Consider the following 143,214-nt stretch of genomic DNA (forward strand, 5'->3'; position numbering starts at 1 on the left):
AATAACCTATATGGGAAAAGAATTTGAAAAAGAATATATATATGCATAACTGAATCACTCTGTTGTACACCTGAAACTAACACAACACTGTAAATTAACTATACTTCAATAAAAATATATATATATAATAGAAAAACCCAAAAAAACCTAAAACAAAAAATAAAGCAGAAATTAAAAATTTAACACACACCTACAAAATTCCAAGTCCATTTGTGTAAGCAATTTCCCCCAAACCTTCAAGAAAAACAATAATCTACAGAATACATGCCAGAAACAGAAAAATAAACTTCCCCAATGCAATCTGTATGGCTCCTGTACTCTTGAGGCCAATGTCAGTTTAGGATAAGTGGAGAAAAACTTAGCCACTTGTTTCCCCGTATAAACTTAGATGCAAAAATCCTAACAAGGATTAACAAACTAAATAAAGCAATTCAATTAAAAAAGTTTTTTAAAGAGCAAGCTGTAGGTACTATTATCCCATTTTATAGATGAGGAAATTGAGAAGTTAAAGTAACGCTGTAGAGCTGGGCTTTGAACCCTGGCGGTGTGGCTCCAGAAACCCTGTATTTAACCCCACGCTAATTACTTCCTTAGGCCCCCAATTGAGGCAGGATTACATAACTCCTGAAAACTCTTCCTGTACACGGATAAAGTCAGGGATGGGGGGGGCATATCTCTAAATTCATGTGATGATGGGCGTGGCTTGAGGGCTGTGCAAAAATCCCGGAAGAGGGGCAGGAGAATTAAGGGCATCTGGGAGGAGTTTCTGGGAGTAGTGGAGAGAGTGCCTCCCTAGCCCTCCTCCCAGACATGTCCTCATCAATCGTCCTCAGAATTTCCTCTTCCTGAGAAGCCTGCCTCCTGCCCACCACCCTCAGCCCAATTCCCCCTCCCTTTGAAAAGTTGGCCCACACCTCACGGACCAATGGTTCTCCACAACCTCTGGTGTGGTGGTGTTACTCAGGGCAGAAGGATCAGGAATTGCTTCCAAGCAAGCAAACAGAGAACCTGCTTGTTTCTGGGATCTCTGCCCTGCAGCTGTGGTGAGCGTGTCCGGGTAGCGTGAGGATCTCCCTGGTAAGAGTCCTACTCCTGGTAACCCCTCCTTCTTTCCTCACAAGAGCTGTGTGATCCAGGGAAAACTTGTACCTGGCTGGGGCAGGGGGAGGGTAAATTCAAACAACTGGAATCTTCAGCCCCAGTCCCAACTCTCTCTTGCAATGAATTCCCCATCCTCTACAACAGAAGTTCTCAGAGTGGTCCCCAACCAGCAGCATCAGTGTCACCTGGGAACTTGATAGAAATGCAAATTCTTGAGCCCCTCCCCAAACCTCCTGAACCAGAAACTCTGGGGGTGAGGCCCAACAGAGCTATTGGGTTTTAACAAGCCCTTCAGCTGTTTCTGATACATACTTTTTTGAGAACCACTCCCAGAAAATCTCCAGAGCTTCTGGAGAAGACTCAGTCCCTGTACACTCCAGGTCCTTCCCTGTGGCTCTTAGGGACATGCTACTCTGCTTAGTCCTGTGAAGGATGAGCTGCTAGACAAAACCCAGCATGGGATTTGGAAATAAAACTGTTTGAGGTTTGTAATCCCAGCTCCTTCAATTACTGGCCTGGAGACTTCCCCTCCAGAGTCTTGGTTTTCTTGTCAGTTAAAATGGGATGGGTAATACTGACTTTCCAGGGGGTCTTTGAGAACCAATAACGATCTTAATGAAAACAACAGTGATAAAGGCAATTAACATTTCCCGGGTGCTTAGTGAATGCCAGGACCGCTGCTGAGTGTTTACAGGTTATCTTAATTCAATCCTCAAAACGACTTTGAGACAGGTTTTTGGAATAACTTCCTTTGGCAGATGGGGAAACTGAGACTTAGAGGCTCATCATTTTGTCCATGGAGACTCAGGGGCCAGGCTAGAATTTGAACTTGTCCTAAATCAGCCTGCACATAATAAATGTTATCAGAATTTATTCTCACCCCCGCCGGTGTCCTGGATTTGACTCGATAATGAATGGTTGGCCAGGGCACATGCAAATTCGAGGAGCTTCTGGAAACAGCTCGTTACCATTAGGATGCTTTTTCTCAGCGCACTTCATTCTGACCTAGTAACCCGCGCTTCTCCCTTAGCCCCTTCGTGGAACCTGTAGGTCCGTAGCCAAGCTGCTCTGGCACTTGGCTTTCTTTAGCGGCAATTGCAGACCAGACTCAGGAACAAGTGCTATATAGGGTCTCAGCCTGCGTGGGATTCGCGCAAGTTTTTGCTTCCACCAGGTGTGGGCATAAAACCTACCCCAAGCTCAGCAAAACCCCCCTCCAAACTAGGTTCTCACCTGTAGCGCACATCCTTCGTGCAGGACCCCTCACTGAGCAATGCGTAGACCCGAAGGCTCCGGAATTATCTGCCGCGCGAAGCTGGAGACCAGGGAGCGGGCGAACAATGAGGAGAACTGTACATGCGCAGAAGGAGCCGTGAGGGGCCAGTCCCCTGCGCTCTCCTCCCGGTAATCCTTCAAATTCGGGACTCCGTTTCCCATAAGTCTCAGCGTCCCCTTCCTTAGAGAATGTCAGAAGAGTTCCTGCTTTACTTGGTGAGTTGGATAATTTGTCCACCTCCACTCAAAACTGGATTTCAAAAGTAATACACCGAAACTGTGGCTAAAACGGCAGATACACATAAATCTAACGAAGATTTGATCAAAGGAGAGTACTCATAATCTCCTCTCCCAGAAATGACCATGTTAGGTGATACCTTTATTAAAATAGGACCCTAAAAGTGGTGTGTTATTTTGACCTTGTCATTAAACAAGTGGTTCATAATTTTCTTACTCTTTTTGCATTTTTATTTTGAAAATTTTCAAACTTAACAGAAAAGTTGCAGGAATGATTCATTACGAATGAACACCTGTGAAATGTTTACTTTGCACCAATTGTTATTATTTTGCCACATTTGCATTCTCTCAATTCCTCGCTCTCATCTTCCTCACCATTTGAGAGTAAGTTCAAACACGAACTGTCACCCCTAAAATTAGCATATATTTTCTAAGAGTAGAACATCCTTTTACATAACCACCACAAATCAAATTCAAGAAAGTGAACACTGATATACTATTATTATCAAATATGTAGACCATATTCAAATTTCACCCGTTGTACCAATAATGTCCTTTATAACTTTTGTTTTTCTGATCTAGCAACTGATTCAGAGTCCTTACGTCCAGTTGTCATGTCATTTAGACCTCTTTCGTCTAGTTCCTCAGCCTTTTTTGTCTTTTATGATATTGGTAACTTTGAAGAGGACAGACTTGTTTTGAAGTGTTCCTTCATTTGGATTTGTCTGTTTCCCCACAATTGAATTCAGGTTATACATTTCTTGGCATAACATAATGGATGTTATGTTCTTCTCAGTAAATTACACCAGATGAGTTTCACACACATGATGTCAGTTTGTCCCACTTTTGGTAATATTAACTTTGATTCCGTGATTAAGATGATGTGCAGGTCAACGTACTTTTATATCAATTGCTTCTCTTATGCCAATAGTAGTAATAGGAAATAAGTTCCAGTCACAGTAGCAGTCAGTATCTAGGACTAGGTTAAAAAGAATTGGGCAGAACTTACACAAAAGAAACTATTACACTCTACTGTGTGACATTAAAATGTGAACGGAGACATGTACTGTCTTCCTAGATAGGAAGACAACATTCTTTAACAAAATTCCAATCAAAATCTCAATAAGTTGAGTGATGTGGTTTCTTCCTTTAATTTTATTTTACTTTACAGAACACATCTAAATTTCATCTGGAAGAACAGAAAACCAAAAAAACCTAGGAAAAAAGCCAGGACTTAAAAAAAATCAGAATACCTGTATTTCCTATTAGGTATGAATATGAATAATATTAACGTAATATTCAAAAAGCTGCCTCTGGGCTTCCCTGGTGGCGCAGTGGTTGAGAGTCCGCCTGCCGATGCAGGGGACACGGGTTCGTGCCCCGGTCCAGGAAGATCCCACGTGCCGCGGAGCGGCTGGGCCCGTGAGCCATGGCCGCTGAGCCTGCGCGTCCGGAGCCTGTGCTCCACAACAGGAGAGGCCACAGCAGAAAAAAAAAAAAAAAAAGGATTTTAAGGTGGAAGCTGATTGATGGTTGTGTTCAACTATATTTGATATTGTGCTTACCTCTTAAATCAATTATTGAGAGTGGGGTATTGAAATTTCCAACTACAATTGTGAATTTATTTCTCTTTGACGTTCTTTTTGCATCATGTATTTTGAAGCTCTGCAGGTGCATAAACAATGCTCCTGATTAATTGATCTTTATCATTATTAAACAAACTTACATATTTAGCATGTAGTTATGAATGGCTTTTTTTATTCCTTTGGTTAAATCCAAATTTTGTATGTCTGATTTTTTTCACTTTCATTTGAAAAAATTATTTCTTTAAATTTATTATTTATTAATTTATTTTATTTATTTATTTTTGGCTGCATTGGGTCTTTGTTGCTGTGCACGGGCTTCTCATGGTGGTGGCTTCTCTTGTTACGGAGCACGGGCTCTAGGCTCGCGGGTTTCAGTAGCTGTGGCGCATGGGCTCAGTAGTTGTGGCTTGTGGGCTCTAGAGCACAGGCTCAGTAGTTGTGGCACATGGGCTTAGTTGCTCCATGGCATGCGGGATCTTCCTGGACCAGGGATCAAACCCATGTCCCCTGCATTGGCAGGCAGATTCTTTTTTTTTTTTTGCGGTACATGGGCCTCTCACTGTTGTGGCCTCTCCCGCTGCAGAGCATAGGCTCTAGATGCGCAGGCTCAGTGGCCATGGCTCACGGGCCCAGCCGCTCCGCGGCATGTGGCATCTTCCCAGACCGGAGCACGAACCCGTGTCCCCTGCATCGGCAGGCGGACTCTCAACCACTGCACCACCAGGGAAGCCTGGCAGGCAGATTCCTAACCACTGTGCCACCAGGGAAGCTCCTTTGCTTTCATTTTTGAAAGGGTTTAGCTGGGCATAGAATTCTGGTTGATAGCTTTTTGTTTTCTTTTTCTTTTAAACATTAAAGGTTTTTTTTTTTTTTTTTTTTTTTTTGCGGTAAGCGGGCCTCTCACTGTTGTGGCCTCTCCCGCTGCGGAGCACAGCCTCTGGACGCGCAGGCTCAGCGGCCATGGCTCACGAGCCCAGCCGCTCTGCGGCATGTGGGATCCTCCCGGGCCAGGGCACGAACCCGTGTCCCCTGCATCGGCAGGCAGACTCTCAACCACTGCGCCACCAGGGAAGCCCTTCCGTAACATTTTAAGATCTAGAATGATGAGGGTAAAAGAAACATGTGCTAGTTTTCCATTGTTAATTAACCTTTTTAATTAACAATTAGCAATTAACCCATTTTCATTTAGATTTCTTTATTACCCAAAAAAATAAATGCTAGAAATTATCTTTTTGTTAAACTGTGGGGTCATAAGTTTGATAGAGTCTAGGGTTATCAAGATACTAGAAAGATGTGCTCATGCAATATAAGAATTTACTTGAGTGTGGTGTGTTTATACACAAAAAAATAGGACTCCTTTGCATTTCTAAGAATCTATGCCTAGAATACATTTCAACAAATTAACAAAGATGTGTATATATGATTGTTCTTAGTGTTCTCGGCAACAACAAAAATAAACAGAACTCAAATATCCAAGTAGAGCACTGGCCCAATCAATAATAACCCTGTCATAAAGTAAAATATTAAATATTAGTAAAACTGATAAACCAGGTTAATATTTACTCATAGAGAAATCCCCAGTTTTGTTCAAAGTATTTAAAGTATAATCAATTTCACAAATTGCTGTATCTATAGAGAGAGATTTTAAAGGACCTTAGTGAAAATAAAACTTTAATCCTTGCTTAGAATTTCATGTGGCTCTTTTTAGAGTCTTTAAATTTTTCTGTTTTGGTGATTACAATTTCAACGAGTCATTTTTCAGTTACAAATATTAATTATTTCAAGTTGAAATAAATTTTTCACTGGATACACGTTGATCACTTAAATTATCCTTGTACTTGGAGAACAGTTCTCTCTCATTCTTCCCCTGACAAACTCCAACTTCTCCTCCTACCCCTCCAAAGTCCTCAGTCACTGAACCCTTCTCTCCCTGCTACCCCACTAACTAGTGATCTCATTTGTTGTGATGCCTGGATTTAATTTTATTTTTCTCACACTGTCTTCCCATTAGCATGTCAACCATCACTGGTGAATTATCATTCCCTTTATGAATCTACGAATACCTTCAGGCAAAGCTCTCACCATGCCAAATATCAAAAACCTTCTACTTTTGTCCAGCGTTATGAATGTGGTGAACACAGCATGGCTTTTAGCTATAGATCACAACTTACTGAACACCAGCGAATTCACAAGGTAGAGAAAGCCCACAGATACGATGAAAATGCAAAGGACTTTAGGCATCCCGCATCATTTACAGTGGTCCAAAGAATTTACATTCTGGATAAACACCCTGAATGTAACCAATGTGGCAAAACCTTTAACAGAGCTTCAAAGTTTATTCAACATCAGTGCACACACGGCGGACTGAAACCCCACAAGTGTGATGTGTGTCCGAGGGCCTTCAGGTTTCTTTCATCCCTTATTACACATCAGAGATTTCATGCTGGCAAGAGATCAAATCTGACTCAGCATCAAAGAATTCCTCCACAAAAGAAACTCTTTGTCTGTACATTTTGTGGAAGGACCTTTCACAGTTTCTCAGAAAAAATTCAACACCAAAAAACTCATACTAGAAAGAAATATTACACATGTAATCACTGCAGAAAGGACTTCAATCCATATTCAGTTTCTCTTACATCAAAGAGTTCATATTGGAGAGAGACCCTACAAATGTAATGATTGTGAAAAATCCTTTAAAAGCCAATCGAATCTTAAGAAACATCAGAAAATTCATACTGGAGAGAAGCCCTTTTCATGGAATGAATGTGAGAAGACCTTTACCCAGCTCATAGATCTTAATCGTCATCAACAAATCCACACTGGGGAGAAACTTTACATCTGTGATAACTGTAAGAAGACCTTTGTCCGTTTCTCAGATCTAACACGACACCGAAGAACTCATACTGGAGAGAGACCCTACAAATGTAATGTTTGTGAAAAAACCTTTAAACATCAGTCAAATGTTATTAAACACCAGAAAATTCATTCTGAAGAGAGGCCCTTTACATGCGACAGATGTGAAAATACCTTTCGCTATTACTCTGACCTTAACCGACATAAAAAAATTCATACTAAAGAGAAACCCTATAAATGTAGTGAGTGTCAAAAGTTTTTTAACCATAGTTCAAACCTTAGTAAGCATATGAAAATCCATACTGGAGAGAAACCCTTCATATGTAATCAATGTGGAAAAGCTTTCAGTCTAAACTCTATAAACTTTCTTGACATCTGAAAACTCATAATAAAAAGAAACCCTAAGACTATAGAAGATGCAGGAAGGCACTTAGAAATCACTTACCTTTTACTAGAAATCTACAATCTAAACCAAAGAGATCAATGTGGAAAGGGTTTTAACCAAAGCCCATTCTTCTGCATGAATTCATCCTGTATGGAATATTTTAGAAATTTAAATACATGTTGAAGAAACGGGAAGATGTGATCAGAGATGTACTTTCTATATTATAATTGACTCAAATCTTTGAGCAAAAATAGGTAAACATGCTCAAGCAAAACGTGAAACTGAATAAGGCAGTTCCTATGATGGGAAGTAGGCTAAGAGGCAGCTCCAAGGGTGTAGTAAAAAGAACAGATTCATTTTGCTCTTTGTTCCTAATCTATTTTCACTGGGTGAATAAAGTCATATTTTTAATAGAGGTAGCTCTCTAAAAGTATAAACTTTTGTATGGAGAGGATGCAACCCTAACCTAAGTGTAAGTAAGGAAAACAAAAGCCATCTCTTTGGAATTAAAACTTCAGAGAAGAAGAAACTGCCAGTGAACAATGAAAAACAAAAAGTTGGTCACTATTTAAAAAACTAAAGGATAAAGAGTTAAGAGGGTAGACATGAGAAATCCAAAGGTTGTGGGTCAGTGGTGAGAAGATAGTTTCTGCTCCTGTTCTAAATGAAAACAACTCGGAGACACCCAGCCTCCCCAAATTCTTGGATGTATCTGGAGAACGAAGAGGAGATGGAGAGATTGCAACAATACTAGGACTTAGATTCAGGACTTGGAGAATTTATTACTCCTAGTGTTATCTGTAATAAGTTGATTTCCTGTATTCCCTGATGACTAAATCATAAGTTTTCTAGTGCATGCTAATACTGGTGTGTAATGCTGGATACAATCAGGTCTTGTGTCAGAAATCTAGACTTTCCTGAATTGGTTCCCATAATCATTGGTGGCAGCTTAACCCTGTTCAGCCAAGTGGGATGGGCGTAGTCTAACAAGTCTCTTTAGGACTGGCCTCAATCCATAGAAAGTGATGGAAAGACAACACTGTTTCTTCGAGGGTCATCTTCTCAACTTTCTGACCTCTGCTTTCCCATATATTAGAGTATAATAGTGGCTGCCACAGAGCTAAATTGTTGTAATCCCCAGATGTGGCCCCTCGTCTCATGATCGTTCCTTATGTGCTTTTTATCTCTAAGAAAAGGTGTGTACATAAGTTCACTTTTTGCAAATAACCTATAAAACTATAATGTGTCTGTTAAGTTACATATGAGCTGAAAATGCAACTGAAATAAGTTTTAAAATGAGTGCAAAATAAATGTTATAAATACAGTTATAAAAATGTAAAATGGTTATTGGAATAAGGAGGGGGAAATTTGGCAATTACTCCTAATTCTGGTCCTTAAAATTCTGGTTTAGAGTCAAATTTAACAGGAATTATTTTATGTGCTTAAAAACATTAAGAATTTCCAACATGGCCCCTAACTGTAAAGTCTATATTATAAGGAGAAAAGAAAGAAGCTTAATAGAACAGAATAGCTTGTACTGAAAAGTCTAGTATTGCAAATTTGCTAACACCAGACTCAATAGAAGCCTAGATTCCAATAAGCAATGTCTAACATATTCTTTTTATATCTGTTGCTATGTTTCCTGGGAACTATCACTAATTATAAGCCAAAAGTCTCTAATTATATGAAAATAAAAAGGATAAAAGGATAGTCATTATGCAAAAGTTAGGCCATTCAAGACATTCTCATTGGCAAGCTTCAGCTGAAAAATCTTAATTTCCTATCGGATTTTAATATTAAAACACTGTTTAAGCAAATAATAGAGTTGTCGGTATGGTAAGTGGAGAGAGAAGATAGAAATGCTTATATAGAGGCTTAAAAGGTCACCTAAACACTAACATAGTGTGCACAACTTCCTTTTTTTGCTTTTAATAATTAATTCCTTATTTAAATCCACTGTCACATGTTTGAGGACAGAATCCAACAGGGTGTTGTAGGTTGACATGAGTTGCTCCAAAAGATACACTGAAGTCTTAACCCCTGTGTGCAGGAAAAACTCAGTTCTCCTGTGTTTCTCCTTTATCCCACACAACCACCACATTCACACTTGTGACACCAGATGTGTGGGTTTTCTTCCCACACCAAGCAATTCTGTGATACTGTTGAGTGTCTTATAATTTAACTAATTTCTGACTATACCCACCTGGGGGTAGCGTCAGATCCCACAGGGTAAGGGTACAAGTCCCACAAGACTGCCCCTCAACCCCAACTTCAAATCCCAAGTCCAGGTTGTCACCTGTGCTTCTGACAGATTGGTTATAAATCAGAGGTTCCCGTGACCCTCTCCTAGAGTTTGATTAACTTGCTAGAGCAACTCACAGAACTCAGGTGAACAGTTTACTTGCTGTTTACCAGTTTATTATAAAAGGATATGATAAAGGATACAGGTGAACATTTAGATGGAAGACATGCATAGGGCAAGGTATGTGGGAATGGGCATGGAGTTCCTGGGGAAGCCACTCTCCCAGCACCTCCACCTGGAAGCTCCAAACCCCATACTGTTGGGGTTTTTATGGAGGTTCCATCATGCAGGCAGGATGTGGAACCAGGAGGATGGAATACAATGGTTAGTCCCCTTATTACCACCTCTGCAGATGAAGGGATTTGGGTCCATTACTAGAAGGCTATGGAGACAGAGTTAGAAGACAAAACCCAACCTGTTCAATCTGAGAATTTAAAGCACCATAAATTAGGAAATTATAAGCTACTAAATTATCATAGGAACAGTTGGTTTTGATGTGGAATGAAGTAAGGTTAGATCCTCAAACATACTGTCACACAACAATGTGGAAAGGAACAGATTAACTTAAACATCATCTTTTTCATTATTTTAAAAGGGAGGCACACGTGGCATAATGTCTCAATTGTTGAACGTTTTCATGGTGCCTAGTGAATGTTACAACACACTTATTAAACACACTCTATTTTATTCTCCTGTGTGAGTTTTCTGATGTGATAATGAGGTTTGATTTATGGCTGAAAGTTTTCTCACATTAATTGTGTTTATACAATTTCACTCCTCTATGCCTATCCACAGAGTTTTAGCATTGTGTACATTACATGATTTGTTCCTTTGTTGATCACCACTTTCTTGGAGCTCATTCCTTATGAGTTTTCTGATGTAGCAGGAAGTTTGATTTGTGGCAAAATGTTTTCTCGCATCCGTGACACTCACAGGGTTTCTCCCTGTGTGTATTTTCTGATGTTCAGTGAGAGTCCACAGCCGATGGTAGGCTTCCCCACACGCGTTACATTCCTAGGGTTTCTCTCCCATATGAATTCTCCGATGTACTCTGAAGGCTGACTTATAGCACAATTTCCCACGTTCAGCACATTCTTATGGCTTCTACCCAGTGTGAGTTCGCTGGTGTTGAACAAGGGAGAACTTCTGCTGGAAAGTTTTCCCACATTCATTACACTCGTAGGGTCTCTCTCCTGTGTGTGTCCTCTGATGGCGAGTGAGGGCCGACTTCTGGCAGTAGCTTCTCCCATACTCGCTACATTCATATGGTCTCTCCCATATAGTTCTCTGATGCTTGATGTGTGAGTTTTTGTTGATGGCATGTCCACGTCCGTTGCACTCATAAAGATTCCCCTTTGTGTGCACTCTCTTATATTCACTGTGGTTTGACGTCACAGCGAATGTTCTACCACATTTATTAAAGACACTGCGTTTCTCTCTAGTGTGAGTTCTGTGATGTATAGTGAGTGTTGACTTATGGCAGAAAAATTTCCCACATTTGTTACATGGGTAAGATTTCTCTCCTCTATGAGTTATCTAATGTGCCGTGAGGGCTGCTTTAGTACATAAAATTTTTTCCACACTGACTGCATTCGTAGGGTTTCTCTCCTGTGTGAGATCTCTGATGCACATTGAGGGCTGAATGACAGAAGGTTTTCCCACATTCTTCACATTCATTTGGTTTCTCTCCTCTGTGAGTTTGCTGATGAACAGCGAGGTAAGATTCTTGTTGAAGGTGTTCCCACATTCTTTGCATTCGTAAGGTTTCTCCCGCGTGTGACCTGAAATGTTCAGTGAGGGCTGACTTCCCAAAAAAGGTCTTCCCACATTCATGACACTCATAGGATTTCTCCCCTCTGAATTTTCTGATGCACGACGAGGGCCAATTTGTCAGTGAAGGTTTTTCCACATTCGCTTCATTCATAGGGTCAATCTCCAGTATGAATTCTTCGGTGTCGAGTAAGGTTCGTCTTTACACGGAAAGTTTTCCTACAGTCATTACGAACATAGGGTTTCTCCCCTGTATGAAATCTCTGTGTACAATGAGGGTGGACTTCTTAGAAAAGGTTTTCCTACATTCATTACATTAACTTGGTTTCCTTTCAGAATGTACCCTCTTCTATGTGAAGAGGACTGCCCTCTTGAAGCGGTTTTCCCACATTTTCCATAGCCAAAAGGTCGCTTCAAAGCCTGAATGTTCTGCTGTAGAATCAAATCTTCATTTTGACTTCTGGCTTTCCTAACTGGATTATATTTGTATTGTTTCATTCCAGAACGACTTTTGTCTTGCTTAGAAACGAGTTGTGTTTTCCCACATTCACCAGGAACCTTTTAAAAGTAGCTTTTCTTTGCAAGGATTACTTCTGAATTAGTTTTTAAATTGTTTCCACATGGATATCTGTAGGGTGTTTTTCTTGAGGGAATAATATTCATGCCCAGATTAAATGTTTTCTCAAATACAGTAGCTCTCTCTGTAATCAGTGTTTTATTGCAGAAGAATACAATTTGCCTCAAATGTTTGCCTTGGATTTCCTTGTCCTCCTTTAAGGCATCATCAGCTTCTAGGAGGGAGTACCATTAATAATAACTTGTGATCCGTGACACACTTGCTATGAAATGAGAGTTCCTTACAAATGCCTTGTTGGACTGGCCCAGCTCTTCAGGATTAAGGAAATGTCAAATACAAACATCTCCGACTGATTTGGGGGAAAGAAAAAAACAAACAATAGAAAAAAAGCCAGCCCACCCACACCAGCCTGTTTAACAGGATGAAAGGAAGAGGAAAGTAGCAAAGAATACGAGTACCTCTGCCATGGAAAAAGGAAAACAGTCACAAGGAACAGTAAGCACAAAGTATACTGCAAGTGTGTCTGACACAGTATTGAATAAGACAGATGAGACTCAAAGAAGCACTCAGAGACAGTGAGACCGGCAGAACAGACTTCAGAGAGATGGTCAGAGTTACAAAGAGACACAGAGGAAGGGGTGAGTCTCAAATTTTGCCAGCGACATGGGAACTTCAGAATTTGCACAAATACAAAGAATAGAAAGAAAGATGGTGGGCTGAGCAGGGCTGGAAGTAGGGTGAGGTAGGCGTGACCTCTAGGGCATCTGCACCACCCCAAGAGTGAGTGTCTTCTTAAGTTTTGTATCTGAGGCACCTTGGTTGTCTCACCCTAGTCCCCCCGCAGTGGGGCTGAGCGTGGAGAGTGAAACTGGTCTCTCAGTTAAAGGATGGAGAGAAACGTGGAATGCAACTAGATTTGCAAATAGATTGTGTAAATCAAGCAAGATTTATTTTTTTAAGACTGACCTATGAATGTCTGAATATACAGCAAGTCTATGTTAAAGGAAGGTGGGGTCAGGTAGGCAAAAGAGAATGCCACAGAACTAAAGTTCAGAGTACGCTAAAAGAGGGTCTGTATACCAGGGATGGATAACTTAGCAGCAAAAATCTTTATAAATTTCGATTAAAGAAGTACATTTAGGACTTCCCTGGTGGTGCAGTGGTTAAGAATCCATCTGCCAATGCAGGAGACATGGGTTTGAGCCCTGCTCCGGGAAGATCCCACATGCCACGGAGCAACTAAGCCCGTGTGCCACAGCTACTGAGCCTGTGCTCTAGAGCCTGCGAGCCACAACTGAGCCCGTGTGCCACAACTACTGAAGCCCACGCGCCTAGAGCCTGGGCTCCGCAACAAGAGAAGCCACCGCAATGAGAAGCCCGCGCGCGGTAACCAAGAGTAGCCCCCGCTCGCCGCAACTAGAGAAAGCCTGCACGCGGCAACGAAGACCCAACACAGCCAACAATAAATAAACAAGCAAACAAATAAATAAAAATTAAAAAAAAGAAGTACATTTATTCAGGGACAATGTTTTTAAGTATCTATAGCAGGACAGTCATTTGCCCTCAATTACTTCCCAAGGTCTGGGGCCTATAAAAAGCGATTCCTGAGGAACATTGCAAAGATGCCAACTACGCTCACTAACCACCATAGAACTCTCATTTCCACTGGTTTCCACCTGCTTAGTTATCACTCACCTGAGTAGTTCTGACTTGAGAATTCCTCTACTGTCCATGGTTCTTCTCCTTGCTCCAGTCTGAAGATCACATCTGGTTTGCTAACGTTGATACCCTGTTAAAATGATACAGAACTTGGACCAAGCCCTTTGGACTTTGGGGACTTGAAGGATGAAGAAAGACAGCTTCAAAAGCTGTGTGATGAAGATGTCCAGCAACAGGTCATTAGAGCTAGAACATTCAGGAGAAGGGTGGAGGGAGGGCAGTGAGCACAACGCTAACATTGCCTCCAAGGGTTTAATCACCTCCCCCCTGACGCTCAAGGCTAAATAATGAAATTCAACATGTTTTTGCAACACAGAGCAAACACATCCCTGGGTAGTTACACAGGGAAGCTGTACTTACCCACTGAGATGCGGTTGTTCTCCAGCATCACATCCCTCTACAGGAGCCTCTGAGCACGGTCCAGGTGCCGCCACTCCTCCTGGGTGAAGTCTGCAGTCAGGTCCTTGAATGAAACCAATCTCTGAAAGAATACGTTTAATCTGAGGTGAACAGAAGCCCAGTGGATCCCTGGGGTGCCCCCATCCTCCACTTTGGAGACCACTGTTGTGATCATGGAAATCCATAAAGAGATATTTGTCAGCAAGGACTATTAAGATTTGTGATCAAATTTGCATTTTGGAAGCAAGGCTCCAGAGCATAGGGGTCTGCACACTACAGCCTGTGAGCCTAATCCAACCCACTAAGACCCAAATCCGGCCATGCCCATTTGTTTGCACGTTATCTATACTGCTGTCACACTACAGCAGCTATGCTGAGTTGATTTGACAGCGACCATAGGGCCGGCAAAGCCAAAAGTAGTTATTATCTGGTCCTTTACAGAAAATGTCTGCTGTCCCCAACTCTAGAAAAATGGGAAATGGATTAAAGATCAGATTAGAGAGGAAGAAAACTAGGATGCCATGGTGAGACATGACCACAGGCAGCTCTGGTAGGGGTGGGAAGGAGGGAATCAATCCTCCATGATGAGGAGCCAGAGGGGTTGGCCACTAATCGGTTGTGCATGGGAGATATAATGTGCAGATTATTTTGTTCCAGATCATTTTGGTAGCATCATATGCTGAGATTAGGAATACAAGACAAAACCAAAAAAAGAACTGAGCATGGGAAACTGACGCACTGCTGTTTCAGATGCCATGCTCCAGTCTGTGAAGGATGCAAGTAGAGATGTCCAGTGGGCAGTTGGATATTTGGTTCTGAAGCTCAGAAGAGAGAGTGGTGACCAAAAGCAATATTAGAAGGCATAAATAACGGGGAAGATCTCTATGGACCAATATGGAGACTCCCAGGCTATATTGGTAAGTGAGAAGGAGTATCTATCGTATGCTAACCTTTTATGTAAGAAAGGGGATGTAAGAAAATACACATGTATCTGCTTATGTGTACAAAAGGAAATACAGAAAGGGTAGACCAGAAACCAAAGAAACTGGTTACCTTCAGGGGACAGGTGGGAATAGTTGGAAAGAATGGGGGCGACAGAAATGGGGTAGAATGGGATGGGGGGAAAGCGACAACTCTCTAAGTGTATCTTTGTCTGTGGCTTCACAGACATTCTCATTGATGCATTTCAAGGAAGGTGTGGTCAGACTGTCAAATGCAACAAAGAGTGTAGTAAAGCATGAACTGGAAAATACCCACTGGATTTGAAAATATTTACTAGAACAGATTCATGAGTGTGGTGGCGGCAGACACAAGACTGCATCAAGTGAGTTGAAATGACCTGAGCAGGTGAGAACCGTGGTTCAAGCAACTCAGAACAATCAGAGAGTGGAGGGCACTTCCCTGGTGGGCCAGCGGGTAAGACTCCACGCTCGCAATGCAGGCGGGCCCAGGTCCAATCCCTAGCCGGGAACTAGATCCTGCATGCATACCATAACTAAGACCCAGTGCAGCCAAAACTAAATAAATAAATGAAAATAAAATCTTAAAAAAAAAAAGACAGAGTGGAGATTGCAGGGAATGACATGTATGTGTTTAGGAAGTAATCTCCTTAGCTACGCCTGGTACCCCTTGCCTCCAACTCACAGCCTCACCAATCCTCCAATGAAGTGTCTTTTCCTGACAAATCTGCACCCTGCCCTTCCCCTTCCATTGCAACTCACATCTTTCTTCTGAAAGTTGAACTGAGGCTTCGCTGAGTTACAATAATCAATGGTCTTTGAATATGGTATGATCACCCAGATTCTGCTCACCCTGGAGACGAAAATTCTGGTCCAGTAACTCTTTTTTTTTTGCGGTACGTGGGTCTCTCACCGTTGTGGCTTCTCCCCTTGCGGAGCACAGGCTCCGGACGTGCAGGCTCAGCGGCCATGGCTCACGGGCCCAGCCGCTCCGCGGCATGTGGGATCTTCCCAGACCGGGGCACGAACCCATGTCCCCTGCATCGGCAGGCGGACTCCCAACCACTGTGCCACCAGGGAAGCCCCTGGTCCAGTAACTCTTGAATATGCTCGTTTCAGGAATTCTGTCTTGGCCTTAAAATCCTAGGGAGAGATTTCAGTTCAGAAACATGTTCTTCCAGGTGTGATTTCTGTCCTTGGCGCCTTCTGCTTTTTCCTTCACTGGGATGGTTTTGTTTCCACCTGGGCGTAGCGGCCACTTTTCCATTAGCTGGAATCTGCACTTGGGGTCCCAAGGTTCAAGTGTCTGGTGAGCTGGACCTTTCCTAAAATCCAATCAAGGCTGCCGACAAGTGAGACAATACCGCCAGAGGCAGAAAGAGCCTAGAAGCCTCGATTATGCCTTGTGACCTAAGGAAAATAGGTCCAATGGTTTGATTATCAAAATACATAGTATAACTGCTTTCTAGGGCACACAGAAGGCAAGTCATCATGCCAGAAAAAAACCCAATGTGTAGGCAGAGGGGAATGCATATTACAAAGATCATGAGACTGGGAGTAAAATAGACTTCATTTTAAAATCAACTCAGTCACCAGAGAATAAATCACTTTAGCTTTCTGTAAATGAGGTTTTAAAATGTGCTCCAACAGGGGGCAGTAATGCCGACTTCACAGCCTGGTTGGGAGGATTGAGGGAGATATCTAAAAATCTTCGTAACACTGATTGCAAGGGATACGTGTCGAGGGTGTATTACATTCTGGGCTTGCTTTTTACTTCAGAACAACCCTATGGGGCAAATATTATTCCTAGGCTCATTTTACAGATGAGAAAACAGGATGAAATTAACATGCCCTGGGATGCAGTGCTGCTCTGTGGCAGCACCTGGTCTGAACACAAACATCATGCTCTTAAAATCTCATGCAGCGCTGCAGACAACACCCCCCAGCGCCAGCCCCCTGAAATCTTTTCCAGTCATATCTACACCCTGGCCATTCTCTTCAACTGAAGCTCACATCTTTCTTTTAATAAATGCTTAGTATAAAATAACTAATATAATGATTACCATATTTGTTTCTATAAATATTCCTTCCCTTCCCTAACGTCCTCCAGTATTCTGCAACCCAGCCCAGCAGGCTGCAGATCCAAGCGCCTCAGCGGAACTTTGGGGATCAGATTTTAGCCATTTGGATGTACAAACCTTGCACCTTCACAGAGCACCTTCTTCAGGCAATGAAGGGCTGCAGGGAGCGCCCGCCATGAGGCCTGCAGGTCAGGAGCCCGGCCCTCGCTCCCCTTCTCCGGGACCATGGGAAACCCGGCTCCGGGCCTCCCTGGAGAGGGATGCGGGGAGAGCGCGCATCCACTCTCCAAGGACCGAGGCCAGCTCCGCCCAGCCACTTCCCCTCCAGCCCCCGAGGGCTCGGAGCTCCCCGCCGGTCATTTAACTTGTGGGTGTACCCGCTTCGCTCCCAGTTCACCAGGCCCAGGTGACCACGGAACGCCGCGCCCCGGAGGCTGCAGGACCCTCCGCGGGAAAAGCCTAGTGGAGAACAAATTGACGCGCCCACGTAGAAAGACGAGGCCCCACATGCGCAGAAGAGGCCGCCGGGCCGTCCTTCCCAGGTTTTCCAAAGGGCGGTCGACGCCTTTCCGGACTACATTCCCCATAAGGCACTGCGGCCACCGCCCACAACGGAGGGCTCCGTTGTCCTTACTCAGCTTGGTTGATTGCTAGGAACCATTAATACAAAAAGAAAAGGTGCATATGAATTTCACCGAAGACTGTAGATGAGAAGCGAAGATTACAGACTATGAGGTGTCCACCAAAATGCTAATGATTCCCAAATCCTTATCTTTCTCCTAAACTTCTCTTAGGAACACCGGAGGTGTATAGTCCCTTATTCTTCCTACTGTTTTTCCCACTCAGCATCAGAACACACACTGGGGAGTATACCCAATGAGCATTTTAAATGTGAGAAAGCCTTCTATAGTATATATCCAGGATCTCATAGGGGAGCAAGCAGAAGAATGTAGCCAACACAGCAAAGCTTTCACCTATTTTGGTGAATCCATATACATATTTTGAATGTATGAAAACGTAGAATTCAAACATTCTCTAATCCAAGAATTCATGCTGAAAGGAAATCTATCAGTGGGGAGCATTGCATGGTTAGTCCAGCTTATGGCTTGGAAAGAGCAGGGCTGGAGGATTGGGAGACAGCAAGAATATCCACGGAAAAGACGTGTAACAGGGAGCTCAGCTCGGTGCTCTGTGATGACCTAGATGGGTGAGAGGAGAGAGGTCCAAGAGGGAGGAGATATAAGTATACATATAGCTGATTCACTTCACTGTACAGCAGAAACTAACACAACATTATAAAGCAATTATACGCCAATAAAAAAAGACGATGTGAAGACACAGAGGGAATGAAACCTACAAGCCAAGGAACGCCCGAGGCTACAAGAAGCTAGGAGGAGGGCTTGGCGAATCTCCCTCACTTCCCTCAGGAGGAATCAACCCTGCCGACAAGTTGATTTCAGACTTCTAGCCTCCGGAACCGTGAGACAATAAATTTCTGTTGTTTAAGCCACCCAGTTTGCGGTACCTTGCTACTGCAGACCTAGCAAACTAACACAGAAGGCAAGATGGCAGAAGGAATGATTTGAGGACAGGCAGAAGTTACTGCAGCGCTATGGAAAATTTTTAAAAGGAAAATACTTAACATCAAAGGTAAATTTTACCTATGAGCCTGTACCTAAAAGTGATGATTTATGTAATATTTTTATTCTCTTTTCTTCAGTGCTTATCTCAGTGAGGATCTATGTGTATTTCTGCCTTTACACACACACACACACACACACACACACACACATTTGAAATTCAACTAGTAAGCTAATAATACTCTCATAGTCCTCTTCCTAAAAAAAAAAAAAGCATTTATGGCAGTGGGCAAAAATTGTGAAGATCTTTGTGTTTGTATTAGTTTTCTATGACTGTGTAAGTGTTAAGGACCTGGGTCCTTGGAGTCTAATCAGTAGAAATTGATAAGAGGCCACAGTGGAAATTGCATTGTCAATATCTGCTTGCTGGTCTGCCTCTTTCCCATCCTCCCTCCGGCCATTTCCCCTCCTCTCCCACCCCTTTCCCATTGCTCCCCTCCCCTCCTGATAGACTGTCCAGACTGATGCGTCACCTCTGAGGACCAGTCCCTGAGCTCTGTGCTAATAAGATTGAGCCATGGAGTTGGGGACCTGGGAAGCTCTAGAACTCAGACCCCATCCCCCTATCACTTTCCCTGTTTCCCCCCTTATTCTCGCAATAATTTCTCCTCTGTTTTTTAAACCATTCATTCAACAGATGTTTATTGGAGCACCACCTATATGCTGGAATCAGCCTGAGATTCACTATCTCGCTGTAGATTCAATGCTGGGATTTCTACCCTTGCAAGACCCACTTATGTCGTATTGTCCAAATAACTCAGAAGAGAGAATATCCATACACATCACAAAGAAAATATAAAGTCATAATTAATTTTATTCTAATAGAGCTATCAGGAGGATTGTAGGATGGCGTCATGTTCCCCAAGAGATGTTGAAGTTTTAACCCCCAGTACCTGTCGATGTGGCCTTATTTGGAAATAGGGTCTTTTCATGATCAAGTTAAGATGTGGTCATTAGTGTGGACCTTAATCTAATATGACTGTGTCTTTACTAAAAAAAAAAAGGGGGGGGAGGAAGCAACATGCAGAATTTGGACACAGAGACAGACACGTACAGTATTATCATGGGCCAGCGGCTGTTGGCTGTAGGTGAACTTTGCTGCCCTGGCAGAAGGGTCCTGCTGCTGTGAACCTGGGTGGACTCTTCTGTGGTGGATATCTATTGTTGTTAGTTTTTTTGCTTCTGTTTTTGTTTGGTCCTGTGACATCCATACTGACTTTTTCTGATAACAAGCACTTCAACTTTCCTTTGAGGACCCACCCTGTTCCCATTAAGGTCTGCCATATACACTCACATAGGCTATGCAGTGCACAGCTTCAGAGGATCCATCCATTCAAACTGCTGAGTGGTGCCCACTGGAATGGAGCAGTACCCAAACTATACAACAGTCAGTAGCAGCTATTGAATGACAGTCCAATAAATTGCCCCATCCTTCTCCTGGCCTAGGTGGGGTTGATTCATTCTGATATAGATGCCATGAAGCCATTGCCCATTAATTCCTGCTATGTGGATCCCTGGGGGTTATCCTGGTTATGGTTCTTTCCGACTCCAATCAATTCCTTTTTGATTTAATTAGCCAGAGATACTTTCTGTTGCCAAGAAAGAACTCCCGACAAGTCACAATCTACACCTCACACTGGTAGCCAGATCTCAGCAAAGGGTGTTGAGTATTAAGATTAAAGTTAGTTTTTATTCATTATCTATTCATTTGTTCATATAATAAATAATTGTGGCTACCTCTTAGATTTGTATATTTATTAAACTGGGAAACTGTTTTACTAAATATACAAATCTAGGCTGTCTGCAATGTTAATGGTGATCCCTAGGGTTGTGCAGTGCACAACCTGTGCACCTCTACCGAACAGCCCTGGACACCACTCTTTCTTCCAAGAGCCATGTTTCCCCAAATGCATGGAGACCCCTTCACCTCAGCAGGGGCAAGAGGGCCTTGCCCTGATGTGCCAGGATCCCCTCCCTGCCCGGACATCACACTTCCTGGTTCCTTCCAAGAGCCCAGTCTGTGCTGGGAACAGTCTTTGATGACACTGTAGTAAACAGGGGTGGCCTCCTGGGGCGGAAGCTGGGGCACGGCCAGCCGGCACTGAAATAGTCCATGGAAGGCCTCCCGGCAGCGCTGGGACATGAGGGCATAGATGATGGAGTTGACTGCGCTGTTCACATAGATGCAAAGGAGGCAGAAGAGAAGGAAGCTGAGGTTGAGGTAAGGCGGGCTCAGGAAGGAATTCACCACCACCAGGGTGGGGTAGGGCAGCCATAGCAGAGCATAAAGGACCACCACCACAGCCAGCATCTGGGTGACTTGCAGGGTAAGACAGGAAAAAAGAAAGGCATGGGTGCCAAGGGAGAACCCTGGGTTCTGGGTCTTTCTGTGAGCTTGCGGGAGGAGTAACCCAAAAGAGTATCCGGGCCTTGCCAAGCTGTGCCCTCATGCATGCTCTCCCTTCAGCTCCATCCCCACCTAGAAAACCACTATACAGTCTTCCCTGCCCTGCTCAAGTTTTTGGAAACCTCCCAGCTCCAATCTACCTCCAAAGCCCCTGGATGGGCTCCCACGTACTGTACGCAAATTCAGTCATCCACGGAGCCTCAGTTCCTTCTTCTATAAGATGGAGACGCAGTACTGCCTCCATCATAGGTGGACATGAGGAGTGAAGGAGTTAGTGCCAGTAAAGAATGTAGAACGGTGCCGGGCGTGTAGTAGATGCTTATGTGGCTTTACTGCTGCAGCTACTACTACTAATATAACCTCTACTACTATTACTACTGCAATTGCATGAGGTTCAGAGCTGGGCAGAACTGGGTTAGAATCCTGGCTCCACCACGAACCAGCTGTTTGGCCTTAGACATGTCCCTCTCTCCCCGTCATTCCCGGCCACACGCTTCCCCTCCGGCTCTTTCACTCACCCTGCTCCCTCCCTCCTGAATCTTCTTCCTGCCTTTGCCCTTGACCACCCCATAATGCCTCTCCCTGGCCCCTCCTCTTCACTTCCTAACTCTTCAGATCTCAGCCAGCATTTCCCTGACAGCATAGACTAAATAAAGCCTCCTAGATGTGTTACACACTGGAAGGTGTTTCAAAAGATGCATAGTTTCTAAATTCCGGAATGAAGTCACCACGAGGGGACATCTGTCAATGGAGCCAGACATCCTTAATACCTGGAAGGACAGCAGCTCACACGTGCTCCTACCCCTGGAGTCCTCAGTGACCCCTTCAGAGATCAAAACGGGGGTGGCAAGAGTTCACTTACTAGAGCTTAAATTGCCCAAATAGTTCTGGCACTGGTTCTGTCCAGAAAACCCTGGATACATTCAATCAGCTCTGGGGAATACGGGAGAGACAACTCTCTCATCAAGGAAGAAGCTGGCCTGGAATGTTCCAGCTTGTGATCACATCTCAGAGCCCACGAGTTTAGTTCCTTTCCTAAGAGGCTTGGTTCTGGCTAAGGCAATAAACTCCTGTGCTATAATATCCTCCAGGAACCGTGAAATCGCAGGAATTCCCTAGTAGGTCTTGACTCCTGATTTTACCGAATTCAGATCCTGTCCATTCCATTTTAGGTTCGTTTGGGTGATAAATGCTGGATGGCAGTGTGTGGGCTCTGGAGCCAGGTTGCCTGGGTTCAAATCTTGGTTCTGTCACTTACCAGCTCTGTAACCTTAGGCAGCCTCTCTGTGACTCAGTTTCCTCATGTGTCAAACTGAGATAATAATAGTTCATACATCATAGAGTTGTTATAAAAATTCAAAATGTAAATTTGTATAAGCACTAAGGCCAGTGCCCGGCACATGGCAAATACCCAACAACACCTTGCACTGGGCTTTCTGGTTTCCTTTAATGCCTCTTCCCTGTTGGAATTGTACATTGCATTCTGCAAGGACTCTCGTAGGCATGAAAGGAACACTCGGTCCATAGACACAGCCCACCCAGTATGAGAAAAGACATTAATGTCCCAACAAAACAGCCATAGTAGGTAGCGTGTGTTGAATACTTACTATATGCCAGATTTATAATATTTACTACCATCCACTGAGGTAGATGAGCACTAACTGTTCTCATCTCACAGAGGAGGAAATCAAGTCTCAGCCAGGTGAAGTGACTTACCCAAAGCCACACGGCAAGACCTTAGCAAAGCTAGGAGCCAGAACCCAGGTCTGGAATACTCTTTTCACCACCAGAAGTTTCACCTAAAGCATGCAGGCAGGAGTTTGACCCCAGTCCTTCCAGGTTGAGCCTGAGAGCGGTAAACAGTAGTAGATAAGCCAGTGGGAGGGCAGGAGGTACATTTGTCTGGCACCTAAACTTAATATTTCAAACCTGCTCAGCCTGTGCCCTGCCCCCTTCCCTCTAATAGTTGCTTTGACCTAAAGTGGCTGCAAGCAGGATGGACCAAAGGGGCTTTTGAGGGCAGCTGGAAGAGCCCCCAACAGTGTGCCCACTGGAGAGGCAGGGACATGGCACATGTGGTCCTTGCCTGGCTCCGGAGTGACTCAGCCAGGACAAGGTGTCCTCCCGCCTCTCCTGTGAGCTGTGGGTGGGGGTGGAAGGCTGAAGATAAAGGCCAGTTGGGCCCGGAGAGCGCTCCTCCCACCTGCATTCTTAGAAAACCCTTGGGAGGCTGCACTGCTGGAATGGGGGTGGGGGAAACGAGGAGCCTGGACACAGGCGTTCCTGCACACAGTTCCCTTACAGTGTCGCCTCTGTTGCTCCCTTGTCCCCTCTAAGCCTGTATCCTTGTCCATAAAAATAGGTATGAAACCTCCCAAATAGGGATACTATCGGGAACCATCAGAGAATCAGGCACACAGTAAGTGCTCAATAAATGCTGAATTTCTCTCGATCTCCCCAGAACCCATCCTCTTGGGCTTTCAGACTGTCCCGGTCCGTTGGGGCAGTTTTAGCGCCAGATGGCGTAGTATAGTCTTGGGAAAGTCACTTCACCTTTCTGAGCCTCACTTTCCCCATCAGTAGAAGAAAGAGAATACCAGCTACGGTGTAGGGACTCGCTGAGGAAGTTTAATAACAAACCAAGATGAATTTAGCGTTTAGTTTGTGACGTTGATTCTAAATGAATCATGCCATTTCTGTGCCATTACCTCATACAACAGGAGAGGCAACGGAGGCTGAGAAACACTCAGAAGTGATGTCGCCAAAAACAAGCCGAGTAAGTGGCACCACCTGGACTTGAACTTGAGCTTGACTCTAGGAGGGCCCAAGCTTCCATCCACCAATCTGCTGCTGGCTCAGTACAGGGGTCCGAGTGAGGAGGGACGTCCCTACCTGCTTTTGGGAGTTGAGGTCACCCCTCTTGCCACGGAAGGAGAAGTGCCCTTGGCCAGCGGGGCCGCCCTGGTGCACAGAGCCCGATCGTTCCCAGTCACCAGGAGGCAGCGGCCCCGCGAAGAGGACGCGTGCTATGAGTGCATAGGACACGGTGGCCAGGCCCAGGGGCAGCGCATAGAAGAGCGCCAAGCCCAGGAAGTAGACGGGCAGGTAGAGAGCGTGACACGCGGTAGCAGCACTGCTCCTGTACGCCGTCGGTTTACGCGGTCTCACGCGTGTCCACCAGGAAGAGCCAAAGCGCGTAGGCGCCGGTGCCCAGCCACACCAGTGCTGCACTGCGCTTGGTCCATGCCGCGGTGGACAGAACCTGGGCGCTCAGAGGACGGCAGATGGCGAGGTAGCGCTCCACCTTGGACGCGTTGATGCCCACGTACTGCACGTAGGTGATGCCCAGGCAGCCTGCGTGGCCGAAGACCCAAACCTGCGCGGATGCCGCCTCGGCCACGGTGGGCACTTCAGCAGCCAGGAGCACCAGCAGGTCCGCGGTGGCCAGACTCACCAGGTAACAGTTGGTGGGTGTGACCGTGTGGCGGCTCCGGACCACCACCAGGACCACCGTGGCGTTGCCCGCCACACGCACGGCGCACACGAGGGGCACCAGGGTCAAGGTCACCGCCCGTACAGCCAATGGAGGGTGGGGCATGGGGCCCAGGCCTTGCGCGCTCAGGGTGCTCGGTGGGTTTCTCCATGCGCCAGCTGGACTGGTTTCTTCAGCTCCCTGCAGGGTCTCAATTTCACTACACGGACGCTGGGGACCCCGAGGAATCAGGAATCAGGCTCGTGCTGCTCAGTTTCCAAGACGACTTGTAGCCGGCGTTGGCGCGATCATTCCCGGGGTGGGGTTTACTGCAGGGGCTCGTTCTGGATTGTAGGGTCGCGCTCTAGCGGTGGACCGGGCACCCGACTGCCGCCCCCTACAGGACCGACTGCTGGAGCTCTCTCAGCTCTTACCTCCCCTTCCCAGGTTCTCGAAGCTCAGAACTCTAAATCCAGGTATCGAGTCCATGAAGCGTGGTGCGTACTGACCGATCTTCGCCTCCCTAGCGTTTTTCTTCTCTCTGCTTTTCACGACCACCCCAGGCAGGCTCCTCTGCTGGAGTTGGCTTGTCCTCTCCATTGATGCCACTTGTCTGATTCTGCTTGCACACGGGGTCAGGTAGAGGATGCAGGGTGCGCTGGGGAACGGATGCCTAAAAGGGGCAGTGGGATCTGGCGCCCTGCCTGCACGCCTTTGCCCTGGGCTTTCGTTCCCTCCCTTCCTTCTCTACAGGAGCGGCTCCACTGGGCAAGGGCGGAGGAGTCCGCGACTTGCTGGCTTCCCAACACAATCCTGGGCTCCTGTCGTATTTTCCCTGGCAGAGACTTCAGCCCTACTGTTGACAAATGGGGAACCAAGGCCCAGAGCTGCGGGGAAGGAAAAGTATTTGCCCATCTGGACTTGGGTTGGTCCTGTGTCCTTCTTGTCACCTTTTCACTTTCTCCTACTTACTTTTCCCAGTTGTTTTTTTTTTTTTTTCTTCCTCCTGAAGAAAACCTGTAAATTCTTGGAGGGTGTGCCCCACCTTCCCACAAGGGTTTCTCCCATCTCTAAGACTGTGCCACTCACAGGCCACAAACCTGTTAGGAATCTTTAGCTCTGTTCCTGCTACAGAAAAGGTGCTTAATGGTAGTCAAAAGAAGGAAAAGACTTGTTTCTTCACTAGAGGAAGCTTCCTGAAGGTGGGACCACACTAAGCCTCATAAAAGGCATAAAGGCTGCTTTCCAGGGAGCCTAGCTTCCTGCCTGCACATAGCAGATGCTGAGGAATTATTCACTGCTGACGAGCCATCAATTATGCTCTCTAAAAATTATTTCTTCATCTGTGAAATGGAATAATAATGATAGAACCCACCTCAGAGTGTCCTTGGGAGGCTCACATGATTGATGTGGGGAAAACCCATGTAATGCTTAGCTGTGCTTGGCTGTAGTAAGGGGTGAATATATTGGTAATCACAGTTATACACACTTCTCTGTGTGTCTGAGCAGTTTGCTCTGCCTACAGATCTGATAAATGGACAAAAAAATTAACGAGAGGGAACTTGGCAGGGGAGTATTTGGGGGGCACCAGCCAAGGTCCTATTGCCCCCCATTGTCAGTCTTTGTAACAAATCATGACTAATGTATATGAAACACCTAGTATTGCCTGGTGATACTCGGTGTGCTTTACAAGTATTATTTAATTCTATACTCACAACCTCCTATAGAGAAAGTATTATTAGATGCCCATTTTACAGACAAAGAAACTGAGTCCCAGAGCAGTTAAATAACATGCTCAAGGTTACATAGGTTAGTAAGGGGGCGGAGTACTAGAATTTGAGCCCAGTAGCTTGACTGTGGAGTCCATGCTCTTACCCACCATGCATGCTATACTACCTCTCAGCAATGTTGTCTGTGATCTTCATCAGTAACAATAGCAAAGCATTCCTACTTGGAGCCAAACACCATGGCAGGTGCCTTACATTCATTACGTCTCTATCTCACAGCCCTATCTAGGCAGGTATTATTATTCCCATTTTATAGATGAGGAAATTAGGTCCAGAGAGGAATAATTTCCAACGTCATGCAGACAGTAGGGACCAAACAGAAGCAGAACCCCAACACTCCCAACTTTATGCTCCCTGCCCCCACTCCAATCCCAGCTGTCCCTTGCTCAGCTCTTTCTAAGGTAACAAAGGCCAGTTAAGTCCAGGATGCCTCTTCCCTGCTCCAGGTGTGGCAGTCCTCCCTGAGTGTGGTCCAGAGCAATCCTTTTAGCCATATTAATTGCAAGTGGCTCCTGGACTTCTATAAGCCTGCCAGCTCTCTCTCTCCTGCCTAATTGAGCTGTTCAGTTGCCAGCAGCAAGGCGTAGTACTTGGCAATGAACTAAAGATGTCTAAAGTGGAATTCTTTGATTTCCCATATCCTACCTCATCCATTTCTAGTCTTCCTCATCTTAGCAAAGCCACCAGTTGCTAAAACATCCACCCAGTTGCTAAAACCAAATATTTGGGAGTTATTATCTCTCTCTGTCCCTCACCACTGACATCCAATACTTTGGCAAGTTCTTCAATTCTACCTCCAAAATGTACCTCAAATTAATCCAAATTTCACCACCATGTTCTCTACCAACACTCTCATTTATGCATAATCTTTTGTTTGGGCAACTGTAATTGTTTCCTAGCGGGCCTCTCAGCTACATTCTTGCTCCTCTCTCTACAGACAGCATCAAGGGGTCCCTTAAAAAATAGAAACCATTCCCCTGCTTATACCCTTCAACAGCATCCTTTTTCACTTAAAACAAATCCAAACACTTTATATACAAGCCCTAGAATTCCCTCTGTGATGTGGCCCTTTTCTACCTCTCCCTCTCACTCGTGATGCTTCAACCATAGCTTCCATCTTTCTGTTTGGCTTACGTGGTATACTAGGTTGAACAGTATCCTCCCCAAATTCATGTCCACCAGAACCTCAGAATGTCACCTTATTTGGAAATAGAGTCTTTGCAGATGTAATTAAGATGAGGTCATACTGGATTAAGGTGGCCCTAAATCCAATGGATGATATTTTTATAAGAAAAAAGGAGAGGGAGATTCAGACACGGAGACACAGAGGAGATATTCACAGGGAAGAAGGGCATTAAAAGACAGAGACAGAGATTGAAGTGATGCAACTACAAGCCAAGGAAGAAGCTAAGAAGAGGCAAGGAAAGATTCTTCCCATGAGCCTTCAGAGGGAGTGGGCTCTGCTGACACCTTGATTTCAGACGTATAGCCTCCCAAAATGAAGACAATAAACTTTTGTTTTAGGCCACTCAGTGTGTGGGAATTTGTTACAGCAGTCCTGGAAAGCTAATAGATGTGGCAACCTCCTTCCTGCCTTGGAACCTTTGTACCTGCTGTTCCCTTGACGTGGAAACCTCTTCTACTGGGTCATCACATGGCTGGTTTCATATCACCCTTTCTAGTCTCCACTGGGATCTGTCTCCTCAGAGATGCCTTCCTCAACCAGCCTAAAGTCACTTCCCTTGAATTACTGTGAACCACAACTCCTTTACTTTTCTTCATAGCACTTACCACTCTGAAATTATTTTATAGATTTCTTTGAATATTTCTTTGTTATCTTTCTTATCCCAACAGAAGCAGGCTACATAAGAATCACAGCTACATACCCAATACCCAGACAAGTACCTTGTATATGAGAGGAACTCAATAAATATTTGTTAAATGAACTTATTAAATAAAGGCTCAGAACAGTCAAAGAAGAAACATTTCCCAGTGTCACACCACCAGGAAGTGGCAAAGCTGTGATTTAAACACAGGTGCTCTGATGCTAGAGCCCAAGCTTATAACCATTATGCAATAACGTAGTTAACTTTGATGCAGAGGAGGAATAAATAAAATTTGGGATGGGGTCCAATAAGAAAATAAGACACAAAAGAGATTAATTTTACTCTAGTTATTGGGGTTAGAGTATGGCAGCATTAGCTGGAAAAATAAGACTGGGTTTGCAGTGCAAGTCTGACCTAGAAGGTTAATTTAAGGCCAGGAAGAAACCTTCTCTTAACATAAGGTTGGGGAGCTGTCCAAGGCCCCTGGTGCTGAATTCCAGGTTTGAGTTGGATGGTGTCATAGAGGCATCTTTCTCATCCATGGACACAGCTAAGACAGTGCATCCTGAGAGCCAGCTATCTGAATGGTGCTTCCGGTTTCTCACCTTCCTGATTATCCCAGAGCTGAGCTCCCCGGTTAAGGCAGTTCTGGGCTCTCATTCCTGGAGGTCCCCTCCTCCAGCCCTTCCAACCGTTTGTAGGGACTCATTCCCTGTATTAAATATCTCCTGGCTTAAAATATCTAAAGAAATTTCTTTTATCTGTAATGAAACCCTGACTGATAGGATACCCAATTCAGCCCACATTAGTTCTTTCTAAATTACACCAACTTAGAGTTTCATATTTCTTTTTGCTTCCTTATCTACCCCTTACTCAGATTGCACACGAAGAAAGCCCTAGAAGCTGACCCAGTGAGCTAGAAAGCTTACTTTTTGAGAAGTATAGTGGCGATGATGAAAAGATTGTAAACTCCTATTTTGTTTTTTAAATCCCTATTGTTAAAAGCAACAACAAAAAAACCAACTCAGGGTTTTACAATAATTAATCAGGATTCATGGTCCCCCAGATCCACTCTAGCCAGAATTTGGAGGGGAGCAGAGGAGGGAGGCGAGTTTGGCCCCGGGGAATCCACAGACCCTCTTTCTGCTACATTGCCAGCTCAGGACAGGCTGCCCACATTCCTTGGTTCAGGGCCCCTTCCTCACAATGACGTCACTCCAACCTCTGTTCTGGTCATCACATTCCCTCCTTTTGACTCTGACCTTCCTTCCTCCCTCTTATAAAGACCACTGTGATTATATTGCCTCCCCACATGCCCCAGAAAATCCAGGATAATCTCCCCATCTCAAGACCCTTGACTTAATCACATCCACAAAACCCCTTTGGTCATGTCAGGTGGCATATTCACAGGTTCTGGGGATCAGGGTATGGACAGCTTTGGGGGGCATTATTCTGTCTACCACATGCGTGGTACAAGGGAGCTGGCCTTAGGAGGCAAAGCTGATGCACTTCCTGGGGCCTGATGTGGTTCTCTCAAACGTACTGGCTGTTTAAGTTGAAAGTCTTGTCTGGGGATGTATTTCTTTTCTTTCCTTTTTTTTTCAACATCTTTACTGGGTATGATTGCTCTACAATGGTGCGTTAGCTTCTGCTGTATAACAAAGTGAATCAGCCATACATATACATATATCTCCATATCCCCTCCCTCTTGCATCTCCCTCCCACCCTCCCTAGGGGATGTATTTCTTTTTTTTTTTTTTATTTTTTTTTTTTATTTTGCGGTACGTGGGCCTCTCACTGCCGTGGCCCCTCCCGTTGCGGAGCACAGGCTCCAGACGCGCAGGCTCAGCGGCCATGGCTCCCGGGCCCAGCCGCTCCGCGACACGTGGGATCCCCCCGGACCGGGGCACGAACCCGCGTCCCCCGCATCGGCAGGCGGACTCCCAACCACTGCGCCACCAGGGAAGCCCGGGGATGTATTTCTTAGTGCTTTGTATCTTTCCCTTTGGCCACAAACTTGGCCTGATGCAGGCTGCTTCCAGTGCCTGACTATTCCCTTCTGCAAGCCCAGAATCTTCAGGAAGGAGCCGAGACCAGAGAGAGCGCAATTCTACCTCCAGATATCTGGCCATTCAACTAATTGTTCCTGAGCCCTTGCTCAGGTTCTGCTTTAGATGCTAGGAAAACTGTGGAGGACCAGACAGATAGCATGGGATTTACATGTTTGTGGGGATGACATGAAACACACCAGCAAGTAAACAACAAAAAAAGAGGCAGCTAAACATACAAATGCATAGGGAATGAAGGATATTGATAAGGGTACGTATAAAGATGGTAAAACAACTTAATATGATAGATCAGCGGTCAGCAAACATTTTATTTAAAGAGCCAGATAGTAAATATTTCAGATTTTCTAGGCCACGTCTCAACTACTCAAATTTCCCATCAGAGCAAAAGAAGTCAGAGACAATACTTAAACTAATGGGTGTGGCAATGGTCCAATAAAACTCTATTCATGGAAACAGGCCCGATTTGGCCCACAGATTGGAGTTTGCTGACTCCTGTGATAGAGTAGAACTAGGTGGGATGGGACAGTTTTAGGTAGAATAGTCAGGGAAGGCTTCTCTGAGGAGGTGACATTTGAGCTAATACCCAAATGATGCAAAGAAGCCGGCCATGCCGTGACTTGAAGGAAGAGTATTCCAGGATATGGGAATAGCAAGGGCATTGCCCCGAGGTGCAAACCAGCCTCTGAGGAGCTTAAGTCCATGCGGCCAGGGCATAGGGAGGGAGGAAGAGGCTGGCTCAGTCAAGGTTTTGTGACCCAGGAAAGAGCTCTCAAAGGGATAACTACAGAGAGGTTTTTTTCTTTTTCTTTTGGCCTCACAGCATGCAGGATCTTAGTTCCCTGACCAGGGATTGCACCTGTGACCCCTGCAGTGGAAGCACGGAGTCTTAAGCACTGGACCGCCAGGGAATTCCCTAAAGAGAATTTAATGAAGGCATAGAGGTGGGGACTTGGTTAAGGGAATGATAGCGACACCCCCAGAGACCTGTACCTGGTAGATGGAAGCTGTGCCTCTCTGGAACGCAGGGGGTACCGTAGCAGTGGGAGCGAGGTCACCCAGAGCGTGGAACGTGGCGTTTGCCAAAAAAAAATGCCCAGAAGGCCGCAGGGATCAACAGCCTGACCTCGTTCTCTCTTCCCACTTTAAATCACCTGCCGGTGCCTCCCATTGGCTGAGCCCAACCAGGGATCAGAGGTCAAGGGAACCAGAGTGATAGAACCACAAATGTCAGACTCCTGGGAAAGAGAGCAGGTGAGAGAAAGGCAGAGAACGACCTGGAGGGAAAAACAGGGAATACGAAGCCCACAGGGTATGGAGTTGCGATTTTATTGTAACTTCGATAGGGATGGAGTTGCCGTAAAATACGGATTACCCATCAATTTGAATTTCAGATGAACAACAAATGCGGGTTTCGTATAAGTAGCCTCGGGACATACTTATACCAAACCCGTATTCATTGTTTATCCGAAATTCAAGTTGAACCAGGTGTCCTGTATTTTTATTTGCTAAACCTGGCAACCCTAGATGGGAAAACCCTGAAGGAATTTGAAGCAAAGGAATAACAATCTAATTTAGAATTTAATAAATACATTTATTTATAAAATCAAGAAAATTTTAATGACTATAAATAAGTTCAGAAGATTCAGAGACATATAAATAAGTTCCAGGGGCGTTTAGACACCGTCAGGGTGCAAACTCTCCATCTACCAGGTACAGCAGCCTATGCAGATGGAAGCCTGGACAGACACCTGGCACTGGCTGGAGGAACCCTGTCTTCACTTTGCATCATCCTTTTCTGTTTATCCAGGCCTTTCCTGCCCAGTATCTCATTGCGCCCGTAACACATTCCCATGTGCAAAGTAGGTCACACTGATTGTTGCTACGCAGTCCTTATGCAGATATAGAAACCAAGGCTCAGAGAGGTGAAGCGACCTACCCAAGGTCACACAGGGGAGGCAGCAGAAGGGCCAAGGTTACCACTCAGGTCTGGGCAACTCCAGAGTGCTTTCCTCTCGGCGCCATTGCTCTCTGTACTTCCAGGTATCCAGCAGGTCTGTCTAGCCGTTCTAGGTGCTTGCTGCCCGGCCCGGGTTTCAGGAGCAGTATGGAGTGCCCGGGGCCAGCTGCTGGCCTCGGTGCCTGTCATATCTTCGCTGGAGCCGGGCATGAAGGTGGCGGACCCTCCTTGCCTCCTGGGTCTTGAAGAAGGAGGCAGCGATGCTGTGCCTCAGGCGACGGGCGTAGGTCTCCAGGAGGACCGTGGAGCAAGCGACGAGCTGCAGGGCGCCTGCAGCCAGGTGGGCGGCTGTGTGCGGGTGCCGGGGGGGCAGCAGCGGGCAGCCAGGGGCGATGAAGCGCAGCTCCCACTGGAAGGAGTTGTGTGCAGAGAGGAAGGGGCTCTCCAGAGGCGGCTGGTTGAAGAGGAAAGGGATGAAGCCCAGGATGGTGTATGCAGCCTTCAAAAAGGAGAAAAAGGCCAAGTCAGCAGACAGACACCCCAGCCGTTCCCTGCCCTCCACCACATCTGGATGCTTGTGGGTCTGGACGGGTCCAGCTGTCCCTGTCCTCATCTGCAAAATGGGCGCAAAATCTGCCCGTTTTGACGAGGGTCAACTGAGATCAGGAACCTGAAACAGGCTTTTTGCGGAATAAAAAGCACCATACAAATGCTATTTATATTGTTATTACTCTTTGCAGGGAACACTTTAGAGAAAACCAATTCATGCTTAAGGGCATTTACTCTTTTCTGAGCCCTTAGTGAAACTTCAGATGTTCTAGTCCATCAAGTAAGCACAATTTTATGAGGATGAGTCCGTGAGGAGCTTCAATTAAAAGACGGGAACCTGGGCTTCCCTGATGGCGCAGCGGTTGAGAGTCCGCCTGCCGACGCAGGGGATGCGGGTTCGTGCCCAGGTCCGGGAAGATCCCACATGCCGCGGAGCGGCTGGGCCCGTGAGCCATGGCCGCTGAGCCTGCGCGTCCGGAGCCTGTGCTCCGCAGCGGGAGAGGCCACAGCAGTGAGAGGCCTGCATACTGCAAAAAGAAAAAACAGGAAGCTGGCAGGATTGGCCCGTGGGCTGTTCCTAAGGCTTCCTCCAGTCTGTTATCTACAGATGTGAGCTATTAATAATAGTCACTATTTATTAAACATCTCCCATGTGGTATGGAGCCGCCCGGGTACTTCTCGAGACTACCACATGTTAAGACTCACAGTAACCTTGTAGGGTGAGGAGGATTGATCCAGTTTGTACAAGAGAGAAAAATGAGGCTGGGATATGCTGCGACGTGTGAAGAGTGGCCTTGGGGGGCAAATTATTTTAATATATCTGGGTATCAGTATCCTCACCTGCGATAAGGGGTGAAAACAGAACCCACTGCCTCAGGCTGTCGTGAGAATTACATGGTTCGTCTGCCCAAGCCCCTGGATCCCACAGCGTATCCAAGCACCACGACTCGAAGGCCAGTAAAATTCAATTTTGAGTCAAGGGTTTAACAAACCCTAACCTCTCCCTCAAGGAAATGACTCTATGCCCACCTTCCTGTCACGGCACTTACATCATATTTGATGGTGAGCGTGACGGGCACAGCGGGAAGCTGCCGAGCCCAGCCCACGGCTGCCTGCGCCAGGAGAAAGGCCACGTGGTCCATGGCCACTGTCACAGCCGTGGCCATCAGGAGCAGGGTAAGCAGCCCCAGCCTTAGGAGACAACTCAGCAGCTCCCCCTGGGACAGCCTTGGCCGGGCCGCCCACAGCAGCCAGGCTGGCGGGGAGGCCACCAGGTGCGTGGCCCCGACCTCTGCCAGCTGCTGAGCCAGCTGCCAGGTAGCATAGATGTTATCAAACTGCAGGTCAGTCAGGTATCGATGGAGGTACCAGGCTGAATCCACCAGGAGGCCCAGCATAAAGAGCCCTGTGACTGCCCGCTGGGTCCCCAGTGCCACCACCTGGGCCCAGGACTCCAGGCCGGAGAAGTCCTCCAGGACCTGCTGAGTGACCCTGAACACGTGGAGCCGGAAGGCGGAGCCATCGCCCTGGGCCTGGAGCGTCAGGCCCTGGCTGCCTGCTTGGCCGTCAGGACCCAGAGCCTGGGAGGCTCTGTGCAGCTGGTGACTGGTATTAAGCAGGCCCTCCAGGGAGCCCTCCGTGACGCACCTCAGCACCTGCCCAGCTGCGTGCATGTTGGCCAAGATGTTGGGCACCACGACGATGGCCAGGGTGGCGGTACTCCAGGATAGGAGCAGACGGCGGCCCTGCTCCGTGCCCAGGGTGGGCACGCTGAGTGCAAACAGACAGCGGGCGGGGGGCACCAGTCCCAGGCCCAGGAAGGCCAGGAGGCCACAGACAGTGGCCGCCATGGCCGAGGGCCCTAGAGGATAAAGCAGCAGGGACACCAGCCCATAGTAGGTCAGACCCGCGGCAGCAATGGTCAGGGAACCGCACAGGAGGAGCTGGGTCAGCAGCTGGCCACAGCTGGCTGGGACAGGCTGGGAGAAGGCAACCCAGGCAGCCTGCAGCAGGGCGAGGGCCTTGTGGAGCCCCAGGTACCAGAATCTCCACCTGCACACAAGGAGATAGGGGGAGCCTCTATCAGGAGGGTTGGGGCATCGTGTGTCTGCCCAATGCCCCTGCCTTACAAACTCGTCAACTGCCAACAGGCTCCACCCCTTTAGCCACAGTGGTGGGCACTCCTCCCAGGTGGGCCAATCAGAGTAACCCACCCCAAACCCACATGACCTAAGCTGAGCCAATCAGAGCCTTCCCCAGGATTATTCTCACTGAGCTGTCAGGGAAGAACTAGTTTGCACGCAGTTCCTGAGGATGAGAGGAAGAATACCTGGGCTTCTTGTGTCTTGTGAGGACAACTGGTGCAAGGGAATGAAAGAGTCATGGAGAGAGAAGCACAAATGAAAGAGAGAGGATGAGAGAGAGAGAAATGGGGAGAGATGCTGTTTCACTTGAATTCATAGTCTTGGTCAGCTCAGTGTGACCCTGGACACTCCTTCTTTATGGATCTCAGTATCTCCTCTATAATTTAGAGGATGGGAAGAGTGGACCAGTTGCTCTCTGAGGAACTTTTCTCCTTTATTGTACTCTTATTTATTCATTCAACAAATAGTTATTAAGCTACTACTCTGTGCTAGCCATTGGAGAAACAGGAATGGATAAAACAGAGGAGAATTCCTGGCCTCATAGAGCTTCCGTGGAAGAGTGATAGCAGAGGAATAGTAAGAAGAGGTTGGGCTCTGGATACATTTTGCTGGAAGAGCCAACACGATTGGCGGACCGATTGGTTGTGAGTGTGAGAGAAAGAGGGGGGTTCAGGATGACAATGGGGTTTTGTGTCTGAGCAGCTGAAAGCACTGAGGTGCTGTTTCCTGAGATGGGAGATCTGTGGTTGAAACAGGTTTGGGTGGAGGGGGGAGGGGAAGAATTCAGTCAGAAAGTTGAGCTGCGAGCTGCCGAACGTGTGACTGGAAACAATCTGGAACTCAGAGGAGAGAGCAGGCTGGAGATATAAAGCTGGGAGTTGTGGATTGATAGACGGTATTTGATTGATAGACGGTATTTAAAGTCATGGAGTAGATGGGATTCCTTAAGACAGTGTGCTGACGGGAAGGAGAGAGCTCCGAGGACAGAGCTTAGTGACACTCCAGGGTTCATGGGTTGGGAGATGAGGAGGAACCAGCCCAGGAGACCAAGAAGCCAGGCACTGTGGAGCTTGGGAAGCCAAGTCAATGAAATGTTTCAAGAAGGGAGTGAGCAAACGTGTCAAGTGCTGCTAATGGGTCAAGAAAGATGAGAGCTGAGCAATGACCATTGGATTTAGCCACGTGGAAGTCACTGGTGACCTGGACCAGGGCAGCTGGGTGGCTTGTTCACTAGAGTGGACCCAAGGGAGGATGGATGGAGAAGAAATTGAGGCACGAGTGCAGACAACGGTTTCAGGTCATTTTTGCAGTAAAGGTGCAGAGAGATGGTGTAGTAGTTGACATGGGAAATGGAACCAAGTTCCTTTAGGATGGAGGAACTTGAGCATGTTTGCAGATGGGGGATCCAATCAAGAGGGGAGACATTGATGAAGGGGAGGCTTGCTGGTGTGACATTCTTCAGCGAGTGGCATGGGTGAGATTGAGAGCATGGAAGCTGGGGCTGGTCTTAGAAAGGAGCAGGGGCTGTTCATCCTTAGTAGCAGGTGGGAAGGCACAGGAAATGGTTACAGGTGATGATGAATGGACAGGTAAGGTGTGCATACTAATGTATCGGTATCAACCAGTATACACAGAAAGAGCAATAGTTAAGGGCGTGACCTCCAGACTGCTTGGGTTCAAATCCCTGCTTCATCACTCACCATCTGCGTGACCTCGGTCAATTTCTTAACCTCTTCGTGCCTCAATTTTCTCATCTGTAAAATGGTGCATAAAAGTAATACCTCATAGGGTCATGGCACATAGGAAGTACCATGTCAGCTATTACCTGTCACTAGAGCCTCAATTCCACCAGGGCAGGGACTCGGTCTCTTTTGATCACTGATAAATACCGAGGACCTAGAATAGTGTCTGATGTACAGTGGGTGCTCCATAAATATTTGTGGACTATAGCACGTTTGCTTCTGTTTGTTCAGGGTAGCAGGAAGGCAGATCAGCACCGATGGTGAGGATGCTAGAGGAGATGATAGAAATTTGAAGGCGAAGAAGAAGGTATAACATAGGTGGCCAGGAAAGTGGGAGAGTAAATGAACTCGGGAAGTTATATACATGCTGGGCGGCATTGAGGACCCACTTCAGGTTAGAGGTGATGAATTATGGTCTTCCCAGTCCCACTGACATTTTAATTTGGGACTAAACTCCCTTCTACTGTATAATTCACATTTGAAACATGGTAGCTGTTAAAATGATAGCTAATAATTTGAATGATATTGGAATGGAAAACCAATTCTAAGTCATATTGGGTGCCCAGGTCTGTGCTGAATGTTGTAAATGCTAAGGAAGCTGCTGCCACTCGTTGGGTGCTTACTCTGAGCCGAGCACGATGGCAAGCCCTAAACATGCGTTTTCTCATTCGATTCTCACAACAGTCTCATAGACATTATTATTACTCCCGTTTCACAGATAGGGAAACTGAGGTTCAAGGAGGTGAGGATTTACCCAAGATCACACAGCCAGGGAATGGCAGAGACTGAGACCTAGCTCATACCCATCAGGCCTGACCACTGACTGTTTTCTTGCCTGCGGCCCCCAGTATCCAAGTCCCCAGACCTACCCGGTCCTGACGAGATGCTCAGCTATCTCCCGGGGGGCCCTCATGCTCCCTGAACAGCAGTGGATCTGGGCAGGCGGGCTCAGGCAGTGAAGGTAAGTGGAGAGGAAGTGGGGGGAATTCCGTCCTCCAGAAGTGACCAGAACTGTCACTTCTGCTTTTCTGCCCTGATTTAAGTGCCTCTGGTGGCCTTGTCCCGCCCTGCCTGGGCCCACCTCCCAGGGGGGTAGGCAAGCTGACTCATCCTCTTCCTGCAGGCAGGAGCCAGTGGAAGGTGTGGGAGGAGAGAAAAGGCCTTTTCCAAGCAAAGTCTCTAATCCTGATAGCAGGAAGGTAGAATTAGTCCCATTTTACAGAGGAGGAAACTGAGGCTCAGAGAAGCCATACAGCTCATTAGCGGTAGTGCTGGGGCTAGAACTCAGCTCGGCTTCACGTTCCTTCCCCCTGCATAGTTATGTGCCCCCAGAAGAGCCTGATCTCTAACTCTTAGGGGGTGGAAACCCACAGGAGACAATTGGACCTCTGCTATGACTCTTTCCAATCGTCAGGGACTCTGGTCTCCCTCTCAGCTCCCTTCCTGCCTTTATCCCGACATGGACCTGGCTTCCAATCACAGTTCCGTCCCTCCCTAGCTGTGTGACCTTGGGCAGGTGATCTTGCCTCTCTGTCTCAGTTTTCTCCTCTTAAAAGAGCGTAAGGATAAGAACAGTTAACATTTATCGAGCACTTGTTAAGTATCAGGCACGCTGCTACATAGCTTCTCTTGGCGTTCACTGAATCTTTTTTTCCCAACAACCCTTTGTGGCAGGGACTGGTATTTCCATTCTTTAGTTCAGAAAACTGAGATCCAGAGACTTAAGTCCCTTAACCCAGCCGCTCAGTTAGTAACAGGTAGAGCCACGATTTATCGTCAGCATCCTTGCTCCAGAGTTTACTGGTCAGCCACTGGGCCCTACTGGTGGGGAGGGAAGAATTCACAAGATTCATGTTGACCTTGGGATGCATCTGGCACTGCCAAGAGCAGGCACTCAGTGAATGTGAATTCTCTGTTTGTGGGCTCTGCCGCAGTCACTGCCCTGCAGGTACACTTCTGGGCTGTTCTGAAAGCCAATCCCTTCCTGGAAGGCAGGCCCTGCTCCCCGCTACACTCCAGTGTCTTTGTGCCCCATCACTGCCAGCAGGACCACCTCCGCCAGGAGGCCTCTCCTGAGCCCCCCAGTCCCCCATCCTACAGGATGGACTGGGGCGGGGGGCACAGTTAGGCAGTATCCCAGACTCCCTGTCATTTCCTTTCTAAGGACATTGCCTGGGTCACTTGCTCAGGCCTGAAGGAGTGTGTTCCATGGCCCAGATAAGGGAAGTGGCATTCTCATAGTCACACAATTGGATGAGACACCTGTAGTCCTCAGAGGGCTTAACACCCTTCCTGGATCACAAGCCCCTCTAGGAAGCCAGCCCACTGTCAAGTCTGCAAAGAACTGGGCACGCAGAGTAGACCAAGGGCAGGAAATGCAGGCCCCTGCAGGGGCCACCTAAGGTAAGGAGCAGAGGGCCAGGTGGAAACAGCAGTGAACTGCCATGTGGAGGCCCTTCGAAAAGGGTAGCTTCTACTCCGCTCCAGCCAAGGGTTGAAGCCCCTCAAAAATGAGGCCCAACATTACCAGGGTGGCCAGTTTTTCCAAAGATGCCAGTCATTCCCAATTTTATGTAGAAGCCTCCAAGTTTCAAAAGCCAGTATTTTTAAAAAGTGAAAGACCCTTGTGCAGGCCAATCTTGGTAGGACTGTGGGCCAGAGCCAGCATGAAGGCCACCAGTGTACAAGTTCTGACAGAGGCCTCAGTAGGACTGATGCAGGGAGCAGTCTAGCTGTTCCTCTGATCTGCAGGGTCCCTGGGGTGGAGGTGGCAGACTTCACTCAAAGGCCAGCTATGCCACTTACTGTGCTGTGTGACCTTGGGAAAGACACTGTCCCTCTCTGAACTTGGATGTACTCTGCTATAATGAGGAGAATACTAGTACGTGCTTCTTAGGGTTGAGAATTCAACGTGATAATGTATGTTCAGTGCCCAGTAAACAATATATAAATGCTCCAGGCCAGCTCTTTCCAACCTGGACTGATAGTTTGGCCTGAGTGAGCCCCAGGCTTCTCAGACCAGATCGTACAGGCCTCTATGATGCCCACTGGACCAGATCCCATGGCCTGGGTCCCATCAAACAGGAAACTTCAGGGCATTGTGCTGGTCGGAGGGAAAAGTCCTGGAAAACACCGGCATTTGCTTAGTTACTGCACTGGCACGAGGGAGCTGATTGGTCAAGGAACATGTTGGTCATTTCCCCAGGGCCTCTAGTGGATGCATAAGATCTGGGAGGATGTGAGCATAGGGAGGGAAAGGGCAGAAGATATTTTTGGCTTTTCTCAGCACATACAGGCAGTCACTTCTGCCTATATAAGGCTGGCCTGAGCCTAAGCCCACAACATCCGGAAGGAGTGTCTGAATCGTCAAAAATAGAATGAGCTTTGCTGAGGGGAATTCTGGGTGGAGGATTCAGAGCCATAAGACAGAACATGAAGAGGAAGTGGTAAGTCTTCACTTCTAGAATCACAATCAGAGGTCCATAGAATATTAGAGTCATTGAAGTTTACAGCTTGTGGGGGTAGAATGTTGCCACCGTCCAGTTGGCTTCAGAATGTGGAGAGGTGGCTAGAGTCTTATTGGATAGGTAGTGCTCTCTTAGAGAAATGATGTGAGTCACATAGAAAATTTTTAAATTTCTAGTGGTCACATTAAAAAAGTGAAAATAATTTTAATAAAATATTTTATTCAACCTAGTGCATCCAAAATATTATCCTTTTAACATGTAATTAATACAAAAAAATTATAAAGGAGGACCTGGATTGGCTGCATCAAAGGACTCCCTTACATTCTGGCTTCTGTTGGTATGACGGTTAATTTTATGTGTCAACTTGGTTGGGCCACGGTATCTAGATATTTGATCAAACATTATTCTGGATCTTTCTGTGAGGGTGTTTCCACATGAGATTTACATTTAAATCAATGGAGTTTTAATAAGGCAGATTGCTCTCCATAACATGGTGGGCCTCGTTTAATCAGTTGAAGGCCTGAAAAGAACAAAAGGCCAACTTCGCCTGAGCAAGAGGGAATTCTGCTAGCAGGCTGCCTTTGGGCTCGAACTGCAACTCTTTCCATACGTACACATCTTGTTGGTTCTGTTTCTCTGGAGAACCCTCATCAATACAGCTGTGTTTGCCCATTGGGGAGCCCCAGCAGGAGAGCTGAGAGAGAGAGAGGGGAGGAAGACCCAGGGCAGCTACTTCCCTGTGAAGTCATCAAGGGCTGGATGTGTCCCTGGACTAAAGTTGCCAGCTCCAGGTCAGCAGCTGTCCCGCAGACCCCGGGCTGAGAGGTGCTTCTCCATGACTAGCCCTTCCTCTCACCACCAGGGTCTATGCTTTCTCTGGTGGTTTCCATAAGTGACCACCTGCCCACACCTTGTAACTAGACCCTCATCTCTCAGATGGGGAAACCAAAGTCCAAACAGTAAAGGGCCTGCTTAAGGTCATACAGATGTTATGGGTGGAGCCAGCTGTCCAATGCGGCTTACTGAACTCCTCGCTCAACGAGTTTTACTCACCTTTTTCCCCCATTTACCCTCACAGCTTCCATTCCTCTGCCCACATGATCCTGCACTTCTCTTTGACGTTTGTGCTGGAGTCTGTCCGTGTCCATGCTATCACTCCACATTTCATCGCGTCTGCTTGTGGCCATGTTTCCACGGTGTGCTTCCTCCATGTTTTATTTAAATGTCCCTCTTCCCCAGTGATGGTCACCTTGGTGGCCTCCAGCTCCTTGGTACCTCAGACAACTGTGGCGTGAATATCCTCCTACATTGTCTCCTTAGGGACCCATGGGATAATTTTGCTGGGATATAAGCCCAAGAACAGGATGGGCCATAGGGAATGCAGACAATGAATCCCCGATTACTACCAAGTTGCTTGCCAGGCTGACGGTAATAGTTGTCTCGCCAACAGAAAACAAGGGTTTCTGTGTCCTCGCACTTCACCATCACTCACTGTCCACTTTTCTAGTTTTTGTCAGTCTGATTGGCATTTTGTTGAACCTTGGTTTAACTTGCCCCTACCTGATTACAAGTGGTCTGAGCATTTCTTTATAAACCTGCTGGCCACTCACATATCCTTTTTCAGAACGGCATATTCGTAACTTTCACCCAATTTTCTCTTGGGTGTTATGGTGGAAGGCTTCCAAAGTTGGTGGCTAGCCATCTTCTGCCCTGATGTGGATGGCACTCCACCCATTAAGGAGCGGAGTTATTTCCCTCCCCTTGACCCAGGCTAACCCTGTGACCTGATGTGACCAATACAATGTGGCAGAATTGACGTTCGTTCTTGGACTCCCAAGCCCACGCCTTAAGGGGACTTGTAGCTTCTGCTTTTGTCTTCTGAGAAGCCCACTGCCATGTACAGAGGTCCAGGCTGGACTCCTGGAGAAGCCACGTGACCCTGGAGGGTCCACAGCCATCATGGACTTCCCAGCGCCAGCTAAACCCCCAGCTGAGTGGCCCCAGCCACACCATGTACAGCAGAGACAAAACCAGGCCTGCAGAACTCTGACCAAGTGCAGAAATGTGTTGTGTTTTAAGGCCCTGAACTTTGGGGTGATTTGTTATGCAGCCTCAGGTAAGTGTTTTGTTTTTGTCTCTTCTGGCTTCTGGGTATTCCTTGTGTATTCCAGATGAGTCCTTGATAAATTTCTAATGACCCTGTACCACCCCTGCCATCTCCTTTCCTCCCACACCACCTTGAGCACATGGCTGACTCCTACTGGTCTCAGCCCAGGGCCGCCTCCTCAGAGAAGTCCTCCCTGACCACCCTGGCTAACATAGCCTTTATAGCTAACATAGCCATAGGTTTCTCACATTGGCCAGTTTCATTTTCTTCTTAGCCCACATTATGACCCAGAGTCACTTTACCTATTTGTTTACCTGCCTACTGCCTGTCTCCAGGGCTAATCTCCATGTGGCTGGGGACAGTGGACTAGCACGTAACAGATTCTAAATAAATACTGTTGAATGAATAAATGGAAGATGAGTGAATAAAGAAATGAGCCAAACAGACCCCAGATTGAAGAGTGAGTGTTTGCTTTCTCATAAATTCTGGTATAGATTTACTTATCAAATGTTTACTAAGCATCTACTATGTGCCTGAAACTGTTCTGGGAACTGGAGTTACAACACTGAACAAAATAAAGTTTGTATTCTCATAGGTTTATTTTCTAGAGGGAGAGAAAGTTAATAAACAGGAAAGTAAATAATACAGTGTCCTGACTAAATATTAAGGAGAAAAATAAAGCAGGATAAGGGGATAAAAAGTAATGAGGGTGATATTTTAGACCTGATGGTCAGGGAAGCTTCTCTGGGGAGGTGACATTTGAGCAGAGACCTGAATAAAGTGAGAAACAAGCATATATTTGGGAGCAAAGTGTTCTAGGTAACGGAAACAGCATGTGCAAAGGCCCAGAGGCAGGAGAGTTTGAGTATGTGGCTGGAGTAGAGTGGAGAGGGGAGAGCAGTCAGGAAGTGAGGTCAGGGAGGTCAATTCTGTGAAATCCCCAGTTCCAGAACTTAGGGCTTTGAAGCTGTTTTATGCCCACAAAGGCAAATAATCTCCAGGCCCAGGGTTGATTAACATTCTTTATTTTATAGAATTTTCAATCAGAAGTATTTGAAATCACGATTCATCCGGTTATAAGCCCCTTGGGTTTCTCTGTGAATGAATTTCTCCACTGCCCCATCCAATAGAAGTGCACGCCCCACCCCAAAGGGCTGTAATTGTGACTAAATGTTGAAGTAACCCCACGGGAAGGACAGGGAGCCCATTCTCCCTCCTCCCCACTGCTCCCAGGGGAACATCCATGACTCACTTGTGCTGTTTCAAGAACAAGTTCAGTCCCTGGGTGCTGCTTCCCAGCCCGAGCTGCTTGGGGAACCTCATCCCTCAGAGGCGTAGGAAGTCGGGGATGTGAGCTTTCTGGGCCCCTCAGCCGGTGCCTTTTCGAGATGTTCCTACTTGAAGCAAGGAGGGATCAGATCCTCTAGGACAGGCCCCACCAGCCACTGGCTCAGGGGAAGTCTTAAGTTGTCCTCGTCTGTAGAAGAGGATTATGGTGTTTCCCTGCCTGAGACATCTGACCTCTTACAAGGCCCCAATTTATCTTTTGACTTTTCTCTCACCCCTGAAAAATGTGGCCTTTGCTAATCAAACATGCTTACCGCTTTGGGTCGGGGCAGGGAGGTAAAGACCAGCTCCTGGAAGAAGAAGAAGGCTGCAGCCGTGAAGGCCCCTGTGGGCCACGTGCGGAAGGGGCCTGGCTGGAGGGGCCACGGATCACCTGTGAGAGAGCATGGCCCAGACTTGGCCTGACCCTGGAACTGTGGCCACACTGAATCAGACCGAACAGGAAAATCCTAATAAGCTTGGGTGGAAAGGTCTAGAACTCCTCTTGTGCGCTCGGGAGCCCGGAGAGCCCGGGAGCAACAAGGAGGCTTTGCACGATCTCCATGTCCTCAGGATGTCATCTGTCCCCCCCCCCCCCCCCCGCCGTCTCCAGGGATTGAAAATACCCCTGGCTGCTGGGTATCAGCAGGGGTGATATGTGAATAACTGGTGGAGAACTGGGCCCCACCAAGCAGAGCGCACACCAGCTGTGAACAGCTGGAACAGCTGGACTGGGACACAGCAGCCCCAGAGTCTCTTGAAGGAAGGTGATCTCTAAAGGCAAGATGGTCTCTCCAGATGGTAACTCGTGTAGTCAGTGAGGGATGCTAGCTGTGCTTCCCACGCTACCTATTCGGGACAAACGCCATTCCAGATGTGCTTATTGTTGCTGAAGTTGGGCTTCCTTGCGTCCCAACCACAGAACAGCTCAGAGATAAAGGAGCTCGTTGCTCAGCCAGCAGATCTGCGAGGCAGCTGCACCCTGAACCGCATGACAGAGGAGAAGGTATCCTAGAAAACGAGCCTGTGGACCCAAGTGGACCACTGGAAGTCACCCTTGCTTGCTGCGCACCGGATCACAGAGAAGAACTGCTTGATCGTCCTGTAGGGTCCTGACAGCAGATGATGGCGAGACCTTCTGGGAGGGCCCAGCCCGAAGAGAGTACCTGAGGGGGACTCAGAGGGTCTGAAATGTGTCATTGGCCAAGGTGGCTGGCAGTGCTGTGACATTGGTTAGGTGGATGTTGGCCCAGTCCGGGAAGGTGCCCAGCTGGAAGATGGTCTGTGCCCAAGTATTCATGGCCAGGCTGAGCAGTAGGACGCCCATCACGTTCATCAGGAGTCCCGTCCGCGCCTGCAACGGAGCCCAGAGTGAGGGGGGATCTGCTCGAGGCCCATTATACAGATGGAAAAGCCCAGGCTCAGAGTCAGAAAGCCCTTCGCCCAGGACTGCACAGCTGGGAAGTGATGGGGCCAGACACAAACCCAGGTTGGTCGATACCCAAGACCCTTCCGTCTTTACATGCCTTAGGCTGACCCTCAAGGAGCTGAAAATGTCCCCACTCACTGAGTGGTTTCTAGGTGCCAGGCACTGTGCCATGCAGTTGTCACAGAGCTATGTAATTTACCCTGAAAGCAACCCTGTGAGGGCTGTTATCATCATCATCATTATTCCCATTTTACAGAAGAGGAGAATGAGGCTCAGAGAATTGGGCTCACCCAGGATCACACAACCTAAAAATAATCTGCTTTGATCAGTAAACATACCCTCTGCCTTTCATTTGCTGTCTCCCTCATAGAAGGCAACCTCCTTAGAGGCAGGCCTGTGTCTCCCCCACACTGCTCAACCCCCTGCCCAGAGCATGGAATGTGCTCAGCGAATATCTGTGCAGTGAATGAACCCACAGTGGATGAACGTCTGTCTGCCCGGGTCCCTGCAGTCTCTTTGCTCTGTGATCTCTTTCTGCCTCTCACTGTCTCCATCTGTCCTGGGGGAACTCTGTGCCTGCAGAGCCTGCGTGGGTTGAGGACTGGATAAGCAGATTCCCCCATCTCAGTTGCACCAGCTTAGGACCCCGAAGCTTAGGTCCCTGAGCACCCACGGTGCAGACGCCCGAGGCAGCCAGTGGAGGGGGAAGGGCAGCAGGAAGCAGGCAGAGGAGGGGCCAGGAGCCGGTTCAGCAGTGGAGCCTGAGGGGGGCTCTGCCGAAAGCTGGAGGTCCCCCACCACTGCCACGACCCTCGGCCTCTGTTTCCTCTCCAGCAGGCTGGGCACCGAGGCCCGGCCCTAAGTCCCAGGTGTGGTCCGCTGCTCCTCTCCTAGAGACGCCGCCACCGGGCACAGAGCGCTTGGCCAAACAAGTCAGAAGACAGGGCGGTGCCCAGAGAGAGGGGAAGCCCCTCGTCTCTGAAGCAAACTTTGGAAAGTAGTCGCCGAGGCAGCGCTTCCTGAAGTTGCCTAAGCATGAGAATCGTCTCAGAGTGTTTGCTAAAAGGTGTATTTCTGGTCCCACTCGGAAGGACCTATTCAGAAATTGCGGGATGCTGGGGGAAGCACAAGTCCTGCCTTGCCCACCCCTGGCGTCCACCCACCTCCCCGGACCTCTGCTAGAAAGTGCCCAGACTCACCATGTCTTTGACCAGCAAGTGTCCAGAGGCGAAGGCGATTGAGTTGGGGGGTGTCGAGACCGGAAGCATGAAGGCATAGGAGCAGCCGACTGTGCCGGGGATCATCAGGTACAGGGGGTGCACCCTCAGACGGATGGCCTGGGCCAGCAGGGGCGGGACAGACCGAGACCGAGAAACACAGAGAAACCACACGGGAGATGGAGACAGGTGGAGAGACAGAGATGCATGGAGAGAGATTGGCGAGTGAGAGAGGACGAGAGAAACAAACGGGAAGATGGATTTAAAGACACACAGAGGGAAATGCGGCCAGAACGAACACACAGGCAGAAAGAGAGACAGACAGACAAGAAGAGAACCAGACCGAGGGAGATATGGAGAGAACATTCCTAGGTTAGCGGCATTCCAAGCACATGCAGGTTCATCAGGGAGGATGGGCTGGGGAGATTATTCTAGAACACTCCCTCTTCCAACTTGAGTGCGTATCAGAATCACCTGGAGGGCTTGTTAAACCCCAGAGCGCTCACGCCACCTCTTGCAGAGTTGCTGAGTCAGCAGGTCTAGGGCGGGGGGTGGGGGGCCCAGGAATTTGCATTTCTAACAAGCCCCCAGGTGATGCTGATGCTTCTGGTCCAGAGACCACATCTTGAGAATCACGGCTCCAAAAAGCCTCAAGTCCCCTGCCTGGTCCTTCTCTCAGCCTAACGATCCAAACAGCTGGCCTCTGGGTACCTTTTGTTGGGGCCTCACTGGATTTCAGAGATAAAGAGAGCTCAAGGTAGCACCCGTCGGCACTCATTTCCAAATTTCTAAGACCGTGTGGATCAAAGGTGTCTGTGGGTTGGCCTCAGTTAGCAGACCACCGGTTCATCACCTCCCCCGAATGACATGTCCACCTGTAACTCATGTTGATCACTTCGCCAGCATTTTATTTTAAGGTAAGGATTTTTGGCCCCTCTAGGGAATTTTTGTAAACCAAAGCATATACATTCTCTCAAAAAGCACTAAGATCACCCCCTTGCATGTAAAATGTTTTGATTTTGATGATAAGCAACGTCTAGAAGAATAAATCATTTGCTAGTATCTTCTTCAGCGAAAGCTGCCCCTGCAGACCTGACTGGGTCTGCTCTCCCTCCTCTCCCCCAGAGCACCCCCATCTCTCTCAACTTCCCGATCCATCAGATCCTGGGGAAGGGTGTGATTAAATCCAATCACACTTAGCAGGGCTACGGGGACCCCTACCCCACACTGCTGGTGGGAGTGGAAATGGCACGCCCACGCTTGGGAGGGCAATCTGCCCATCTCTTACCAAATTGTAACTGCACGTGCTCTCTCACCCAGGGATCTCAGTTCTGGAGATCTAGGTGTATCTACATATAAAAAGGTGCTCAGACAAGGAGAGGCCAAGGCAGCATTGCTGGGAAATAGCAGAGGCTGGAAACAACCTCTGTGTTCATCAGTAGAAAATTGCTTAAATAAAATCAGCAACTATGGATTCATAATGGAATATTGTCTAGTCATTGAGGAAGAATAAAGTGTGTCTGTGTGTGCTAATACAGTGTGATATCCATTATAAATTGATGCATAAATAAACAAAGAGAAAGCAATCCAGATAGTGTGCCTGGCATATCACCGTTTGCATACAAAGCATATACTTGCAACATTGATTTAATCTGATCACTTTGGTCTGTGTTGAGATAATCATAATGGTTTGGTCTTCTTTAGTCTATTTAAATATAAAACTATACTGATAGTGTCTATTAATCAGTTTTGAAATTTCTAGTAGGATCCACATGACCTTGGATCCATTTTGTTATTCGCATCCTTGTTTACATGCGACGTTGAGTTATAACTTTCTTTTCCTTTGCTCTCCTTCTGTTTTTGGCGTCAGGGTTTTGCTAACCTTGTACATTGATTGCACAGCTTTCTCGATCTTTCTGTGCTGGGGAACACGTGGGGTAAGTGGGGACTGTCTGTTCCTTGAAGGTTTGCTAGCTCTCACCTCAGACATCCCTCTGGGGCTAGTGATTTGTAGAGCAGTGATTCTCAACCAGGGATAATTTTGTCTCCCCAGGAGACATTTGGCAATGTCTAGAGACATTTTGGATTGTCACAATTTAGGGGGGATGCCTTTGGTATCCAGTAGGTAGAGAACAGGGATGCTGCTAAACGTCCTACAATTCACAGGACAGCTTCACATAACAGAATTCTCTGGCCCAAAATGTCAATAGTGCTGAGAAACCCTGCTTTAGAGGGAGGCTAGAGCTTTGCCTACCATTAGAATTTCTCCTAAGGTTATCTGTCCATTCAGATTTTCTACTTCTTCTTAATCCATATTTGGCAATTCCTATTTTCCTAGAAAACTCTCCATGTCACCATGGGTTACTTTTCCCAAAGGAGGGAATTTGGTGCATTTGGAAAATATTTACTCTGTTTATGCATTTCTTAAAGAAAAAAACAGTATTCTTTTTTTTAAAAAAAATCATGGTTCTGACACTATCATGCATTTTGGACGAGAGCAATGACCAGCTGTGGCTCCTGGTGGAGCTCCCAGGAGCGAGAAAGAGATTTCTGAACGTGTGTTGGGGAGAGGTGTTTCCCTCCCGCCCCAGGACCCTATATGGACCCTCACCAGCTCCGCCAGGACAGGCAGAAAGATGATGATAGTGGCCGTGTTGCTGGCAAACTCCGTGAAGAAGGCGACAACCACAGTGATGAGCAGCACGGCCAGCGCTGGTGGCACCTTCTCCAGGGGGTGCAGCTGCCCGCCAATCCACGCGGACAGCCCCGACTCCTGCAGAGGGGAGGAAGCAAGGACACCTCTTCACCCCCCCCGCCCTCCAACAGCTGCCCCCACCCCCCCAAGCCTGGGCCAAGGGGGGAGGGTTAGGGTTGGCCACAGCAATGGCAACTACACCCTTTCACATACGGGTTGACTGAGGTTCAGAGAGGGTAAGTCACCTGCTCAAGGTCACATATTCCAGCCTGGACTTCAGTCAGCTTCTCTGCTTCCTGAGCTGCTCTGTACTCCATACTCTACAGGCCCAGGGCCCAAACCCCTGGATCCTCAAATAATCCATCTGGTTCTCCAAATAATCCATTTGGTTGTGGGACCCCCTAAACTTGAGTGGGAGAGGGGAACTGGACCCTGCACGCTAAATCTTCTCGTTCCTCCAGTGATGGTTGCTAATTACAAAAATATTAACACATTTATACAAAATATTCAATATTAATTTTATAATTATTATGTATTAATACATACCAAATATATAATATATACAAGATATTATATATATCATATATAATAGGAAACGTGTCAGATATATATCAAATACAACACAATGAATAGGATTATCAATAATAAAAATATTTATAATGAGTATTACAATGGTGGTACCACAAACACTAACATTATTAACATATGATTCCTTATCATAAGAATCACCATCATTGAGGCTTTACAGGGTACCAGGCACCTGCCTGCATTACCTCCCTGACTCTTCCCAACCATCCAGCAAGGTAAGCATTCCTCCCTGTGTTACAGAGAAGGAACCCTAACTTGGCAAAGTTTTTGTGATTTGCTCTAGGTCCCCAAAATAGTGACTAAGATGTATTTTGCACTCAGGGCCACGTACGTCAGTCAACTAACATTCTCCTGCAAAGTTCCTTGTCACTGGGCACCCTCCACTGTATACACCAGACTGTCACTGCACCTCTTAATGAAGGGCAGTGCCCAGAGCGGACCACTGCCCTCCAGGACAGAGAAAAGACAAGGTAGATTGTCTCCTCCCTGGCTCCAGACTACACCTGCCACCAACGCAGCAGAATTACCTCCGAGCTCTCTCTCTGCTGAGTTCTCCAGGAATTACTGTACTTACGAGTATTTAATAATGATACTCTCCCCCACCTCTGTCCTCACCACTTCAAATGTATCCTTAACAACCCGGAATCCAATGCACCTTCATTAAAACCCCAAAGAGGAAAAACTGATGTAAAATTGTGCTCGATGCTGCCCCCTGGTGGTGCCATGCAGCAATATCTCATTAAAGCTGCAAGGGCGCTGCCTGTAGGTCGTTTTCTTAACAAAGATAACAAAGCTGTAGGCTTAGGAGCTGATCAAGGGCAGAGTTGTATTAGACCCCTAACATTTAGAATCAAGTGTACGTCTACCATAGCCCTTTTATGGTAGACATACACTTGTATGTCTACGCAGTATCTTTTGGTACCAACAAACTCCGGTTTATCAGAGACAATTTATGCTCTTTTGTATTTAATAGAAAATTTGCTGCTTATTCCAGAAATTAAGCTTTCATAGTGGATTCTAGAACGCAGTATTCTGTTTTTACATAAATAAAATAATACATCTGTCGCTACGCTATGAATTAAAAGTTACCTTCAAGGAATGAATAATACATGCTAGTTTTCCCTAGAAGAGACCTTATAAAATTAAGGTGCTTCTTTCATATCTGCACTGTTTGATAGCTTAGAAATTATAGTATATGGCAGAGTCGAGCCCCAGCCCCTCCTCTGGCCCAGGGAACACTGCAGGGAAAAATGGGTCCACTCGTTTTTCCCAGAGGCCACAGCTCTGGCAAAGAGACCGACAGCGTGTATGCAATTAAATGGAGAGCGGCTGGAGAGAGGGAATATTAATGAATTGGATGAATGAGGAGCCAAGAGCTTCCCTGTAGCCGGGCCTCTGGGTGCCAGGCTTCCAGCCAGCGTCCCAGCAGCCACTCAGGGCCCTGGCTCAGCTTCCGTAGCCGGAGGGAGGCCTGGCAGCTTCCAGAGAGAGGAGACCCCCCAGCTGCTCTCAAGGGGACTCGAACGGGCTTCACCTGCCCTTTCCCATTCCCTTCGAATCAGAAGCTCTGTTTCCTTGGAAACACACAGCACATGGTTTTCCCAGGGACTCCAGGACCAACAACAGGCAAGGTCAGAGGCAGCATGCCCAGGGGGTGAGGACAAGGGCTCTGGAATCAGATTAAGTTTGTCCCCCCACCTTAATCCATTCTAGCTGTGTCATCCTGGGCAAGTGACTTAACCTCTCTGTGCCTCACTTCCTTTTCTGTAAACTGAGATGTACCAGTCCCTGTCCCAGAGGGTTATTGTTGGGATGAAAGGAGCTAATCTGTAAAGCACTTAGAAAAGTGCTTGGGCACCGGGCAAGTGCCCAAAACATGCCAGCTGCCATTAGTGGCATCAAGTCATGAGATGTCAGAGGTGGCGGAACACTCAGAAATTGCCCCAGGCTGTGGTTGTCAAACTGTGCTCCTTACAGCCCCCACAGTTGCCAAGAGGTACCTGAGGCCACATCGCAGGATGGGAGGGAGAGGCTGAGCTGCCCCCTCTTCCTCCTCCTTTCCCAGTTCCAGGAGGTCCCCTCTCCCTGATCTCTCTGACATATAGTAGGGTCAGATCTTAAAGGAGGGTGTTATGGTACAAGTGGAATGTTTAAAGTTAAAAATCTCTGGGATTTCCCTGGTGGCACAGTGGATAAGAATCCGCCTGCCAATGCAGGGGACACGGGTTCAATCACTGGTCCGGGAAGATCCCACATGCCGCGGAGCAACTTAAGTCCGTGTGCCACAGCTACTGAGTATGCGCTCTAGAGCCGCCAGCCACAATTACCGAGCCTGCGCTCTACAGCCGCCAGCCACAACTACTGAGCCTGCGATCTAGAGCCTGTGAGCCACGACTACTGAGCCCGTGCGCCTAGAGCCCGGCTCCGCAACAAGGGAAGCCACTGCAATGAGAAGCCCGCGCACCGCAACGAAGAGTAGTAGCCCCCACTCACCGCAACTAGAGAAAGCCCACGCGCAGCAATGAAGACCCAACGCAGCCATGAAGACCCAACGCAGCCATAAATAAATAATAAATTCTTTTTAAAAAAGTTGAAATCTCAATAGAAAACCCTTGAAAATCTCTTTAAAATCCTCATAAAACACAATAGGCTCAGCTGTGTGTGTACAACTCTGTATAAGAATTCTTAGGTGGAGAGAGCCAGTCAATTTGATTAAAGGAAAGGAGGAAGACTTTACGCACATGTGTGAACATTCAAACCACTGTAATACTTACAAGCTCTGTGGCATTGGGCAAATTAATGAATGTCTCTGTTCCTTGATTTCTTCAAGGGGTTGTGGTGAGGCTTAAATGAGTACAGGTAGAAACGACTCCTCTATATAGTAAGTACTGAACAGGGCTTATTATTATTTATTTAACTTAACGAACACTTAATATAGTGCTCACTCTGTGCTGGGCACTCTTCTAAGTATTTTGTTAATGTTAACTTATTAATCTTCGAAACAACTCCATGAAGTAAGTAGTATAATTATCTGTATTTTATGGTTGAAGAAACTGAGGCACAAAGAGGTTGTGATTTGCCCAGATAAGTCAATTAAGTTTGGAATTTTGAGCCCAGGATCTGGCTCTTACTTCATCAGTCTACCTTGTCAATAAAATAACAACAACAGCAACAATAATAATAATAAGATAACTCTCCAGCAGGAAATGAGGGATTCAGGAGAATACACACGTTTCTACTTGCCTATAGGGTCTGTTCCACCCCGATTTAATACCAAGCTTGTATCACTGAATATATCTGTAGGTAAGTTTATTGTGGGTAGAGATTAAAAGAGATATAAATGAAGGTGTCAGAATAAGACCTTTTTTTATGAGACAGTAAAATTATAATAACAAGGAAAGTGGTGAGGTTGACATAGGCTGCTGGTTTTAACACCTGGTCTGTATCAGCCCTCTGCTAGGTACTTGCCATCCATCATGTCATCAGTCCTCAAAACAGCCCATATTGTAGGTCTTGTCCAACAAATATTTATTACACGATCATGTTGTGTACTAGGACTTTTCTAGATGCTTAGAACAGCAATGGATAAGACAGGTATGGTCCCTGCCCTTGTGGAGCTTACATTCTAGTAACAGAGATACCAATAAACAAACAAATGAATAGGATAACTTGGGGGTAGGTATGGTGTAAAGGAAATAAGTGGGGTGATAAGAGGGAGAGTGACTGTGAAGGGCAGATGTTACTTTAGACAGGATGGTCAGGGATGGTCTCTCTGAGGACGTGGCCTTGGAGCCGAGACCTGAGGGTAAGGACACAGAGATCTCAGGCAAGAGCAGTTGGCAGAGAGAAAGCAGATGCAAAGGTCCTGGGGTGCAAATGAGTCGTGTGGTTGAGGAACTTTAAGGGGCCAATGGGACTGGAGGGGAGCCCACGAGGGGATAGAGGTATGAGCTGACATCAGGAAGGTAGGCAGGGGCTGTCGTGTGTAGGCCAAGTCAAGCCATCAGACTAGAGTCTAATTATATGGGCAGTTTTGCAGCAGGAGAAACCTGCAGTGAGGACATCAAGTGGTCAAGCTCAGAGCAAGCACTGGGATCTGCTTCCAGCCCTTCAGAACCAGCAGGTGGAAGTCCAGTCCCAGTGCAAAGGCCTCTAAGCCCCAGGAGGCCTGGCTGTGACCTGGCGAGGGCACTGGGCAGGGCTAGGAAGCAGGACATGCCCTGAGCACTCTGGTCTCTCCTGCAGCAGGCCGCCTGTGGGGGGGGATGGTACGAGCAGGGGTTGGGGGAGGGAGCAGCTGTCACACAAAGTCCTTTTTGAACAGAAACCGCGGCCAGCTGCCCAAGGCTGGGCCAGGAGCCAGACTGGCCTCCCGGCATGCTCAGCGGTCCTGCAGCCAGGCCCACTGAGAGCCAGTCTTTGTCCACCACTCCCTGAGCTTGGAGAAGCCTTTGGGGTGCAGGTCAGGCTCAGGGTGAGGCGAGGTTCATATCATCTCGATAAATGGCATCATTTCCACTGAGTTGCTCAGGGCAAGAACCTCCCCTTTTCCATAATATCTAATCATAATAAACAACTATGTCTGGCTATGTTCTAAGTTCTCCACATGTATTAATTCACTTAATAAATGTAACAACTCTATGAGATGGGCACCATTATTATGCCCATTTTACAGATTAGGAAATGGAGGCACACAGCTCAGAGGTGAAAGATTGACTCCAACCCAGATGGTCTGGGTCCACCACCCATGCTTTCTACCATTGCACTGCATGGCCTCCTCAAGGCCATGGCTAACATGCCACTTCCTCCCAGAAGCCTTCCCTGATACATCCCCAGTAGGAGGCAATAGTGAGAATAGTGAGAAGAGTCAGACAGATGCAAGTTCAAAGCCCAGCTCTGTTACCTATGAGCTGTGTTCCCTAGCATGAGTCACTTAACCTCTCTGGTCCTCAGGATTCCTAAGATGGAGACAAAAACAGTACTTTTGTTCATCCATCTTTTTGTTCCTTTTGAAGTCTGTACCTTTGTATGTGTCATTTATTGAAAAAAATGAACAAAATAAAAACACATTTCACATAAAAAGAGTAGCTATGTAGAGAAGCTGGATGTGCCCCCCGGTCCCCCTTCAGTGTGGCCTTGGTGTGGGGTCCATAGCGTGATGGTTCCGCTCTCGGGACTCTGAAGGCCTTTTGTCCCAGCGCAGGGAGTGCGGGCAGCAGACGGCCTTCACTGTCAGCCCCTGAGGGACCGGCTCAGACCGGAAGTTGTCCTGCCCGAGGTTATACCACTCCTCGGGCGGAGTCTCCCCACCTCTCCTGCTTCCTTCCCTCCCTTTCACAGGGCACAGCCTAATGCCCGCTCACTGATCCCCGCCTCAGAGTCAGCCTCCTGGAAGCTGAACCCGCAATCACCATGGAGTGAATGTTTCAAGAGAACACACAGGGAGCTCTTGGCTCCTATTAGCGGTGTATCCCTTCATTTACTCTCTTCTTTAATTACTCCCAACAACCCCATAGAGTAAGAACTTCAAGCCCATTCATAGCTGAGAAAACTGGTGCCCAGAGGAGTTAAGGAACTTGCCTAAAGGGCCCAGCAAGGAGTAGGATAGCTCGGATTTGAATCCAGGTACTCAGATCCCAAGCCTGGGTTCCCGTAACACTATTTGAAACTGATAATTAAAACTGAATTTTATAACGCCATTTGCAGCAACATGGATGGACCTAGAGATTATCATGCTAAGTGAAGGAAGTCAGAAAGAGAAGGACGAATATCGTATGATATCACTTATATTTGGAATCTAAAATATGACACACAAGGAACTTATTTACAAAACAGAAACAGACTCACAGACATAGAGAACAGACTTGTTGCCAAGGGGGAGAGGGGTGGTGGAGGGATGGATTTGGGAGGTTAGGATTAGAAGATGCAAATTATTATATAGAGAATGGATAAACAACAAGGTCCTACTGTATAGCATAGGGAACTATATTCAATATCCAGTAATAAACCATAATGGAAAGAATTTGAAAATGAATGTGCATATATATAAAACAATCAATTTGCTGTACAGCAGAAACTAACACAGCATTGTAAATCAACTTTACTTCAATAAAATAAATTTTTTTAAAAACTGAATTTTCCTTTCTTTTTTTTGAATTTTATTTATTTTTATACAGCAGGTTCTTATTTGTTACCTATTTTATACATATTAGTGTATATATGTCAATCCCAATCTCCCAGTTCATCCCACCACTCCCACCCTCCCACCCCACTCTACCCCCTTGGTGTCCAAACATTTGTTCTCTACGTCTGTGTCTCTATTTCTGCCATGCAAACACAAAACCGAATTTTAAAAAGTAAGCAATTTAAGAAGTAATTTCAGGTTTCCTTTACCTTAATTTCCCATTTGACCCTTAATTGGCTGTGGCCTCTCATACCTCGACTTACATGGAGAAATTTAGGGGGGTGGGGTGGGGCCCAGCTTCATGAGCTGTGGGTTCAAATCCCAGCTCTGCCTTCTGGCTGCACAAAAGTAGGCAACTTGTTTAGCCTCGAGTTGCCTCCATTTCCTCATCTTGGAAATGAGGACAGCAACAATATCTACTTCAACTGTGTCTTTGAAGATTAACAGAGTCAGTATTTGCAAAGTGCTTCCTGAGGTGCCTGGCACTTGGGAAGTTCTCAAGACTGAGCCGTTAGGAGGCTGGACTCTGAAATCAGATGGACTGGAGTTCGAACCCCACCCCTTAAGCAGAGGGCAACTGTATGACCTTAAGAGAATTGCTTCATTTTTCCAGGCCTCGGTTTTTCTACCTGGAAAATGGGTATAAAAATACTCCCGGGACTTCCCTGGTGGCGCAGTGGTTAAGAATCCGCCTGCCAGTGCAGGGGACACGGGTTCGAGCCCTGGTCCGGGAAGATCCCACATGCTGCAGAGCAACTAAGCCTGTGTGCCACAACTACTGAGCCTGTGCTCTAGAGCCCATGAGCCACAACTACTGAGCCCACGCACCTAGATCCCGTGCTCCGCAACAAGAGAAGCCACCGCGATGAGAAGCCCGTGCACCGCAACAAAGAGTAGCCCCTGCTGGCCACAACTAGAGAAAGCCCGCGTGCAGCAACGAAGACCCAACATGGCCAAAAATAAAAAATAAATAAAAAAATAAATATTCCCCAACCCTGGGAGCCAGTGTGAGGATTCAATGAGATAATATGTTATGACACATGTTGGACACTGAAGCTGCACTTCCTCTGAGCAGGGCTGGCTGTGCTGAGACTGCGTGCCTCCGGAAATTCTGCTCTGTCAGTGCCTCACTCGCCTCAGTCTAGTCCCGGCTCTGCCCCTGTGCTCACAGAGCCCTCTAGAATAACATTAATAGTAACACCAAGTAATTAATATTCACAGCACCTAACATAGCGGTCAAGAGCATAGGCTCTAGAGCCAAACTACCTGGATTCTTATCCTGAGTACATAGCTGTGTGGCTTCAGGCAAGTTACTTTACCTCCCTGTGCCTCAGTTTCCTAATCTATAGAATGGGGATAACGATGGCATCTATCTCATAGGCTTGCTGGGAAGTTTAAATGAGATATGTGCAAAACACGTTGAACAGTGCCTGGTGCAGGGTGAGCCTGCTAGGGTGTTACTCCTCTGTGCTCACAGGACCCTCTAGTCATATTAGTAGTAGGTACTAGCGTAATGCTCACTGCAAGCTCCTTGAGATTCTACATCGTACCTTTTTTCTCTCTTTCTGGGCAGCGCCAGGCACAGCAGGGAGCTGTGAGGTGTCAACTACGATGACCCTCATGTGGCAGATGGGGAATCTGTGGTACCCGTGGGGCCCGTGTAGTCTGCTGCCTCTGCTCTTGCACCTGCGGCTGCCCCGGGACCGGCACTCACCTCCCCAGGCTGCAGCCTGCCTGCTGCTCTTACCTCACAGCCTTTGGCCATGGCGAAGCCCCCTCCCAGGAGAAGGATGATGTTCCAGGGCACCGTGTCCTGAGCCTTCTTCCATGTCAACAAGGGCTCTGTCTCTGTGTTGGGAGCTGGGCAGAGAGAAGACACTTAGCCTGGGAGGGGACACCCTTCCCCTCCGGGCAGGGAGGGGACCCAACACACATTCAGGACAGTCAGCGGGAGGAGGAGATACCGGCCCCAGCAGCCCCATCTTGGTGGGGACACTCAGGGGTCTCCAGGAAGCCACAATCTGGCTCCAGCGTCTGATTTGGGGCGTCTGCTCTACTCAGAATGCAGCTTGAGAATCTTCTGGAACTGGGCAGTCCACACGCAGAACATCCTTTACATCTCGTGACAAGCCCCTCTGGGTAAGTACTACTTTCACTCTGATTTGCAAGAGAAAAGGCCCTCTTTGTAACTGAAGGTGTACGGGGGTGGGTGGGGGGGAAGAGGAAGGAAACGCAGGAGGATAGAAACCAAGGGAATGTTTGGTCCGCGGAAGTACAGGATGATTTGTATTTCTTCAAAAGCAGCCACATCTGCAGTAGTTAGAACAAGGGGTCGGCAAACGTCTTCTGCAGCGAGTTGGAGAGTGACTAACTCGGGCTTTGCAGGCCTCTGTTGCAGCAAGGCTGCCACGGTAGCATGAAGGCGCCACAGACAAAACGGACACACGTGGGTGTGCCAGCGTTTCCATGCAATTCTATTTACAGAGTGGGTGGCAGCCCGATTTGGCCCTCGGGCTATAGTTTGCCATCCCTGCATTGAGAGCATCTTCCTGGACCCTGTGTGCCCTTGAAACGTGACCTTGCCTCTAAGCCCCCATATCCTCAGCCAATACCCGACACAATAATAGTGCCTGGGGGTTCTCGTGGGCACTGATGAAGCAGCGAGGGAGCTGTGAGTGGAGGGACGTTTCTGTTGAGTTTGCAGCCGTATCCCAGTGTCCCTGACTGACACCCGGAAGTCACTCCATAAGTACTTGTCGAATAATACATTCAACTCACACAGCCCAGTGCCTGGTGCCGAATAAGCACTCCTGAACTGGCACTCTTCACCGCGGGCTGCCAGCGGCCTCTCTGGAGGAGGATGGGTCTGGCCCATTCACAGCAGTTCGCCCTCTGTCAGGACAGTTCCTGGTTTAGTACCCATTGATATTTTGTTTCCCCTTTTCAGTGTTTTTCAAAATTGTACACTGCGGTTTTCTAAAACAAAAGTTAATAATTGGATAATAAAGACAATCAAAGCTACTTAATAAAGGCCCTCCCCTAAATAATTTGCAGCCCTTGGGCGTACCCAGGCGGTTCTGACGTCACACACCGCCAGGGGATTCTTGGGCCAAGCACAATGTATGATTTAAGCCCAGAACTAGAAGAGGCAGCTGGAGATGTCAGGAGGCCCAGCCCTCTGCCTTCAGGCAATAAAATAGCATTTCATTAAAGAGACAGCCAAGGTCTGAAAAAGTAAAGTGACTCACTTTTCAGGGTCGGACAGGGGAGGCAGAAGGCCCTGAGATGAGTTTAACATAATGCAGGTGAAGTGAGTTAAGTGGTGAGTGCCTATAAGACTGCTCACCATATGGTAATGGCAATTAACATTAGCTGTTATTGCCTTTATTATTTTCCCATCCAACCATGCCCTTGTCACTATTTCTCATAAGTACAGCCTCTAACTGTCTAAATTTCTCACTTCCACGTTATGCCAGCTGCCTTCTAGAGCAGGAGCTGAAAGCACAGGCTTTGAGGTTGAACTAGAAAGAATTCAATCCTGGCTCTGCCGTTCGGCTATGTGACTTGGGCCAGTGGCTCTGCCTCTCTGAGGCTCAGTGTCCTTATCTGCAAAAGGGAGCAGCAGCACCTTCTCAGAGACCAACTGGGAAGACGACACGGGCCCATGTATGCAAAGGGCTCAGCCCAGGATGTGGCCCAGAGCAAGTCCTCGGTCATTTATTTAACAGGTGTATATTGGGGACCTACCATGTGTCAAGCACTCTTCTAGACACTGTGGATATGGGAGTGGTCAAAACAGAGAAAACCCCGCCCACTGGAAAACTTATATTCCAATGAGTGAGGCAGGTGATAAATCAATAAATGTATAATGTTGGGACACTGTATGTGCTATGAAGAAAAAGAAAATACAGGAAAGGGACAGAGTGACAAAGGAGGGGTGCTTTTATAGATGGTGTAGTCAGAGAAGGCTTCTCTGGAGATATCTGGAGGAAGAGCTTTTTGGGCAAAGAGGAAATGGAAGCTGTCATCATCCACATGGTGGTCATCTTCCTCCTCCTCCTCAACGACACCCTCCACCTCCTCTTCCTCCTCCTCACCGTCCACATCACCATCCACATCATCGTCATCATCATCATCAGCATCGTCGTCAACCACAAGCACAGTGCCTGGCACATAGTAGGCCCAGCATCAATACTTGCTGAGCGACCATAAAGGGAGCTGCAAGTGCAACTCAGATCCATAGAAGAATGGAAGACAGTGGGTAAGATAAGAAAATCAAGATTGGCTTGGATGTCTGGGTTCCACCCCCTGTCTCTTTTTAACTAGCTGTGTGACCTTGATCAAGTCACTTTCTCTCCATGGAAACTGACTGACCACTCTCTAAGGCCGCCTGTAAGACATGGGTGTTGAGTACTAGAAAGCATCATTTCGGCCAAGTCTGCACGGGCCCACTAGTTGCCGAAGGATGGGCAGTGCGGGTGGAATTCCCTCTCCCCACCCACTGGGCAACACTGAAAACTCCAGTTTAAAGAACCCTCAGCGGAGGCAGGATGCTACACTCTATGGGCCGGATCCAACCTAGAGATGTGTTTTAACACTACTGGATGGGCCCACGTAGTATTCGTTTTCCAGTGTTAGCTGCCAAAGTTTAAAATCAGGGAGATTTCATAAAATTCCAGGTTCTTTGCTTCTCTTAAAAAATCAGCAAATCTGGCAAAACTAGTCGTGCTTTCCTACACGGGGACAGTCAGGGGAGACTGAGTAACAGCTGCCCCCTTTATTTGGACGTTGGCTTGGCTGTTTTCCACAGATCCCACCAGGCTCTGACACTGAAGGTCTTGCCAATTACCATCACCCTCTGCTGCTGTTTTCCCTGTAATACAGAAACTGTCCTGTTCCAAAAATGTGAAAGGAGAGATGGACAGGGAGGGCCAAGTTTCACCAAACACATTCTCCTGCATCCAATCAGCGGCACACAAAAATGTTATGCGGCGTTTGAGTTTGGACATGTCCTAGAGAACTGCTAAAGCCAGGGGTGAAAAGTGACTAAGGGCCACACTCACTTCCTAACTGGGAAAGCAAGGCCCAGAGGGTACAGGAACTTTCTCAACGTCACCCAGCAAATTCGTAACAGAGCTGGGATTCCGCACGTGTATGCCATAGTGCCCTCCCCACAGTCCCAGCAGAGAGGAAGCTCTGGGCCTTATGAGCCCACCCACAGGTGACAGAACCATGGCTGGGCACCTGATCTAGAGCAGCCAGGCCACAGGCTGGCCAGGAAACTATGAGGCCATGAGGTGACACAGTAGGAAGTGATCTGCTTTTACAAGAACAAGCTGGACCAAGCAGTTTCTGACTCAGAAGCATCAGTAGGAAGTAGAGAGACAACTCGGTGAAGAGAAGTGATAACTGAAGATGCGAGAGCGGACAGAGAGAGAGGGCTGGGTGATATGGAGGCCGTTAGCGGGCTGAGTTCTGAGGCAGCAGAACGTGTGAGGAAATAGGTACTGTGAGGGGGCAGTGGCTGGAGGGAGCAGACACACCCGGAGACGGAGCAAAGCCTTTAAGAGAGTAGCTGCTACGAGGAAGCAGAAGGTGTGTGTGACTCGATGCTTCGAGAGACAGAAACAGGAGGCAGGAAGTAGCCGGAGCAGTGGGATTAGGTACTGTGAGGGAAAGGGCGCTACCCCACAAGGGAACAGAAGTTACAATGAAGCGGGAACTCGGATGAAGCAGAAGCCACCGAGATGCCACAACTTAGAAGCAGTAGAAACTCCGAACAGACCAAGAAATGATACCGACAGTGGATGGTGAGGAAAGCTGGCTGGCCACAAGACAGAGAAGCAGAGAGGAAGAGAATAACTGAATCCCGTTCAGTGACAGAGCCTCAGGGGCCACAGCCTAAGCCTCCTCGAGGTCCAGCTCTGCTACAGTCTGTGCGCCCCTGGGAAATCGGCTCCCTACTGGTCCGTACGCCGCACTGCACACACACAAAACCCCACTCCTCCTGGAAACCGGAGCTGTCCCGTGTAACACGCTATTCTTTTCCAACAATAGAAGATAGTGGGATCACGACCTCCTAGTTCCTGACTCCTGGTCCAGAGCTCATCCCACTGCCCCAGATGGAGATGGGCCAGTCACAGCCTCTGTCACAGGTGGCAGGCGTTGGCACCTTCTTCGGCAGACACCGGCTAGAATGCCGGTGGGGTCACAGATTGGTGATCTGAAGGCCAGCCTACAGGCGGGTTGGTGTGGAGGGCTCAGTGATTCCCTGAGGCTGAATTTGAATGCCTATAGCCAGTTTTGCCTCAGTTCCCCCACCACTTGCTATCCATTTAAACCCAGCTTGAGGTTTTCATCTCCGGGCCCTTAGGCAACTGACTTGCAACTCCTGCTTTGGGCCCAGAGTTTTTCTGGGCAAAGTCGAGGCTACTGTATAGGTACTTATATGACTAAAGAAAATATTAATAGATGTCCGCAAACCTCTTATTGAAGAAATGAAAAACATTTTATTTGTGGACACAAATTTGAATTTCATGCCACGTTCACGAGTCATGAAATATTTTTCTTTTGATTATTTTCAACCATTTTAAGAATGTGAAAGCCATTATTCTTAGCTCACAGGCTGTATAAGCACAGCCAGCCAGCTGGATTTGGCCCATGGACTATAATTGCTAATCCCTGACCTGGACTGTCACCTCTGGCAGACATGGTAAATGCTCAGACAGGGAAAGCACCACGTGACTAGTACAATAGGGCTGTCAGTCCCAGGAGGGCCCCACCTTCAGGCCACTGATGACCACGCTCCAGGCCACCGACACCCCAGCCTTGCCCACCTTACCTTTAAAGTCAAACCACCACTTGAGAGATGGCTTTTGGGACGGGAAGAAGAACAAGACGGTGACAATGGACACGCCAGTGACAGCATCAGAAATAAACCTACAATGACAAGGCCCCAAAGCATGTGACCCTGGGCATCTCAGCAGGCCAAGGTTTGGCAGATTTGCAAATGAGGATTTGTCGAAGGGAATTAGGCCCACCGTGAAGGGAACATTGTGGGAGGCCACCGGATTCTGTTCTGCACTGCAGTCAGCAGGGATGCAACCACCCATGGATGCAGAAGCTCTTTATCCACTGCTCCCTGGGGCATTTAGACTCTGCTTGAGCCAAACAAATGTTTATCCTCCCATTTCAAGGACCCTAGGAAGAGGGACTTGATCAAAGAGGGGAGAATCTGAGAGCCACAGAAGGTTGGGGTCTATGGTACCCCCATGCATCACCATAACCGGGGCTCCTGTAACAGTCCTGTATGTATTTGTTCAGCTCCTGCTTGCATTCCTCCTGGGATGGGCAGCTTAGTACATGGAGATGCAGCCCATTCACACCAGCAGAGCTCAGATGGAGCCCACCTCATAGCCCCTCAAAACCTCACTACCACCTTCCAAGGATCCACAACATGTCCTACGGAGACATTAAGCCCACAGAAGTCTCAGAAACAGCCCTTGAGGGCAGGCATCTTCCATTTCAGATGAGGAATCTGAGGCTCAAAGAGCAACAGCAACTTGCTCAGGGCCAGACCATAGTCTGTAGAGGAGATGGCCTTGAACTCAGATATATCTGGCTCCAAGTTCAATGAGGCACAGAGCCAAGTGCCAACAAAAGGGCTTTCAGCCCACATATTTGGGAATAAGAGTATTCAAACAGCCAAGAAACTGGAAAAGATGGCCAATATCACTGTAATAGAGAAATACAGATCAAAACACATGCTAACAGACAGGCAAAACGTGAAGAGGGTGATAATATCTAATGAGGATGTTGAGAAACACATGCTGGCAATACATTTCAAAACTTTACATGTGAATACCCCTTAATCCAGTTGTTGTACCTCTAGGAATTTATCCTCAGGAAATAATTGGGCTCTTGTACACAGATTATGTACTGGGACGTTCATTATTGATAAGATTAGAAAAAAATGGAGGATTTTTAGTAGGGACATGTTTAAATACATTGTGTATTACAATATATATAATGAAATACCCCTCAGCTGTTCAAAAAAAGGATAAAAGATATTATCAATTGTTACATTTGACATGGAAATACAACCAAGTTACCTTGTAAATTAAAAAAAAAAGCAAGTTTTTATCTGCAGTATTGGACACGATCCAAAAAGGATTTAATTGGTTAAATAAATTAAGATGGGCCCATTCTATAGACTACAATGCACTGTTTAAAAAGAATGAAGTGGGTCAGAAATAGCAGGTTGTCTATGATCTCATTATTGTATTTTCCAATTTTTTGTTATATGTATGTGTGTATATATTAATATGGGTTGTGTGTGTGTATCTGAAATGTTATACACCAAACTGTTAATTGTGATAATCTCTGGGGAATGAGGGAAAACTAACTTTTACTTTTTCAATTTAGCATTGTTTGAGGTTTTTATAATGCGCATAATTTTGTAACTAAACAACAAAGAAAAAAGCAGATCACAAATACTATGTTTCATGTATATGTATAACTAAATCACTTTGCTGTACACCTGAAACTATCACAACATCGTTAATCAACTCTACTCCAATATACAATAAAAAGTTAAAAACAACAACAAATACTATGTTTACTGTAATCACATTTCTGTTGAAAAAATTCTTGTGTTTGCTAGGCTTCTTTTTAGTGACTTTGCATGTGTTTTAAAATTAGCTGTATTGAGGTATAATTAACATGCCATAAAATGCACCCATTTTAAGGATACAGTTCAATGAGTTCTGACTAATGTATACGGTCCTGTAACCACCAATGTGATCAAGATGTAGAACAGTTCCCAGACAGGCATTTTTTAAGTCAGAAAAAAGACATACATCAGAACTGCAAACTGAGGTTCTAAGTGATTTTCACTATTGTTGGAATGGTTTATAACACCAGATTTCATTTGAAAAAAACCCCAAAGTACCTACATTTTGGAAAAATAAAAGAATGGTAATAAGAGCCACTTCTTTTGGCTCCATGATATTATTGTTTCTTCCTCATAAGAACCCTCATGAAATTGGAACGTGTATCCCCCATTTTACCAGGGGTGGGGGGAGTCTGAGGCTCAGAGGGTGAAGTGTGTAGGGCTGCTCTATCCAGTATGGTCACCATGAGCCACATGTGTCTAGTGGACACTTGAAATGTGACAAGACTAAATGTGGCAAGTGTAAAACACACATCAGATTTCGAAGATTTAGTGTAGAAAAAAGAATGTAAAATAGCTCAACAATAATTTATTGTATGGATTACATATTGAAATGATATAGTGTTAAATAAAATACATTATTCAAATTAATTTCATCTGTTTGTTTTTTTTTTACTTTTTTATGTGACTACTAAAAAATTTAAAATCACATTTGTGGTTCACATAACATCTCTATTGGATGGTGCCGATCAAAATCATCAGAGCTCGCCAAATCCAGAGGACGTATCTTCCATCTAATCGTGTTCTAACTAGATCACACCAGAATTTGACACATTTCCCACTCACTCCTTCCTTAAACACTCCTCTCTCTTGGCCTGTGCTAGTCCGTTGCTCCAGTGTTTCCCCCTACCTCGCTGACTGCTTCTTCTCCATTTTCTCTAATGGATTCATTCTCTACCCAGCTCCTAAACGTTGGGGTTCCTCAGTCTTCTCTACGCTCCTATATGCTTTCCCTGGCTGAGCCCATCAATTCCTAGGGATTTAAATTGGAAATTTATATGGTGACCCCCAGATTTATATCTGCAACCTGACTCCTCTGAGCTTCAGGCTTGCGCATCCAACTACCCTTTGCAGTATTTGAAAAGCATTTTAGACTTGACACGTCTAAAACAACTCCAAAATGGAACTGTTGATAAGCCACCCCCAACCCCCTAAAGAAATGTTATTCTCCAACTACCCACCTATGCAGGTAACTCCTTTCCCTCATGCCCCCAAATCCCACCCAGTAGCAAGTCCTATCATTTCCAACTTTGAAATATATCTTGTCTGCTCCATCTCCATTGCCCCCACTCTCATTCAAGCCATCGAAGCTTTCGTCCCCAACCAGGGTTCAGTAAACATCTCCTATAAAGGGCACACAATACGAAAACAGCCACAGACAATACGTAAATGAATAGGTGTGGCTGTGTTCCAATAAAATTTTATTTGTAGATACTGAAATTTGAATTTCATATAATATTCATGTGCCACAAAATGTTTCCCCTAGCCACTTAAAAACATTAAAAAAAATTCAAAAACAAGCGGCAGACCAGATTTGGTCCATGAGCCTTGGTTTGACGACCGCTGGGGTCATCGAGGTGGTGCTATAGCTCCTAACTGTTCTCTCCACCTATATTTTGCCCCCACTATCCATTCCCTAATAAATACAGCTAACATGTGATTGAGCTCTTTCTAGGTGCCAGTCTAATCACTTGACATGTATTAACTCACTGCTCCTTAGAACAATTCAACGAGAACTGGACTGTTTACAATACCATTTTACAGATGAGAACGCCGAGGCACAGAGAGATTAAGTACCTTAAAACCCTCCAATAGCTTGCTACTGATCTCCCATTAAAAAAACAAAACAAAACAAGACCAAAACTCTTAGCATGTCCAACAAGACCCTTCATGGTCTGGTCCTCACCTGCCCTTCCAGTCACATGTCTGCCAATTTTCCTCCCTCCCACCAGGCCTTGGTTACAATGGGCTTCTTTCAGTTCTTCAAATGTTGATTTCCACCTCAGGCTTTTAGTAGATATTCCCAGTGTGTCTCTAATTTTTACTCTTCCTAAACTTTGGTTCTTTCCAGAGCTAACCAAAGTCAATGCCCCCTACTCCATTCTTTGAGAGTATAACCCTCTCACTCCTTCTTTCATAGCACTCATTACAATTTGCAGTTATTTTGTTGTCTATTTGTTTTTATCTCTGTCCCCAGCTGCTGGCATAATGTTTAACATAAAATAGGTGCTCAATAAAAGTTCTTTGAGTGAATGAATGAATGAATGACGTGCTCAGGGTTGCACAGTTTGTAAGTGGCGGAGCTGGCATTCGAACCCAGTTCTGTCTGATTCCAAAGGCAAAGGTCTTAACACAGGAGACGCTAAATGTTTTATCATCCAAACCTAAACTCTTGAGGGCAAAAGAAGGAACTGTTAATAATTACATGGGATGAGAGGTGGAAACATAGCCCAGTTCTCCCCAGCCACACTGCCTCCTCAGCTCCAGCGGCCCAGCCCCGAGTCTTCCCTGTTGGACTCCATCCCATGGGTCCCCAGAGTCTCACCCAGGGGTGAAGAGGCTGGCCCAGCCAGGGATGAACTTCGGGTCCCGGGAGAAGAGGAGGATGGCGAATATGCAGAAAAGGATGAACACGGCCTGTTCGGCAAACCTGTGGCACAGAGATGCAGACACCATTGTGACCGTGGGCTGTGGCTGGACCACAGCACAGGAAGCCCTCAGGCAGGGGCCCACTGGGTGTGACTGGGCCAGGCCCTACCTCTGAAAGCTGGAAGTAGTTCACTCCCCAGGTGGTCCCGAGAGTAAGGGGAGTGGTGTCCCAGGTGTAAGTGATTCCTTTCCTGGGGCTCCCATGCTGCCCTAGGATCCTTCCTGAGCATAAGGCACCCTTCCCCACAAACCATTCATATCACTCCCGCTGGGAATTTCCCATAGTCCTAGGGACAATCCAGAGAGAGAAAGAAGTGAAACAGAGACAGAGTCAGAAAAGCAGAGAGAAAGGAAACTGACAGAAACAGAGAGGTAGGCAAAGAGAGAGGAACAGTCATACATACAGAGGGGGACAGACACAGAGAGGGACAGACATGGAGAGGGCAGTAGACAGAGGCAGAAAGAGAGAATCCCTAAATGTTGCAGCAAATATCTACCCAATGTGCCCATTTCACAGATCAGGAAGCAGGGCCCAGAGAGGGTTAGTGCCTTGCCCAAGGCTACACAAAAAATTAGTGGCAGAGTCAGACCTTGTGTGAAGGCCTGCTAACTCTTAGTTATTTTCACTACGTGAGAAATATGTGCGAAACAAGCTTCTGGAAGCCACCCAAGGCAGCATCCGGTATTCCATGAACCAGGAAGGAAAGTGCGCATTAGGCGGGAAGGTGACAGGTTCCCCCTCCAAGTTCAACCCGAGAGGCTTACTGGTCCTCAGGGTATCTACTACCCCAGCGACAGGGCAAGAGCTGACTGTGTAAGTCATCTCCCTACCCTCCATCTCTAGGCTCCCAGGCCGTTGGTCCTGAAATCCCCTCGGGACTCAGTCTCCAAGGGGGTCAGGGATTAAGTCAAGAGGTAGCTGTCTTGAAAGTCTAGTACCTGGCTCTCTCCCCACCCTGAAAACCCCTGTGCCACGTACTTGATGGGCCCCAGGTTCTGGAATTCCTCCTGAATCATGGCTCGAGCCCTATTTTCTGCGTCACTTCTGATCTCAGATTTCTTCTTCCTCCAGCCCCTGAAACAGAAAGTGGGGAGGTTAGGAGTGGCCACTGCAGTCTAACTAGCGTCTCATCTACCCCACCACCATCTGGCCAGGTCTCACTATCTCTGTTTTGGAGACTCTGCAACAGCCTGCTGAGTGGTCGGCCTGCCTCTATGTTCCCTTTCTAAAATCTGTTCTGCCCACCTATAGCCTGGATAGTCTTCTAAAAATGCAAATCTGATCATATGGCTCCCAGGCTTAAAATCCTTTAGGGGGTCAAACTGACTCATGAATAAACAGATAAACCAAGGAAATAAAATAGAAAGTCCAGAAATAGACAAAACTATAAATGGGGATTCAATCTATGATAAAGTTGGTATCCCAGCTTGGTGTAGAAAAGATGACCTATTCAGTCATTGATGTTAGACATATAGATCAATGGAATCAAATTGAGAGGCCAGAAATAAACCCACATTTCTATGGTCAATTGATTTTTGATAAGGGTACCAACACCATTCAATGGGGAAAGAACAGTCTTTCATCAAATGGTGTTAAGACAACTGGATAGCCACATGCAAAAAAGATGAGCGTGGACCCCCTACCTCATACCACATACAAAATTTAACTCAAAATGGACCAAAGACCTAAATAGAAGAAGAGCTAGACCTGTAACATTTTTTCGAAGAAAACATAAGGGTAAATTTTCATGGCTTCAGATTAGGCAAATACTTCTTAGACATGATACGAAAAGCACAAGCAACCAAAAATAGATAAACTGACTTCATTAAAATTAAAAACGTTTGTGTGTCAGTAAATGGTATCAGGACAGCTGGATGGCCGTCTAGAACAACAAAAAAAGTTGGATCCAAACCTGTACCCCAAGGTTGGATCCTTACACTGCACCCTAAGGATAAGCTCCAAATAGATAAAAAATCTAAACATAAAAAATATTAAAATACTAGAAGAAAACATGGGATTATTCTTTTATAATTCCTATCATGGAAAGACCTTTCTAACTGTAATTGAAAATTCAGAAGACACATAAGACAAGATTGATAAGTTCATCTACATAAAATGTTTCTAAACAATTCTGCATGGAAGAAAGCACTATAGGCAAAGTAAAAAATCAGGAAAAAATATTTGCAACTCATACTCAAAACGAGCACTAATCTTTCAATATAGAAAGAGTACCCGAAATCAATAAAACCAAGACCAACGATCAATTTTTTAAATGTACAAAAGATATAAACACACAGTTTAACAATTCACAGGAAAGGAAATACCAGGGTCTCCCATGAATATATGAAAAGTTTTCACATTGCTCCTCAATATGAAAGGTTTCTCAAAATTACTTCTAAAATAAACGCAAATTATTTTTCTCTTATCAGATTGGCAAAAATCCACTTTGCTGCATGGAAACAGACACTCTCATACATTGTAAATGGGGGAACAAATTAGTGCAATTCCTATGGAGAACGACTGGACAATATCTATTAAAATAAAGTGTTTATTCTCTGACCCAGAAATCCCTCCTATGGGGCTTCCCTGGTGGCGCAGTGGTTGAGAATCCGCCTGCCAATGCAGGGGACACGGGTTTGAGCCCTGGCCCGGGAAGATCCCACAAGCCGCGGAGCAGCTAAGCCCGTGCGCCACAACTACTGAGCCTGCGCTCTAGAGCCCGTGAGCCACAACTACTGAACCCGTGTGCCACAACTACTGAAGCTCACACACCTAGAGCCCGTGCTCCGCAACAAGAGAAGCCACCCCAATGAGAAGCCCACGCACCGCAACGAAGAGTAACCCCTGGTCGACGCAACAAGAGGAAAGCCCGCACTCAGCAACAAAGACCCAATGCAGCCAAAAATAAATAAATAAATAAATTAAAAAAAAAAAAAGAAATCCCTCCTATGGAAATCTACCTTACAAAAATACCTGTTACTACACAAAATGGTATCTGTCAGGGAGATCAGTCACCAGAAAATATATAGTATCTGCTTGTATTTGCTTATGGAAACTCTGGAAGATTACCCGAGAAACCAATAAAAGTGGATACCTGTTTGGGAGGGATGTATTGGGTGACTGGGTAATCGAAGGCATGGTTGGGAAGAATTCTCACTGCATACCTCTTTGTATTGTTTTTGATTTTTGAACCGTGTGTATGTGTTGCTTATCCAAATTTAAAAAATAAATGCTTTTTAAAAAACTCACAACGGTTCTTTTTTGTGAAGATCCATGTCCCACAAGGCCCTCAGTGATCTAACCCAGGGTTTCTCAGTCTTGGAGCTCTTGACAATATTGGGGCAGGATCATTCTTTGTTGTGAGGTGGGATAATTCTTTGGTGTAGGGGGTTGACTTGTATGTTGTAGAATGTTTCGCAGCACCTCTGGCCTCTACCCCATGGACCCCAGGAGTACTTCCTTGGCTGTGACAAGCAAAATGTCTCCAGACGTTGCCAAAAGTCCCTGGGTCGAGGTGAGGTGGGGGGAGGTAAAATCATGCCCAGTTGATCATTTTGCCTCATCGCCCACAAATCTCCCTCACACCCTGAACTCAGTCCCTTTAACCTTTTTTCATTTGCAGAAGACCCCTTGCTACCTCCGGCCTGGGGGCCTTTGCACTCATTGCTCTATCTGCCCGGAATGCTCTTCATCACCCCTATCTCCTTCTCCCCTTTACTGAGTTAATCTATTCACTCTTCCTATTCCTGCTCCGAACGCACTTTCCCAAGGAAGCTCTCCTGCCCTCCCAGTAAGGTGAGAGCCCTCTAGCGTGCAACCTCAGATCTCACCATCCATTCCCCTCCCAGCACTAATCATGACTGGTATTTCTGCTTTGATTAGTTGTTCACCGTCTGTCTCCCCCGACCTAGACTGCAAGCTCCCCAAGGGCAGGAGCGCCTCAGCCTTGCCCAGGGGCTGCATCCTCAGCACCTGTGTGACAGCATCAGGCACGTAGCAGATGCTTGGTGGATACTTGCTGAAGGAAGGTGGTGTCATGGGATTGGCCGGAACCTTTCCTGCTACCCACCCAGAAACACCTCTCTCACTGGGCTTCCCTCCACTTGCATTTCCTTCATCACAGCCTCCTCCGAGACCAAGTATTGCAGATGTCCAAGGAACAGGCAGACAGGAGAAAGGGGCTCTGTTTCAGGCTCAGCACTGGGCAGTTTTCGCACTCTCCCTCATTTAGACTTTATTTTAGCTGTAGCTCATTATTATCCCCCAACTAAAAGTGAAGAAATTAAAGAAGTAAAGGCTCAGGGAGGTGACAGAGTTGCTCAAGGTCATGCAGAACCATGATGTGAACTCTGGTTTACATGAGTCCAATGTCTGGGCTTGCTTCTCTCGGCTAAGCTGGGCTTTGAACCCTGAGTTTCTGCTCTGAGGGATCAAGGAACACCACGATCAGAGCCTTTCTATTCTCAAGGTGTTTTCACATCTCTTTGATCCAGAGTAGCTCTTACTGGTCCCATTTTACAGATAAGAAAAACTAAGGCCCAGAGAGGTGAGGGGACTGAGTCAGAGAATGACTTTATGACATGTCTGCTACCCCAGCCCTGAGATGCAGCTCCTATTTTAGTATTCCCCAAACTCCAGGCATTCATAACCTACTTTCACAAACGTTCGTATAGCCACATACCACAGGGCTCGTGTTTCCTTAACATTTTCCTCCAACTAGACTCAGCATTTTAATTAAAGAAATGTAGTTAAATGGAAAACTTTCTATCGCTCCCATACGTAGAAAACAAGAATCACTTGTCATACATAGAAAGTACCCACAGGGCTTCCCTGGTGGCGCAGTGGTTGAGAGTCCACCTGCCGATGCAGGGGACACGGGTTCGTGCCCCGGTCCAGGAAGATCCCTCATGCCGCGGAGCGGCTGGGCCCATGAGCCATGGCCGCTGAGCCTGCGCATCCGGAGCCTGTGCTCCGCAACAGGAGAGGCCACAACAGTGAGAGGCCCGTGTACCGCAAAAAAAAAAAAAAAAAAAAAAAAAAAAAGAGTACCCACAAAAATAAAGACATGAAAGCAAGGCAAAATGGCTAGATACCACTGCTGGCTTTAGTCTCTGGGCCTGAGGCTTGCTCTTTCTTTTTTAAAAGGCTAATTTGGAAAGGTTAGAGAGTTAAAGTTTTTCCTCACCCTACTGAAACTTTCTCCCCAGCATAAGCAGATCGATTCTACATGAGTCGATAAAGGAATATTTTTCTCACTGTCTGAGTCAATGTTATTTGATACCTTGTCCTCATGACCCCCCAGACTCTCTCCTGTACTGAGGCCCTGTGAAATGGGAAACGCTACACATCTGCTCCTCTGATATGAGTGCGTACCTTACTTAAGTAACAACACTGTTAGTAATTATTGATGGTGAGCGACATTCACTGAGGGCCTGGGCTTAGCAGGCGAGTTCCCACAGCACCTGTAATCCCCACATCCCTGGGAGGCGAGGAGGACTACAGGCGCCACATCTGACATGAAACTGTAACGACTTAGGACAGCCACTCGCTACTGAGCACGGTTCACCCGCCGCAAAGCTCAGGTGAAACACCAGGGTACCTCAGGGTTATCCCTCCATACAGGAAGGAGATCCAGAGCCAGCCCACCAACAGGAACATCAGCATAAGAGGGAAGGCGAAGACGAACCAGGAGCCGAAATTCACCACGTCGCACTGTGGGAAGAAACTGGAGAAAAGAGGGAGGTGAGAGCCCGCCGAGGTCAGCCACGCCGATGGATGCACATATACTTACAGACGAAAACTAAAGGAAGTATGCTAAATATTAACAGTGGGATTGAACGTCGTTCAAATGTTTTTTTCTGTATTTTCTGAGTGTTCTATAATGTGTCTATATCATGCATGATCAGAATAAACTCATAAAATGTATTTGGGGAGCAAAGGCCAAGGAGAACATTCAGGACAGCCATTTCCCTGTCTCCCCAGGTTCCCCGATGGGGATTCAGAACCCCATGTTAACCCCATATTCCTTTCAAATACCCTCTTTCCTGAGCAGAAGGTCCTAGCTTGTGCCATTAAATGTTGTATATGATTTGCATGTAGTTTGCGTGCACTCTACTCAAAAGCCTTCACGTTTGATACTTTTACTTACAGCTCCAGCATTTTCCCCCTAATTTCTTTTCAAGTTGGAACAAAGGCTTGCTCACATCAGAGCAGACAGGCAGCCTAAAAACCCTCTGATAGCAAATGCCCTCCCATTCTCCCCAACCCCCAACTCAGGACCAGCCCCTGAGGGCCCCAGAGTCCACGTCTTTCCTGTCCAGCCCTGGGGATATGCTCCAGCAAGAACTAATACCCAATACTCTGCTTTGTCCTCCCAGTCAACTGCCCCTTTGCTGGCACTTCCCGCTAAGGGAGGAGACTAAAGGGTCAGCCCAGATCATCCCTACATCTGAAGCAGGGCCATCTCGGCTTCTGGTTTTCCAGTCTCACAGCCAAGTCTTGCTCAAAGAATGGAGACAAAAAGACACCGAAGGTTTGCAGTGGGCTGAAATCAATTGGGGGAATACCGCTACCTCCTGAATCAGAATCTCTGCAACCGAGATCCAAGCATATTTTTTTCACCTTCCCTGGAGACTCTAAAATGCACCCATGGCTGAGAATCACTGTTTTTCATCATACTCTTAAAATCAAAGGATTTGCGAACCTGAGAATATGGTGCAGGGTTAAGGTTTTAAAATTGGTTCATGAGGTAAGACATGGGTGTACTTAAGTTTTCTCATGAAAATAACTTTGACTACCCTCAAGTATAGTACTGATTTATGTACACCAAGCCCACTCTCAGGAAGACCAACTGAACCAGCTTTCCCTCCATTATCCCAGTAAGTCCTTGATTCTTTGGTTGAATACCAGATAAAGAAGCTGGCCAGCACATGTGGCCATGTTGAATATCAAAGAGTTTTGTTGCTGTTTGTTTGTCAAATACTTACAATCATAGATTAAATACATCTCCACTGCAATGAAATCTTAGAAACCCCACCTCTCAGAATCCTGGAATCTGAAAATACTTAGAATCTTGAAGGATTCTAAGGATTTTTTAAATCTTCAGACTAAGAGGTTTGCAATAATGGAATCAACGGCAAGCCACCTTGTCGAATCCTTCTCTGATTCTCATGCCCTGACAGATGGCCACCCAGCCTCTGCTTGAACAGTTTCAGCGATGGGGAGATTTCACTTCTTGGCAGAATCCACTCCACTGCTGGCCCATGTGGCTGGTTGCAAAGCTTCTCACGGCACATCACAGCCACACACCAACACCTCCCACCGGGGTTGGTTTTAGAAGCGGATGTCATATCGTGTCACCCCTCGGCTCTCAGCTCTCCTCTGACTCCCCATCTCACTTTTAGGAAGAGCCGCGTCCTTACAACTGTTGCCTTAGTCTGGCCTCTTCTTACCTTATCCCCTTCTGAACCCCAGCCTGGCTGGGCTTTGTGCTGTTCCCCAGGACAGTCCCACCTTTGTACAAGCTATTCCCTCTGTCTGGGTTGCTCTTCCCTCCTGTGTCCACAGAGTTCACCCCCTCACTTCTAGGTCTCTGCTCAAATGTCACTGTATCAGAGAGATCACACATCCATGACCAACCTACATAAACCAGCACCACTCTGTCACCTCTACTCCATTATCCTGCTTCATTTCATAACTCGTCACACTAACATATTATATATTCTTTTGCTTTTTCCTGTATTGCTTATTTCTCCCACCAGAATGGAAGTGCCCCAGAGTAAGGACTTTGCTGGGGTTTGTGCACTGCTGGGTCCCCGGAGCCTGGCCAATAGAAGACATTCAACAGACACCCCTGAATGTTGGATGAAGGAGGAGGAGAAGAATAGAAGGAACAGAAACCCCAGTGCTGGGGAGTGGGTGGGGCGCTGGCTTTTACCTCTTGAGCTGGCCAAGCAGGATGAGGTTGGGGGCCGTGCCTGTGAGGGTGGCGGTGCCCCCGATGCTGGCCGAGTAGGGGATGGAGATGAGGAAGCCCTTCCAGATGTTCCTGCGATATTCCTCCTCCTTCTTAGAGTTAGCCTGGAGATCCATTGGAGCCTCTGCCTCCTCAGGACAGTCTTTGCTTTAAATAAATCCAAAGAGAAGCCATTCAGAAGACACAGAATTCCTGGCCTTATGGGGAAACACACTGCCCAGGACGGGAGAGCTAAGTGAACTTTCCAGAAGGCAATTGGCACAGGCTCCAAAAACCTCTAAAAATGTGCAACCCTTCAGCTTAAGTGTTCTACTCTAAGAAGTTGTCCTAAAGTAATAATTGGAATTAAATATAATTTAAACGGAAAACAAACTAAATATCCATCAAAAAGCGATTTGGCTAAAAAAGATGATCCTCTTTCTGGATGGAATACCAACGCAGCTATTAAAAATGGTGATGTAGATGGGTGTTTATTAAAATGGAAGATGTCCATTATATAAAGTGAAAAGGTAGGAAACAGCACTACTTAGTTTTTTATTTTAAAAATATGCACATATTTCATGAATATATGAATATTAATAAAAGTCTAGAATGGTATACACAAAGTTGTTTTGGTGCCTGTCTTGGGGACGGAATTATGGATTTTTTCCCTCTTTTAGTTTTTATTCGTACTATCTGGGTTATTTTCCTGGTATAGTTGAGGAGTTTGGGGAAAAAATAAAATTAAGAATTGTTAATTATATGGTTAAAAGATAATGATGTTGACACAAATTTATTGAGGTGAAAAGATGTCCACTACACTCCATTAAGTGAGATGATGCATTATAAAGGGGCATATGTAGCATGATGAATTTTGTTAAATAAAGAAATGCACTTATGTATATAGAGAGATATCAAGAAACAGTCTAGAATCGTATTTACTTAACTGTTCTAATCTATCTTTGGGAGTGAGATACTGAGAACATTTTTCTTTTCGTTTAAGAGGTTTTTCTCTTTTTACTTGTGCAATTATAAAATGTTTATAAGCGAATAAAACTAAGAATTGTCCCTGCGTAACAAATCAATTTCTTTTAAAGAATAAAAGTTCAAATATCTTCAGGCCTTAATTACTAACATGAGGGGCCCCTTCTCCAGAGGGCAGTGGGGATGTGATCTGGGTCTGAAAGGAAGACAACGGCTGGAAGCAGCTGGAGACAGATGCCTTGGCCTGACTTTTCAGGGTGAGAGGCCTGGTCAGGAATCTGTGGCCTCCCTCAGACCTGGGGCCCCAACCAGACTGAGCCTCACAGGAGAATGAGAGAGGGGAAGGGCCCTCACGCTCATCTCATTCACTCCCTCCCTCGTTTGGATGGGAAACGGAGGCCCGGAGTGGGGCTGGGGACTGCATCCAGTGGACATGGAGTTCCAGAGAGTGGGGATCAGCTCTTTTCCAAAAGACTCGGCACAAGCTCTGCATGGGCAGATGGTTCCCAGGTTGCATGGTAGTGAGTAGCTGGGCCAACTATAGAACCCATATCTCAAAGCTGGACTCAAAGCCCCCAAACAAGGTGCCAGGAAGGAGCGCAGGCCATGGGATAAGATAAACTCAGGTAAAATCAGGTCCCTCCTCTGCTAGAACCCTCCACCAGCTCCCATCTCATTCAAAGTCAAAGCTACCTCAATGGCCGATGAGGTCCCACATGCTCTGTCCCTCTACCATTATCTTCCTGCCACACAAGCAATCTCTCTGACCCCCAGGTCCAGCCACACTGGCTTCCTGGCTGCTTTGAACTCTCAGGACTTTTGCACCTGCTGGTCCTTCTGCCGAGAACCCTGTTCCCACAGATCCTTCACCTCCCACAGCCGTTTGCTCAAGCATGACTTCCTTAGTGAGGCCTTCCCTGACCACACATTTAAAAACTGCCCTTTACCCCAACCCCATCCCTAGCCTGCTTTCCTGCTTTGTTCTCCTGCATAGCACTCACCAACCTTCTGACACACTATGGATTTTACTGTGTATTTGTTTCTCCGCAAGGGCAGGTTTTTTTTTCTGTTTGTTGCTGTATCCCTGACAGTACCTGGCTCATCGTAAGCTCTCTATAAATACCCGTTGAATGAATGAAACAGACCTGACCGATGCCCAGCAATGCCTTGAGCAAGTCACTTTACTTCCTGCTGTTTGTTTCATCACCATTAACTCGAGACAACAATGCCATTAATAACAAGCATTACCATCCGTGCATGGAAGGCCCAGAAACCTGCTTTAGCTACACGTTCTCATTTAATATCAAAACAGCCCTATAAGATGGGTTCTGATATCATGTCCAGTTGGTAAGTGAAACTAACTGAGGTTCAGAGAGGTTAAGTGACTTGTCCAAATCACAGAGCCGGTAAGCGGCAAAGCCAGGCTTCAAAGCCAGGTCTGCATGGTCCTAAGCACCCAGATCTTATCCACACTGCCATATACAAAAGACACCAAAGACTAAATGTGCTGTCAGTGTCAAGATACTTCCTAAGTCACACAAGTGCGAAGGGTGTCTCAGGATATTTTTGTCTTTGGGGTCGCTTGGCCTGGTACACCCTCTCCTCCACGACCGTCGTGTGGCTTGTGCCTCCTGTTCTTCTGGTCCCTCCTTCTAGACCCTGCACCTCAGCAGACATTTAGGGATTTAATGTGCACATTTGCTTTTTTCAAGGAGCCTGGAGCCAAAGCTATAAATGGTCGAAACTTGGGCATTAGGTCATCTGGAGAAAAACTGGGGGTAGGCGGAGGATTGCTTGGAGCATTGAATTCCTGTTCATCATCTCCTTGGATCAAGCACTGGCTCCTCTGTGAATTCCACCAGGAACTCACTCTTCTGTGCCGGCAATAAACTGCATCTCCGTGGGCACAGTATGCAGGCCGTTTTTCCGCACAGCAGCTAGGAGGAAAGAACACGACGTCTTTAGTGTGATGTAGTAAATGGGACAGGAGTGTCCCATTCTTGTGCAGTCAGTCAGAGTGCTTCCTCAGGTCCTGACCTATACTAGTCATTGGATCCAAAAAAAAAAAAAGATACTCAAAATTCCATCCACCCCTTTTTGGAGAGGGCTTCAGGCCCGTGCGCAGGGAGTTCACTACAAGGCTGCTTGACAACCCATAACTCAAGCCTAGGCTAACCTGAACTGTCATTGTCAAAGGGATGTTTGGGAAAGACTAGCTCTGAGTGGTAATGGGTCAGCAATGGGATGGGTGACCCCAGTCTGCCATACATTCAAAAAGCATTTATTGAGCACCTGCTGTGTACTATTGACTATAAGCTTGGGGTACACAGTGAATAATATAGGACAGTGTCCTTGCTCCCATGAAAGTTATATTCTAGAAAGGGAGACAGACAATAACCAAATAAAGAAAACTTCCAGTTTGTGATGAAAGTGACAGAGGAAATGAAACTGGGCAACGTGATGGAAAGTGACTGCAGCGTGGGGAGGAGGAGCAGGGGGACTATTATGATCAGGTCAACAGAGCAGACATATGAGCTGAGACCTCAAGGATAAAAAGGAGCCAATCATCTGAAGAGTTGTGGGAAGAGGGGTGGGGGCAACAGGAACAGCAAGTCCAAAGGCCCTGAAGTGAGAGTGTGTCTGGTGTGTTGGGAAGCAGGAAGGAGATCAGTGGGGCTGGAGGGGCATGAAGGAGGAGGAGAGGTGGGAGAAGTGGCAGGAGTGAGGCGGCAGGAAGTGGTGTGGATCACACAGAGGTCTTGGGGCTCACAGTAAGGACTTTAGCTTCTCCTCTGAGCCAGATGGGAGTGGAGCCAGGGGAGTGTTTGAGCAGAGGAGAGTCAGGATAGGATCTGACTTCATTTTTAAAGAAGCCCTTGCTTCATAGGCCAGTCTCCCCGCAGGAGCCTTGGAGTGTCGTGGAGACAACTGAAGGGATTAAAAGTTTCGGCAGCTGAAACCATCACCAAGAGCAAAAGAATCCATCCCAGGGCATTGGAAGTGTGACTGGTAGCTGAACACATGGGTTCAGGGTTCAAGTCCTAGCTCCATCACTTGCTTTGCGACCTTAGATCAGTGTGGTTCCCACCTGGGGTCGATTCTGCCTCCAGGGGATATTGGACAATGTCTGGAGACATTTTTGGTTGTTGCAACTGGGATGGGGGGAGTTGGGGTGCTACTGGTATCTAGTGGTCAGAGGTCAGGGATGCTGCTAAACATCTTACAGGACGTAAGTCAGCCCCCACAAGAAAGAATTATCCTACCTAAAATGTCAAATAGTGCCAAAGTTAAGAAACTCTGGCCTAGATAAATCCCTTGATCTCCTTGAACATCTTTAATTCATAAAATGGAAGTAATAATTCCCCTAGGGTTATCAAGAGGATTAAAGAGTTGACTTATTTGCTATAGACAGAATGTTTTCATCACCCCCAAAATTCATATGTTGAAACCTAATCCCTAATGTGATGGTATTAACAGGTGGAGTTTTGGGGAGGTGATTAGGTCATAAGGGAGGAGCCCTCATGAATGGGATTAGTGCCCTTATAAAAGAGACCCCACAGAGCTCCCTTGCCTTTTCCACCATGTGAGGACACAGTGAGAAGATGGCTGTCTACAAACCAGAAAAAGGCCCTCAACAGACACCGGATCTGCTGACGCCTTGATCTTGTACTTTGCAGCCTCCAGAACTGGGAGAAATAAATACCCAGTCTCTGGTATTTTTGTCATAGCAACCTGAACAACTAAAACATCATTTAAAGCAGGGATTAGCAAACTTATTCCGTAAAAGGCCAGTAGTAAATATGAAAAGCCATATGATCTCTGTTGTAACCACTCAAATCTGCCATGACATCATGAAAGCAGCCGTAGACAATACAGAAATGACTAGTGTGACTAAACATTTATTTCTGGATACTGAAACTGAATTTCATATAATCTTCACATGTCACGAAATCTTCTTCTTCTTTTGATTTATCCAACCATTTAAAAACATAAAAACTATGCTTAGCTCGCAGGCTGCATGAAAAACAGGCAGCAGGCTAGATTTGGTGGGCCCAAGTTTGCCAGCCCCTGATTTTAAAAATTTAACAGGAATCTGAGCACTAGTGGGGATTTAGAAAATGTGGGTTACTACCAAGAAAGAATAAAAGAGTGGCCCCTGAAGTCTGGAACTGGTCTGACCCAGATACGACAGACACATCGTTCTCTTGTTGGACCTAAACAATCTCACACATCACCGACTTCAGACAAAGTCACTCTGAGACTGATAAAATGAGCCAGAGCAAGGACACCTCATAATCTCCTTTAAGTGCAAAGCCACTTGCCACCCACAAAATATCAAGCTTCCACTTCTCTTGCTAAATAAGTGGTTACTTCTTGCCTAATCACAGAATCGTCCCCAGTCTCTGACAGCACCCAATCTAGAGCAAACCCTACTTTCTTAGCCCCCATCCCCACCCAAAATGACCCAACCAAAGCCCAAATCCTATGAGAGGTGCTTTCTAGCACCCTCTGAGTTGACTGTAGTTGCCCGTGGTGTGTGTTCTCCCTCACTGCAGCAACGATAACAAACTCAACCTGTTTAACTACAGATGTATTCCTGGGGGGCTTTGGCCACGTGGACTGGGTGGAAGGGTCTAGACTCCAGCCTCAGTTCTTTCCCTGTCTCACCAGGGGGCTTGGGGAAGTCCCTTCCCTTCTCCACTCTGGGCTGTTCTTTTCCTGCTGGTACCACGAGGGAGCAGCATTCCATGGTGGCTGACTGGGTCATTTTTACTGTGCCTGAGGCTGGCCCTGCTGACCACCAGCAGTGGTCTGAAGGCTAAATTCAGATCAGCTCACCCTGGGCCGTGGGGACAAGGGCTTCAGGGCTCCCGTGATGGGAACACACGTCCACATGCAACACACGGGGCCGGAGGCCGGGGCACTGAAGCAGGAAGTGAAGGGCTGTTAATAGGACACTGATGCTGGTGGGCAAAGTCACTCCCCAGGGGATGGCCAGACAGGAAGAACCCTGACCCAGTGACTCCCTACCCCCGACCCATCTCTAGCTCTCTCTGTACCCTTCTCACCCGGGTTGGGAATGGCTGTCACGCAGCATCAGATGTCTGCAGAGCTCACCAGCATCTCGGGTATAACAATAGGCCACCTTCCTCAGCCCTGGATGAACATTAGAATTTGCTGAGAATGCCCAGGTCCCACCCTGGAGGTTCTCTGGTTTAGAGGCTCTGGGGACTCAGTACTTTTAAAAGCTCTGTAGGTCATTCTTTTGGGCAGGCCGGGTTGAGAAGGCTCCCCTGAAGTTAGAGATGGGGAAATGAAGCCTCCAGTGGCCGCCCACGACCTTAGAGGGGGTGAGTGCTCCCCAGTTTGCCACAGTCCTCACATGGCCGCTTTTCTCAGCCATGGAAGTTGGCTGCTGCCATCATCGGAGTTGGAGAGCCCTGATACAAAACTGTACGTGCTATAGACGAGGCAGGGGAAGCTATTTATACACACACGGCTATGAACAGTAATTATCTGTAGCAATTAAAATTAGGAAGGAGGGAGTTTCACTTTTTCTTTATGCAAATTAGTAATGTGAAAAAATTTGATACCAAGCATTATTTTTTTCTAATGATGATGATAAAACCAGTGAAGATGAAGTTGAAAAAAACTTGGAAAACCAAGGTGCTACTCAGCCCCTAGCAGCTCAGCTACTCTTTTTTTTTTTTTTTTTCAGCTACTCTTAACCATTCATCCCGGGTCATCCCTGTACTTCCCGTGACCACGGTGACCCAAGTGACCACACGAAAACAGGCCAAAGTCTCCAAAGGTTCTGACTTCCCTGGGTCCAGAAATCGCAGGCTGGTTAGGAGCTCGGTGTTTACGTTAAGATCTTATTCAAATAATAACAATCCCTGAGTTTATATCGGGTGGGGGAGCTGAGAACTTTCACATTTGTAATCTTACAGCAGCCTCGGAACAGACTGGGAGAGCTGGGCAGGGGTTATTACCTTCCTCTTTACACCTCGGGAAACTGAGGCCCGGAGACACGGGGGAAGCGCGGGATAAAGATGACCCACTGGGTAAATGGCAGAGTCGGCTTGTTCCCAGGACTACTGATTCCCCACCCCTTGAATCTCACCCCACCTCCAAAGGCACCCACCTGGCTCTGACCTGGAACAGCTGACTCTAATTGAACCTCCCTGGTATGATTGAAATGTTCTTGAAGTTTGGCACACAGAAGGCTCTCAGGAAAGAGTTCTTGTATCAGATTAGGTAAACAGCACCCCAGGGGAAGTCAAAGGTCCCCAGGATAGGCAGTTTTACATCCATTAATTTACTTAGTTCCCACAACTACCTGGGTGGTAAGGATTAATATCCCCATTTTATATATGAGGAAACAAGCGTAGAACAGTTCAGTAACTGGTTTGTTTATTTATTTATTTATTTCACACACTTATTGATTATCCACTAAGTGCCAAACAGTGTTCTCGGTGAACAATACTATAGTTCACGGCAATGAGAAAGATTGACACAAGCTCCCACGGAACTTGGAGTCCACGGAGCAGACGGGTAATAAATCCTTCTCAACTAGCAGTCATAGGAAACTTCAACCTGAATCAAGGTGTAGGGTCTTATTACCCACTCTTTCCAATTCCTGGAACTCTTATACTGGTTTCTATATAATAGCAATAGTATCACTGCCACGTATTAACCATATCTATGTGCCAGGCTCTCATTTCTCATGTAAGCCTGACAACGATATGTACGAAATGGGTGGTTTTGTCCTCATTTTATAGATGAGAGAAGAGCCTCAGGAAGAGGCCCCCTCTCGCAGCCTCATGAATGAAGAGGGAAGAGGAGGACAATGCTTAACTCAGCTGACAAGACTGCTTCTGGAATGAGAGCGTCTTGGGCATTCCTAAAGGAAAGGCATGGGTGGCAGCCTAGCCCTCTCTGGGCAGAAAGAAGGAGGGGGGAGAGTGGAAAAGTTTAGATTCAAAAGCCAAATGGGCCCCTTACTGGCTGAGGGACTTTGGGCAAATACTTCACCACTCTGTGGATCAGTTACCTCCTCTGTAAAATAGGCATGATGACAGGGCCACCCTTGAAGGGCTGAAGTGGAGGATCTAATGAGAACATGCATGTAGAAGGAGAAGCCACCACCCATGTGGCCCTGGTCCCCCAGGCAGTACAAGGAGCAGAGTGTGTAAAAGAACTGAAGAGAAGCAGCAGGGCTGCCCTCCAAGGCTGAGGATCCCTAGGGTGTTGTCCAGCAAGCCCCGTCCTGCCCCAGGCTCTATCTTGTTCTGGCTTGTAAGCACAGATTCCAGATTCAGAGAAAGCTCAGCAACTAACTCACCATGTTGCTTTGGGCAAAGCATTTTGCCTCCCTGACCCTCAGTCTCTTCGTCTGTAATATGGGCGTCATCTACTTCATAGTACTGTTATGAAGATTAAATCATCTAATGGGTATGAAAAGTTTAGCACAGTGTCTGGCAGAGGGTGGGTCTTCAGGAAATGGTAGCTCACATCATCCTTATAGTTGTTGCTCTGGGTGTCCCTCAGGGACTTAAAGCCTCCAGGAAAGCCTCCAGGAGCCTCCTCGCCCCTATCCTGGCCCATAAACAGAGTCTCCACTCCCTCCACTCCTGTCCTTACCTCCTGCCACCAGGACAGAGCACAGAAACTGGATGAAAGAGAACATCTCTCTTTGCACTGGAAATACCCGTTTTAGGTCTTGGGGCTGATCATTAACTAATCCCCGATCTCTGATCCCGCCGCCTATGAAAGCAGAGGTCTGCCGCAGCCTCCCAGGGTCTCCTGCCTCCTGACATCCTGCAGCATAAGGGGAAAGACTCTGGATTTCGCATGACGCTGTGTGTGACCTTGGGCAAGTCCCTTCCCCTTCTCGAGTCTCAGGTTTTTCATCTTCTTTCACATAATGAGGGAACTGGCTCTCATACCTTTTTTTCTTTTTTTTTTGCCACTAAACTCTTAGAAAAAACATCTTCTATGGGAGGCAGAACAACAGAGGTTAAGAGTACAGGCGCTAAAGTCAACCAACCTGGATTCAAAATACCAGAGCTGCTGTTTTGGAATTATGTGACCTTGGGGACTACTTTAACCACTTTTTAAATTTCTTCCTCCATTTCCATTGCTCTAAATGAGGTCAAAGCTAGCTCCACGTCATTCAGATGTAAGGCCCTTAGATGAGACCTTGCATAAAAGTAAGTACTCAGTAAACATCGGTGATTGTTACTTGGAAGCTCAGGGTATAAAGCAGGTAAAGTGGGGGCAGCTGGGTTGAAATGAGAAAGCAGAGTTAACTGCTTGCTGCCACCCCAAGGTGACTATGAGGTATTCTCTTGGAGCCCCAAGACTCAGGATGCGGCAGCCATTTTGCAACCACGAGGGAAAGACCAAGGGAATCACAGAGATACCAGTGACCAGCCCTGACATCCTTGTGCCTCTGAAATGACCCTGGAACTGCCCTTCTCTGACTTTTTGACATTTGAGGAAAATAAACCCTTGTTCTTTAAGTCACTGGCAGACAGGCATCCTTTTACCTGCAGCCAAAAGAATTCTCACTGATGCAGCTGATTTCATGGGGAAGAGAGTGAGCTCTGCAGCCAGACTGCCTGGGTCCAAAGTTGGGCTCTACCATTTGCTCGCTGTGTGACTTGGAGAAGTCAATTCCCCTCTCTGAGCTCTCATTTAGTCACGTAAAAACATGGCAGCTACTTGTGTTTTGTTTTCTTTAGAACACAGTTTCAGAGATTTAAGTGAATCCAATCCCTCATTTCACAGCACATTCTCACTATCTGTTGCACAAGGCCACTCTTTTTGTTTTATTTATTAATTTGGTCCCTTTTATCCCCATTTCCCAACCCCATCCTTCCCAGAGCAACCACTGGGATGCGTTTAATGTGTAGCTTTTCCTTTGTTTATGTTCTTGCAAACGTTTTGTCTTTTGTGAGTATTTTTAATTTACATAACGATATTGTGTTCTGTATCTCCTTCTGGCTTTTCCAATCACAACTAGGTTTTATGAGATTTATTTCTATAACTATATGTCCCTCTAATTCTTTGTTCCTAAAAGCAGCATAGTGCTCAGTGACGTGCACCCACCACACTCAATCTCCTCCTTTACTGGCGATGGTGGCCATACCACAACCCTAAACCTAACCCGAACCTGAACCCTAACCAGCATACCACAGGGAATGCTGCACTAAACATGGTCACATGCGTCTCCTCATGAACCCGTGTCAGAATGCCTTTAGCACTTGCATTCAGGGCCAAACTTCTGGGTTCCAGGGTATACGCACTCTTAATTTGATCAAATATTTGTAGAATGCCCTTAAGAAAGGCTGACTGTCCACACTGTCTAGCAGCGCACAGAGTTCCAATGGCTCCCATTCCTGCCAGCACTGGGCACTATCCAGCTTATTTTTGCCAATCTCATTGAAATAAATCTCATCATTGTTTCAAGTTGCATAGTACCTACTTCAAGAGGCTGTTTTGAGAGGCCAAGGAGTTAATGTATGTAAAGTGTTTAACTCATTGCTTAGTACACAGTAAATGCTCAATAAATGCAAAATTTTACAAAAGGTACCATGGTTTGACATAGTGAATTCTCAGTTACTATTATTAAACTTGGCACATAGTAGGTGCTCAATAAGTGCATCCCCTTGGCCTTCCCCAACACCCTCTGGATGTCCCCACTCCCACTCTTCCACCTTGGTGGAGTTCCTCCCAGTCCCTTCCCACAGACTCACCTGCTTTCTCTTCACTCTCCCAGCTGAGGTCTTTACGAACCTCCTGGCCAAAGAGACTCTTCAGGATGGCGCTGGCGATGGGCAGCATCATGGCAGTGGAGGCCGTGTTGCTCAGCCACATGGACAGAAAGGAGGTGGTCACCATCATCCCTAGGATGAGCCTGGGAACAGAGCGAGTTAGAGGCCGATCTAGAACTGGGGCCTCTGGTTTGTATCCCACTTGTTTACACATGGAAAGTTAAGGCCCAGAGAGGACAAGCTAGTGACCAAGTGGGAACCAAATCCATTCACCACGCTTATTCTAGATCTAAGGAAACTGACTCAGTGTATGTAAGTGAACTGACCTCAGGTGCCCAAGGTAAATTAGTTCTAAAGACACACCAACCCTGACATTTTCTCTCCTTTGCCCACAAATCCTGGATAGCTCCCATTGCAGAATAAAGGTGTCTTGGTTTGGCACCAAGACTCTCCACTGTTTCACCCTAAGTGCCCTTCCCAGCCTCCTCTCTCCCCCTTCCCTTCCCACTCCTCCCAGGCACCCCTGCTCAGGCTCTGCTGAGTTTCTCGCCAGCTCCCAAACACACCTTGATGTCCTGCCTGCCTGCCATTGCTTGGTCCCTCCCACGAACAGGAATCTCAGTTTAGTGATTTGCTTTTCTTTACATTGAATTCTTAATCCACCTGGAATTTATTTAGTTGTATAGAACAAAGTCGGATCTAAGTAGGATTTTTTCCTAAAGAATACACAAATTATTCCAACACCCACCAATTCTTGAATCCTTCCCTTTCCCACGGATTTCAATTTCTTCCAGATTATTTACTCTGTGTTTTAAAAATCTATTTCTGAGCTAGTGTCATACCGTTTTCATTGTTGTAACTTTAAAACATGTTTGACAGCAGCCTCATCCATTCTTCAAGGCCAAATGTAACCTCCTCCAAGAAGTCACCCTATATCTCTCATGTGGGCTCATATTGCACCATGTGTCCCTTAGGTATTAAATTCTGCTCTGTGTTGGGATCAGTTCTATAGATGGAATCTCTCCCATAGGACTGACAGTTCCTCCATGAGGAAACAGCTACAGAGCCTAGCAGAATGCCTGGCCCAGAGCAGATGCTAGAAAACCATGAGTTATTCAGAACCTCCTCCCTCATCACCACCCCCATCCCCACCACAAAAAGAGCTCTCAAACCTATCCATTCAGCCCATCTCCACTGCCACCACCCTAGTCCAAGGTGGCACCATCTCTCGTCTGGATCCCCAGAACAGTCTCTTACCTGGGCTGCATCTGGCTTCTCACCTTCATCTGATCCCCTCATGGCAGCCAAGAGGAATTTTTTTTAAAAATGCAAATCTGGTCATGTCACTCCCCAGCTTAGAATTCTTTAAAGCAGAGATTGATAACCAGGGGGGCCATAGATATAATTCAGAATGGACATGATAGGGGAAAATATACCTCTATTTTACTAACATCTAATAGAAATTAAATATTTCCTTCAGTGATAAACATAGGCAAAAAAGTTCAGTATTATTAGAAGGGGAGGACTTCCCTGGTGGTGCAGTGGTTAAGAATCCACCTGCCAATGCAGGGGACACGGGTTCGAGCCCTGGTCCAGGAAGATCCCACATGTTGAGGAGCAACTAAGCCCGTGAGCCACAACTACTGAGCCTGTACTCTAGAGCCCACGAGCCACAACTACTGAGCCCGCATGCCACAACTACTGAAGCCCGCGCGCCTAGAGCCTGTGCTCCACAACAAGAGAAGCCACCACAGTGAGAAGCCCGCACACCACAACGAAGAGTAGCCCCCGCTCGCCACAACTAGAGAAAGCCCACGTGCAGCAACGAAGACCCAATGCAGCCAAAAATAAATAAATTAATTAAAAATTTTTTTTCTCGATTAGAAGGGGAGTTGGTTACCAGTAAAGATCACAGACACTTCCATATCACATTATAATAGTTGAGACATCTTGGAATATCATTGACACTCAGAACTGCCTCAAAACTACAGTTATGAGGCTGTTGCTAGATCTCATCATTTATTGTGTTAATAAAGAAGTACATATAGTATTCTATCACAAATTTGCGTGGTTTTAAAAAATTGCTTGGATAAGTGCATTTTGCTGTAATTGTTGTGGTTGTTGTTTTAAATCCTACGTGTTGTGCTTTATGCATTTAAAAACATTACTGGGAAGGAATCCTTAAGATTCAACAAATTGCAAAAAAAAAAAGATTAAAAGAACAACAATGACCTTATTTTAAAGGCCATTCAATCATCTTAAAATAAAAGTTGGAATCCTAGCTAGGGGGCCCAAGGCCCTTAGGAATGGACCCTACCTCCCTGCCTCTCCAAGGCCATCTTTCCATCCACTCCCCACCCACCATGTCACCTTGGCTGGTAAATAGAAAACCAGGATGATAACAGCCAGCATTTACGGTGCAGGTCCAAGCTACTGTATCATCATTCTACAGGCAAAGAGAGCCTAAGTCACCTCCCAGAGCAGGAAAGGTGGGATTCAGCCCCAAGCAGTCTGAGTCAAGCTGCTAATATGGTCCCCTCTAAAACTACTGGACAGGAATCCCTGGGGGTGAGGTCTGGGAATCAGCATTTCAACTGATTCCCATGTGATTCTTACATACTTTTGAGAACTGCCCAAGGGCCTAGCACTGTGTCTGGCACACAGAGCGGCTCACTAAATATTTGAGAAATGAATAAACAAGCGGATGGTGGGACATGATGAGTTTGTTGCCCTGGATGACCAGAGCAGGAAGAGTGGGTTTAGGCTCCAAGAGATGTGGTCCCTCTGCCTCGCCACCTCTGGGCTGGACCCATTACCTGGCCTTACCTGGCCGGCTGGACCCCAGTGAGCATCAGGACCTTGAGGGCAATTCTCCGGTGCAGGTTCCACTCCTCGATGGCGCTGGCCATGATCAGACCGCTGAGGAAGAGGAAGTTGGTGTCCAGGAAGTACTGGGCGCAGACCTTGTTGGAGGGCAGGATGCCCAAGAAGGGGAAGAGGATGATGGGCAGCAAGGCCGTCACCGAGAGGGGCAGGGCCTCGGTGCACCAGTACACCGCCATGAGCAGGATGACGAACAGGCAGCGACCTTCCTGCAGGGGGGAGATGCAGGCCCAGGAGGGTCAGCAGAGCTTTGGGTGGCAGAGGGAGAAGAGGTCCTGGAGCAGGGCCCATCAGGGCCCATTCCTCGGGGAGGCAGTGGAGAGGGTAAGTGCCCAAGGCTCAGACTTTGAGCCGGTGGTGTCACCTATCTGAGCCTCATTTTGCTCAACTATAAAATGGGGAAGCTATATCTGTCCATTTTATAGGATTGTTTGACGATAAAATGAAATACCCCATTGTCTTAGAAGTAGACCCTGAGATGAGCATGAGAGGGAAAAGTAGTTTGCTCGACAGGGAATCTCAGAAAGTTCTGGAAGGGCAGTGAGGAAGTGAAACAGAGAAGGACGCCAAGACAGTGTGTCAACAAGAAGGTTACTACGGAGGGCAGCTGGGGCTCAATCTTGATGGGGACCCTAGAAGACAGTGGAGATCATGCCTCAGAGTAGTCCCCCTGGGAGGCGAGGAAGCTGCTCTTTATCTGCCAGCTCTTGGTCATCACTGGTTGAGGGCTGCTCATGGGAGCGTTAACTCTCCAGCACTTCGACCTGCCCTGTGCAGCCGCCAAATTAACAAGTTCTTGCAGAGCATCCAGGGCTCTGCAAGAAGCCATTGGCATGTACAGAATGGTAACCGCCCACAGGGATGTGGACAGAGCGCCAGCAGCAACGGCCACATCCATACATGGCATTTAGCACAACGTCCAACACTTGGTACCCACTCTATAAATAGTAATAATAATTACTGATATTTATTGGGCTAGTAGGTACCAGCTATTGTTTATTCATCACAAAATCCCAGTGAAGTACGTATAATTATTATGACCATCTGGTGGATTGGGAAACTGAGATTCCAGGAGGTCAGTAGCAAGGCAATGGTTGTGCAAACAAGACAATCTACCTCCAGAGCCAACTCTCTTAACCAAGTACCCCACAGCTGTTATCAGCTGAATGCTAGAATCTATGCCTTCAGGTTGACAATGCAATTTCAAAGATTCAAAACAAAACGGATCTGTGGTTGCCAAGGCTGGGGTTAGGATGTTTGTGTTTTGTGGGGGCGGGGGGAGCTGCAAAGAAGCACAAAGGAAACTACTGGGGTGACAGAAATGTTCTAGACCTCGATTGGGGTGGTGGTTGCATGGGTTTGTACATTTGTCAAAACTTGTGAAACTATTCACCTGCTGATGAAACAAGAGCGCAGTAATGGTAACATCTTCTGATACATCAGTGTCCCTCAGGATCCATAACAAATAGTGTCTTATTATTCCCATAGTCACTATTTAAATAAAACTGCCTACTGCCCTGACCTTGCTTTCTTATATTCTCTCAAGGCAATGATCTTGCATGTACAGACTATTTCTTGGATTTGGTGCTGTCTGGTGCCATTTATTCTTCTTACTTCTTACTCATAGTAGGTTTTGTTGGCTTTATTCAGTGTCCACAGCACACTGAACTGAATTCCATCCTAACAAGCACTATCCGAATAGAACATATCCTCAGCTACACAGGACAGGCATCAAACTATGTGCAGACACTACAATTAGTTAATCCATCTAAAGGGGCAAGGTCCAATGGTCCAGGGAGACCAATGAGTTGGCTTTGTCAATAATCCAAGCAACAGATACTGGCAGCTAGGGTCTGATGGGAGCAGTGGAGGTAATGAGAAGTCGTCAAATTCTGGATCTACTTCTAAGATAGCTTTGCCAAGGATCTGTTATGATGTGTAAGGCAAAGAGAGAAGCCCAGGGTAATTCTAGTTGTTGGCCTCAATGGAAGAATGCGGTTGTCCCTTACTGAGAGAGGGAAGACTGTAGGACACACCTACATCCATTTCCAAACCTTGGAAACACATCCTGAGACTCTGCTTAACACGCCCAACATAGGAGAATTTCCATTTCCCAAGTGCCTTAGCTTCTGTACCAGTGTTTACATTCTCTCATGCAATTTAGAGACCTACAAAAAGTCTCTTGCAGAGGGAATTTTTGTAAAACAAATCCTCTTTTCCCATTTGTCTATTTTTTCTTTTGTTGCCTGTGCCTTTGGTGTCATATCCAAGAAATCATTGCCAAATCCAATGTCCTGAAGTTTTTGTCTTATGTTTTCTTCTTAGATTTTTATAGTTTTAGGTCTTATGTTTAGATCATGAGCACATTTTGAGTTCATTTTTGTATGTGATGTTAGATAAAGGTCTAACTTCATTCTTTTGCATATGAATATCCAGTTTTCCCAGCACAGTTTGGTGAAAAGATTGTCCTTTCCCCATTGAATGGTCTTGGGACCCTCTCCAAAAATCATTTGACCATACACGTGAGGGTTTATTTCTGGGCTTTCTATTCTGTTCCATTGGTTTATATCTGTCTTTTTGCCAGTACCACACTGTTCTGATTACTGCAGCTTTGTAGTAAGTTTTGAAATCAGGAAAACTTCTGAGTCCTCCAGCTTTGTTCTTTTTCAAGATTGCTTTGGCTATTTGGGGTCCCTTGAGATTCCACATGAATTGTAGGATGGCTTTTCTATTTCCACACAGAAAACCACTGGGGTTTTGATAGGGATTGCACTGACTCTTTAGATCACTTTGGGTAGTATTGATATCTTAACAATATTAAGTTTTCCAACCCATGAACACAAGATATGTTTCCACTTACAGTCAGTCCCCTATTTCTGATGGTTCAACTTAACGATTTTTTAAACTTTATGATGGTGCAAAAGTGATATGCATTCAGTAGAATTTTGAAGTTTGATCTTTTTCCAGGCTAGCAATATGCAGTCTGATCCTCTCTCCTGATGCTGGGCAGTGGCAGCGAGCCTCAGCTCCCAGCCAACCACACCATCATGAGGGTAAACAACGGATATACTTACAAGCATTCTGTACCCAGGCAACCATTCCGCTCTTCACTTTCAGTACAGCATTCAATAAATTACATGAGATATTCAACACTTTATTATAAAATAGGCTTTGTGTTAGATGATTTTTGCCCAACTGTAGGCTAATGTAAGTGAGAACATTTAAGGTAGGCTAGGCTAAACTATGATGTTGAGTAGGTTAGGGGTATCAAATACATTTTTGACTTATGATATTTTTAATTTACAATGTGTTTATTGGGATGTAACCCCATTGCAAGTTGAGGAAGACCTGTATTTATGTCTTTCATTTCTTTCAGCCATGTTTTGTAGTTTTCATTGTACACGTCTTTCACCTCCTTGGTTAATTCCTAAGTATCTTATCCTTTTTGATGCTATTGTAAATGAATTATTTTCTTAATTTCCTTTTTAGATTGTATAGAAATGCAACTGATTTTTGTGTGTTGACTTTGTATCCTGCTACTTTGCTGAATTCGTTTATTAGTTCTCCCAGTTTTGAGTTGTTGGGGTCAGGGAAGAATAATTGTAAAACAAATCAACACTGCTTGAAACGAATATTTTAAGAGGTCAGACTATTGGACACACATTTTAAAGATCGAAAGCAAAAGCGATAATATGGAATCAAATACCACGACTAAAAATTGCCTAAGTTTTGATTTCCTAACATCTTTTTGGTTCCTATACCAGGCAGATTCCTACATATCAGGGATGAGAGAGCTTAGATAATCACAGATTTATAAGTATTTATAACTTCCAGCCCTTTGTCCAAGCAAAATTGAATATTGAATCACAATATAAAACAGACAAACCTTGAGAGTAAAATTTAGTTAAAAGGAGTTTTTCTGGGAGAAGTGGGATGAGGAGCTCCCTACTGGGTCCCCTGTTCACTCCCTCCGTCCCACCTACCGTGGCAAACCTAATACCTCCCTGATCCAGGAATTCAATGGAGGACAGTCAGACCATCGCCAAGCCCCCTGCTTTACGGATATGAACACTGAGACCAGAGAGGCAACAGATAGGTGTCAGGCATGTTTCTAGAACCCCAAACTGGGGTTTCCCAGGCAGCTGAGATCCTGCGCTGCATCTGTTATAGAAAAGGACCTCTTTGTCTCAATGGGTGCTTGGAGCCAAAAGGCATCGTTCCAGGGTTCCACAGAGGCAAACAAAGGGGCAGACCCAACCCAGGTACTCCTAGTACAGCAAACAAAGATGCAGGAAAGTGGCAGCACAATAAACAGCACCCCATTTACAGAAGCTTCTGGAATGCCCACGTTCTGCCAGGGGAGTTTCAGGGACCACCCTGGAAGCCAATGAATCCAAAGGTTCAGGCCACAAAAAAGCAAATTTGGCCAACAAGGTCTTCTTAGGGCTTGGAACCTGTGAGTCCACAAATGGACCCGAATATCAGCTAGAGACAGTTTTCATAGCTCAGAGAGGTCAAGTGACTACTCTGAAGACACACAGCTTCCTAGAGACGGAGCCAGGTTTTAAGTAGAAGGCCATGTCCTGGCTCCTTGTGTGGCAGAAGCGTGATACCACTTGTCTCCATCCCCTTATCCTGCTTCATTTTTCTTCATATAACCAAGTGCTGCCACCTGTATTAGTCAGTGTTCCCCAGAGAGAGAATGGATAGGACATATCTAGATACATGTAAGAGGAGACCTGTGATAGGATTTGGCTCCCACAGTTATGGAGGCCAGGAAGTCTCACGATTTTCCATCTGCGGGCAGGAGAACCAGGAGAGCTGGTGGTGTAATTCAGTCCAAGGTCAAAGCCCTGAGAAGCAGGGGACTGCTGGTGTAGGTGCCAATCTGAGTCCAAAAGCCCAAGAACCGGAAGCACCGATGTCCGAGGGCAGGAGAAAATGGATGGCTCAGGTAGAGCGGAAGGGAATTTGCCCTCCCTCCACCCTTTTGTTCTATTCAAGCCCTCAGCTGATTGGATGATGCCCAACACATTGGTGAGGGCAGGTCTCAGTCTACTGATTTAAATGCAATCTCTTCCAGAGACATACTCACAGATACACTAAGAAATAATGTTTCACCAACTAACTAGGCATCTCTTAGCCTAGTCAAGGTGACATAAAATTAACCTGAATGCAGACTTTGTACTTTACTGGTTTTCTCTTCCACTAGAATGTAAGCTCTAGGAGGGCAGGGATTGTGCCCCTGAAGCCAAGAACAGTGCCTGGCACATAGTAGGAACCCAAAATATTTATTGAATAACTAATACGTGCTTCTGCAACTCAAGACAGTGCTTACAACATGTTCACTATCATCCATTCAGCAAACATTATTCCTGACCACGTGCTGAGCACCAGACTGGGAGTTGAGACTACGAAAATGACTGAGACATAGTCATGGCACTTTTACCAGGAAATCTGACAGTGCCAATCATAGGACCATTCTCAATGGCTAGTTCTCCTCAAACTCAAATGACCTTATCAGACTCTACCCACCAAATATCCCTCAAGTGGTGTGCTGGTAAATGTTTAACAACTGGCTCTCTGAAAAAACTGTGGGTGTATATGTTTGTGTGTGTGTGTAAAAGTTCTTGATTATTATTCAGTTCAGCTAAGAAGCCACTCATGTCATTGACCACTGAGTTTAGTTCCACTATGAATGTCGGTTATGTTTTAATTTACATTAATTATTAAGACAAAACAGACACAATGAAGGAACGTGTCAGGACGTCACTTGCTTACCAATGGTGTGTCTTCTTTACTGAATCAAATGATGGTTTTCAAATACCAGAAGAATAGTTCCTCATTTTTTGTGCTAGTCACAATATAACAGCTATAGACAACACATTTTGAGTGTGATCTGCATTACTAACTTTTCCCATTACCTTAAGTCTAGGCAAGCAACCAAACAATGAGCTAAGCCCTGATTTGTAGTGTTTACTGATTTCTATGGTGTAAATATGCCCACATGGCTGATTTCAAGCCACCAAGTTACATCACTGAGCACAGTGTTGGAAAGAGATGGACTGTATCACAACACTCCACAGTATTTCCTCCGCACATATAGATGCAAATAACAGTAGATGTAAATAACCTCAAGACCATAGATAATAGTAAAACAATTAGGAAGTGATGAGTTTTGACTATCTATTACCTTTGTTTTGATATAACTTTTTAACCCCAATTAATAAAATTTCATTTTAAATAGTATCTATGTTTAACAACTAGCTAGCAAAATTCATGAAATGTAACCATTAGGTCTTGTGAGCCAGTACATGGGCTCCAGTCACTCTGTGGGCCTCCAGGCAGAAGAACATCCATGGAAAGCTCCCAAGGAATCTGGGTCACATTCTGGTGCAAACTCGACATTCTTCAACCCATGTGTGGTATCATGCTCCATAATGCATCCATTGTTTAAAAATATACAATTATTTGCTGTCAAAGTTGGAAACTTGCTGCTGGCTTTGGAAGACATAACTATCCTGTTTTATGCGCCACCTGACAGACCGATAGGTATTCCAGTTTGAAGAATATATGTCTGTCTTAATCAGCTCAGGTTGCTACAAGCAAATACCAGAGACTGGGTGGCTTAAACAGCAGACATTTATTTCTCACAGTCCTGGAGACTGGAGGATCTAAGATCCAGGTGTCAGCAGATTTGGATTGTGTGGAGAGCTCTCTTCCTGGCTTACAGACGGCTGTCTTTTCCTTATGTCCCCACGTGGTCCTTCCTTGGTGCCAGGCATGCAGAGACAAGCTCTCTTCTTGTAAGGGCTATAATTCCATCATGGCCCCCCCCACCCCGCCCTCATGAACTAATCTAATCTTACAGCTTTGAAAGGATACTAAATGGATAGTATGAACTACTTTATATCAATAAATTTGATAACTCAGAGGAAACAGAAAAACTTCTTGAAAAACATAACTTATTCAACAATCAGAAAAAGAAAGGCTGAATATTTCATTGTCTATTAAAGAGAATCAATCATTTAAAAACTCCCCTCAAAAAACAACAACAACAAAAAAACCCTCTAAGCCCTGCTGACCTCGATGGTAATTCTACTAAACATTTAAGGACTAAGTAATACCCATCTTACACAAACCCTTCCAGAGAACAGAGAAAAGAGGAGCATTTCCCAATTCATTTTGTGAGGCCACGGTAACCCTGCTACCTGAGTTATCCTTACAAGGGCATGAAAAGAAAAGAAAAGAAAAGAGAATATTATAATGGTCGAGGTCAGTGGCATGAAAAGCCACCTGGTAAATCTGAACCCTAAGAAGCTCTGTTCAGAGATGCCTTTTCTATCCTGCCTCACATCACCATGCAGGAGAATAATTATGATAATGACAACCAAAACCACCAACATGTTTTGAGTACTTATTAAGTTCCAGGTATTTTACAAGTATTAATTCATTTAATGAGAGGTCCTATTATTTTTCAGAGGAGATTATAAATGACATCGATTTAGTCATGCATGTAAAGCTATGACCCAGGTAATTCGGTCCCAGGGTAGTGTTGCTGCTCATGAACTGCATATCTAAACAGAAATTCTAATCTTTAAACTCTCTTCCCCTAAACATTTAAAGGGCTCCGAGTATAATGAGAGTTAATGAACAAGTGCTTACAACCGGCCAGGTACTTTTCCTAGTAATTTACATGCATTAACTCATTCCGTTCCACAGCCATGCTTGGAGGCAGATATTATCGTCTCCATTTTAGCGATGGGACAACTGAGGCAAAGAGGGTAAGTCAGGTAACCTGCCCGAGGATGCTGAGGCAGAGACAGGATTTGAACCCAAGGCGATCTGACTACAGAGTTTGCACTCCGTACCACTCCGCATCTCTGCATGATCCATGGGTGCCCTTGCCACATTCCTGCAGCCTCTAACTCTCTAGCATCCCTGGAATCTCTCGCATTCCTAGACCAAAAGAAACCCTCTCAAGCCTGGCCTTGCCATCTACGTCCCTCCATCACCTCTCGTCTGTGCCCCCACTGCCTCCAAAGGGCATGCTTTTAATAATCACCATGTCCCCTCCCAATTCTCCCATCCAGGAGCCTCATCCTTCTTTCCATTTTGGCTCCTTTTCTCTAGAAAATAATCTAACTGGAAGCTATAGTCCTCCCTCTCTTCATAGGATAGCAACCACAACCACAATAAGACTACTAAGACCCAACATTTACTGAGAATGTACTATGGGCCGGACACCATTCCAACTACTGTCCCTGCGTTATCTCAGTTTAGTTGTGATTGTCACAACAGCCTTATGAAGCAGGTCCCGTGATTATCTCCATTTAACAGATAAGGAAACTAATACACAGAGTGATTAAGTAACCTGGCCAAGGTCACAAGGGCAGCCTACTGGATAAAACAGGCAGGTTCCCGGGCCTCCACTTAGCATTACGTCAGTACAGAAGTAGGAGGTGGGGAGAAGCTAAGTAGGTTACTTGCAAATGTCCAATCAGCATCTGGATGAATAGCAGTGAATGAAGTTTTCAGCCTAAGTATAACCCATGTAACATGTGGGACATACTTATACTAAAAAAATTATTCACAGTTCATCTGAAACTCAAAGTGAACTGGGCACCCTGTATTTTATCTGGCAACCCTAGCTGGACAAATACTCCAAAGATGTGAGGAGGAAAATCCCGAGTGTTCCTTGAGGACCAGAGGTGGGTCACCAGGGCCACTTTAAATCCTAAGAAGTCTGCTTCTATCTAGGAACCCCTCAAAAGTTCACACAGAGCAAACCAATGGAAAACCAGGCACTGGAAGGGCGCAGCCTATCAGATAAAATGTATCCCATAAGGAAAGTGTTCCTGGAGTGGGGACCCTCTACTCCCCCACCTCCTGCGATGTTCGCAAGACAATGCGTCAGAGGACATACCAGGCCCCCAGTGGGGGAAGCCAGCTGAACAGAGGAGCCAGCAAGCACTCACTTGCTCCCCAGGTGTCTCCTGCCCTCCTGGCTTCTCTCACACTGGATGTCAGAGACCTCTCTCTAGAACACAAGGAAGAGGAAAAACTTAAGGGGGAGTCCAGGAGAGAAGGATCTTCCTCTCAGTGGCTCCCAGCCTGTGGAGCACCCAGGTAGGGGAGGGAAAAAGACTTCTTCGAACCAAGTTCCACATTTTGATCCTTGCCTGGAACTGAACATTGACTTTCTGAATAGAGATCGTGTTTGTATATTCAAGTAACTGCAGGATTTTAATTACTTCTCAAGAGTGATGGGGAAAGTCATGGTCTGCAGGAGTTTTAGTCCAGGTTATGGGGGAAGAACGTCCCCTACTGAATACATTTTAGAGCAATAGCTGGAGAGAAAAATAAACATGACTTTTAAAAAAAAATTAGCTTTATGAGCTATAGTTTACGTACAATAAAATGCGTCCATTGTAAGTGTACAGTTTGCATTTCAACAAATGTATGTACCCATACAACCACCATGCCAATCAAGACAGAACATTTCCAATAAAGAAATATATATACAAAGGAATATTACTCAGCCACAAGAAAAGAATGAAATAATGCCATATGCAGCAACATGAATGGATGTACAGATTATTATACTATATGAAGTAAGTCAGATAGAGAAAGACAAATATATGATATCACTTATATGTGGAATCTAAAAAAATGATACAAATGAACTTAGTTACAAAACAGAAACACACTCACAGACATAGAAAACAAACTTATCAAAGGGGAAAGGTTGGGGGGATAAATTAGCAGTTTGGGATTAGCAGATACAAACTACCATATATAGAATAGAGGACCTACTGCATAGCCCAGGGACCTATATTCAATATCTTATAATAAACTATAATGGAAAAGAACCTGAGAAAGAATATATATATGTATATACGTATAACTGAATCACTTTGCTGTATACCAGAAACTAACAGAACATTGTAAATCAACTACAGTTTAAAAAAAAAGGTATAGAATATTTCCATCCCCCAGAAAGTTCCCCTTAGCCCCTTTCAGGTCAATCCTCACACCCCCTCCAAAACACTGCTGTGCTTTCCATTGCTAGAGATTGGTTTCTCCTGTTCTTGGACTTTACTTAAATGAAATGATGTACTTTTGTATTTTCTGCTCAGTATAATGCCTGTGGATTCATCCATGAAATTGCACGTATCAGCAGTTAATTCTTTTTTACTACTGCATAGTATTTCATCCTGTAAATATACCACTCTTTCTTTGTACATCTTCTTGCTGGTGGAAAGTGGAGTGTTTCCATTTTGGCATTATTATGAATAAAGCTGCTGTAAATATTCAAGGACTTCTGCTTCGGGGGTGACATCCTGCCAGTTCTTTAGTGCAATGTATTAATTCTGCACATTATAGAATGGGGGGGAGGGGGAGAAGTGCTGGTAAATTCTGGCTGCAAGTGTTGCCTTTCGAAGGCCTTGAGTCCCAGGCATGCATTCTCCCTCTCCCTCTTTTCCCTCTTTTCTCTCTCTCTCTGTTTCTCTCGCTCCCTCCTGTTCCCTCCTCGCTCTCTGGGTGCTCTTGCCGGGATGTCAACATCAATTCTTTGTGGAGGAATGATTCCAGATACAGCATGTGTCAGCCAGGGAGGTGATGTGAGGGAAATGGCAAGAGTTGGGAAGTCGATCCTTGGCCCACACGGGGCTTGGGCAGTGAGTGGGTCAAGAGTGTTTCATTACCTTGCTGGTTAGGGATTGCAGCAGGGCCGAGGTGACCCCAAATAGCTTCCCTGCCCCAGCTGAGCTTCCTGTGGGCAAACTGGATTCAGAACTGCCATCTGGATGCCAGACATCTGGTGAGGAATTAATAAGTACTACTGCCCCTCACCCCCACCACTCCAGCCCGGTGGGCCTCGAGGACAAAAACTGGCTTCCGGAGAACAAAAGTCTCCCAGGAGGCATGGAGGCAGGGACCAGAGAGCTGGCCTGTGGACAGTAAGCGGTGGGCTCTCAGAGATCCAGCGGACCAAGCCCGTTCCCACCTCCAGGTCTTTGCACCTGCTGTCTCCTCTGCCTGGCCTGCCTGGCCCTCACTCCTTGATCTCTGGCCCCTTGATCTCTGCCCAGCTCACTCCTTCTTGTTGTTTGGCCTCAACTCAAAGGTCTCTTCTTCACAGACCACACTGTTGTCTGTGGTCTGATCTCCACCATCCAGCCTTCTTGTCAAGAACTTACCAATGGCCGAAGTAGTTCTTGTTTGTTCACTTATCATTAGCTCTCTTCCCACCAGACTGTAAGCTCCACACAAACAGGGCCCTTGTCTGTGTTTGTTCACCTCTATCTTCAGGGCCTCGATGGACATTTGTTAAATGAATGATTAAGTACTCTAAATCAGGCATCACAAACTCAAATGCAAGGGACAATTTAATGAACGAAGTGGGCTGGCATAAGAAATATCACCTTGTTTTCTCAAGTCTGATTTGCAATTCTGATAGTGTCGTGGGTACAGAAAACCATCCTTTTAGCAGGGAAAAAAATGCCCAAGTTTAATGATAAATTACAGCTGACACTGGGCTTTAGTGTCATGGGTGCAATAGGGAGGAGTGGGGACTGTGGTGAAGTGGGGAACATAGGCCCCTTGGAAACAGCACCTGCTGCTCAGCTCCTGACTGTTGCCATGGGGAAACGTGGGGCCCATGATGCCAGATCTCCTGTTTTTACAAGAGAAGCTTGAAATTGTGCTTTTATGTGAAATCTCACCATTTAAAATGATTTGCCTATTAAAAGGAAAGTGTGGGCCAAAAAATACATCTGCAAAATGCATCAGACCCATGGTCACCACTTTATGACCTCTCGTCTAAGTGGTTTTAATTAGTGGAAAATCCCAGAAAAGTGCTCACACATACACAACTTGGAATCTAATGTGAAGTTGTTCACAGATTACTAGGAATCAGGATGCTCTGTGAAAAATCCCTGCTCTGTCTTAAAATCCCCATTTTACAGGTACAGAAACTGAGGTCACAGGAGGAGTGATCTCTTCAGGACCACACAGAGCACAAGAGAAGATCTCATGGCTCCCGGTCCAAATAGTGGATCAGGGGGTGGGGTCCAGTGAATCCATGATTTTACTCCAGTGCACAGCACGTCTGACCCACCTCTACCTCTGGGCCCCCTGTTTGGTGAACTCAGAGCAGCCACATGGACACAGGGAGAGTCAGTCTGCGTGTCTGCAGAATGGAATCTTCCTTTGATCCTTCAAGGGCAGATTAGGGTAGAAGGAGGGTAGAAGGCTAGAGTCACATGATCCCGAGACCCTGTTCCTTTGAATTTTAACTTCTGGAGTCCAGAGGTGGGGGAAAGTGTCTGATCTTGCAGGCTCACTTTCTGGGTCATCTCAAGAGTCAGCAGTCTGCCACTTTGCCACTTTGTTCTGTCCAGAGGCTCAGCTTCAGGAAGGGGAATCTTGCTGAGGTGGCCCAGGGTAGACGGAGTCGTGGCTCCAGGTGAAACATCTCTCACATCCCCAGCCTGTCCCCTCTGCCAGCAGAAGCTGGAGTGACTCAGCTAACACCTCCAGGGGTGGACAAGCCTGAAGGAGACTGCAGCCCGAGAAGACAGGGGCCAGAAGCCAGAAGGCTGGTCCTCACTATGAAGGCTGATTGATCCCAGAGGCCAGGATTTGGCAGAACTTGATGTGGATGTGCTTGGGAGATGGCTGAAATGGAAAGTGGTCAGCTTTCTTTTTCAGAAGGGAAAAGAATGCCAAGGAAATCTCTAGAGCTGGGCTGTCCAAATAGGGTAGCTTCGGGCCACCTGTGGCTATGTAAGTTTGAATTAATTAAAGTTAAATGATATTTAGAATTCCAGTTTCTCGGTCACACGAGTCACATTTCAAGTGTCCCATAGCTATGTGAGACTAGTGTCTACCTTTCTCAATGGAGCAGATCTAGAACATCCCCATCACCACAGAAAGTTCTGTTGGACAGAGCTACTCTAGAGAATTCGGGACTGAGGGCCAGGAAGTCTGGGTGTAGTGGTTTGGCCACTGAATTCTTGTGTCAATTCAGTGAGTTCATTCATCTGCAAATTGGAAATAATAATTTTGCCATGTCTACGTCACAGAGGATCCCATTAGAATGAGTGCACGTGAAAGCATTTTGAAATATGTACTTGACAGGCAGACTATTTTAGGAGTGAGATTATGAATAAATGTGTTCATTACATGCTCTGCTTTTCCAAATTTCAACAATAAATATGTATTTTTTTAAAGTAGACGTTCCCTGAATACACAGTTAATATATCTGTAAAATTCTGGGGTTATGCTTTCTTTTTCTGAAAATTAGGAGATATTTCACTGTGCAGAAATTTGAGGCCAGCCTGATTTCTTCCCTCTTACAGCTCATCATATTTTTTACCTGGATAGCCATAAGATTTATTGGTTGAATCCTCAAGTTCATTCATGTTACCATGATATAGCTCAGTGTCGATGAGTATAAGTTTTTTTCTAGGAGACAGAAAATTTGCATATGTTTTAAGTTCGCTTGGTTTCAGAGACGTTTTCTACTATTAAAGATTCCAATATTGTTTTGTTTTACTTGTCTGATTTCTTTTTCTTTCTTCTTCAGCAATACCAATTATGCAGAAGTTGGATTTCCTTTGTCCCCCCTATTGATCATTTTGCTTTCATCCTTTCTTACTCTTTCTTTCCCACTTCATTTTGTTCAATCTTCTTTAGCCTGTGTAACATGTCCTTGATTATGTTTTTAATATTTTCCATTTTGCTGTTTCTAAAAGAGCTTTTATAATAGAGTGGCTTCACTTTTCTCCTCCCTCCACTTCCAGAAGACTGCTTTTTTCATCTCCGTCTACCTTTTGTTATCTCTTCTTTGACCCCTTTTTTTTTTTTTTTTTTTTTTTTGCGGTATGAGGGCCTCTCACTGTTGTGGCCTCTCCCATTGCGGAGCACAGGCTCCGGACGCGCAGGCTCAGCGGCCATGGCTCACGGGCCTAGCCGTTCCACGGCATGTGGGATCTTCCTGGACCGGGGCACAAACCCGTGTGCCCTGCATCGGCAGGCGGACTCTCAACCACTGCGCCACCAGGGGAGCCCTTCTTTGACCCTTTTAGTTCTCATCTTGAGATTTATTTTAGGAAGGCCATCATTTCTTTAATTTTTTGTGTATTTCACAGAGAAATGTCTGTTCAGTAGTTTCTCTTCATTACACAACTCTTCCAGTATTTATTCCTTGTCTACTATTCATTTGATGTTCCCTTTCTTCTTATTTCTCACACAGTCTTTTTGTAGGTCCCATGCTGGCTACTTATCACAGTTCTTTGTTAAAAGAAAGTGTCGGGAGAGGAGCTAGGAGGAAGCTGGGGCAGCAGGTGTCTATGCAGTAGCCCTGTGGATTATCTCAGAACCCTTTCTCACCACCACTGCCCTGAAATATATCTCTACTCTAAGCAATAGACTTAGTGTGGAGATTAAGTGTAAAGACCCAAGAATGTCACAGTTCTTCAGTATCTCCTTGAGTAGGTCTCTTCGACTTACTGAGAGAGAAAATTAGAACCCTTACAACCATATGGTTGATCGTTATCCATCCTTCTCTCACCTGCCACTTCAACATCCTGCTTCTTACCAATGGTCTTCGAGCCTCTTCATCCAGTTCATCTGAACTCTGAACTGTCACATGCATTTCAGCGACTCTCCCTTCCCATGTGCATGCTTCAGGCTTTGCTGGGATTAGGAAGGGCTCACAGAGTTGAAAAATACTTCCAGAAAATTCTGCCTCCTGCCCAGGGGCTGCAGAAGCTCTTGGTTCCCTCCTGCAATTTGGTCCAAATCCCAGCACCATTGTCAGCTCTTCTTCACAAACCAAGGGTGGGATTGTGGTCTGCCCTTCTTTCATCAGAGATGGCAGTTTCTTCTCCATTTGTTGCTGTTTTCAGACTGCTTCAGAAAGGTGAATGGAATAGAAAAATCTGGACTCCACCAACTTAAACCAGAAGTGCCTTCCACCTAATAATTTTGTCATCAGAAAATACTATATCTCCTTTTGTTTATCTGTATTTTCTAATCTTCCTTCAATAAACACGCACTGTAGAAACAGTATGGGCTTTGGAATCAGACAATCCTGAGCTATAAACTCAATCCTTCCACACTCTAGCTGTGTGACCTAGTTATTTAACTGCCCTCACCCTCAGTCTCCCTGTGTGCTGTAGGCACATAATAATAGTACCTACCTCGGAGAGTGATTTATTTCATATAAAATAACCACTGACCCAGTGATGGACACGTGGGAATGCTCAACAAATATGACCTATTGTTACGTTGTAATAATTATTAAAAATCATATATTAATGTTACTTTATTCTTAATAATACAAGTTTAATTCCTTAAATGCTGAGCTTCAAATACATTGTTCTTAAATCTTTAAATAAATCCTAAAATATCAGAGCCAGAATGAACCTGAGATGACTTAATCTAGTGGTTCTCAATAGGGGATGATTTTGACCTCCAGGGGACAAAGGGACATTTTGGGGTGATTGGAGGGGATGATGCTAGTGGCATCTAGTGGGTAGAGGCAAGGGATGCTACTAAACATCCTACAGTGCCCCACAACGGAAAATCATTTGTTCCCAGTAGGATCAATGTCACCAGTGCTGAGGCTGAGAAACCCTGGTCTAATTTAACCCCTAATACAATGACTGCCCAGAGAAGGAAAGTGGCTTGCCTGAGGTCACACAGCAAGTCAGAAGTAAGGACTTGTTTTATCTTGTTTCATGGAAAGACCATTACGCCCTGAGGTTTATCAGACAGCAGGAGTTGGGAGCTGGGCTGGGACCAGGGTGAGGCAGGTGCATGACCCTGACAGTGAGTCCCTCCTTAAACTTTGTTCCCAGGGTGCCTCGCCTGGCCCTCCCTAGTCCTGACCCTGGTTGGGAGCAAGAATTGGGCCAGGGGTCCCCTTAGTCCCTGACCAGCCTGATTCATGCCAACCCAATCCAGACATTTCTTACAGGAAGCTTTATAATCCCCCCACCAAAGAAATCCCAGCTTCTCAGGCTCAGCCAATCCATAACCACGGGGATTAAAGTCTGCAGGCAAAACACGCAGAGGTGACAGGGGAGAAAGAAGAAAGTGCCATGTCAGGCGGTTAATTTTTGAGCTGGGGAATGATTTCCAGGCAGACACACGGCAACTTTTCCCCCATTGCCCCTAAGTCTGCCCCCCTCACTCAGGAAAAGAAAGAAAGAGAAATGGTGTGTTCTCTGAGCCCAGGGCAGGAGCTGTCCGGAAACTGCATCCACCACCACCTTCCCTCCTGTGCCCCATCTCCCTGCTGGGTTGAGTTTTTGTCAAGGCACTGGGCTGTGACCAGGCTCTCAGCAGGCACTGGAGGCTCCATGCCAGGCCCTTCAGGGAGCAGGACCAGGGCCAGCTGCCCACAGTGGTGCCCTCCTGCTGCCCACTAGAGGCCCATTCCCCAGGAGTGTCCAGGGCCAGGGCTGTGGGAAGCCCTGAACATTGAACTCTAGAAAGGCCAAAGCCATGCCTTAAACCTCTCAGTATCCCCTCACCACCCCCAGCCCAAGGCTTGGCCTACACAGTGGTCAAAACCCCTGGGGCCACTCAGGGCTTGAAACACGGTGGCTCAGGCATCCATGACTGGTGTGAGTGGCCTTGGGCAGGCTCGGAGCTGTTTGCTCACAGATAACCCAGGAACGATGGCATCTCAGAGTCACAGTGGTACAGCACCTGGAAAATGACCAGTTCCCAAGAAGCTGGAGCTGTTGGGATCAGCAGAAAGAGCAGTGGACAGGGAGCTAGGAGACGGGGGCTGAAATCAGGACCTGATGCCAAGAAGCAGAGGAGCCTGAGTCACGAGCTTGGCTTTCAGTGCCAGAGTGCCTGGGCTTGAATCCTGCCTCTACCGCTTCCTAGAAAAGTGACTTAACTCTGTGCCTCAGTTTTCTCATCTGTAAAATGGGGATGATGATAATGATGGTAAGAATTTCAACCTCATAGAGTTATTGCTATGGGGACTGATTAAATCAAGTGAATGTAGGTTGAGTGCTGGGAGCAGAGTGCTGGTAGAGTAAGGAATATATATAAAATGTTACCTCCTACTGATGGAATCTGTTACTTTTGCACATTTCTTGCCCTCTTTATATCAGAAGTTTCATCTCAGTGATCCCTAAAGCACTTCCAGTCTGCCATGTGGGGATGAAGGCAATGATGCTAGGTAGATATTGACCCCAAAAGGAAAGGAGTTTGGAGCACACACAGCAGGCCCAGGCAAAGGACCCAGCAAGACGAGACAACCCAGGAGAAACCCTCTCCGCTGAGGCCAAGAGGCGCTGAGCCATGTGCCTCCACTTGCAAAAAGGGAGTTAAGTAAGGCCAGCTGAGGCTCTGGGTGCAAGGCCACTAGGAGTCACAGAGCTGCCGGTGCAAATCCTGGTCTACCACCTACAAGCTTCAAGCTGTGGAAGGACCGGTGGCCTTTCTGAGCCTCTGCGTCCTCATCCGTAAATCAGGATGCTTATTACGCCATCCTGAGAGAGCTGGGAAGGAGATCAAAGAGAACATGGATGGATGTGGCCGTTCTTTGGAAGCCCTGCAATGCTGGCAGCAGCTCTCTCCGTGGTCTCCCGAGCAGCTGTCCCTCATGGGCTCAGAACAGCAGCACTGTTATTCAAAGTGGCTGCCCACACTGAGCACTTACTATGTGCCAGGCACGGTTCGTGGATTCCCTCATTCAACTCTACCCACAGCCCCAGGAGGCAGCTACGACCGCTGTTCCGTTTGGCTCAGAGAGCTTGAGTGACTGGCCCAAGTTCACACTGCCTCGGTGTGAATGACAGGTGAGAATAATAAAGCTACCGTTCATTGAGGGCTTATAATGACCAGGCGCCAAGCCCTGCCTGCATTAGCTCACCTGCTCGTCTCACAACCCTGTTTAGAAATCAGAAACTGGAGGCACACAGAGGTCCAGCAACTTCTTCATCCATGTGTGCATCTCTAGCAAAGGATGAAGCCGTGATTTCAGCATAGTGGTCCGAGCTCAGGGCAGTGGTCCTGATCCCCTGGGCCCTGGTCCTGGGCTCAGTGAGGAGAGTAACAGTAGTGATGGTAACAGCCAGCATTTACTGAGACTCACTATGTACAGGTGCTCAGCTAATCCTTTTACACTTATTGTGACTTTTGCTCCTCCCACACTCTGGTAGTTTCTGGAAATGGAAGGACAGATATTCAACAGCAAAGCACTTTACAGGCCCTTTCCCATCCTCTCTGGATCTGTTCAGTCTTGAGGATAAGCCCGGCTGATCTTAGTGCCCACCTTCTGGAGGAGACAGGCATGGAGGGTTAAGACTGAAACTAGCCCAGGGTGACCCAGAGGGAAATAGTTGAGACAGCGCAGATGTCTAGTCTCTGATTTCTAGGCAGGGCTCCCTCCTACCTTCTCTTCTGAGAAAGCAGTTAGGAGCCACCTGTGTCTATCTGGGCTCAAGACTCAATGGGGGAAAGAGGAGAAAGTGGAGGGGGTGACTTGTCCCAGGAGACCTCTGAGGCAGCCACTCTATCCTCCTACCCTTTCCTCTGGAACGGACTGTGTTAGACCCCTGGACTTACTAGCAGGTGTTGTCACAAGGTAAAGTTCTTCGAGCCATTCATTAAAAGCGTTCCTGGAGCAGCTCACACCCCACTGCTGCCCAGGCCTCGCTAATCATTCATGAGCCAGACAGGCAGCTGGGGGCAGGGTGGCAGCTGCATGGGACCCTGGAGTCCCCAGGGGCCTGGCTCTACCAGAGGAGGACAGAACATGTTCTTCTGAAAAAGAGGCCAACTGACTGTGTGACCTTGAAGGGCAGCTTCTTCTTCTCTGTGGGCCTCAGTCTCCCCATCTGTGCAAAGGGCCCTTCAGTTCCCAACATGGGTGGCGGGTGTGCTTAAAGCCCGCTCTGGGCTTCTCCACCTCTCGCCGCTCCTGACAGCCTGTCCCACATCTTTGGAGGCCTGGTGTGGGAAGGAAGACTTTCTCTGCTTGGAGTAAAATCCAGCCTGAAGGCATTATGGTGGGATCTGTCTTTAAATCCCATCTAAGATCTTCAACTTAGCTTCCCTATGTTCAGGGGTTCAGGGGTCAGTCTCCTGGAAGGGCTGTCACGAGGACCCAGGAAGACCATTTGATATTTCTTGAACACTCTCCATGCTCCCACCTCAGGACCTTTGACTTGCTGTCTCCTCGCCTGGAATGCTCTTCCTCTATATGCACTCAGGGCTCCTTCCTTCACCTCCTTCAAGTCTTTGCTCCAATGTCATCTCCCTCAGGTATTTGTTCAAATGTTCCCTTCTCGAAATCTTCCTGACTCTAAAATTGCACTTAGCTCCATTCCAAGCTCCCTGCCTTCTCTGATTTTATTCTCCACAGCACTTATCAACATCTGACATACTACAGATCTTACTTATCTGCTTGCTTTTGTTTGTTTGTTTTTAATGTTTACCCCTCTAAAATGTCAGCTCCTTAAGTATAAGGATTTGTGACTATTTGGTTCATTGCCATGTTCCTCTAGAATAGTAGCTGGCATGTAGTAGGTGCTCAATTAATACTTTTAAACTCAATGTAATAATCACTTATGGACAGTGTCTGGCACACAGGAAACACTAAAGAAATACTGTTTTGATTCCGTATTAATTCTGGACATACTTATTAAGCACCCTGTTTGCCTACTGCTAGGGGTACATTAGTGAACAAGATGGGCAGGATCCCTAATTGTACTTTACTATTTGCAGGGTACTTCACTGTTTACAAAGTGATTGGTTTCCCTGGCTCCTCCCCACAGCCCCAAGAGGCAAGCGGGTGCATGAGACAGATGAGGAAACTAAGGCTGGCAAGGGAAGTGTCTTGCTTCCCCCCACAGATCAAGTTCTTGGCAGGGATCCATCCTGGATCATCTGAGGCTGCATCCTGTGTGCCCACCACTTAGCCTAACTTCTCCTGGGCACTGAGGTCTTCCCTGCCCCCGACATTTTCAATTCTCTACCATTTACCATCATCCCATCTCCACTCTGGTCCAGCTGGCCCTGCCCCAGGCATCCTGGGAGCTGATGCAGTGGGGGATGGGAAAGCTGATCCCTGCTGTTAAGGCCTGACCTGTGGAGTTTCCAAGCCATTCTTGACAATGACCCTCCACTGCCCACAATCCCTCACTTCTTAGGCCTTTGGGGCTCTGGGCTTCAGGGCAAGAATAAGAATGGCAAGGGAGGGCTTCCCTGGTGGCGCAGTAATTGGGAATCCGCCTGCCAATGCAGGGCACACAGGTTCGAGCCCTGGTCCAGGAAGATCTCACATGCCACGGAGCAACTAAGCCCGTGCGCCACAACTACTGAGCCTGTGCTCTAGAGCCCATGAGCCACAACTACTGAGCTCACGTGCCACAACTACTGAAGCCTGTGCGCCTAGAGCCCGTGCTCCACAACAAAGAGAAGCCACCGCAAAGAGAAGCCTGTGCACTGCAATGAAGAGTAGCCCCCACTCACCACAACTAGAGAAAGCCCGCGTGCAGCAACGAAGACTCAATGCAGCCAAAAATTAAATAAATAAATTAAAAAAAAAAAAGAGAGGAAAGGGAACTTTCACTGGGATTTTTCTCTGAATAAGCACTATCTCATTTAATCTTCCCAGCAGCTCCTAGGAGATGAGCTTTACTCCATATACAGTGGAGGAAATGGAGGCTCAGAAAACCCAAGAACCTACACAGAGAGTAAAGGGAAGAAGCCAGTAGGATGCAGAAGGTCTCATCCCCTATAAAGCACTTCCACGGGCTCCACGGGCACATTTGTAATGCAAATAACAATACTACTACTGCCAACCATAGTAACAACAGACACTTACCTAATACCTCTTGTGATCAGGAGCAGCCCAGAGTATTTTAGGTATCTGAGCCAATCTTCACAACACCCCTCCGAGGTAGGTCCCATTAGTGCACCTCATTCCACAGAGGAGGAAAATGAGGCACAGAGAGGCTAAGTAACTTGCCCAAGGTCACACAGCCAGGAAGTGGGGGAGCTGTCCTGGAGTCCAGGAAATCTGGTGCTAGAGTTCATACTCTCATGATGTTGCCCCCTCCCCCTCAGAAAGTGATTCTGGGGGACAAACCAGCCCAGTGATTCTGGGCAGACCCCTTGTCCAGAGGAGGAAAGCCAAGGTCTGAAGGAGGTCCAGATCCCGCAGAAGATCAGGAGCAGGAAAGGAAGCCAGGCCTCCCAGGTAGATGGCCAGTTTAGTGGAGGTAGGAAGAGCCTCTCAGGACAGCCTCAGTTTCCCCAACAAGAGGTGGGAGCTGGGTCATGGGCAGGGCCCTGCATCAGGCCTCTGCCGGCTCCCCCAGGCCTGGAGACCCCACATTCTAGTCCCAGATGTCGGCACAGCAGACCACGTTCCCAGGACTCATGCCTCAGGAAACTGCCTACACTTCTGTTTTTTGGACTCTGTGCTGTAAAATGCCCTGCTCGGGCACCAGGAGAAGTTTTGCTGAGTCCCAGTCCTTTCCAGAGAAATCCAAGGGGGCTCCAGACAGGGGCAGGAAATGGCTAAAAGGAGCAGGAAGACTTTTCCTTCCTTTTCCCACTCTCCAGGCCTCCCAAGCCAGCCAGCAAAGTGGATTGTCATGAGAGTAAGGTGCAAGCGGCATGTGAAATCGAGGGGACAATCCGGGCTGTGGGTGGCAGCAAACAAGGGCCTCTCTTGTTATTTCTCCCTACCAAGGGAAAGGAGGCTGTTCCCGCCCGCTGACAGCCCAGAGGGCAGAGGGAACGGGTCAGCTCCATGCAGCAGAGCCCAGAACGGGGCTGGAGGGCCAGGGGGTGTTTTGTCTTGCCTGGAACGCCCTCCATTTCCAAATCCCCTCCACCCTGGGAGGCCTTCTGTGGCCAGGCTGTGTGTCCACAGACAAGCACTTCCCCTCTCTGGGACACAGTGTCCCTGACAGAAAATTGGACTTGACTGTGCCTGCCTCACAGCCTGCTGGGGGATGAAACAAACTAACGCATTGAAGGCAGAGGTTCTCAACCTCAGCACCACTAACATTTGCGGCCCGAGAATTCTTTGTTGTGGGGACCATCCTGTGTACTGTAGGATGTTTAGCAGCGTCCCTAGATGCCGGTAGCAGCTCCTTCCAGCTGAGACCATCAAAAATGTCTCCAGGCACTACCAAATGTCTCCTGGGGAGCAAAATGCTTAAGAACCCTGATTTAAAGGATTTCCCAGAGCCCAGGACACAGGCACTGATTTATCCATGAAGGCAGGCAACATCTGTTGAGCCCTTTACAAGCATCATTAATTATTATCATACCCATTCACAGATGAGGAAACTGAGCACAGAGAAGTTAAGTAACTGGCCCAAGGTCACACAGCATATTAAAAAGCCAGGATTTGAACCCAAGCACCCAAATCCAAGCTCCTACCTATCATGTTTGACCAGCCACATTAGTTCCTATCTTCAGGTCCCTCTGAGACCTCCAAACTCCCACCCCAGTGTCAGAATGACAGGTCTCTCCTCTGGGAAGCCTTTCTTAATGTCCCCCACCGCACCCAGCACAATCACTCCTTTCCCTGTTGCCTCCACTGAACCATGAAGGAGTGTGGGCTTTCAACAAGGCAGGCGTAGGCTCGACTGGCAGCCTCACTACTCATTCAATGGCCGTGAGGTGGCAGGTGACTTCACCTCTCTGAGCCTCAGCCTTCTCATTTGTAAACTGGGTCCCTCACCCTTGTGTCACACAGCAACTAAAAGCACAGACTCTGGGGCTTGAATGCCAGAGTCGGAATCCCAGCTCTGCCACATCCAAAACGTGGGAGCTTCGGCAAGTGACTGAACCATTCTGTGACTCGGTTTCCTCATCGATGAATGTGGATAATAGCAGCACCTGCGCCAGAGCCAGGGCGAGCATAAACGAGCTAGCAAACATATCTTGAGTGCTTTGAACTGTGCCTGGCACTTCATAAATGCTAGAGAGGTGTTGACTATGGCTCTTAGGAGGCCTCTTGGGGGACAGAGGAGAGAGTATGAATAAGGCATGTGGCCCAGGACATCAACAAACTTGAATTCACTTCCTGAGCCTCCCAGGGACCAGCACATTCCTGTAAGAGAGCTTAATACAGCTGAAATCAAATCCCTCTCTCAGCCCAGACTGAGAGAGGACCCCACAGGAGAGTAGAGCAAAAGGAACTGGGCAGGGGGACCACTGGGCTGGCCAGGAGGGGCATGCTGGCCTCACCAGACCTTTTCCAATGTCTTCATCGGACTGGGGATCACTGTTCTGTCCTGTGTATCAGTCCTCCTGCCTTCCTCCAGCCCCCACCCAGCACAGGCTCCATCCCATTGAATTTCAGGGACAAGTACATAGAGCTGAGAGCCTGGTACCCCTATTTTGCAGATAATAGAAAGAGCCGCAATTCTTTATCAAGTACCTACTATGTCAGGCACTGTCAAGTCTTCCAAGCAGGTGGGTTTCATTATGCCCATTTCTGAGATGAGGAAACGGAGGCTTGCCAGAGATGGCGTGGCCTTGTGTATCTCTCTCGTCCCTAGTGCATCTCCGCTGGAGAGAGCAGTTTGGGCACACCTGTGTCACTTGTTCCAGGCCCTGGCCAGGTCCAGCCTAGCCAGGATGCTGACTTTGTGTCTTCAAGGTCTGAGGGTGTCTGAAATCCTGCTCATCAGTCCAGAGGGCATTGTCCTGCCGAGTTAGGTCAGGAAACACAATCTTGCTCCCCGCCGCATCACCAGGAATCGCACTGGCCTGTTTACACACCTGGCAGGAGCTCCGGGAAAGTGGAAAGTTGGCTGGACCTCAGAGGAGCGTTTCCAAGGCCAAGGGGTCTGTGTGGGCAACGGGTGAAACCTGGCAGGAGAGCATGGATGGGGAACAGATGAGGGTTCTGGGACCACCTGGCTGGGAGGGGCTGGGAAAGTCCCTCCATGTGCCCTCTGGGCCTCAGTCTTCCCAACTGAAAAACGAAAGGGCTGGAGACACCGATTCCAGCTCAAATCTTCCACAAATGAGTAGCAGTCTGCGGTTTTGGAAAGTGCATGTCTTCTGAAATCAGAGATACCTGAGTTCAAATGCAAATTCATTCATTCACTTGTTTACCGAGTACCTACTATGTGTGAGACACTGTCCTAGGCACTGGGGATGCTGCAGGGAACAAGACAGACACGGGTCTTGCCCTTACATCACTCACAGCCTAGTGGTGGAGGCAGACAGTGAACAGATTATGAACACTTCAGATTGGGATGAATGCCATGAAAGAAAAAAAATAGGAAGCTGTTTTAGAGAGTGCTTTGTACGGTGAGGAGAGTAAGTGTTCTTGAGAAAAGGTAATCAAGGAGGACTCCTTGGAGGAGGTGCCTTTGGAGCTAAGACCCAAATGACCAGACAGATCCAGCTGTGGAAGATCAGGGGCAAGAGCATCCCAGGCAGAGAACAGCAAATGCAAAGGCCCTGAGGCAGCAACAAGCTTGGCAGGTTTAAAGAACCAAAAGAAAGCCTATGAGGTTGGACCATAGTGAGAGAAGAGTATGGGAGATTGTAACAACCATGTTTGCAAGTTTCTGAATTTGATGCTCTGGCATCTTGGGACCTTGCTAAACCTGGAGTGTCTGCCTCTCCCAGGGCTAGCTAATTCCTAGAGATAGTAAACAACTCACCTGTGCATCAGTTTTTCAAATGTAAACCAGCCAATCCAGAGCCCATACCCCCAACCACCTCCTTTATTGGGCTCTCTCACTCCAGGCCACGATTCGCCTGCTGTAATCATCCAGGGCCAGCGACCAAACAACTAGGGACAGTCTCTATGTCCCAGAGCCCACTGAAATTATTTGAACTAGCCAGTCCTAAGTCTGCTTACTCTGACTTGTCCGTTCCTTAAACACATAATATATTGGCAGATAGTGATGAAGACCATGAAGTAAGATAAGGCAGAGAAGAAAGTGTAAAGGATTTTTTGTATTCTATGTTAGATAGGGTGGCCAGGGAAGGCCTTTGAGGAGGTTCATCTTTGAACTAAGATGAATGAAGTGAGGAAGAAAGACTTGCAGACACCTGGGGGGAAGAGCAGTTCAGACAGAGGGAACAGTAAGTGCAAAGGCCCTGGGGTGAGAGCAATCTTGGGATATTTAAGGAACACCAAGAAGGCCAGTGTGGCTGGTGCAGAGGGAGAGAGGGGGCCTGAGCTTCTAGTAAGTAATCAATAAATATTAGCTGTTCCTATCCTTTCTTGAGGGCTTACTATAATCTGAACGGAAATAAGGGAGCTTGACCTCTGCTTCCCCGCATCCCTAATCTAAAAGTTAGGCTTCAGAGATTAATTGAAATGTCGATAGAATAAAACAGTGATGACTGGGAGCCTGAGATGGGGGAATCACTGGACAAGAAGAGGGAGATGGAGGCACTCACCCCCGCCCTGCCACTCACAGCTCACTGTGAGGCTTCAGGCAACTTCCTTCCTTCTCTGGGCCTCACTTTCCTCATCTGTAAAAATGGGGATAATCATTATTCCCACTTCTTAAGGCTGATGTGAAGAGTAAATGAACTAAAATGTGAAAGGCATGTAAAACAGTGTGGGGCAAATAGAAAAAATTTTTATCAACTACTAGTATTATAAACTCCCACCACGTTTGACACGGCACTGGACAATTTCTGTATCTTCTCTTAATTAAGTCCCATAGCAGCCCTATGGGAAGCACGTGAGTTCTCCCCACTTCACAAGTGAGGAAACCGAGGGTCAGAAATGTGAAATCTCCAACCCAAGCTCCCTGACTCACAGTTTCAGAACCAAGACCCAAACCCAGGTCTTCCCAGCTCCAAGGCCCATGCTATTTTGATCATCTTACTTCTGAGTCTCAGTTTCCTCATCTGCAAAATAGGAGAGTTAAAACATATCTAGAGTGTTGAATAAACAAGTAAGAAGTTACGGTGCAAGTATAATATACGATTTCATTGGGCCCAAATAATAACCAGGGAGGAAGGTGATGTTATGGGCATGGTATCAATGAAGAAACTGAGGCCCAGAGAAGCCAAATGACTTGCTCAAGGTCACAGAGCAATGATGTGGAATGAGAATCCAGTTCTGATTCCAAAGACTCAAAACTGGGAATGAAATAACCATTTTCCTGGTCACCCACCTGAATTTCCCCCACCCAAGAATTAAGCATATGCAAAAAAAAGTGGGCCTCTGACTTCACAGATGTACTACTGCCCCAGAACAAGTGTGCTGCTAGCCAGACTTGATGCCTTTGTGCAAACTGGGAAAAGGGGCTCTTCCTCAGGTGGATCCAGCACTGCACCAGAGTACACAGCTTGGCATGTGGAGTGCAGGTTGGTTCTGTCTCATTTTGCCTCCTCAGGTCTCCTTGTGCAGTGCACAGCCTGTAGAACACTCTGCAGCCGTCCTGCCCAGAGCACCCCCTCCCCCAAACTCCTCCTGCTCAAAGCATCCTTAGAAAGAGTCACCTATGAGTACCCACTGTAAGAACGCATCTTGGCCAGATGGCCAGTCCAGCTAAATTTGCTTTCAGTGGGCGTAGGAAGGGAAAGGAGGCAAGATTTCTCTGCAAACACAAGGGACTGGTGCAGATCTCGTCTGTCCCCTCTAGCTGCCCAAGGCCGGTCCTCTAATATCCACCTCCCAAGATGCCCATTCTTGGAAAACTTTGAGGTGGTCCCTCCGGCAGTGTCCTGACTTCCTTAGTCTCTGGCACTCTTTGTGGCAAGAGCCATGATCCCCAGTGGCCCTGGAAATTGCAGCCACTGCATTCCAGAAGGGCATCCCACTCCTTTTCACCCCTGCTGACAGGGTTCCAAGCCAGGAGGACATAATATAAGAATTGTTCCCATCCCCTGCCATCCCCACCCCTTGGCTCTACCCTTCAGATTAACCCCAGCCTCCCTGCAGCCTCCCTCACCAGTCGCCAGGGGACAGGTGTATGAGAACCAACCCTTTCGATCACACAGACTTCTAGAACATCAGAGCAGCAATGGCCTGTAGACCTTATCAAGCTGGAAAAACAGAACCCAGCAAGGGGCAAACGATCAGTGCCAAGGATCTCAAACTTCTTTCCCAATACCTACAATTTTGCAAAAGTTTTTGGGAACCCAGGTGTACCCTATGACCGGCATTGGTGGCTCCAGAGTTTCCAGGTGAGAGCGGCTTAGAAGCAGCAATCTGATGTTGGGGGTGGGGTAGACACGGAGGACACTTGCCTTGAAGCTTCATTTGCACAGAAAGCACAATGTTTTTTTAGACTGCCAGCCTTTGTTTGGGGAGGTTATCACGGGATTAAAACTGGTTACGATTACAGGAATTGTTTTGAAACTATGTGTGCAGAGCACACCCACTCTGTTTGCTTTAAATGTATGTCACAGATCAATAAAAACAGCACTTTTCTCTGTTCATTATTCTCTAAGGATGCTTTTATTCACATTGTACATTAAGAGACATGTCAGTTATTAATATCCAAGGATATAATAATAATATAATATGATAAATACATGCATATTACATGGAGGAGGGGGCTTTGAGTGTGCCGACAGAGATTTTGAGGGAGGCTAATAAGATCTCCCAAGAAGTCAGACCTGCCTCCTGGGAGGAGGCCCTGGCTTATCAGCCACTTTAAAAGGTAGTGACATCTAGGGCCACACCAAGAGTACCCACCAGGGATCTGTAGGGAAACAGGAGAGGTTCTTAGTCAATTATAACGAAAGAAAGAGTATAAAATGCAGCTGTTAGAAGTACAGACACTGCATTCTGGCTTTGTACTGGCTGTGTGGCCTTGGGCAAGTCACCTAACCCTGCTGAGCTTCCATTTCCTCACCTGTACTATAGGGATGCTAACAGCAGCTGCCTCCCTGATTATGTGGACATTATATAGGACAATGCCTGAGAGACTCTTAGCATGGAGCCTGGCACATAAGAAGAGTGAAGCACTCAATGAAACACTTTATTAGGCTCACCACCATCGCAGAGGGTCAGGCACTCGCTGTTACACGTGCACACTGGGGACCACGTGGAAGTGGATTCTCTGTGAAGCTAATGAAGTTTAAGCTTCAGAGCCACTCCCAAACCCTGTACTGAATTTTGTATCTGTAAATCTGTAAGCTTTTTCTTAAAGAGAGCCCCTTAAATAGTACATGCTTCAGGCCCCGTAACACTTGGACCTGCCCCTGGGTTCACAAATCTTGCTAGAGGGCAGAGCGGAGAGAAGCTTTCAGAACACCCTGCTGAGGAGAGAGACTCAGAGAAAGTGTGTTTCATCACTTCTTCCCCAGAGCTCTGCCTGGGACCTCCCAGACCCATCTAGCCTTCCACCGGTGATGCTTCACAAAGCGAGGCAACTTCCTTACTCAGCCCCTCACATCAAATCTCAGAAGCTAGCATGGAGATCCGCTCCATTTTATAGACAAAGAAAGGGAGACCCAAAGAAGAAAGGAGATTGGTCCAAGGTCCTGAAGTCAGCGAGTGGTCTGGGGTGGGCTAGTTTTTGAATAAGCAACCTAATCCTTACACCAGGATTTATTGTTTTTCTCTTGCATGTCAAGAAAGTCTAATTGCTTGGATAATTCCACACCAAAGAACTTGCCCTGGATCTCCTGACACCGTCTCCTTCGTATAACTTCCTCACCCCCTGGGCCCAAGGAGGGCTCCTTCCTCCAGGCCTCCCTCTCTGAACACCTCTCCCAGCTCCCCTAGTCTCTGCTGGTGGTGCTGGGTAATCCGCCACTAAGTTACACACTCTCTTTACTTTTACTTCTATGAACATTTACTATCTCATTGAGGGATAGTGAAACAACTTCCTGGAGGTAGAAGCCTTGTCTAATGAGCCTAGTGCCCTCCCATGATGCTGCAAATGGGCTGAGCAGAGGTGAGGGACCCAACAGGGACCTGCAGTACCATCTCCTTCCAGCTCCCATTGGTGGTGACTTTTATCATGACACTCCTGGCCTCAATCTGCAGCCTTTGATCTTCTAGGGATTACTTTCTTTGAGAGTCTAGAAACAGGTCATGTTCTGGATTCTGATAAGCCAGGGATTGAATCCCACTCAGCTGTTTGCTGTGTGACTGTGAGCAAGTCACTTCTCTCCGAGCCTCAGTTTTCTCCTCTGGAAAATGGGGCAAATGATCCTCCCCCTCTGAGGGGCACTTTCAGTCTGGATTAAATAAGACGATGCACATAAAGCAAATTTTAGCCCTGCACCTTGCTCCCGGCAAGCGTTTATTAAATCTTGGCCGTCCCCATCATATGAGGTGCGTGGAAATAAGACCAGCCTGTGCCTTCTTAGGCACTTACTGTGTATCAGGCTCAGTTCTAAGAGATTTACATAGATTGCCTCATTTAATATTCACCACAACCCAGTGGATTGGCATTATCGTTTCCCCTATGTTTACAAATGAGTAAACTGAAGTTCAGAGAGGTTAAATGACTTGCCCCAGGTTACGCAGCTTGGCATTCATCAAGTGTTCCTTGTGATTATCAAGTGAAATGTGCAACACAGCGCCAAGCACATAGTTAGAGCTCAATAAAAGGAAATCACGCCTGTAGAAGTGAGAAGGTCCAGAAGGCTAGGTGGGACCCAGGCTCCAAGGAGCAGCTAGAAAAGGGGAACTGCGGCAAGAGGTGTTCACAGCAGGCCAAGGCAGGGTAAAGGGGGGACGGTTGAGGGGGTCTGGTGAAATCTGTCTAGACTGGGACCTCAGCGGTGTTCCGCCTCAGAGGCTCGGGAGGAGAGGGTCCTGCCTGTTGCGCGGCCGCCCAGGGCGCGGAACGGGGGGCCCACAGGCAAAGGAGGCGTTACCTTGGGCGGGAGGGCGAAGACCACCGGCAGCAGCGCGAGCGGCGTGAACAGCAGCACCAGCAGCCGCCGCGCGCTCCACACCTTCTTAGCCACTGTCGCCAGCGCCGCCATCTGCGCGATCGCCCCGCGGAGCGGGCCAGTCCGGGACTGCCCGCGCCTGGCCCCCCGGCTCCGGCTTATAGCCTGGGGGAGGGTTTGGGGAGGGGACTGCGCTTGGGGACCCGCCCTCTCCCTGCGCCTCCCGGAGGAAAAGGGTGGTGCCTGCTCCCCTGGGACTGGGCGAAAGAGACCCGGGAAAGTTAGGAAAAGTTCGACCCTAGCACTAAGGAACAGGACTCCAGCCCAGAAGGCAGAGTAGCCTCCGGCTTAAACCTCCTGACTTTCCAGCTATGTGGCCTGGGGCAACGGGCTGAACCCTTCCTTACTCTCCCGTGGAAAGGGCCATACTGACAACTGGAAGATTAAATCACTTACTAGTAATAAGTGGGTTCAGGTACTGGCTCTGCCACATACTAGCTGCGTGGCCTTGACAACTGCCTCTGAACCTCAGTCTTCTCAACCACAAAGTGGGGGCGATGACAGTGACGGTCTCCACTAGACAAGAGGTCTGTTGGTAGCTATTGCTGTTGAGATTGTTTTTCTTATTTTCTCCCGCGGTGGGTCAGTCATCTGTGGGTTGGAGCCCGGAGGAGTCTTTTTGTTCCTCTTGGATAAAAGCACAGGAGTACAATCCTGGATTGTGTGGTAGTTGCACCCTTGGTTTTTGAAGAAACCGCCATGCAATTTTCCAGAGTGTTAGCACTGTTTTACATTTCTGTTAGCCACGTATGAGTGAGCCAGTTTCCCCACGTCCTTACCAGCATTGGGGTGGTATTTTTTATTTTAGCCATTCTGATAGGGGTGTAGAGGTATCTCACTGTGGGTTTTTGTTTTTGTTTCTGCTTTTTTTTGCGGTATGCGGGCCTCTCACCGTTGTGGCCTCTCCCGCTGCGGAGCACAGGCTCTGGACGCGCAGGGCCAGCGGCCATGACCCACGGGCCCAACCGCTCCGCGGCATGCAGGATGCTCCTGGACTGGGGCATGAACCCACGTCCCCTGCATCCGCAGGTGGACTCCTAACCACTGTACCACCAGGGAAGCCCTCACTGTGGTTTTAATCTGCATTTTCTTAATGGCTAATGATGTTTAACATCTTTTCACGTGCTTCTTTGCCATCTGTATATCCTCTTTGGGGGAAATTATTTCCTCCTGTTGTTTGCCCATTTTCTCAGTGGACCGTTTTTTCTGCTGTTGAGTTTTGAGAGTACTTTATATAGTCTAGATACCAGTCCTTTGACAAATACGTTGTCTGCAAAAATTTTCTCCCAGTCGATAGCTTGGCTTTTCATCCTCTTAACAGACTTTTCAAAGAGCAAATATTTGTAATTTTGGTGGAGTCAAATTTTCCCTTTTTTGGATCACGCTTTTGGTGTCAAACTCTTTGCACAGCCCTAGATCCTGAAGATTTTTCTCACATTTTTTTCTAGAAGTTTGATAGTTTATAGTTTTATGTTTATATTTAAGTCCATGAGTTAATTTTTATATCAGGTATGAGGTTTAGATTGAGGCTTTTTTTTTTTTTTTTTGCCTATCAATTTGCCTACCAATTGCTACAGCTTCACTTGTTTAAGAAGTTATCTTTATTCCATTGAATTGCTTTTGCACTTTTGTCAAAAATCAATTGGGCATATTTGGTGGATCTGTTTCTGGTTTCCCTATTCTGTTCCATTGATCTAATTGTCTATCCCTCTACCAATACCACACTGTCTTATTGACTGTAACTGTATAATAAGTCCTGAAAATAGGGACAGTGATTCCTCCCACTTTATCCTTCTTTTTCAAAATTGTTTCAGATATTCTGGTTTCTTTGCATTTCTATGTAAATTCTTAGAATATTATCTATATCTACAAAAATTAAACCTGCATATCGATTTGGAGATAATTGACATCTTTACTCTGTTGGCTCTTCTAATCCATGAACGTGGTATGTCTCTCCATTTATTTAGATCTTCTTTGATTTCTTTGATCAGCATTTTATAATTTTCAGCCTAAAAGTCCTATACATGTTTTGTTAGATTTGCACATAAGTACTGCATTTTTGAGCAATGTAAATGGTATCCTATTTTTTTCAGGATCCATATATTCACTGCTAGTATATAGAAATAAAATTGAATTTTGTATGTTTATCTTATATCCTAAAATCTTGCTCAATTCATTAATTAGTTCTAGGAGGTGTTTTTTTTTTTTTTCTCAAATCCTTCCGACTTCTATATAGACAATCATGTCATCTACAAATAAGAACTGGTTTATTTCTTCCTTTCAGATCTGTATGTCTTGTATTTACTTTTCTTGCCTTACTGCACTGGCTAGAACTTCAGGCACTATGGGTGAATAAGAGTTTGAGAAAGGACATTCATACATGATTCACAATCTCAGGGAGAAAGCATTCAATCTTTCACTATTAACTATAATGTTAGCTGTAGGTGTTTTGTAAATGCTCCTTTTCAAATTGAGAAAGTTCCCATCTATTTTTATTTTTCTGAGAGTTCTTATCATGGATGAGTGTTGAATTTTATCAAATGCTTTGGGAGGGGGCATCAATTAATATGATCAAATTATTTTCTTCTTTAGCCTATTAATATGATGGATTACAGTGATTGGTATTCAAGTAGTGAACCAGCTTTGTATCCCTGGGAAATATGCCACTTGATCATGATGTATAATTATTTTTATATTTTGTTGAATTCTATTTGCTAATATTTTATTAAAGATTTTTACATCTATAATCATGAGGGATATTGTCTGTAGTTTTTCTTTTTTTATTGCCTTTGTCTGGTTTTGGTATCTGGATAATACCAGCCTCATAAATGAATTGGGAATTGTTCCCTTCTCTTCTATTTTCTAGAAGAGACTGCATGGAATTGGTGTTAATTCTTGTTTAAGTGTTTGGTATTATTTCCCAGTGAAACCATCTAGGCCTATAGATTTTTTTATTTTTTGCAAAATTTTATATTTAATTTTCTTAATAGTTATAGGGCTATTTGAATTATCTACTTCATACTGAGTACATTGTGGTAGTTTTTATTTTCTGAGGAGTTGGTCTGTTTCATCTAAATTGTTAAATGTTTGCATGTAGAGTTTCTAGTACTCCCTTTTGATGTCTGCAGGTTCTATAGTGATATCCTTGATTCATTCATCCATTCCTAATTCATTCATTTGGTAACTTGCATCTTTTCTCTCTCTTTCTGTCGGTCTTACTAGAGATTTTTAAATTTAATCCTCTTTTCAAAGAACCAATGCTTGGAGGTTGTTTTTCTGTTTTCAATTTCATTGATTTCTAGGCCTATCCTTCTTTTTTCCATGCTTCTCTTTCTTTTTTCTTTTTTTCTACTCTTCTTTTTCTAGGACATTGAAGTGGGAGCTTAGATTGTTGATTTGAGATCCTTTTCACCTTTTCAAATGTATACATTTAATGATAAAAATTCCCCCTCTCTGCACTGGTTTAGCTGTGTCTCACACATCTTATGTGGTGTATTTTCATTATCATTCAGTTCAATGTATTTTTTATTTTCCCTTGAGATGTCTTCTTTGACCCGTGGATTATTTAGAAGTGAGGTGTTTAGTTTCTAAGTGTTTGGAGATTTTCCTATGATCTTTCTGTTATTGATTTTTAATTTGATTCCACTATGGTCAAAGAACCATAACCTTGTATAATTTCAATTCTTTTAACTTTCTTGAGGTTTGTATTACGGTCCAGCATAACTATCTTTCTATATGTTCTACAGTCACTTGAAAGAATGTGTATTTTGCTGTTGCTGGGTGGACTGTTCTATAAACGTCAACTAGATTCTGTTGTTTGATGGTATTGTCAAGTTCTTCTATAGCCTTGCTGATTCTCTGTTTACTTATTCTATCAATTATTGAGTCAAGGGTGTTGAAGTCTCTATAAATGTAGATTTGTCTATTTCTCTTTTCAGTTCTATCAGTTTTTGCTTCACATATTTTGTAGCTCTGTTGCTTGGCATATACACATTTAAGATTGCTAAATTTTTTAGTGTATTGACTCCTTCATTATTATATAATGTCCCTCTATGTCTCTGGGAACTTTCTTTGTTCTGAAGTCTACCTTCTTTGATATTAATATAGACACTTATGATTTCTTTTGACTACCGTTTGCCATATATATTTTTTTATCCTTTTACTTTCAATATGCATATATCATTTTTTTCTTTTTGCGGTACACGGGCCTCTCACTGTTGTGGCCTCTCCCGTTGCAGAGCACAGGCTCTGGACGCACAGGCTCAGCAGCCATGGCTCATGGGCCCAGCCACTCCGCAGCATGTGGGATCTTCTCTGACCAGGGCACGAACCCGTGTCCCCTGCATCAGCAGGTGGACTCTCAACCACTGCGCCACCAGGGAAGCCCTATATTTGAAGTGAGTTTCTTACAGACAGCATACAGTTGGGTCATGCTTTTAAAAACTCCACTCTGCTAGGCTCTGTCTTTTAATTAGTGTTTTTAGACCATTTACATTTAACATAATTGTTGATATATTAGGGCTTAAATCTGCCATTCTGTTTTCTATATGTTCTCTATTTTCTATCTCTCTTATTTCTCTGTTTTCTTTTTCCTGCCTTCCTGTGGATTACTTGAACATTTTTTAGAATTCCATTTTGATTTTTACATAGTGATTTTGAGTGCATTTATTAGTATGGATTTTTTAGTGCTTATTCTAGTTATTACATTGTATGTACATAACTCAGCACAGTCTACTGGTACCAATTTCAGTAAAGTATAGGTACCTTATCTCCCTTTATGTCCCTTTACTTTACCTGTTTTAGTATTATTATCTTGTATTTCCTCCTCATACATTTAGAACCACATCAGACAATGTCATAATTTTGGCCTCAACCATTAAAGATAATTTAGAAAACCCAAGAGGAAAACAGTTTATTGCAGTTACCTATATTTTTGCTTGCTGTGTTCTTTCTTCCTTCCTGATATTCAAATATTCCTTTATCATTTCCTTTTGGTTTAGAGAACTTCCTTTAGTCATTCTTTTAGAGTAGGTCCAGTGGCAACAAACTCTCTTAGGTTTTCTTCATCTGAGAAGGTCTTGACTTCCCCTTTGTTCCTAAAGGATATTTTCACTGGATATAGGATTCTGAGTTGACAGTCTCTTCTTTCAGCACTTGACAAACATTATGCCACTTTTTTCTGGACTTCATGAATTTTGGTGAGAAATTAGCTGTCATTTGAATTGCTTTTCCTCTAGAGGTAAGATGTCATTTCTCTCTCACTGCTTGCAAGGTGTTTTTCTTTGTCTTTAGTTTTCAGAAGTTTGACTATATGCCTTGGTGTAGTTTCTTTTAGTTATCTTGTTTGGAGTTAACTCAGCCTCTTGAGTCTGTACGTTTATTCTTTTGCCAAATTTGAGAAGTTTTCAGCCATTATTTCTTTGAATACTTTTATGCTCCTTCCTCTTTTTCCTCTGTTTTCAGAACTCCAATGACACAAATGTTAGACCATTTGTTATAACCCCACAGATTCTTGAGGCTCTGTTCATTTATTCAGTCTATTTTCTCTCTGGTGTTCAGATTATGTAATTTCTATAGTTCCATCTATAAATTTTTTAAAACTATGATTTTCTAAAAATATGAATAAGAAATAAACTAAATTCCATGGGGTCAGCACTTTTGTAACCTGTCTTGGTGTAAGAGTATGCATGAGTTTCATCCACAATGAATCTGTATATACTTGGTCTACTAGTTTTTATATATATTTATTTAATTTATTTATTTTCCTTATTTTTTTTTTGGCTGTGTCAGGTCTTAGTCACAGCACACGGGATCTTTGTTGAGGCACGCGGGATCTTTGCATCGTGGCTCACGGTCTGCTCGGGCTTCTCTCTAGTTGCAGCGTGCGCACTTCTCTCTAGTTGTGGCATGCGGGTTTTCTCTCTCTAGTTGTGGCACGTGGGCTCCAGGGCGCATGAGCTCTGTAGTTTGCGGCACTCGGGCTCTCTCATTGAGGCATGTGAGCTCAATAGTTGAGGTACATGAGCTCAATAGTCGTGGCACGCGGGCTTAGTTGCCCCTCGGCACACGGGATCTTAGTTCCCCTACCAGGGATCGAACACACGTCCCCTGCATTCCCCTGTACCACCAAGGAAGTCCCTGGTCTACTGTTTAATATGCTTGAACCATTCAAAAGAATCAGATTTACTAAAATGTATAATTGCAGTTTATACTGTTCAAGAGAATTTAATCAAATTAGTGATCTATGTCAAATGCTCAAGGAATGTTGGCTTCATACCTTACTTATTAATGAATAATAACAGCCAACATTCACTGAGTACTTACTCTGTGCCAGGCCCTGTTCGAAGAGCTTTATATGATTTAACTCACTGAACAGAAAAATGACCTTATGCAGTAGATGCTAATATATTCCCATTTTGCAGAGGAGGAAACAGAGGTACAGAGAGCTTGAGTAGCTTATCCAAGGACACACAGCTATTAAGGAGGATTCAAATCCCAGTAGTCTAGCTCCAGAGTCCCCATGCCTAACCACAACATAGTAATGACTCAGAGTATATGTTTTATTAGATATGTTTCATTAGATGTGTTTATTAGATACGAGAAATATGACTTTTACGGTGAACATTAAAGTAAAATAACACCTCATCCCCTCAAATATTTGAGAGTTGTCAACAATTTGAGTGTATGCACTCAAGAAGCTGTTTCCTAATACTCAGTACCATCAGATAACAAGGGTCATCAACACTCCTCTAACCATCTAACACAGTGGTTCTCAACCCTGGCTGCACTTGGAATCACCTGGGAAGCTTTAAAAATGCTGACGCCCAGGCACTGCCCTTAGAGAGTCTGATTTAATTGCCTGGGATGTGGCCTGAACATCAGGATTTTTAAGAGCCCCCAGCAGATTCTAATGTGCAGCTGGGGTTGAGAGCCACTTTTGGAACAACTCCACTGCTTTCCAACTCCCCACACCCCTAAGAGCTAATCCATCTTTTGTCAGATTCGGGTGGAATCATTTCCCTGATGCAAAATCTGAGTTGGCTTCTGTAACTTCATATCTAGAGACTTCAATCCGGTTCTCATGGCCCTCCTGAGTTCTACCAAAATTTTGCCACTTAATATCTCCAGGGCCTGGGCGTGGTCTGTGGTAGGTGCTCTGTCAATGTTTACTGAATGAATATTTAAACACCAGACTTGGTTTTCCTCACCAGTAAACTTGGGGCTAATCATACACACCTTTCATTATTCCTTTTATTCAATAAATATTGACTGCATAGCAACTATATACCAGGCTATGAATACAATCATAATAAGACCAAAAATTTTAAATCTCTGCCTACCTGGAACTTTCATTTAGTTGGCGGGGGATGGAGTTGGAGGAGACAAATGATAAACAAATGAGTAAAATGTATTATGGCGTAAAGATGAGAAGATGACAAGTGCTACGGAGGAAAATTAGGCAGGAGAGGAAGATGGCTTGTGATGGGGGGCGGGGGTACCATTTCAGATAAGGTGGTCAGGGAAGCCCTGGATGACTAGGTGACTAAGGGCCTTAAGCTAAGCAGAGACCCAAGGAAAGTGGGTGAGTGGACCCTCTGAGTATGTGAAGGAAGCATTCCAAGAGGAAGGAAAAGCCAAGTGCAATGGCTCTGAGGCAAGACCCGGCTTGGAGTCATCAAGGAGCTGGGCACAGAGGTGGGATCAGAAGGGCAGCCAGCGACTAGAAGACACGGGATCTTGAAAGGCTGAGCGAGGATTCTGCATTCTACCCTGAATGACAAGGGCAGCCACTGCAGGGATTTAAGCAGCGTGACAGATGCTGCTTTCATTATCTTAGTAACAGATTTACTGAGATATAACTGACATAGCATACAATTCATCCATTTAAAGCCAAGAGGTCCAGAGTTTTTAGCATACTCACAAAGTCGTGCAGCCATTACTATAATAGATTATAGAAATCTTTCATCACCCTAGAAAGAAACCCCACACCCATTAACAGTCTCAGCCAACGCCCAATCTCCCCCCAACCTCCAAAGCCCTAGATAACCACTGATCTACTTTCTGTCTCTCTAGATTTGCCTATTCTGGACATTTTGTATAAATGGAATCATACAATACGTGGTCCTTTGTGTCTGGCTTCTTTCACTTAGCATGATTTTGTTCAAGGTTCACCCACGCTGTAGCATGTGTAAGTACTTCTCTCATTTTTATGGCCAAATAATGTTCCACTGTATAAATATACCACATTTTATTTATCCATGCGTCACTTGATGGATATTTGAGTTGTTTCCACTTTGGGGCTATTATGGTAACGCTGCTATGAACATTTGTGTGCAGGTTTTTCTGTGGACATGTCTTCAGATTTCTGAGGGAGGGACAGAAAGGAGCTGTCATTGAGACCGAATTAGATGGTGGAATATTTCTCAACACCTGAGAGGCAGACCCGTAAGGAAACACAGATCATTTTATGTTGTACCAGACGGTATTCAAATAACATTTAATCCCACAGAGTGAAAGTTATTCCCTGTGTCAATTTTCTTTAACTCTTCATTACACCACGGAGAGGGTCTCGGCTGGGTGTTAGTGTCCCTTTAACATCTCATCACTTGGTAACTCTCTTTGTAACAGCCAAAGAAGATTTCAAGGCCAGAGACTTTGACATCTTGCTGCGACTGGACAGCACTGGTTTCTTTTTATTTTATTCATTCTTCTAATTACTTTTGACTTAGGACAAGTGATTTCTTTCTTTCTTTCTTTTTTTTAAACTAAAGCCCATGATTTTATAACAATCCTCCTTTTAAGTTAATCTATTGAAGTTTACCATGTGAAGCAACTCAAAGAAAAACACTAAGTAACTCTTAGTATGGGAAGTGCATGGTTATTGCAAAATTCCAAAAATTGGATGCAAAGATCTGAAATTTGGGAAACCAAGAGATGGCAAGAGAAAGGCCCTGGAAGAGGTACAGCGCTCACTTCCTATCCAGGTCATGCTGCCACGATTCCCGTAAACCCCTAGGGCAAGTTATTTCCCAATGGACCCTTTGCAGGCTGTGATGAAACCCTCTCCCATGTCCTTTCAAGTTGGAGACCTGACCTTGAGCCAGCCCAATAGTCGGCTTCATCAAAGGTTCTAGCCAGGTTAGTGTCAGACAGCCTTGGATGGTCAGCGAGGCCCTGCAGAGAGCACTTTGGACATGTGAGGCCTGGGTGTGGGAGGATGGGGTGCTCCAAACCGGAAAAACGAGTCCTGGGGATTTGGACCAGCTGACATCATAGGAACTCAAGTCCATTCCCCAAAGCCCGGAGGCAACTGGGACCAGGGTATATTGCACCCAGTGCCCCTGGACTGGCTCCCTGTTTCTGGAACCAGCTGAGAGATTCAGAGGTTTCAATCTGGTGACTCAAATGTAGTAATAATAATAATGATAGCATTAATAATAGCAAGCACATATACTGCACTTAACTATGTGTGAGGCACGGTTTGCAGCACTTCACATGTATTAATTTATTTAATCCTTATAAGAATCCATTTTCATTACCTTATTGAGCCTGTCACACCGCCCTGGATGAAGCAACACTCAAACTCTGGCTGTATCACTTGCTTGTTCTGCAACCCATTGGGCCTCAGTTTCCTTATCTGAAATGAGAACAAAAATTGTATGTAACTCATAGGGATGTTGGGAGGATTAACAGGCGAGGGTATAGCACAGTACTTGCATATGGCAAGTGTGCAACAACTGGCCACTGTTATTCTGCTTGTGGCAGATTTTCCAAGGACAGCACCAATATATATCTTCCATCCTATGTGTGCATCCCATATGCTCCTCTTACAATGTGATTAACGCTTCGCACTGAGAGTTATGTCCCCACCTCTGCAAAGTGGGTGGGGGCTTGTGATGCACCAACCAATAGAACATGGCAGAATGGATGCGATGTGATTTCCAAGGTTGAGCCATAAAGTGGGTACAGCTTCTGCCTGGTTCCCTCACTCTTTGAGACTCTTGCCCTTGAAACCCAGCTGTCATATCTGGAGTTCAAACTAAACCAGGCAGTAAAACCACATGGAGAGAAAACCAAGAAGCCACTAGCAATAACTAACTGGCATATGAGTGAATGAGCCTCCAGATAATTCTAGCCCTTTGCCTTTCAACTAAGGCCCCAGATGTGGTAGATCAAAGACATTCCTTGGTTAAAAAAAAAAAAAAAAAAAGACAGCCCTGGGTTGCCCTGTCCAAAGTTCTGACCCACATAATCTGCAAACACAATAAATGGTTGTTTTATGCCATTATGTTTTGGAGCAGTTTGTCACACAGCAATAGGTAAATGTTACCACCACTATTACTTTTCTCACCTGGAGAAGAGCTTCTTATAGGAAGGAGAGTCTGCAGACATGAGGCCTCTAGCTGGATGACTTAGAACTCTACAGGGAACAAGGGGGCTCCAAGACTGGACCCACTAATTAGCTCCCTGCCTTTGTTTCTTCCCCCCTTTACACTGAAAAGAAAGTAGAGTGTGGGAGGGAATTCTTTCTTTTCCTTTCTTTGGTGTGTTTTATCTTTTGTGTGTGTCGGGGGAGGGAATTCTTAAAGAACTTCCACAGTCAGAGGATGGTTTGACTACCATTTATTTTCATTCCCATTGGTATACCCATTGGACAGATGGTACGCGGGCCTCTCACTGTTGTGGCCTCTCCCGTTGCGGAGCACAGGCTCCAGACGCACAGGCTCAGCGGCCATGGCTCACGGGCCCAGCTGCTCCGCGGCATGTGGGATCTTCCCGGACCAGGGCATGAACCCCTGTCCCCTGCATCGGCAGGCGGACTCTCAACCACTGCGCCACCAGGGAAGCCCACTACCCCCCTTTTTAATACGCAAATTACAACCTCTGTAAAGTGTGTGTGTGTGTGTGTGTGTATGTATATATATATATATATATATATATATATATATACATACATATATATACATATATATATATATATATATATATATATATATACATATATATACATACACACACACTGATTATACACATCAGCTTAGTTACTAAGGGGTTTGCTATGTGTCAAGCACTGTGCTGGTCACTTACATGAATGACTGAATCCTGCCTAACACTTCAACACCATGTCCCACCTGCCTTCCCCTCAACCATTGGGTGCCACCCTCTTTGTGACCTTCTTCCTGCTCCTTGAACATGCCAAGTTCTTGCACTGACGGCTCCCTCTGCCTGGATCTCTCCTCCCCACTCCTTCCCCACCATCCCTTCATAGTGGCTGGTTCCTTCTCCTCACTCAGGTCTCAATTCAGACGTCACCTCCTCAGAAGGGCCTCCGTGACTACCTAATTTAATGAAACGTAGCCTTCCTCAACTCTACAACACTCCCTCTGTATAAAATCCCCTCAGTTGTTCCTTCACAGCATGACTCACCATTTGAAATTATTCCCTCCTAGATGAAGCCCCATGAGAATAAGGAGTCCAGATTGTACCGTGCTACAGTCCCAGTGCCTGGGACATAGCAGGGGTTCAATCAACTATCGAATAGTTGAACGTGCTTTAAATAAAGTGTATTTTATTACTATAAACATCGACCAGTCATGCATATCATTCGTTCAACAAATATGAATTGAGCGCATACTATGTAGCAGGCATCTTTCTGGGTGCTGGGGCTCTGGCAGTGATCGAATGAAGCAAAAGCCTCTGCTCTCATAGAGGTTTTATTTTGGCAGCTCTGTAGCGAGATGCATGAGTGACATATATAGCATATCACACGGTGCTTAGTGCTATGAAGAAACATAAAGCAGGGAGAGAGGAGAGAGCCTGAGGGGAGAGTATGGGCACCAGTTTCCACTTCACCTGCATGGAAGGGACTCTCAGTGCCTCCCCCACTCCCTTCACTGAGCCCCGTACCACGGTCAGCATCTTTCAGCGTGACATCTTGGTCAAGGCCTCTACTGCTCCAAGAGCAATACTGGCTTTGAAGCAAGTCTCAGCAGGTGGGCTGAGGCTGGGGCGGGGATAAGTCACCCCTTGAGATACCCTGGAGGGAGGGAGTCAAGCAACTTGACCTCTCAGGGCCTTTCCTCTCTACGGGGAAAGGGGCAGGGCCCGGACTCCCCTGGCCTGGAGCTACAACTAACTCTGGATTCTGGGCCATCCCCTAACCCCCTCTATCCCGGGCAGAGAGCAAAGGTTTACAAACATCAGGAGGCCTTTGATCGGCACCAAACCCCCAGGCTTCTGACTGTTTTTTGTTCCAAGCTGCAGGCCAGGACCCTACTCTGCTTTGCCTCCAGCAGGGAAGACTGTGGGTAGGTGGGGGTGTGTGTGTGTGTGTGTGTGTGTGTGTGTGTGTGTGTGTGTGTGTGTGTGAGTTTGGCATAGGGGAGGAAGGCTCGTGTGTGTGTGTGTGTGTGTGTGTGTGAGTTTGGCATAGGGGAGGAAGGCTCACGTAGCTCCTTGGTTTTTTTTCCAACAAGCAGGCTGGGCGTGTATAAGGGAATCCAACTCAATTCAGTAAATGTTTACTGAGCACCCACTACCTTCCAGGCACCAATAGAGAAACAAGGGCTGAGACGGTACAGCAAACAGGACCCTCTGCCCCCCAGAGCATACAAGAAGCAAATGGCAGCAGGTGCTCGTGAATGGGATGGAGACAAAGCTGGGGAGGTGATGGGGAGGGCTGAGGCTGGGGGTGTCAGCTTCTATACAGGGTGCTCATGGAAGACACAGTGGTGTTTGACAGAGAATTGAAGGAAGTGAAGGCGGAAGCCATGTGAGGATGTGTGAACAGTGTGACAGGCAAAGGGAACAGCAAGTACCATGGCCCTGAGATGGGAGCATGACCGCCTATTGGAAGAACCGTGTGGCTGACCCAAAGTGAGAAGAGGGGGTCAGAAAGGTATCCCATGCTCTTGGATTGGAATTCTCTCACCTTCTGTAAGAAGCAAAATCTTCCCCAGAAGCAAACTTTGCAATTTTCTCTTGTATCTTACTGGCCAGAAAAAGGTCACATGCCCACCCCTATATCAGGGACCAATCTGAGCTTCTCTGAGATAAAGCCATCTGCACCTAATAAATACCTGGACAAAAACCAGGCTCTGTCCAAAAGGAATAAGGGGGCTTTTAGTAGGCAACAGACAATGTCTAGCACAGTCTCTACCATGCAGGCTGATGACTCTAGGCAAGGTGCTTAGTATCTGTGAGCCTCAGCTTCCTCTTCTGTAAAAGGGGTAGAGCAAAGAACTATTGTTTCTGCCCTACCAGCATCCATTTCCTGATCTTCCCGTGAAACACCTTGATTTCCCTTAGGGCAGTGGTCTCAGAACAGCAGCCTCAGCATCACCTGGGAACTTGTTAGAAATGAAAATTCTCAGCCCAGCCTGAGACCTTTTGATTCAGATAGATTAGGGTTGGGGCCAGGCAATGTGCACCTGTGTATTCTTGGCTTATAAAGTGAAGCAAATGATGCTGTATTATAATTGCCTGTTTGTTGGTCTCTAAAAATAGTAGCAATATAAATTATATAATAATAACAACAACAGCTAATTGTTACCATGTGCCAAGCACTGCAGTAGTGCTCTACGTACATTATTTCATTAATGCTTATGGGGGCGTTGATGTGAGACCCAGTTCCTCTACAAGGAAGGACCGATTGCCCCAGATGCAGATGTAGTCAGCAGGCAGCCTTCATCTGTCTCCCCTTCAGGAATCGAGTCACAAGCAGAGTGGCCTCATCCAAGCCCAAACCCTTCCAGGGGCGGCCCGCTCATGTCTGGGTGATGTGAGATTATGAAGGCCTGGCTATCTCTGCCTAACTTGGGACATCTCTGCAGGGCCATTGTAGCTGCAGACACCCCCCTCCACCAGGCAGGGAAGCTGGCTGAGGCTGTTGTTGGGTCTGCCTCTCAGCCCCACTTCTGCCCCTGCTCTCCCTTGCTTCCTTCCCTCCCTTCCCTTCTCTGGAGGCCGACACCTTAATAAACATCCTACATGCTAAACTGCATCGCTGGGTGTGCTTCCTGGGAATTCCGACCCAGCAGAGTGCTCACAGCAGCTCCACGAGGTAGATACCACTGTTAGTCCATTTTACAGATGAGGACACTGTGGCTCAGAGGTACAGTGAGGGGGTCCCAAGCCATGCAGCTGGTGAGCAAGGAGACATGGGATGGAAGCCATCACACTTCTGAAGAGGGAAGTGGCATCCTCTGGCTTTACAAGGGTGTCTCTGGCTGCTGAGGAAGGATGCAGGGGGGTCCAGGGAAGAAGTGGGGCAGGGCAGGGGGGACAGGGAGCAGTGGGGAAACCACTGATTGCAGCGGCACTGGGATAGTGGTAGGGGGACTTCCTCGTCACTGTAGCTTCTTCGGGATCTGGCACTGAGCTGGACACAGCCAACATGCTTGCTAAATGCCTAGTGAGTGAGCGAGTGAGTGAGAGAACGCATGACAAAATCAAGGTGGGAGGAACTAGACGTCCCCACGTGTGGTCTGTCTTGCTCACTAGGATCCTGAGTGATAAGCATGGTGCCCACCACATCTGGACACTCAGCTAAGGTGTTGAGTGAATAAATGAACAAGTTCAAGGGAGAGAGGGAGGGAGGGAGACAGCAAGAAGAGAGGGAAGGAGAGGAAGGAGAACAAGGGAGGCGGAGGTGAGGAGGACAGACGAGGAAGAGGAAGGGAGGAGAGAAGGAAGTGAAAGAGGATGGAAGGGGAGGGAAGTTTCTTCTTGACTTCTTTGCACAGAGAATGACGGTAACTTGCGACCTCTGGTGGCGAAGGAGAGCCACTCCGCTGGGTTCGGGAAAAGCGGAATTCAGTCCTTTGGAGTTGCAGGGCCCTGAGTTCAAGACAAAAAAGGAGATACCCAGTTCCAGAAAGAGGGTTGGGGCGGGCCCTTGTAAGGACGTGGGCACTCACTGTCAGGGGCTCTGTCAGTTGGTGACGGCAGGGTCAGGGCTCTGGCGAGGCAAGAGAAGCACCTGCCTAGGGCACAAACTTAAGGTGGCCCCTAAAACTCAGTTAACTGAGACAAATATGTTAATGTAATATTTTAAAACATCAAAGTGTGGCCCACAAACCAGCTGCCTGTTTTTGTAAATAAAATTGTATTGGAACCAGGATCAGGATTCAGGCTAACGTCCTCAGTTATGGCAGAGATTACAGCCCACGTGCCCCATGAGTGCAGGTGGTCCCATCTCCTCTCGGCCAGCTCAGATCATTTAATAAGAGCACGCCTATACGGGGCACTCAGTAGGCCAGGCCTGGGTAACTCCATTCTGTGGCCGGCGGACTGGCCACGATTTCCCAGGAGATGTGGGCCTGTGTCCTTTTCAGTGTTGGACACATCTGTGCCACATCACATTTCGCTGGCTCTGCCACTCATTAGCAGTGTGACCTTGGGCAAGACTGAATTTCTCTGTGCCTCAGTTGTCTCCTCTGTAAGATGGGTTAATGCACACAAAGAACCTAGTGACCGCTCAATAAAGTTAACTGTTGTTAAAAATGGGGGCTTGAATCCCAGCTCTGTCACGTATTGTGACCCTAGGACGTCCTGCTTCTCACTGCTAAGTGTGTCCTCATCCGTTATAACCCTCGTTATAACCAGTGGGAATTCACATGCTGCTGCTGGTGCCACTGGCTTATCGGTGCAAAGCACAGGCTGTCTGTCCCCTGTGGACTCTGAGGGATCTGGGATCGCAGAGGGTTCCTTAGCCCTCTGTGAGACACTGAACTAGGAGAAGAATCCACTGCTCCCCTAGGAAGGCTTGTTAATCCTTATTTCCCTGCCCTGGCCACGGGCTGAGTATGAAGACAGGAAATACTCCTGCTGGGAACACGTGTGAAGTGTCTCCAGCCTCCAGTGTCTCCCTCTCCCTCTTAATGCCTGCAAAGGTCATTTTTGCTTCCCTGCTGCTGCCGCTGCCGCCACTCCCACAGCCGCTGGCCACCGCGTCACATACCCTGGTGACTGCCGCACGGCTTGCGGCACGCTTGCCGATGCCTCCACCCTGGTCTACAGGCATCACAGGCTAACCTTCTCACTGTTTTCTTGCCTCCACTCTGGCCCCTTGCAGTTTTGTTTTTTCTACCAATGTCGTCCTTTCACAATGTACATCAGATGTTCCTGGTTTAAAACCTCCTGAGCTGCATTAAGAATAAAAACCCAGCCTTGTTACTCGGCCCTGCGTGACCCAGCGCTTACCCACCTCTCCGATCTCACTTCCTGCTCCTCCTCCTTGCTCGGCGGCAAACCAGCCCCACCAGCCTTGCTGTCCCTCAGGGATGCTCCTCCTTCACCAACTTGGTACCTGGCGTCCCACGCCCCATCTCCTGGTTCTCCGTCACGTCTTACTCCCAAGGTCACCTCATCGAGGCTTTCCCTGACCACTCCTCCCTCTCCCTCCACTCGAGGTCACTCAGAATCTCAGCATCCTTTACAGCAGGGGTCCCCGACCCCCGGGCCTCGGATTGGGACCAAGTACCGGTCCGTAGCCTGCTAGGAACCGGGCCGCACAGCAGGAGGTGAGCGGCGGGCGAGCGAGCGAAGCTTCATCTGCTGCCCCCAATTCCTCCCCATGGCTGGCAGGACCGCCTCAACCAGCGCCCCCAACCCCCGGGTAAAACTGTCTTCCACGAAACCGGTCCCTGGCAGCAAAAAGGTTGGGGGCCGCTGCTTTACAGCCCTCATCACTGTCTGAAATTGTCTTAGGGACTCAGTTTGTTTCCAGAGACATTCGTGTCCCCTCTGTATCTCCAGTGCCTGGCACACAGCGAGCGCTAGGTATCCGCTGACTTAACAGCTGCACGCATGGCTCAACCATTCTCCCCACGAGGTAGAGATTAGCCATATTAGCTGTACAGTATATGAGGAAACTGGGGAATAAGCCCTCAGTCATGTTGAGAATATTCATTGAAAAAAATTATGGCCAGCTCCTGTGGCCTTGGAATTATTTGAAAATAGTGTAACATAATGCCAACACATATTATAATAATATGTGTCATATATTGAAATGCATCTCATTTCTTAAAGGATCAGTGGAGAGCATATGGGCTTTGGAGCCAGGGAAAAGTACCCCTTGCTACCTGTGACATCTTGGACAAGCTCCCCCCATTCTGAGCCCGTTTCTCTATCGAATGGTGACAATACCTAATTTAGCGTTGTTTTAGATTCAATGCCTGACGTGTAGCAACCAATGATGTCAGTTCTCTCAACCAGTCACCACTACCCAGAAACGGAAGTTTTCTTTCATTCCTGGGCATCTGCCGTGTGCAGAGTGATAACTGTGGTGAACAAAACTGACACAGTCCAAGTTGCTCCAGAATGTTCACTCCATGAGAACAATGCTTGTCCATCTTGCTCATCATTGCACCTGGTACCCAGTACAGTGCCCACACTCAAAATATTGACTTGCTAGTTAGAGCTTACAGGAGCAAAGTGTTTTATTATACCTCCCTCCCTCCCAACACACACACAAATTCTTTGGGGGAAGAACCTGGGCAAGGACAAGTGTGAGCTAATTCGCGGTACTTTACATCTTAATACAGTTTTCCTGCACCTTCTCTTAAACCAGGTTTTATCAAACTTCAGTCACTTCCAAGCTACTTCACTATCTTTGCTCAATCTACTTACTGTCTTTGATATAAACCGGCTTTTTTACCTATAGAAATTAAAAGGAACTTTATACCAATCACTTCTTAATTAGAAGATAGCCATAAAAACACAGAGCAACAAAAATAAAAAGTCTTGTACAGGGGCTTCCCTGGTGGCGCAGTGGTTGAGAGTCCGCCTGCCGATGCAGGGAACACGGGTTCGTGCCCCGGTCCGGGAAGATCCCACATGCCGCGGAGCGGCTGGGCCCGTGAGCCATGGCCGCTGAGCCTGCGCGTCCAGAGCCTGTGCTCTGCAATGGGAGAGGCCGCAACAGTGAGAGGCCCGCGTACCGCAAAAAAAAAAAAAAAGTCTTGTACAGAAATACATAAATTTCAGTTGCCTAAAAGCTATGAGCCTGCTTTTTTTAAAAAGGAGAAATTGGAGTTAAGCGGCATTTTTCATCATTTTTTTTTACCACGACCCTCAAAAACAACTGTATTTTACACCAAAACCTAGTACATTGTCTATATACACATTTCAAACAAGTTTCATAAAACAATACTTACAATACTACATGTAATGTGCTCTGATATTTTCTAATCTCTGATTCCATCTCTTTCTTAAAATGCTGGTTGTAACCCACTGTACTGGTTTCAGAGAGGAGTCTGTCATGAACACAACAAAAAAGGCTGGGTTAGAGGGCTGATAAAGACATACTGTCACCAACTGAGACTCTGTCCTTGCCTCACCAGGACTGAAAACAGAATAAGGTTCTCAGTATGTGATTCAATGTTTTGTAACGCCATGCCCTTGATCTGAGGTGTACACGGCACAACTGCAGAGAAAGCCTGAGATTTATCCTGAATGCCCAGGTCTGCCAGACGTGCCTCATGTACAGAGTAAGCTCTTGAGAACAGTCAACTGCAGATGACAACGCCTAAGAAGCATGATCACAGACGGCACCTAAAAATATCCCACCACCTTTATTTAGGTCGAATCTCATATTCATAGCATTCCTTCAAAGTTACTGTGAACAGCTTAACCGTCTGTGGTCGTCACAGAATTCTTCTACCCCACCATGGACCTCTTTCTCCCTCTCAGGCGCACCTCATCTAATTTTTTAAGCACTGGCCTGGCCTTTTTGGAGGCAGCGGAGTAGCTCTTCAGAAAGGCTTCAAACACAGTCTCGGTGTGGGGATGGGTACTAAGGAAGGCTTTCTCTAGCACGTACAGGTCAACTCCCTTATCTTCCGGAAGTGCTGAAATGAAACTCAGCCCAAAGTCTATGAGCACGATGTTCAGCTGTTCCAGGGGAGGTTTCAGGAGCATGTTGGACGTGGTGAGATCACCATGAATGAGGTCTTCATCGTGCATTCGAGCCAAAACCTGTCCGATTGCCTTGGCTAAGCCAAAGAGACTTTGGGGAGATTTTTCAATCTCCATAGTGGATTCGATATAATCTCGAACAGTCACTGAGCCTTCGATTTCTTCCATGAATAAGCAGTTGGAAGCATGGTCCACAAAAAAGACAACCGGGGCACATATTCCTGCAACCAAGACATAAGGGGTCATTGAATTAGATACTTCTTTTTTTTTTTTAAATAGTAAGCTTAATTTTCAAAGACTGAGCCAGTTTTTTACAGTGTGTATCTGCGTATTTCGGGAAGAAGATTTAGGAATGCTGCGGAATGGCAGACCTTAACTTCTCTGGAAGTTTCCCCTGCAGGACTGTGCTAAGAGCACCCCATAGCTAAGGTGAGCAGAGCCAAAGCTCCCTCCTCCCTTCCACCCTTTATGATTGGACTTCATTTGTCATAATTATTCGCTAAAATACAAAACAAAATAAAGAGCCAGAAGGGTAAGCACAGCCCAGTCAGAGCCGTTTCTACCTGACAAGGACACCAGCAGGAGGCCAAGCCATGTGCCGGCTTAGAGATTCATCTTTATAGAGAGGAAGGACAAGTTTAAATCCCTGCTCCCTTCCTTATTAGCTGTATAACTTTAAAGTCACATTAATTTCTCTAAGCTGCCATTTCTGCTTCTATAACATGCGATCAATGCTTCCAATAATTCAGTGACTTCTCTGAATTTGAAGATTCAATGAATCTTCATTGAATGTCAATCACCCTCAAGACACTTCTAGATACTGGAGACAAATCTGTTGGGATACAGCAGAAAAAAAGCAGGCACGATCCCTGCTTAACAGAACTTAGATCTTGGAGAGGGTGAAAATAGAAAATATGAACACGTGAATAATGTCGTTAAATATGATCAAGGGCAGAGGTGCATCTGCTTGTCCGCTACTGAATTTCCTCCAGATCTCCCTGCACCTAACAGTGTCTTGGAGTACAGCAGACACCTAAAAAATACCAATCACAGAAACAAAGGTAGGAAGTGTAAAAGTGAAAAGCCAGTGTTTCTGGGTCAGAGGGATATGGGGTGAGAGCCTGGCTGGGTTGCTTGGGCAAGTTACTCCTCTGAGCCTACGTTTCTCATCTGAGGACAAGGTTTACGGTCATGGTGCAATGATATTTTAATGAAAAAATAAACAGTTGAATGAAATCTTATGTTTACTGAGCGCCACAAGTCAGTCCTATGTTCAAACATAATACATGGCATACACATCTCGTCTAATGGCCACAACATCCCTATGAGATGGATATAGCTACAATGACTTCCCTTTACATGTGAGGAAACTGAGGCTGAGGTTATATAACTTTGCTGAAAGGCTATATATGAAGCAGCGGAGTATTTGAACCCAGAGAGCCTGGCTCCTGGGCAAGTACCTGTAATTACGTCTGCTTCTTAAAAGGAAAAAAGGATAATGATCGAAAACTGAGACGGTACAAATGGGGAAACCGAGGTTCAGGGCAGTTAAATGATATGCGCAACGTTGAGCAAGAGTGGCAGAGCCAGAACTGAACCAGGCGCCGATGGCTCCGGGACAAATGCTAGTCGCTGCAAGGCCAAGCGGCTTCTGAAGAGTTAATGAACGAAAAGAAGGATAAAAGGATCACATTTCTTAACGGAAAGCCATGCAGAAGGTACAAGCAGAGAAACTGAGGCAAATCGCGGCCCGCAGCGCAGGGGAGCCCCTTACCCGCGTCCCCCACGCCCCCAAGCCGGGCCGCCTCACCTGCGCGGCGACAGCGGAGCAGCGCCCGGGCCTCCTGCACCGTCCGTCGCCGGCCGAGCCGCGCCTCCAGCGCCGGGTGTCGGTAGCCCTTGGGGAAGCGGTACTTCACCACGGCCGCGCGGCCCTGGAAGCGGCCGCGGAACACGCGTGCCTCGGCGCCCTGCTTCACCAGCTCTAGGCCGCTTAAGAAGCGTCTGCTCCGCTCCCGGGCCGCTACCAGTGCTTCGGCCGCGGGCGCCAGCCCCTCGTTCAGCTCACTCTCAACACGCCCTGCCTCCGCCATGTTTGCGCCTCCGCATAGCCGCTTGGAGACCCTCGGCCCTCTCCGGAAACTGTCGGAGCTGCTTCGGCTAGCTCCGGAAATCCTCGGAGCTCTTCGGCCACTCGAACGCCTACACTTCCGTCTTGTGGAACTGGTTCCTCCTCCCAACCTTTCGGCTCTTTTCGAAGCCTAGTGGCCCAGCCTCCCTGCTCTTCGGCTATCTCCGTAAACTCTCGGTAAACCGCTCTTTCCACTCCTCGGCTCTTTCCGGAAGCCCTTGGTGACTCTCGCGGTCGGCTTTGTTGGCCCCTGCATCCCAGCTCTTCGGCTATTTTCGGAAAGCTTCGGTGCTTCTCGAGGAAAAACTTTCGGAATCTGCTCTCCTCAGGAGTCTTTATGGATCCCGGGAAGCTGCACCCCTAGGAGTTCTCTTCTTGGAACTCCTCGTCCCTGGGCTCCTGAATTGCCCCCCAATAGGGGCTTACACTAGTGTTTATTGAGTGCATTCAGGAGGAATAAAGTTAAATGATGAAAGCCCATCTTACAGAAAAATAATAATAATAATTGAGAGTCAGAGAGGGTGGTGGGGATAATCAGGCTGCGGAGTTTTTCAAAGGAGACAGAACCCAAGCCGAACTGGGAGTGATTAGCAAATAAACTTTTACTGTTTATTTTATTTGCAAACCTAATACAGGCTATAACAAATTCTTACAATACACAGTTTTGTCCACAAGAAAAATTGAAGAACCCCTATCCCTGTCATCAATCCGCGCCCCGCCCCCCGTCAACTATTGTATAACGTTTCTTCCCAGATTTTTTTTTTAATGTATATGTGTTCACTCTCACACATAGTGGAGGCAGCCTCAAGTGCCTGTCACACTGTGTGATGCAGCAGCAAACATTATTTCTCTGAGTTTCAGATCCATCATCTTCAGAAAGAAGATAATTAGTTTTACTTTAGCAATAGCTTATGAAAATTAAATAAGATATTGCTCATGAGGGTACCTGGTGGATTGCACACACTTCACGTGTGCATTCTCCTTCCCCCATCACTGAGACCGTGTTTGAAATATTGAAGAAAGGCCCTTGGGTCTGAGGGTTGCTACGACTGACACCAACCCTCAGCTCCACAGTCCCTGCGTTCATTCATGCACAGGGTAGGTCACCTTTTCCATCATCAGACCCTTTGTGTTGACATAATGTGGTTTCCAGCACTTTTCATCAGCCAGCATATTTAAAGCTCACCCAGAAACAATTCTATTTATAGTGCCCAGTTTCCCAGGTTTGTAGTTTCATTATCATAATTGTTAGTGTCCACATGATCATCTCCACGGTTACCAAATCTGTCTGAACCCCTCTGTATGGCTTTCGGCATAACTGATGCCATCTTGAGTGCGTACAGTTCCTGCTGTCCTTCCACTGACCCTACCTACGCCTGTTCTGCATAGTAAATCTTTTCTCTGTCATCAAGGGCTTTGTAGTTAATAGATGTTGTTTAATGATCTTTAGGTCCAGGTGGCCTCTATGCTCCGTTAGCCTCCAAACAATGATGAAGACCTTTGCTGACGTACTCCTAGTACCTACAGAACTAGTTACCCATTCATAAATCTTGACTTAGGAATACACTTCCTGTTTCCAAGCATGTGCCCCCATACCCTAGGTTAACTATAAAGTTGTCCCAATGGCCCCTTGAAGGTTCAGAGTGCAGCTGCAAATGCACTGGGTGGATTGCTGTCCACCAGTTCCTACCCTGTAACTTACCCTATAATAAACTGATCTATTGATTATATGGAGCTGCCTACCTCGTTTTTTATTCTCCAGAAACCTGCTCAGTTTGGTGGGTACTTTTCACTCCTTCCGACCTCCAACACCCTCCTTGGAAAATCCACTGTGCAAACATATTTACAAGTCCCAGGCTTGCTATGGTCAGACTGGTTCTGGCTTCTGTGGTACGAAACCTATTTAAAACCTTTCAGTGGCTCCTTGTTGTGCTTCAGATAAAGATCCATGAGGTCCTGCATGCGGCCCTATGTCCCTCTTTCAGACTCATCTCCCACCAAACTCCCCTCTGCAAGTCCCAGGGCACACGTTTGCTTTCTCTCAGTCTCATTCTTGCCAGGCTCCCTCCTGCCATGGGGTCTTTGCACCTGCTATTTCCCACGTCAGAAGTGCTCTTCCCTCTCTTTGTTGCCTAGACCCATCTAGGCATCCTTCCATTCTCAGCTCAAATGCCACTTCCTCAGGGAAGCCCTCCCTGACTTCTCATAGGAGGGAAAAAAACAATCTTGATAATTCCTGGTGCCCCTGTGAATCTCTCCTCTTTTGCGTTGCCTTTTTGTTTGTTTGTATGACTATTCGATTAGTGGCAGGATTTAGTTCCTTACAGACTGTTAATATGAGGGCCTTAGTTCCTTCTTGGCTATTGCCTGGAGGCCACCCTCAATTCTTGCCACGTGGGACTCTCCATTGGGCAGCTCACGGCACACAGGTGGCTTCATCAGAGTGAGTGAGTAAGAAGAGATCAGGAGAGGGTGAGCAAGATGGAAATCGCTTTTATAACCTGATCTCTAGAATAACAATCATCATTTAACCTGATCTCTAGAATATTTTTCTGTATTCTACTTGTTAGAAGTGGGTCACTAGGTCCTGCCTACCCTCAAGGGAAGCCATTTTTGAAGATGCCTACCAAAATGCCCTATTAGAACTTTTCCTTTCTCATTTGGGACAACCAGTGAAGAGGGATTCTCTATTCTCTAGGAGAGATAGAACCTGATAGCAGGCATGCAAACATCTTCCTGACTTAATGCAAGCCATAGAAATCAAAGATCAACGACTTCATGCCCTTTTTCATCATATGATTTCTATAGGTTATCTCAGGAATGGAACAGCCCAGGCTTTTCTGTACCGGGTCTCCTGGTGACAATTCCAGATACTCATATGAAGGAGGAACTGTCACATGGCAATGGCCAAGGGGCCTCCTTGGGCTCTTCTCCATGCCAGAAAGGCAGTAGAGTGTGATGGATAAGAGCCCAGTTTTCCCCATAAGTTTGACTTCCGGATCAGATGTATGCTAGTGTGTGTCCTTAAGCGCTATCGATTTTCTTTAAAGATTATTTTTGATGTGGACCATTTTTCAAGTCTTTATTGAGTTTGTTACTGTATTGCTTCTGTTTTATGTTTTGGGTTTTTCAGCCACGAGGCATGTGGGATCTTAGCTCCCCGACCAGGGATCAAACCCTCACCCCCTGCACTGGAAGGCGAAGTCTTAACCACTGGACCTCCAGGGAAGTCTCAGCCCTATTGCTTTTATTTATTTGTTTATTATGCAAGCAAGTTACTTCACTTCCCTTTGCCTCACTCATAAAATGGGGGAAATTTTTAATAATCCCTGCTCATTAGGCAGTTGTAAATGTACATAAGGTGCTTAAATCAATTATCCCTCAATAGTTTAAACTGTTGTTTCCGGTTATCGTTGCTGCATACAAA

The 143,214-nt window shown here is 46.4% G+C and overlaps 5 protein-coding genes across 7 annotated transcripts; all 5 read right to left on the reverse strand.

The window, feature by feature from the left end:
- Positions 1 to 10,595: 10,595 nt before the first annotated feature.
- Positions 10,596 to 15,191, reverse strand: ZNF334 (zinc finger protein 334). Its single transcript, XM_065893404.1, is given in 12 exon segments — positions 10,596 to 10,681; positions 10,684 to 11,314; positions 11,316 to 11,464; positions 11,467 to 11,507; positions 11,509 to 11,595; positions 11,597 to 11,774; positions 11,777 to 11,887; positions 11,890 to 12,300; positions 13,782 to 13,869; positions 13,871 to 13,923; positions 14,170 to 14,286; positions 15,155 to 15,191. Coding segments are annotated over 12 exon segments (1,989 nt in total).
- A 3,152-nt stretch (positions 15,192 to 18,343) lies between these two features.
- On the reverse strand, positions 18,344 to 24,889 carry LOC136135430 (thyrotropin-releasing hormone receptor-like). The gene is made up of 4 exons (XM_065893306.1): positions 24,480 to 24,889; positions 24,184 to 24,430; positions 20,870 to 21,195; positions 18,344 to 18,443 (listed from the first exon to the last, which is right to left on the reverse strand). The coding sequence occupies exons 1-4, from the start codon at positions 24,887 to 24,889 to the stop codon at positions 18,344 to 18,346; spliced, it is 1,083 nt and encodes a 360-aa protein (XP_065749378.1).
- Positions 24,890 to 32,244: 7,355 nt separating this feature from the next.
- On the reverse strand, positions 32,245 to 37,750 carry OCSTAMP (osteoclast stimulatory transmembrane protein). Its single transcript, XM_065893307.1, is given in 5 exon segments — positions 32,245 to 32,397; positions 32,400 to 32,477; positions 32,479 to 32,901; positions 34,001 to 35,003; positions 37,707 to 37,750. Coding segments are annotated over 5 exon segments (1,701 nt in total).
- A 5,670-nt stretch (positions 37,751 to 43,420) lies between these two features.
- Positions 43,421 to 118,803, reverse strand: SLC13A3 (solute carrier family 13 member 3). 3 transcript variants are annotated; one of them, XM_065891797.1, is made up of 13 exons: positions 118,661 to 118,803; positions 88,775 to 89,040; positions 85,931 to 86,091; positions 78,040 to 78,106; positions 75,168 to 75,353; positions 72,831 to 72,956; positions 68,210 to 68,305; positions 67,127 to 67,231; positions 62,692 to 62,789; positions 57,598 to 57,710; positions 48,995 to 49,156; positions 46,366 to 46,503; positions 43,421 to 45,091 (listed from the first exon to the last, which is right to left on the reverse strand). In XM_065891797.1, the coding sequence occupies exons 1-13, from the start codon at positions 118,769 to 118,771 to the stop codon at positions 44,915 to 44,917; spliced, it is 1,806 nt and encodes a 601-aa protein (XP_065747869.1). In that variant the 5' UTR covers positions 118,772 to 118,803; the 3' UTR covers positions 43,421 to 44,914. The 3 variants fall into 3 exon arrangements, with proteins under 3 accessions (XP_065747869.1, XP_065747871.1, XP_065747870.1); XM_065891799.1 differs by lacking the exons at positions 78,040 to 78,106; positions 118,661 to 118,803 and having other exon boundaries at positions 44,915 to 45,091; positions 72,831 to 72,875; positions 75,170 to 75,353; positions 88,775 to 89,034; XM_065891798.1 differs by lacking the exons at positions 67,127 to 67,231; positions 118,661 to 118,803 and having other exon boundaries at positions 44,915 to 45,091; positions 88,775 to 89,010.
- Positions 118,804 to 137,296: 18,493 nt separating this feature from the next.
- Positions 137,297 to 139,757, reverse strand: TP53RK (TP53 regulating kinase). The gene is made up of 2 exons (XM_065893147.1): positions 139,467 to 139,757; positions 137,297 to 137,877 (listed from the first exon to the last, which is right to left on the reverse strand). The coding sequence occupies exons 1-2, from the start codon at positions 139,747 to 139,749 to the stop codon at positions 137,399 to 137,401; spliced, it is 762 nt and encodes a 253-aa protein (XP_065749219.1). The 5' UTR covers positions 139,750 to 139,757; the 3' UTR covers positions 137,297 to 137,398.
- Positions 139,758 to 143,214: the final 3,457 nt, after the last annotated feature.

The sequence above is a fragment of the Phocoena phocoena genome, chromosome 15 (assembly GCF_963924675.1).
Source record: "Phocoena phocoena chromosome 15, mPhoPho1.1, whole genome shotgun sequence".
Classification (NCBI taxonomy): Eukaryota; Metazoa; Chordata; class Mammalia; order Artiodactyla; family Phocoenidae; genus Phocoena; species Phocoena phocoena.

Bases quoted from the DNA above. Each gene is read 5' to 3' on its own strand.
- LOC136135430 (XM_065893306.1), bottom strand. From the start codon at position 24,889: ATGCCCCACCCTCCATTGGCTGTACGGGCGGTGACCTTGACCCTGGTG. The intron at 24,431-24,479 runs GCTCTTCCTGGT...GACGGCGTACAG, and splicing joins ACCGGCGCCTACGCGCTTTG to GAGCAGTGCTGCTACCGCGT. The intron at 18,444-20,869 runs GTCCGGGCAGGG...TCACCCATCTAG, and splicing joins AAGGAACCAGGAAGTGTGAT to GTCATCACAGAGCACCGAGC.
- TP53RK (XM_065893147.1), bottom strand. From the start codon at position 139,749: ATGGCGGAGGCAGGGCGTGTTGAGAGTGAGCTGAACGAGGGGCTGGCG. The intron at 137,878-139,466 runs GTGAGGCGGCCC...TCTTGGTTGCAG, and splicing joins GCTCCGCTGTCGCCGCGCAG to GAATATGTGCCCCGGTTGTC.
- SLC13A3 (XM_065891797.1), bottom strand. From the start codon at position 118,771: ATGGCGGCGCTGGCGACAGTGGCTAAGAAGGTGTGGAGCGCGCGGCGG. The intron at 78,107-85,930 runs GTGAGTCTGTGG...CTTTCCTCCTAG, and splicing joins GGAGAGTGAAGAGAAAGCAG to CTGCTGTGCGGAAAAACGGC. The intron at 46,504-48,994 runs GTGAGGGTCCAT...CTGCTGGCCCAG, and splicing joins TGCCTGTCCTGGCGGAGCTG to GCCATCCGTCTGAGGGTGCA.